Source organism: Dermacentor silvarum, chromosome 3, assembly GCF_013339745.2.
Source record: "Dermacentor silvarum isolate Dsil-2018 chromosome 3, BIME_Dsil_1.4, whole genome shotgun sequence".
Classification (NCBI taxonomy): Eukaryota; Metazoa; Arthropoda; class Arachnida; order Ixodida; family Ixodidae; genus Dermacentor; species Dermacentor silvarum.
Genome location: NC_051156.1, coordinates 3,925,043 through 4,046,938, shown reverse-complemented (window position 1 = coordinate 4,046,938; position 121,896 = coordinate 3,925,043). Strand labels below are relative to the sequence as shown.

At 46.1% G+C, this 121,896-nt stretch overlaps 1 protein-coding gene across 4 annotated transcripts; it reads right to left on the bottom strand.

Moving 5' to 3' along the window:
• Positions 1-279: 279 nt before the first annotated feature.
• Positions 280-77,524, bottom strand: LOC119443696 (RNA-binding protein 12). Of its 4 annotated transcripts, XM_049663187.1 has the most exons (4): positions 77,405-77,519; positions 59,396-59,431; positions 701-3,552; positions 280-623 (listed from the first exon to the last, which is right to left on the bottom strand). In XM_049663187.1, the coding sequence occupies exons 3-4, from the start codon at positions 3,537-3,539 to the stop codon at positions 559-561; spliced, it is 2,904 nt and encodes a 967-aa protein (XP_049519144.1). In that variant the 5' UTR covers positions 3,540-3,552; positions 59,396-59,431; positions 77,405-77,519; the 3' UTR covers positions 280-558. The 4 variants fall into 4 exon arrangements, with proteins under 4 accessions (XP_049519144.1, XP_049519143.1, XP_049519145.1 ...); XM_049663186.1 differs by having other exon boundaries at positions 280-3,552; positions 77,405-77,518; XM_049663188.1 differs by lacking the exon at positions 59,396-59,431 and adding an exon at positions 41,879-41,915 and having other exon boundaries at positions 280-3,552; positions 77,405-77,433.
• Positions 77,525-121,896: the final 44,372 nt, after the last annotated feature.

Sequence of the window (121,896 nt, the reverse complement as noted above, 5' to 3'; positions counted from 1 at the left end):
TAAACAACATACTGAAGGATTTTAGTAGTAGTTTTGTCAGCCGGCCAAACTAGCTAATAATTACCTTGTGTGCGCGCTCCAGGGAAGAGAAACGCTACTTACTGCGTGTGAAACATACCTGCAACGTCGGAAATGTGCATCAAATGCGAATGACCAAGAATTGCGTTTGCAGCAATGGGAAGACGCATCATTAACCGCCATCGCCTTCGCTGCGAGGATGCGTTTGTACAAAGCTGAGGCAATTATAGCCTAGGAAAAAGCAAGACACCAGCATGGACAACGAAATTACTTTAATGAATGACTATACACCAGAGCCAACAATGGTAGCTCAACTTTGATACTTCCTGTACAATAATGGTGCACTTCACCACTGAGGAACACTCTCAGAAACTTAACTTACAAATGAAAACACAACAAAAGACTGCACAGTGAATGAAGATGGTGGGGACTAGAGTTCACAATATGCCCAATGAGATCGCTCGACCTTGCATCGGTCGGTTGTTTAATTTCGAGAGGGCTTCCTGCGCCTCTCGCGGTGTTGGAAAGGCAATCCGTGCGTCACCCGTCACATGGCCCCGGTCGTTGAAGTGCCGCATGACATTTTCTTTGGTCAATTCGTAGCCCTGAAAAAAGTTGATGATATCGTCAATGCCAGCGCGGTACGGAATGTTCGTGGCGGTGACGACGCATCCGGGCTTACCGAAGCTATCCATACCACGCAGCGGCGGTTTCTCATGGCGCGGCGCCCTCAGCAGTGGCCCTCGGCGTTCCGGTAGGGGCCCTCCGCGTTCCGGTAGGGGCCCTCCGCGTTCCGGTAGGGGCCATCCACGGTCAGGAAGGGGCCCTCTGCATTCCGGTAGGGGCCCTCCGCGTTCTGGTAGGGGCCCTCCGCGGTCAGCAAGGGTCCATCCACGGTCAGGAAGGCGCCATCCGCGGTCAGGAAGGGGCCCTCCGCGTTCCGGAATGGGCCCTCCGCGGTCAGGAAGGGGCCCTCCTCGGTCAGGAAGGGGCCCTCCTCGATACGGGAAGAGCGGACCACGATGAGGTCCTGCCTCGTGGACCAAGGGCGGCCGCGAGGCGAGCTCGAGCAGGGGCCGCTTAGGCGGACCATCGCGCTCACGCGGAGGTGGCCCCGGCGGTCCTGGCTCGAAGCCCCCCTCGGGCCGCATGCCCGGCCCTTCGGGCCGACCGTCACCGCCGCGGTCACGGAGGCGACCATCGAAGCGGTTCTCATAGCAGTTATCAGGGCGACCGTCTGGCCGGCCGTCGGGACGATGGTGGCCTCCCAACACTTGCGCTACTTCACTGTACGGTATCGTCTTGAGCGCTATTACGTGCGGCCCAAGATTCGCGCCGTCTTGCAGGAATGCCCTCTCACAGTCGGCATGAGTCGCAAATTCTGCAAATGCGTGTCCAGTGGGCACACCATTTGCACCGAGCATTATATGAATGGCGCGTGGTATGACACCCTGAGTGCTGAAGAAGTCAGCGATGTCCCTGTCGGTCACTGTGTTCGGCAATCCAAGCATCGAAACGCAGGTGTGTGCAGGTGGCACGAGCGGGTGGCCAGGCCCGCGTGCCGGGACCGCAGGGCCCATTCCAGGTCCGTGCATTGGTCCGGGTCCGTGACCTACTTCAGGAGCGCGGTCCGGGCTTACTCCATGAGCCACAGGCGGCTCTTCATCTCGCCGACTCACCGGTATGCCATCTGGCCGGATATTATCGCCATTTCTCGCCGCATACATGGCGTCTCGACTGCCCACAGAGAGTTCGATGTATCGGCGGCCAATTTTACGTCTCTGCATACTCATGGCAGTTTCAAAGTCTCTCTTGTCACCAAATTCCACAAAGGCCGTGCCGATGGCGCGACCGCTACGCTCATGTTCCACAAAGATGTCCAGAACATTGAGCCCCGAGAAAAACTCCAGGACGTCTTGCTCACTGGTATTGTAAGGAAGATCCTTCATTACGACGACCATGTCGGATTCGCGGGAGCGGCCCTGGTTAGGTGGTACCGCAGAGGGTGAGACGAGCAATTCAGTTTGTTCAAAAAGGTCCTCAGGGAAAGGAACCACCTGCACGGGATCGCCACACAGCATCTTGTAGTCACCCTGAATTGCCTCACGAGCATCCAACTTGTTGGCAAAACGCACCACAACACTCCTGATACCGGTTTCTGAAGTGGCCACCCGAATGCAGCCACTGAATATACGCAGTCCTCGGAAAAGGTCCTTCACATCTCGTGGAGTCGGAGTCCCGTTTAGTCCACGCAGTTCGACGCAGGAACTCTCCTCCGAGTGACGGGGCACGTCGCGTGCTCCAACAGGGGGCCCACCATTGCTCTTTCGGTCCACTTTACCACCGCCGTCTAAACGTCGATCGACAAAGCTAGGAGCCATGTTTCCCATGTTGTTTGGCACACCCATCGCGTCACCCATTCCGAGAGCACCTGGCATGTTGGAGGCCATGTTGCCAGGCATCCCAGCAGCCATTCTGCCGCTCACATTGGCGACCATGCCAGCAGCAGCGCCCGACATGCCACCCATGTTGCCGGGCATGCTTCCAGGAATGTTGCCAGCCAAACCACCAGGAATTGCAGCAGGCGAAGTGCCAGTGACGTTCCCAGGCATACCTCCGACCATATTGGCGGCCATGCTGCCCGACATACCACCACTGATTTGACCAGCCAGACTGCTGGGAAGACGGCTGGTCACGTTGGCGGGCACGCTTTCACCCATGTTGGCCGCCATCGCACCCATCATGTCGCCGCCAGCAGCGCCCATCAAGCCGCCCATCATGTTAGCTGCAAGACCTGACAATTTGCTCATCAAGTCAACAGGAGGCAGGTTGAAAGCCGCCAAGTTCGGAAGCGCTGCGGGTTGGCAAGCCATGTTCACAGGTGCCGCGTTGACGTCACTTTGAGGCCGTGCCGCCTGGTTCAGGTTAACGATGGGGAAGACTGGCGGCGCCGTTTTGCTTGGATCCGTGTAAGGCGCCTTTTCATCACAACCCTTGCGCTTGGACACCTGGCCATTGGACACATTTGTGGGTTCCGGCACTCGACCAGCGTCGTCAAAGCTTCGGCGGCGCTCGTCAGAGCGCGAAGATCGCGATCGGTCCTTCTCCCTGCGGTACGGCGGCGAGCGGCTGCGACTGCGGTCCCGCCGCGACGACCGGCGCCTCGGCGAACGGTCCCGTGGTGACCTACGCGAGCGGTCGTCAGGACTAGGGCGACGGCGCTCCTCTTTCTTGACAGGAGGAGGTGCCGTATGCTGAGCGCGCGCCTGGTTGGTGATGCGCTGCATCTCGGCGCGCGAGCTGAGCAGAAGCTTGATGCGGACCTCCTTGATTTTGCCGCCATCGCGCTCCATGGCCTGGCGCGCATCTTCGTCGCTGCCGAAGGCGATGAAGGCGTCGCCCTTCTCGCCGCCCACGATGTGCACGCCGCCCTCGGGAATGTTCAGGCCCTGGAAGTAGCGACGAATGTCCAGCGAGTTTGCTGCCCAGGGCAAGTTCTGCAGTCGGATGATGATGGACATGGTGGACAGTAGCCTGCAAGGACAGATGGCGACCACCTTGAGGAAGAGAACGCGAAAGTGCACCAAGCCTGTTAGCAGACAGGCTACCTTTTGTTTGCTTCGCAAGCATCGACATTTGAAAACAGTGCTTGGGCACTGTGCCACCGACTGCCAGCACAAAATGGCGACTGCTGGCTGCCGTGACGTTCAGACGGTAAGGCAAGGAAACTTGTCGAATTGCTAAGCTCAACAGAAAAAAAAAGCCGGCATATCCCACGCACTGTGGGAATCGATGTTATACGAAGCAGTGTGGGGGAGCCTACCATGTTAACGAAACGACGAGAGCACCAAAACTGAGGCGGCTGTTTCAAGACCTACATGACACGCATGTGATGACATTCTTGTCATGAGTCCTGAGGAGTCCCTTTAGCTAGGCCTAAAAGACCTTAAGATGATAGCCTTAGTCATGCTCATGACTATGACTTCAACCATCAATCTTTAGCCTTTTCCTTTACTTAGTACCACATCCGAACCAATTCTATTGCTTTTTGAGTGTTATTCTTTTTTCGCTGAGTCATTGTCATTTTGCTGAGTCATGCTCATGGCTATGGCTTCTACCACCATCCTTAAGTGTTTCCTTGACCTAATGCACACGTGCGAACCCATTTCAGTGGTTATTCAGTGTTAATCTCTTTTTGCTGAGTCATTGTCATTTTTGCAGAATCATGCTCATAACTATGACTTCTACCATCATCATTTATTGTTTCCTTCCTTTAGTACCCACGTCCGAACCCATTTGAGTGGTTCTCGAGTTTAATTTTTTCCTGAGTCATGGTCATTTTTGCTGAGTCATGCTCATGACTTTGACTTCTACCATCATTCTTTAGTGTTTCCTTCACTTAGTACCCATGTGCAAACCCATTTCAGTGGTTTTTCAATGTTAATCTGTTTTTGCTGAGTCATTGTCATTTTTGCTGAATCATGCTCATGACGATCACTTCTACCATCATTTAGTGTTCCCTTTTCTTAGTACCCACGTGCGAACCCATTTCAGTGGTTTTGAGTATTAATATTTTTTCGCTGGGTCATTATCATTTTAGGCGGCTGTTTCATCACCTACATGACACGCATATTGTCATACTATGCCAATTTTGGTACCTAGCAAGTTAACGAAGCGACCATGAGAGCAGCAAGACGTAGGCAGCTGTTTCATGACCTACATGACGCACATGTCACTATTGTCATGTCATAACGTATCATTTATGTTCGTCATACACTGCTGTCATACTATGCCAATTTTGGTACATAGCAAGTCGCCATAACTGCATGAAGATCGGCCATGTCGAGGGCGTCTGTACAAAGAGTACGGTTTGTCCACGCTGCGCTGAGTCGCACACTGTGGACGCTTGCCGCGCAACACATTTAAAGTGCAGTAACTGCGATGGATCCCATGATGCCTCGACCAAAGAGTGCCCGAAAATCCGGAGAGAAATTGCCGTGCTTAAACACACTATTCCCACACTATTCAACCTTGTTCTTGTCGGTCTCGTGGAACGCATACCAAATGCTGTCCATATATCAATGTATGCCGATGACATCTGCGTGTGGACGTCAGGTGTAACACGTCCTCAGGTGCGCGCGAGACTTCAAAAATCTGCGACATCAATTTCAGCGTATCTCAGCGAACAAGGCCTCCAGATTTCACCTGAGAAATGTGCGCTGGTCGCGTTTACGCGGAAGTCAATGACACCTTACGCCATATCCATCAATGGGCAAAACATCTGTTACGCCAGGACGCATAGATTCTTAGGGGTGATCACTGATCGAGACCTCAACTGGAGTCCCCATGTGACCTACCTGAAGAAACGCCTAATGGCCATTTCACACGTTTTCAAATTTCTTGGAGGGAAAATGTGGGGAGCGTCAGTACACGCAATGTTAGAACTATACAGGGCACTGTTTCTCGGATATCTGAGATACAGCTTACCTGTACTGAGCAATACCTGCAGAAGCAACATCCACACAATCGAAAGTGCTCAGGCGCAGGCACTAAGGGTTTGTCTTGGATTGCCACGATGCACATCGACAGCGGAAACAATTGCAATAGCTCAAGATTACCCAGTGACAACTCATATGACATTGGAAGTGCTCAGAGCACACATCAGGCACATTGCCCGCTCCCCTTTCCATCACCTCGCCACTCTGCCGAATGACCGACATAATGTCTCCTTTTGCCAGGAGTTATCGGCGTTACCGTGACTGCCTCCCTCGAGATTATACGCCTGCCGAGAGACTGCTATCACCTCCTTGGTGTTTGGCTCGTCCACAAGTTCGACTCTCGGTACCAGGGATTCGAACGAAAGCAGGACTCTCGTCCCCAGCTCTCAAGCAGCTATCTCTCATCATGCTGCACGAGACATACAAGGACCATTTACACTGATGGCTCGACAACTCTTGACAGATCTACAGCGGCTGTGTTCTTCCCCGCGAAAGCTGTGACCCTTCAGTTTCAAACTTCTCACCGGACAACGTCGACTGCGGCAGAGCTTGCTGCACTTCGCTGCGCACTTCACATGATTCACGAAGACTTACCACGAAGATGGTGCATATTTACAGATTCAAAGGCCACCCTGCATTGTCTGCTATCCGCTCTACGTCGTGAACAAGACCAACTTGTGCTGGAAATAATGCACCTTTGTCAACAACTGCCAGAAAAAGGACATGACATCACTTTTCAGTGGCTCCCAGGCCACTGCGGCATCATGGGCAACGAACAGGCCGAAGAAGCTGCGAGGAGGGCTCACGAAAATGCTGTGAAGGAACCCATCCCGCTATCAAGGGCCGATGCAGTAACAAAGCTTCGCATAATCGCGCATGATTCCACACGAGCCATGTGGAACACACCTGGTTTCCAACATACTCGACTGCACCGCCTGGACCCATCCCTCCGACTACGCATTCCATCTGGACTTCCTCGAATCGAGACAACTGCTCTCTGCCGACTGTGGCTTGGAGTATCGTTTACAAATGCTTTTGCTTGTCGCATCGGAATGGCCGACAGTGCTGCCTGTGATACTTGCGGCAGCGAGGAAACACTCCAACATATCCTGTGTCATTGTCCCCGCTACAGCTCCCAGAGACAGTCGCTCGTAACGGAGTTGGCACGCCTCGACGACCGGCCGCTTTCTGAGCAGACGATTTTAGAATGCCAGCTGATACGCTCTTCACAGCAGAAGGCGACGAGGGCGCTACTGAAGTTCCTCCGGTCAAGCGACCTGTTTGAACGACTGTGACGCTCCTGAGTTCCTTTGTGTGTGTGTGTGTGTTTTTTTCTTTTTTTATCTCCCTGTCTAGGTGTGTGCATTTTTCTTTATCTTTCTGTCTCCCCTTACCCCTTCCCCAGTGTAGGGGTAGCAAACTGGATATTTACCTTCCGGTTAACCTCCCTGCCTTTTGCATCTCATTTATCTCTCTCTCTCTCTCTCTAGCAAGTTAACGAAACGACCATGATAGCACCAAGACGTAGGCAGCTGTTTCATGACCTACCTGACACACATGTAATGATATTCATGTCATAACCTATCATTTATGTTCGTCATACACTCTTGTCATACTATTCCAGTTTTGGTAAATACCAAGTTAACGATACGCCCATGAGAGCACGAAGACGTAGGCGGTTAGATAGATAGATAGATAGATGCTGTCAAAGTGGCAAATGTTCTCCAAGAAATGCTTCGCATTTAAAAAGAAAGCATCAGCACTTTGCGGGCATCTTTCGTGCTTTACAGCTATAATGCAGATCATTAGAGTCCGTTCGATATCTTCCCACAATGCTGGTCCATACAAGTGTGTGCTGGCTAAACCGCGGTCGCCGCACACTCCTTTGGGAAGCTCATGTTAATTTTTGACGGCTTACCGAAGTATGTTTCGCCGCAGTAAAAAATACGCAGACGAGATGACGGTTGTCGTTGCTTACTTTTGCGTCGAGTTCGCAAGCATTACATTTTAGTTTGTAGCCCAGTAGGAAACCAGACAAGGTGTAGATTCCCTCGGCTACAAAGAGGCCTTAGCAGTGCCTTGAAGGCAGCATTCTTACAAAAGAAATTGAGGTAGCTAGGTTGCCTTCACGGATTCTTCTTCAAAATTGTTCACATTCCACTAACTACGGCGCCAACATAAAAACAAAAAAAAAAAAAATCGCGTTCGCCAACAACAGTCAACATGCTGCCAACATCTAAGGTGCCATAAAACCTGTGCATAGAATGATAGAGTGTTAGCAGTATAGCAACTACGTTGGTTCGGTGCGAGCCAACACTGCGTACTGGATGCGTGGACGTGTGTGGTTTTGCACAAGCGCGAGGCGTCAGAAACGAAGAGCGAGCGACACGATGGCGTCGTAGCGTCGTATAGTGTCACCTAGTGTCAGGTTAGTGAAGTGAAGCGCAGAGACTTGCCAGTAACTAAAGAGTGGCGCTGCCAGCGCATTGAAAAAAAACTTTTTTTTTCGTTCGGCAACATCAACAGGAAAAGGACAGTGGCGGCTTGGCCAGCTGCAGCAAGCGGTGGAATTAGGTTTGCATAAAGAGAGGAGGAAAGGTCACGCCCGCGGCGGCAAGATCGCCGGGTCGAGGGGTGCAGGCCTGGCGCTGAGCCGTGCTCCCTCAAGGGCTGCAGAAGATAGCGCCAACCTTTCCCTTTCCCCACGAACCACTTACTACTACTGCAGGCCCGCTTCGCGCACGCTCACCTCGCCGTCGCTGTGAATTCGAGCGCGCCAAGGGCGACGCCGCCACTTCGCATTCCGTCGCGGTGGAGAAGGTGCTTCCGGTTGCTGCTCGCGCAAAAATGACAAAATTTGGGGCGAAATCTCTAGGTTGTCAGCGGGGAAAATTTCGAGGGGGTCTCCCACTGCCACTTCGTTGCGTAGAGGTATCAAATACATGCGCTTCTGTGGAGTAAAGTCGGGGAATAGAAAAACTTCGTTACATCGAGGAATTCGTTACATGGAGGTTCGTTATAAGCAGGTTTAACTGCAGTTGCAACACGACGACGGTGCCGTTAGCCTGCGTTGGCATAGTGGTCAGAACTCGCCAAGTTTTAAAGCAACCCAATCACGTACGCTGAAACGTTGGACTATTGGGAGTATTAGAACAGGGTCCAAAACCTCGGGAACATGAACGACCGTGTATGGTGGCGTTGAGGTGTACAAGCGCTGAAGTTCCAGAACAGCCCAAATGCGTTTGCCTGTGCGTTTGCCACTTGCAGCGCCACTACGGCTGGAAAGCAAGTACCTCATTACGAAGAAATCAGTAAATTATGCGCTATTTGTGCCAGTTGGCACTGCAACACAGATAACACAGTATTCGACTTACAACACTAAGATTGCTATTTCAGTCTGCATGGTGGTATGCCATTGATACAGATTACGTAGCGCGTTACAGACAAGGACATCGGAAAGAAATGATACTCACGCGCTGGCAACACAACGCTGGTTAATTCCGGCCCCTGAAAGCAAGAATTTATTCATTAGAACGCTCTGCTTGTTTCGGCGCCGTGTTTACTTAACAAAGCTTCCATGCGAGGCTTGGTGACGCTCAAAATCGAGATGAGGCAAGTTGATAGGTATTTTTCTCGTCAAGGAAGAATAAAACAGTGAAAGCCCGTCGCACTACTGCGTGTGTTCTGCATGTACAGAAATAACGAGCTATGTGGGGGACGATGGCATACTCGAATAAAAAAGAGCAACTCCTACTCCATGATCGGCTATAGACCAAAACTCTCGACGCAAGACGTCATGCTGCAATTAAATAACCAGATCATAGACGCTGAAACACACTGCTTGGATACAAAAGCCATCCTGGGTCTCGACTTACAGAAGGCGTTTGATAACATCACCCACGAGGCCATATTGCGCAACTTGCAAAACCTCGACGTAGGCCAAAGAGCATACGACTACGTGAAAGATTTCCTTGCTAACCGTAAAGCCATAATCACAGTCGGGGACGCGAAACCCGAGGAAATGGAACTAGCCAACAAGGGAACACCACAAGGCTCGGTGCTTTCCCCGTTCGTATTTAACGAGGCGATGCTCGGCTTGCCCGCAGAACTGGACCGTATCGAAGGACTTCAGCACAGTCTGTATGCGGACGACATCACCCTATGGGTGACGGGCGGAAGCGATGGCCACATAGAAGAGATTTTACAGCAAGCACTCAATACAGTAGAGGGATACGTGGAGATCAAGGCCCTAAAATGTTCTCCCCAAAAATCGGAGCTACTACTCCCCAGACCTACAAGCAGAGGACGCAAGCGCAATCAAGAACGACCCAGCATCAGAATCGCGGTAGGGGGTCACCCCATTCCCCAGGTAAAACACCTTAGAATACTGGGACTCCGAATATCTGAGAACGGACATAACGGAGAAGCAATAAGAATACTGGATAACAGCACCCAGCAAACCATCAGGTTGATTAGAAGAATCGCCAACAATAACTACGGTATGAAAGAACACAACCTAGTGCGCCTCATCCAAGCCTTCGTCGTCAGCCGTATAGTGTGTCACAAAAGAGCGCGTAATCCAAGCGCGCGCCGCGTGTCACGCAAGCCAGCGAAAGAACACGCCGGCCCCGCGGCAACTTCAACAGAGGGGGAGAGCGCATACGCCTCAAACAACAACGCGAACAACGGCGCCTGGACGTCTAGAAGAGCCCCAAAGAAGCGACGTTAACCGGGGAAAGAGAGAGCAGACGCGCGCGCCGAGACACCTTCTCACCGGGCGAGTCGAGAGAGATAACTACAGCGTGAGCGTGCGCCAACAGCATGAGTCATCACCCTCCCTCGACAAGTTCAACACTCCGACAGCGGCGGTCGAAGGTACGAGAAAAGCCTCGAAGATTCCCAGGCTTTGGCTATGCTACGAGATCACGACTCTGATAGGAAGGTTCGAGAACGCCTGTGGAAGCTATATAACCGCCGTGCGAGAATCAGCAGAGCTCAGTCCGCACCGGTGAAGTGATGTAACGTGAAGACCGAGCGTCTGTGGAAGGGGATTCCCTGGCAAGCTAATCGACGAGTTCATCGAGCGTCTGCATTTCCGGAAGAAGTTCCTTCTTCGAGATTTGCCCCGAGCTACGCCGAGATCGTCTGACTCCAGGACCAGCACGGTGAATACGATTGGACACTTAGTGTTCCTTTTCATTTTGTACTTTACGTGTTGGACTCTTAGTGCTTGTCGTTAATTATTTTCCTGTGTTTTGTGAATACCCATCTGAATTGTATTGTGTTGTGTCTAGCCTAAGTGTACAAGTGTGTGTGTAACTGCCTTGTGTGAAGAATATATTTTGTTGTGTTTTGACAACTCTGGGCTCTGTCTCGGTCTTTGGACAGCAACCGGCATTTGCTGGCGCACCAGAGGGCCCATTCTTAATTGTCCTTGCTTTCGTGGGATTATTTTCGGAAGCTGATAAGTCGGCTTTCGAATTTAGTCCGGCGTCTGCGCCTCGTTCACGGGGTCTGTGACAGTATGTGACCCCATACCTCAAGTTACACGTGGCGGAAAAACAAAAGATAGAGTGCATCATCAAAAAGGCATATAAACAAGCCCTCGGCCTACCGATCACCACTTCTAACGAGAAGTTCGAAGCGTTGGGAATGCACAACACGCTAGACGAGCTCATTGAGGCTCATACAATCGCACAATACGAAAGACTGGCGCAAAGCAACACGGAAGACACATCCTGCACAAGCTCGGTATCACGTACGCTGGACAAAGCGGGGATAAATACGACATCCCAAGAGAAATCAGAGAGCGCATCATCATACCCCCATTACCCAGAAACGTGCACCCCGAACATCACCGAGGGCGGAGGAATGCAAGAGCGAAAGCACTGCATAAGAAGTTTCAAAACGATGCGGACGTGGTTTATGTAGATGCGGCGGAATATACAGACGGTCGACACATGGCAGTGGTCGCCTCAAATCAAGCGGATCACTTGCTTGCCAGCGGCACCATTAAAACAATAAAATCGGAAATCGCGGAAGAAGCGGCCATAGCGCTGGCGCTCGCCTCCACAACGGCCAGCGTCATAATCAGCGATTCTAAAAGTGCGCTTCATAACTTCGCTAAGGGAAGGGTCTCCAAAGAGGCGCTAGGACCATAAGTAACTTTCGCGGGGAGCGTGACGTTCATGTCATATGGACGCCCGCCCACTCCTCCCTCCCAGGCAATGAAACCGCACACATCCTAGCTCGAGAGTTAGCGAGCCAAGCAGGAGCAGGAACAACGCGGGGCCCGAGTGCGGAGAGAGACCGCATGGTCACTTACAATGAAATCACTAAACACTACAGATTAGGGAGGCAACATTACCCTCCACCACATTCTTCATTAAATAAACATCAGGCGACAGCATGGCGCCTACTACAAGCACCTTCCCAAACCCGATCGCTTATAATCATTGTTATCCAGAGCTCTACTCAGATAAATGCAAAGACTGCAATCAGCGGGCAGACCTCAGACACATAATCTGGGCTTATCCCAACATAGTGGAGGGGCCAAACAACACATATAAGAACGTGGAGCAGTGGGAGACCGCGCTGCTGAGTTCAGACAGCGAGCATCAAGTACAAGTCATCAGGCAAGCCGAAGATGCCGCTAGGACCCAAGGGCTCCTAGCCGCCATCTAAGGGAGTAGAGAAAAATTCCTCTTACACTTGCCGTTTCCAATAAACGTTGTTTCTCCTGCTTCGAAGGGAAAGGTGTTAACAGACAAACTGTTCCTGCAGCTTGCAAGCACGCTTAGAGGAACACTGAAAAGCAAATTGCATTTAGTCTGGTGAAGTATTTTTCTTTCTCCAAATACCGCATCTGCATTTATCAGGCAGGAAAACGTTGGTGTTACTGTAGAGAAACCCGCGTGGAGCGCCTTATGCCCGTTTTTGTTTATGAAAGTTTTTAAAGAGCTTGGCTAGCCCCAAACAAACACTAGCGGCGTTTACATGAATGTGACAACTCGCGCGTCGCAACGCATTTCTAGCGCGTCGCATACACGAAAACGGCCGTAATGCGCTATAGCACATAACTGCCAGTTACGTGAATGCACATCGAATCAGTGTCGCATCAATGAGATTCACCTTCTACAGGAGAGAGTAGTTCGAGACAGGGTAAGTCGTCTTGCGCTGTGCGGGTAAACGCTGACGTGTATCGCTACACCACCACAGCATTGTACTGAGGCAGAGAGACGGCTGCCGCAGTGTGCTCTCCTCCAATCGCCAGTGGAGTACAAATTGCTGGAAACAGGTTCCAGCTTGTTTCGGACGACGGGAAATGCTTCACGTGGAAACGCTGTAGCGTAGCAATTACCGTGATGTGCCAAAATGCGACACGCTATTCTGGTACACGCTGCATTCTCATCCACGCAGGTACTTTGATGACTATGTATATCACGAGGTAGCAGAGCTAGCGCGGGAGCTTCAAGCACGTCTTTCCGCCTTTTGGTCTACCAAGACTCGGCGCACATTAAGACGTTTGTGGCACCCTCCGTTGTTGCTCAGTGGCTATGGTGTTGGGCTGCTGAGCACAAGGTCGCGGGATCTAATTCCGGCCACGGCGGCCGCATTTCAATGGTGGCGAAATGCGAAAACACCCGTGTACTTAGATTGAGGTGCACGTTGGTCCAAATTTCCGGAGTCCCCCACTACGGCATGCCTCATAATCAGATCATGGTTTTGGCATGTAAAACCTCATAATTTAATTTTAGTTTGTTCCCGCAGCCAGCGTAAATACACACTACGGAAAGGTTGCTGGCGTTCCAGAAGTGTAATCCACCAACCCAGCTTAACATTCTTCACAGCACTAACTATGCCGAACGCATTAGTAGCGTTCCCTCCATTGTCTCTAAAGGAACTAATCGTGGTAGTTCATATCTCAGTGCGAGACCTTGGAACTAGTGTTAGTGCAACGGTACACGTGTGGGCTGTATGCAGGTGACGCAGAAAAAACAAAAAACAAAAACAATGTGGGCTGCCAACAGACATACAGAATTTTCCAATGTGCGGGATACTGTGGTAAAGTTGGGTCGCTTTTTCATGCACGCAGTGTAATATAAAATCATTAAGTAAAATCCGCTTCTGCGGCACTTTCCAAGTAAGCCCTACCTACGAAGCGACGGCGCCAATGTCCAGCAAATCTGCTGAGCAAGGACATGCACGAGCTGTGTGCCTTCAGAAACCCCGTGTGGGTGGAGCATATGCTAGTAAAATCGGGACGCTGCAACAACACTCGCCGACGCTGCTGTCGCTTAGCTTTCCCGTTTTTCTTATACGAAAGCACTCTGTGGATAAAATATTTCCATAGTTAAAGGCGGCTTGGAAACTCGTGCAGCCGTGGCGCCACGCTAGTCAGCTTTCAGGTTACCAGGGCCTCTTTAGTATGGCAATGTATATCCCACGCACTGGCAAGCTCCCAATATGTCCAAGTTCAACGACAGCCGAGGAGCGCCGAAGAGTGGGTACTGCCACCACCGACTGCCCGGAAAAGGGTAGGTACAGCAAGTATGGATGGCGAGGCACAAGTTTATCAAAGACGGTAACTAAAGTCAGTCACAGGTTACGCATACGGTTGATAAGTTACGGTTACGCAACAGGTTACGCATACGGTAAACGCATCTGAATGGGAATTTATGCATGCGCCAGCCAATCGCTTTTCTTCACCTCGCGCAATCCCTCTGCGAAGTTCATAACCCACGAAACACAAAACGTCTTCAAAACTTCTCGGATCGGCTACAAACGGCTAAAGACGTCTTGGTCTACGCAAAGACGTTAAACAGATGTTCTTGGTAACATTATGTAGCAGGAAGTACGGTTAATCAAATATACTATTGCGTTTCAGATGTGCTAACAGCCCACCTCTGGCGTCAACGGAGTATACTTTGGTGAACGTCTTGAGAGCGTCTAACTCAAGAACTTGTTTAGATGTTTTTGGCGGAAAATGTGCGCCATGCTTGGAAGTGCGCGTGAAAGTGAAAAAGATTTTAAATGCGCGTGCCCGACGCGCAACGTTAATTTCCGTGCGACTTTCGCTGCTTTCCCCCTTTGGGTGAACAAGCAGAAAAAGCCTGCGGGGTCATTTTCTGATTCCTTTCCGATCCTATCACTCGATCGCCGCGTTGACAACGTGTTTGCCGCGCCGCCAGCAAAAGTCACCCGTGCCACAGCGTGTTGCACGATACGGGTGTCTGTCACGACAGTCAAGGTTTAGAGAGAGAAAAAAAATGTCGCAGTTTCGCCCGAAAGACGAAGCATCAATTGCGATAGCAAATTAGCTGAGAGATGTTCGGAGTAGGGATAGTAGTTTTATTGGCTGCATAAAGTCGGACACATTCACTTACTAACTGGATTAACAAGCGTGGTGTCAGCGCGCACAAGCACACATGAATAGATCACACTCGATGACCGCAGACAACCACTGTAAAAACGCTGGCAGCAAGCGCAGCCGCCGTAGCCAGCGAAGGTTCGTGCGGTCTATCCCTTCAACGGAAACTGAGCGGCCAAATGCACAGCGCATACAAAGGTCAGAGCCGCGTCACGGCCGCTCGATGAAACGCACGACACGGCCGCTGGATAAAAAAAAAGTGCGGCCTGCCGCGTTGCTATGGGAGCGAACGTGACGGCCGTAGTTGCATTGTCGGCTGCTTGGCTGGGCCGAACAGCGCTAGCTGACGGGGATGGAACGCGTCAGCTTGCACGCGCGACGGCGTTCCAAGCGCGTTCCTGACGCATTTGCTATGCCGATGCCAGACAACAGCCCAAGACGTGTGGCGCCGCGGCGGATCACACCGTTTTCGATGCACGCAGCAGGCCGCACTTTTTTTTAACACGAAAGTGTTTTATGCCGGGGTCCACCAAGACTTCACTGACGTATTTCCGTCACGGAAATACGTCATAGAACATAATACAAAGAAAGAAATCAGAAGAAAAAGTTCTACAAACATGCAAAATTTGGAAATCGAACCCACGACCTCTCGGTCCGCGACGATAGATCGCCGCGCGTTTAACCCATTGCACCACAAACGCATTTGCAGAGAGCTACACAGACGCGCCTTATATATCTAACACTCCTCTGTGTACCCGCGCTCTTGTTCGGGGCGGTGCCGCCGCCTACGAGCAGAAAAGAGAAGTACTGCATTATGACACTAACGCGCACCGACAGTGAACGCTTCGGTGGTCTCACCACTACGACGCCTCGATGCCAGCATTCGTCGGGGACGCTGGCATCAAGAAGCACTACCAACGCCACCTAGGTGGCGTTGGTAGTGGCGTTCACCGTACTCAGCACAGCGGAGCGTGGCCTCCGCAATTAGCTCTGAAAATGTTTCTGAAGATGATCGCGGAGGCTGCAATTACGACGCGCTGTACGCGCTGATTTGACTCGGTGACGATTCAGTTACGTGCTTTGTCTTGCGCGTTGTATTAGTGTGTCAGTTACGTGCTTCGTCTTTCGCGTTGTGCTAGCGTGTGCAGCGTAGTGCAGCTTCCATATGCACGACGGTTGCTCATGGTCATCGACGTTGGTAGTCGTGATGGAGGAGACGTGCCACCAGGCGTCAGCGTGGGTGCATCAACGCCTAAGGGCGCTTTAGCCACAAAACACCAATAGACATTATATATCAATGTGCAATAAACATTACACTACTTCTGTGAAGACACGTTTCACTTTCGTGTTCTATACCGATTCCTATATAAGAGGGATCAACCGCATTTTTTTTATCCAGCGGCCGTGCGCACGAGGTGCGGCCTGCCACGTCGCCCGAAACCGGTGTGAGGCGCCTAGTTCTCCACGCTGTGGCCGTGTGGAGATCGCTTGCAAGATACGGCGCGCGCGACAACACCGGCAGCCCGTACCGGCGCAACAGTAGCGCACCCAGGCGGGGTTGACAGTTTGCCAATACCATCTAAACAGCACTAATTTCGATTTCTTCACGGAAAATTGTCAAAAAAAATGCGCTTTTTGCGAGTGTGCAGACGATTGCATGTCTCACATCTTAGTTGCAGTACTCAAATGCGTAAGGAAAGAAAAGGGGTTGAACAAAAGGGGGAGTTAAGTCGGCCTCGGGGGGGGGGGGGGGGGGTTACAACCCCGAATCCCCCCCGTCGGTGCGCCACTGCGGCGCAAACATAATAAAGAACCACGCGCAAAGCGCCAAGTGCATGAATGCATTTGTTGGCAGAGTAGAAGCAGCCCCCCTCCCCCGCGCTGCCTTCCCGCTTTGTTCCTTTCGCGTGGGAGATTGCGTCGCCAGTTCCCCTTGCGCCCGGTTGCAAGATACACATTTGGTGCCACAGCAAAGCGTCGCCCCCCCCCCCCCTCCCTCCCATACCACCACGGCGTTTCGCGCCACAGAAGTCGCGTTTGCTTTCCGCTGTGCGTTCGCTCTCCGTGATAGCGCGCATTCCAAGCCCGCTTTCACTCGCAAATACGGCGCGTGGCGACTATTTTATCGCCCTTGGACTTTATACGGAACCTCACGCCGACGGCAGAAATCTGCTTGAAGTGTCCATATAATTGCTATCGCAATAAAAGAAAACGGCCGGGCGCACACGTGCGCGCCCGTTCAGCGTCCTTATCAGACCCGTGCCTTCCTTTCCCTTTGCGTGAACAAGCGGCGGAGAAACCGGAATGGCGATACCAGCTATCGTCACCGACAGATCTGGCCGCAAGCCGTCGCAAACGTGCGCTCTGTTTGAACGAACTGCTATCTGCTCTTGGACCGCACCAGGCGATGCGCTTAAGTTACCGCGAGTCAGGAGCCTACATTCAAGCGCTACTAAATTTCCTAACCGCGAGTAAAGTGTCTCAAGCGCATCAAGGCACTCTAACCGCGAACGATTCAAAGGCCCGGGCCGTGCTCATGTTCGGAAGCGCTCGTTCGCCGGTGCTCATGGCTCTCTTCCCAAGTTCTGTCGGGTCTCTTTTGCTCACGTTCAAGCTTTGACCAGCGCCTGCAGATACGGTGCAGTTCCTTACGGTGCGTATACGTTTACCTGCTACGACTTGCATGCCACTTTTGTTTTGGCGGGCCCGTGCATCTTTGTGTGTCCAGAGCAGATATATTTTCAACAGTGTTATGAATATTTTGTGCAATTAAATGTTAATCCGCACAACTACACGTAAAATAATTGAGGCTGCAACTTTACAGACTGCTGAGCATCTTTTGAAGTGTGAAGCAGGACATGAATTGTAATTTTCTTACATTCTTGTCACCCACATATCGTCGTCAAGGTTTGTATGCTGTTATAAATTTGTTTTTTATCTTGCTGTAGGGCACATGTTGGAACGGAAATAGAGAGTTCAACGGTGGCTAAGCAGCCATATTTTTCAACAGTTGTGTGCTCAGCAAACAAACTTAAGGTAAACACATAGCATGCTAGGCTTGACTGTTTTGTTGACTGTCTTTTTTTATTACCCTATGTAGTTATTTTACTCTCACGGAACCACAAGGCCTGCTGGCTTCCATTGTTTTTGTCTAGTCAAGGTAAGTTGCATAGTTCCAAGCCAGGCGCTGACTGTTTTGTTGACTGTCTTTTATTTCCTATGCAGCAATTTTACTCTTTCACGGAACCACAAGGCCTGCTGGTTTCCATTGTTTGTGTCTAGTTAAGGTAAGTCGCATGGTTGCAAGCCAGAGCCTGAATGTATGCTTATTCGATCGCTTTGTTTATGTGCGTGCACAATCTCTGCATTGTGTCCATACTTTTGGCATTTGACCATTTGTATACTGCTACAAATTTGTTTATCTTGCTGTATATGGCATATGTTCCGCAAACAGATGAACAGGGGCCAAATGGTGTTTGTTTCACAGTTTCATGCACACCTAATTAATTTTAAGGTAAACCTGTAGGAGCATGCAAGGTTTGACTGTTGGCTTCTTTTGATTTCTATGCACCTCTTTTGTGTATTGTTATTTCTTATTTGGCACCATGTGGCTGCATGGCTGCCATTTCTGTTAGTCATGGTAAGCCAGAGCTTAACTAATTGTACTGCTGTTTAAAATGCTTGGTGTTTACTGACAACTGTGGTGTTGATATATAGTTTACATGCTTTTTGTTCCGGAGATCCTTTTGTCCTGAAGTTAATGTAATCGCAAAAGGGCAAAAATAATTTCATCTTTGCACTGGCCATAGCTACATCAGCTGCGTGTGGCCTTTAAGATGGCAGCGGTGTGCTGCACTGCGTAGTATACCGGGTCTTCGCTGTCTTGGCTTCTCCTCTGTGTAGCTTCCAGCACGCTATAGCAGGCAGGAAAATAGCCTTGCATTGGTGTTGTAACTTCACTTGTAGCTGGAGGATTGGAAAACTTTTTGTGGCATGAGATTCGTGAGCAGACATCCTTTAATAGTGAGGCCATTGTATGATTAGTTAAGTGTTTCAAGGTCCCCTTAGGAAGAGAATGATTTTATTGGCATGTGGTACAATACCGCAGTGATATTGTAAGAGACACTCGGAAGGAGCAGTTGCCGGCCTTGATTGCCCGTTGCTACAACTTGTTGCTACAACCCACCAATACTAGTACCCAAATAAAAGTAACGTACTCTTGTAAGAGATTTCTTTGCAAACCATCTAACTGCTAATGGCCTACTGCAAGTCGTGTGTGGATTAAACCATTTGCCAGTTCAATTTCACTCTACAGTAGCTTTTTCATATCATATCTGCAACATAATTCTGAACGTCATCGTACAGCATATGATTTTGAGAGAAAGCATTGTTTAAATTTATAAAGTAAATGTGACCAAGGTAAAACAACGGCACATATTTTGCTATCTGAAATACCGAATTACGCATCTTTATTGTAAACAAGTGTGGCTTACGCACTTTTTCCTTCACTGTTGTATTACAGAGCAAACTTCTGTGGGCAGCCAGTGGTATCCAAGAGGGAAGGGACCTGGATTGCTGTGGTTACTGCAGCTAGGTGTTATTTTATGTGGTCACCTTTTATACTGTATAAAAAAATTTTGTAAAATCATTCTGCATGTTCTTTAATTTTAGTCAATAAAGCCGCTTGCTCACAAGATCAGGTTGTAATTTTTTTCTGCATGTTATGCACATTTGCTTTGGATGTGTATTGCACATTTGATATATGTTAACAAATTTTATGCAAGTTATTATAAATAATATAATGTAATGCTTCAATTTATTTTTCAGTTTTATATAGTAACATATGCACTATGAAGCTACCATATGGATGCATGGTATGCTGAAGAAGTGGCCATTAATTTTGCTTACCACGTAACTATAGGATGACAATCTATACATGCTGCTTTAAAGGTGGCTATAAAAGCCTGCATATTCTTTCTGAAGCCATTATATTCATGGATTTGGAAACAATATGCAGGCTTTTATAGCTTAATTAAGAATTTTGTTAGACGTCCCCAGAATTCTGTAATAATTTGTGACAGAATTCTGGGAACGTCTAATAAAATGTTTCTGAAGCCATTATTACAGAATTCTGGGAACGTCTAATACATTTCTTGAAGTTGTTCTTGTCGAGATGTTTATTAGCCAACTTTTAGCGTAACGTTAGCAGGGCTTACTGAAGTACCTGTAGACGTCCACAGCTAGAAAACGTCTTCACCAGGACAGCTATTAGACTTTTGAATTATCCGTTCAAGACATCTTTTAGACATCAAATAGCTGCTTGTGTGTTTCGTGGGAAGTGTCCAAATCTCGTGGCATTCTTGCGAACAAAAATGCCTTTGTGCACAAGTGCACGTGCGTAAAAAAACTTTATTATGGGGTTTTAGGTGCGAAAACCACCATTTGATTATGAGGCACGCTATAGTGGGGGACTCCGGATTGATTTTGACCACAGGGGGTTCGTTAACGTGCACCTAAATCTAAGTACAATTGTGTTGTATTCGTAAGGCCAGCACCTACCGTTCTTCAATGTGTGACTGTAGAACGCAATCGCGGCATGTTGGTTGTTTGCTGTTGAACTGTGGCGCCTCTTCTTCGTGATCTTGGAAGCCACAAATCAACATTTTCCAGAGCACAGGAATGGAGCAGGCATAGCACGCTTTTTTTTTTGACAGCAGCTTCAAGTTCATGGGTTGCAATGGAGTATACAGTCGAACCAGGATATATCGAGCCCACATATAACGAATTATTATGTATATCGAACAGCTGTAAAATCCCCTTGAAGGGCTGGTACACGCGTATATAGAACACCCCTTCACCAGCACATTCGATATATAGAATGCGGCGCCACGCCGAAGACCTCTAAGTGCACAAATTGCACTTTAGCGAAGGGGGGAAGGAGAAACGAGGCAACCCATACGCTTGCGCATCACCCGCGTTTACGACGAAGTGAAACGTCCCTGTAATTTTTGTCTTTTGCGCTGCTTGCTTCTTGCGGGACTCGTGTGTACAGTCAGTTAAGCTCCATCGAGCTGTTCGGCTAGCCCACGTGCTACCTCGAACGTCAACATTCCTACTTTCCGATTTTCATGGCATCATCGTGTGCATTGCGTGTCTATTCATGGTGTCATTGTCTGCAAGCGATGGCCGCTGCAAGTTTGATGTAAAGTATCAACTTGGAGTTTGCAATAAAGTTGAAAGTGATCCAGGGTGTTGAGGCAGACCAAAAGAAGTCCACGGTAGCAAATTACCAAGATCGAATTACCTTTCTATCGAACTTTCTTGTGATCCCCCTCAGGTTCGATATTGTTACGCCGTGTGACTGCCAGTGAAAAGTGAGGGAAGTGAGAGAAGAGAAAGAGGAAAACGACGTTGCTCCTACGATTGATACCAGCCAACATAGCCCAAGGAGCTACATCTTTGCGCCTTAATCATTAAACGCTCCCTTAACCCTCTGCCGAGGCCGTAATAGATTGGTGGACGATGCTGGGTAATACGAACCCAACGACAGAAGTTCTACTCCCTAGTCTTCGCCACAGCTGCCGCCTTGCCGGACTTCCGCCTTTGCCGATCGAGATGATGTCCCAACTCCAGACCTCTGATGCATCGGGGGCAACTCCTACGGGTCCCTGGCCGTACTACTGAGTGCCGCCAAACTTTGGCGGGACCTCAGGAGAAGACGTTGACGAGTGGCTCAAGAACTATAAGCGGGTGAGCAGAAGCAATGGCTGGGACTCAGCAGCGCAGCTCAGTCATGTTGTATTTTCACTGACGAACACTGCTCTCATGTGGTATGAAAACCACAAGGACATGTTCACCACTTGGAATCGTTTTGTTGAGGAAGTACAGAAGTGCTTCGGCGATTCTAACGCGAAGAAGCGAGCGGAGCAGACATTGGCTCAGAGGGCACAGCTTCCAGGGGAGACATGTACCACATATATATAAGAAATTTTGAAGCTGTGCAAGATAGTGAATCCTAGGATGACTGAAGAGGACAAGGTTGGACTCGTTCTGAAGGGGACAGCCGAAGACATGTACAATTTCTTGATTGGCAAAGAAAACCTGAACTCCGGTCTGACTGTCATGCAGCACTGTCGAACATTTGAAACGCTGATGATGCGACGGATAGTTCCAAAATTTGGGCGTCAGTCAAACGTCCCAACAGTGGCTAGTGTCGACACTATGTCGCCTAATGATCTCTCGTCGACAATACGCCAGATTTTATGGGAAGAATTGCTTCGATATGAGCAAATCTCTCATTGCCCCAGCGCCTTTCAGGACGGCTATGCAAGAGAGACAGCACGCGTGCGAACGCCAGCGGCTCCAGCCCCATGGCAAACATCAGTTAATGCAGCAGACGTGGATGAATGCCAAGGCACACTGCGATCACTTAAGTACTCTGATCGGACACCCTCCAATTATGAACGGCGTTTTCGCTCACCTCGTTTCACTCAACGAACGTCGGCTGGCTACCGTCCCCATGAAGAGCGATACTGCTACCCAATGCCTTCTGACAGGAGTGGTCACTCCGAGCTGCCACGGGTGTCTCGACCTCCGCCGGTGTGTTACAGCTGCGGCGTTCCAGGTCACAACCCCCCTACATACCAGCGAGATCCCTTGCTCATCGTCTCCACAGCCTTTCGACCGCCCGTTCTCTACGCCATGGCCACCACGCACGCCCACCAGTTTACACTACCCCTCACCGGCCTCTGATCGAAGCTTAATGCTGCCACCAGCCCCACGTGCTCGACGATACTCATCACCGCGGCGACGCATGCAGTCACCGGTGCCGGAAAACTAGTAGGCGCGGCCAATGGAGGTGAGGCCACAAGATACCAGACACTTTTGACAGATATACCCCCGTCAGTGTTTATGCTGAAGAACAAAGTTCATGTACTTGTTGATGGCATACTTACCATGGCACTTGTGGATACAGGCCCAACAATTTGTGATGAGTGTGAATTTTAAGAACCTTCTTGGACTGAAAGTGATGTTTTGTATAAGCCATGGTGCGACATTCCATGGTGTGAGCGGTGATGCGTTGTGTCCAGTGGGAGTTTGCACTGTGGACATGTCTTTGTGCGGCAAGGTGTTTCCCACAGAATTCACAGTTATTGCACGATCAACGCATAACATTATTTTGGGAATCGATTTTTAGCGGGAGTGTGGGGCAACTGTTTAATGTAGAAGTGGGCACCTTTCTGTGCATGGTAGTTTCCCAGCTGCGCTATTGGAAAATTCATCCCGTGATGAATGCATCTTTTTTGTCTCCGAGGACACAGTTGTTCCTGCCTTTTCTGCCTGTGTGCGTTCCAGTAACCTGTTGTAGTAACGACCTTGCCATGTTCGACGCGACGCTTGAACCGATTCATGTGACCTGCGTGAAAAAGAACAATTTAGTTCCCCATTGCATGGTGTCTGTAGTTGAGGGCCACGCAGGTGTGTGGACAATCAACAGTTCATTGGAGCCTGCAGTGTTGCCTCGTGTCGTGAAACTTGCTATCTTCTAACCAGAATCACCTATGATGCTGGTTGCACTTGTTGATGCTACAGGCAAGAATGGACATCTCGGTTCTCAAGGTGCAGCCGATTTACAGCTTCTACAAATGATCATCAAGTCACTCAGCCAAAGTGAATGTCACACACTCCTGGGCGTTCTCTCCAAGCACTTGAAAGTGTTCGACTTTTCAAAAAGCGGCAAAATGCCTTTAATTCCAGCGTCTCGAACATGTCATCGGATCAACACCGCTTCAGCGCATCCCATACGGCAGAAACCTTAGAGGTTTCTGCCTGTAATCACCATCTGAGCGCAACATCATCAACGAGCAAGTGCAAGAGATACTAGGAAAGGGAGTAATTCAAGAATCCACAAGTCCCTGGGCTGCTCCTGTCATTCTTGTGAAGAAGAAAGATGGTACGTGGAGATTCTGCGTTGACTATCACCGACTGAATTCCGTAACCAAGAAAGACGTCTATCCGCTTCCCCGTATTGATGACGCCATCGACTGCCTGCATTCCGCTTCCTACTTTTCTTCCATGGATCTGAGAGCCGGTTATTGGCAAATTCCAATACACCCAGATGACAAGGAAAAAACGGCATTCGTTATGCCGGACAGGCTGTATGAATTCAACGTCATGCCGTTCGGATTGTGCAATGCACCGGCTACATTTGAAAAGTTCATGGACACTATTCTGCATGGTTTAAAATGGCAGATTTGTATGTGCTACCTTGATGATGTCATAATTTTTGGACGCACATTTCAGTAGCACAACATTCGTCTCAATATTGTAGTAGACTGCATCAAAAAAGCTGGTCTTAAGCTGAATTCAAAGAAATGTCATTTTGGCGAGCGCCAAACAGTGGTGTTAGGACATCTCGTCGATAAAGATGGAATTAGACCCAACCCACAGAAGACGGCAGCCGTTAAATCATTCGAGCAACCTCAATCTGTCAAACAGCTTTGTAGGGCTCTGCTCATATTTCCGGCAGTTCATATCCGGTTTCGCTGATGTCGCTGAACCCCTGACAAATCTTCTGCATAAGAACACTCCATTTCAGTGGACTCCTGAGTGTGAAGCCGCTTTTCACCAACTGAAGTTTTTGTTAACTTCACAGCCAATACTCTGGCACTTCGATCCTTCGTCTCCAACGGACATTCACATAGATGCAAGTGGCGTCGGCATTGGCGCCGTTCTCGTTCAGCGCCCTAGAAACAAAGAACAAAGTACGAAGAATGTATGCAAGCCGTTCTTTAAGCAAGCCGGAACGCAACTACACTGTGACGGAACAAGAATGCCTAGAGGTAGTATTTGCCGTGCAGCGGTTTCGCTCGTACGTATGTGGTCGCCCGTTCACCATCATCACAGATCACCATGCTCTGTGCTGGCTGGTCAATCTTCGTGACGCATCCGATCGCCTCGCGCGATGGGCCTTTCGTCTACAGGAATATGTGTTCACTATTTCGTACAAGAGTGGTCATCGACATGCTGACGCGGATTGCCTTTCTAGGATGCCACAACATACGAGGAACTGTGAAGCCGACAACTTTGACCACCTTATCGTTTCGCTGTCGCCTGACTTTCCCGATGCCTTGACATTCGCCGCAGAGCAGCACAAAGACCCAAGCTTGAACGCTTTTCTCTGCCACACAGGGGCCTATATCGGCCTATATCCAAAGGCCGATTTTGCGTCCGAGATGGTCTTCTTTACAAGAGGAACTTATCAACAACGGGCCCCCGTTTTCTACTGGTGGTTCCGCAGTCTCTTCAAACATCTGTTCTGTGCGTTACGCATGATGACCCGACCTCTGGTCACTTAGGGACCGTGCGAAGACTTAGTCGCACAAAGGAACGATTCTACTGGCCTCAAATACGCAAAACAATTTATACCTATGTGGCCAGTTGCACACAGTGTCAGAGCCACAAGCGACCTACCTCAGCTCCAGTCGGTCACTTACAGCCAGTAAAGCCCCCAGTTCCCCGTTTCAAAAAGTCGGCATAGACCTGATCGGGCGGTTTCCGCGTTCTTCAAGAGGCAACCGGTGGATAATTGTGTGTGGCGACTACCTGACACAGTATTGTGAAACCGCAGCCCTATCCTCCGCCACTGCTGCGCAGGTTTCTGATTTAATTCTTCATGCAATCATACTCCGACGCGGCCCAACTCGCGTAATATTAAGTGACCATGGTCGCCAATTTATTGCTGATGTTGTGGAAGAATTGCTGCGTTCGTGTGCCTCCAAGTTCCGACACTCAACAGCTTATCATCCACAAACTAATGGCCTCACCGAGCGCACAAACCGAACGTTGATCAACATGTTATCAATGTACGTTGCTTCGGACCACAAGAACTGGGATGAAGTATTACCATTCGTGACGTACGTTTTCAACTCTGCGAAACACGAAACGACCGGTTTCAGCCCTTTCTTCCTTCTTTACGCGTGCCAACCTCGTCATACGCTTAACACTATCTTTCCTTTTGTGATCCATGACGATTTGTCTATCGCAGAGACCAGGGGCGTAGCCAGAAATTTTTTTTGGGGGGGGGGACGTTCACCGGCCTGACAGGGGGGGGGCAAGCTTCTGCTTTCCTCTACGTCACGTGATCGATAATAAATATCGGTAGTTTAAGCAGACTCTATACATGTATATCAAAGACATGGGACTCTCCCCCTCCCTCGCGTGTGCTTGTGAAGAAATTAAGTAAAAAGTGAAGTAAGCTAGTAAAATACAGTAAGTACGACAGGTACCGTGGGCGTTTGGAGCAACGGTCTCTCATCGCGCCACTGAATGGACCAGTCTTTGAAAACGCATCATTGCGATAACCCGCCCGATCGGAGAAGACAGCGTCAATTGTTAATCTCCGTTAAGCGTAGATGGCGTCGTCCTCGTCGGGGCGAAGTGCGTTTCACCTGTCGAGGACGGCTATACACGTGAAAATGCACGTGTGACCAGGCTATACCTACTCCCATAGCAATAGCTTGTTCGCTGTGTCTTTGCGCTAGAAAACTTGAATACGCATAAAAACGCGTAAGGCTTTTTTTTTTGAAGCTTTCGTCGCCCTGCTCCCTCATATGAGAGGGTTGCATTTCCTGCGGCAAGTGCAGGCCGCTGTGTCTTCTGCTGTGTGCGAGCGTGCAGCCGTCATTTGCCTTTACGTCAACAGATTCAGAATTGTACAGAATATTTCACCGCACAGCATAGATATGGCATGTGTACGCATTTTAAGTAGTCCGTGCAACTCATTTCTGCTTCACTTATGCTGGTGCAAACAGGAAGCGGCCTTGTACCTCACAGAATCTCGACTGATTGGTGTACTAGTGATGCAGGAATGAACTCCGGTCTTGTTCAGTGCATAGTGCACATAATCAATTTCTCAGGACGCGTGAACTCTGACGAGAACTGTCAGCGCCTGCAACAAGAGTTTACTTACGCTGTACTGCGCACAGCAGTAATTCATGCTTGTCGGCTTTCTGTTTCGTGCATTCTGTTGCGAGTCGGTGGAATGGACCTTTTTCATGGGCGCCTTCTGCGCATGCGCACCGGAAGTACCTATTGCTGGTTTGGGATTCCACAACAAAACAGCCACTACCAGCCTTCCGTAGGGGCGCAATCGCAAACAAGAGACGTTTCTCGTGCAGACTAAGCCTACGTTCACACTTGGGAAGCGGCAAGCGGGCGGAAAGGCCAAAGCGGCCGGAAAATTTTTTCCGCGCCTGTCAAAGTTGTTCACATTTGTTTTGCTACAGCCGCGGCCTGCCGCTGCCGTTTTCGTCCAGATCCATCTCGTCTGCGTACGTTTGTCGGCGTGGTGGCGCTCATTATCGCATTATTTCGAGCGGTATATTCATTCTTTGACCCACGTACCGTCATCAAAAGTGATCATTTTACGCAACTTCGCGTGTCATCTGCGACCTTCGGTAAATTCTTCGTTGGCATTCCTTAATTCTCCTCACACGGGCGTGGTGGCGCTGAGTCACAGGTTGGTGCCTAGGCGAGATATTTCTTTAATAGCTTTTATTTACAAGTTGTAATAACATTTCATCATTTCGTATTGTCGGCGCCTCCAGGACACCAAAGGAGCAACGGGAACACCACAGCTAAAACCCAGGCTGGCCCTTGTGTTGGGGCTCGCCAAAGCCTGCGCATCCTACGTGAGACCTACGCTCCCAATCTATCGTCGCGACGAGAAAAGCACCCCGTGACTTCCGCAACATAACGTACACGTGCGAGGAGAATTATGGAGTGCCAACAAGGAATCTGCCTAACTATTGTCTGCCGTGGAAGTGGAAGAAGAAATGGCTTTTATACTTCTACCTACTTGTTTTCTAGAAATGGACAATGAATAAACGAAGACGCGGACACCTCGGAAACGGCGGTGGTGGGTTCGCCTGGCTTTGCAAAAGCACGAGAAGTTGGGTCACGCCAAGGCTTCGTTGCCGCGCCTCCGGTCGCGCGACGTTGAATACTATCGCGAGTATTGCTGACAGTACGTTTTAGTGCCACTCTTGTCGTAGAGCAACGGCTGGTTCTTGATCGCATCGCGTCGATCAGCATTACAGCCTACACTTTTGGTGCCATGTTCAATTTTACGACCGGTTGTTTACATGCTAGTGTAGCTTCCAGTGAAGCAGAACGACTTTCCGCCACGTTTCCGCTTCACCATGGCGAAAAAATCAGTCCGAGACCGATTTGGCTCGCAGCCTGTTTTTCTGCCTGTTTTGCCGCCTAGGCGGGCGGATTTTTGCAAGATTTTGCTGCTTCTGACAGCTTCGAGACCAAGTGTGAATGTAGCCCAAGATTCTGCGCGAGCGCGGCCTAACCGGCACCTGAAGGGAAGCGGCGGAAATCTATACCAGATATTTCGACCACCTGGGGTCCTTAACGTGCACCTAAATCTAAGTAAACGGGCCTCGAGCAGTTTTCTCCATCATCTAAAATGCGGCTGCCGCATTTGTTGCTTCATTTGTTGCGCATTTGCTGCTTCACAATGCTGCCGCCACATTCTCGCCCAAAACTTCACAGAGTGTCAAAGCCTTGACAAACACCGTGACAGTTTTTTCCATATGCAGACATGATTCGCTGTAAATTACCAACCAAAACGGAAGCGCCCAGGAATGAAATTGTCATAGTAGCACCGGTCTCATGAATTATGTCAGCGCGAAGCGACGAGAACAAAGGGTGGGTAAGTGGGGGGGGGGTTGCAGACAAAATTTCGGGGGGGGGGGGGGGGGGTTCAACCCCCCCTGGCTACGCCCCTGGCAGAGACATTGTGTCGTGCAGAAGAGGCTTGTCGACTTGCTCGCTTACGTACATTGGCCGCGCAAGACCACTCTAAAACACGCTACGACAGTCAACACCAGCATGTTACCTACGTTCCCGATGACCTCGTGTGGCTGTGGAATCCAATATGCAGACGTGGCTTGAGCCAAAAGCTACTTGCAGACTATGCTAGGCCGTTCGTTATCCTCGATCGTCTAAGCGAGGTGAACTACACAATTGCACGTCTCACTTCAAATGACCGTCGTTCATGCAAGACTGAGGTGACGCATGTTGCCCACTTGAAGGCGTTCACACGAAGAAAACAGGAGTGACTTGCCCGGCGGGCTTCGTCTGGGAGAGGAGGAATGTTACGCCGTGTCACTGCCAGTGAAAAGTGAGGGAAGCGGGAGAAGAGAAAGAGGAAGACGATGTTGCTCCTCCGATTGAGACCAGCCAGCATAGTCCAAGGAGCTACATCTTTGTGCCTTAATCATTAAACGCTCCCTTAACCCTCTCCCAAGGCCGTAACAATATATCTGGGTTCGACTGCACTCCTTTCGACGGGGAATAAGCAGCTCCCTTCTAAGATTACTTTCTTTTCTCTTGCAAGGATGTGGCAAACCAATTATAAGAAGAAGACCGGAGAAGACTGAACTGGAGAACGAAGTACGAACAGAGAAGAGTGAGTTTAATTCATAAAATGAATGGTCTGCTAGCAAGGCCTGCAGCAATCTTTCCGTGGATGCTCAAAGATTGAGAGAAAATAAGTGGACATCAAAAAGTGAAGCAACCTAAATTTAACTTTGGTAGGACATAAATTTCAGTAATCAAAAGCCAAAGAAGCAGTTGTTCGCGACTTAAGCTCCTCTTTCAGATAACTAAGGGGCATTATAAGATTGATTTAACAATTTTCTTTTTCTGGATACGCCAACAAGCAGGCATGATCTAACCGTTAAACACCTTTCCACACTAGAAATAATTTTATTAACAGCGGAGCTGTTTAAGCCCGCCGTAAATCCGTGACGCGTAAACAGAAAATGTAGGCCGATCCTGGCGGTAGTGCAGAAAGGGTCCAAGCGCAATGGCACATACCTCGGTGAACTAGCGAAGTTCAGCCTGGATAAGTCAATATAAGCATGGTTGGGACTACTTAAGCTTAGTCAGTCATTGATAGCCAATCAATAGCTAATCGATCAATAATAAATTCCGGAAAATGCTGGGGATGACTTGGTAGTGCTTAGCCTAGCCCAAATACGTGGCCAATACCTTGTGGTAGCCAATCAATAGCTAATCGATAATCAATCAATACTCAATAAATTCCGGAAAATGCTGGGGATGACCTTGTAGTGCTTAGCCTAGCCCAAAAGCCAGGACTAGCTAGATGCTCATCTTCTTTGCTGTCCCTTTAGCATTGCACTTCCAGTGCAAGCTACACAAATTTTTTTTCTTTCCACGAACTTTCCAGGGGAATAAGCTAGCCAATAGTGATATTCTGGCACCCACAGCAACGTCGTTTGTATTTCATTTATTTCTGCATTGCGTATTGCGCTTTCTATCATACCGTTACTGTAAATTACATTTTGTATGGAACCCTGCTAAAACCCCCACAGAAAACTTGCAGTACTAATCAACAAATATGTTAAGGGACTGAATATTTTTCTAAATACAGTTCTTTTGAAGCTGGAAATATTTGTCGAAGTTTCTTTATTAGTTTTCGAATAACGAGCTTGTACTCGACAAATAAAATTACATTTTTTTATGAAGTGTTAAATATTGCGCAATGTGCTTCCATTGTTTTTATCTAACGAATCAAATGTTATGATAGACTTTTTCTGTGCTCGTTAGGTACAAGTTTCAGACCTACCTCACCACCGGTTAAGGGAAGTGAAAATATAGTGATTACCGGAGAGATTGCTTCAAGCAATGCTCTTGCTTTCGATCTACACATTGGCGACACCAATTAATATTATATAATTTGAATCTGAGTGAACACCGCATGAGCTAGCTAGAAGCACAGAAAATAAAACTGCATGTTTTTAATCTTCGTGCCAAACCACTGACACACAGACAAGATTGATGCACTTGAGACTCTCACGTACGTTGGTGCAGAACCATGTATACATTTGTTTTTAATTATGGGGTTTTCTGTGCCAAAACCACGATCTGATTATGAGGCACGCCGTAGTTGGGGACTCCGGAATAATTTGGACCACCTGGGGTACTTCAACATGCACCTAAATGTAAGTACACGGGTATTTTCACATTTCGCCCACATCGAAATGTGGCCGCCGTGGTCAGGATTCGAGCCCGTGACCTCGTCCTTAGCAGCTCAACACCATAGCCACTAAGCAACCACGACGGGTTAAACATGTATACATCAATAGACAGTTTAGCAGAGCGTTGCTTACACTCCGCTAACGTTTCACGCACTGCGGTGGCTGCATGAACTCCAGAGATGCCGGCCACACGCTCTCAGCGTGGCTGTAAAACGACAAAGCAAGCAGTAGACACTTCGCTCAAACACCTTCGTAGCGGAGCGTGGGCAGCGTTCTTCATTCCGCTAAGCAGCTGCATGCAAATCGTTGGGATGCGCTGGTCTGAGCGGAGCGAACTGTGATATCTCTGCTAAAACTTTATATTAAGTAGGCCATACCATTATGAAATTATTGAAATGGAAATGGCTCACCCGAATGTAGCATGACACTACAAAGGAAACCCATACGGGTTTCCACAGATGCCAAGCTTCGCAGTTGCGTAAAAATTAGTCCTTTTCCAGGATCTTCAACTGCGAAGCTGTTTCTGGGAAACCTGTACGGGTTTTCTTTGTAGCAGAGCGCTACATTCGGGTGGATGATATTTTTTTTTTATTTCACGAACCTTCCTCCACTTTGCAGAATTACGCGAAACTGATTTGCCATTCGGAATTAAGAGCTCCAGCGGGCATTTCCGAACCTCGCGAGTAAAAAAAGAAAAAGCAGGCTGCTGAGCATTATCGCTGGAACACGATTCCATGCGTTCCTGGTTAGCAAGAGAAATGTTTCACTAGCCATCAACGCTGCAGGTTTTGAAAATATTAGGATACTTGAGGGAATTTTAGAAATATGGGAACCAAAGCTAGCGGACGCTATCAGCCGGACGTACAGAAGACAGCAAGCAGGGTCCGTGGCTTTGAGCACGCAAAGCCGCTTGGATACCTTATTGCAAGGTAGCCAGCTAGCTACTTAGATTGAGTTTACTGGCACGAAAATGACAGACTGAGCTGCGCCAGCCACAAGGTGTTAGAAAATCAATAGTAAAATAAGCCAAAGCTGTGCTGCCTCTAAAGCATATTCAAAACGCCGCTTTGAGCCCATCCCGCATCCTTTATTTTCGAAACAGTTTGGTGTTCTGCCTTAGCTGCACATTCATTTCACTGTCATTTGAATGTCAGCACTTGGCGAATAGCTTGGAGCCCATCCCGCATCCCTTATTAACGCGATATCATTAAGGGCCCCATGTCGGAGAAAATCCAGCAACGGCGCGCGATGTCGTCATCTGTGGCGGAGAAATTCATCCCCAACCACCCCGACTACGCATTCCCTCCACGTGGTGCAAGGTTTTGGTGAACAAAAATTGAATTTCTCACAGTGAAATCCGTCAGAAAAATAAGTACGACTTTTTACCATTCGGCATCGGATTCGCCGTCAGATTGTAATTTGAATGTACGAGAAAACATAATTCTACTATGAGGAAACTCAAACACAAACCCCTTTTCTAGCATTTCTGCCAGACCTACAGCCATGCGCTCGGGTACTTTGGAAAATGATATCCAGATGGCGCTCGCATCCTCGGCAGGCCAAATTGGGACTTCGCCTGCTAATGCGTTTTGCACACGCGTGCGCCTCGGGGCGCACGTGTGTGCAAAGAAAGGTGCTAGGACCTTCACATTCTAATATAAGACCACTTTTATTGCCCCTGGAAAAACGTCTTCCCAGGAATGCATTTGTTTAAAAGTGAAGCCAACATTATGGGGATCGGTGTAAGCTTGGTCTTTGTAAGCTGGCTTTCCCACGCTCTGTGTTTCAGTGAATGAAGCCTACTTACCGGATGCGAATGGGTCCCGATATCGCTATCGTTTTAAAGGCGAAGCTTAAGCGTCCTCCAATTTTTTTTTCGAAACAGTTTGGTGTTCTGCCTTAGCTGCACATTCATTTCACTCTCATTTGAATGTCAGCGCTTGGCGAACAGCTTGGAGCCCATCCCACATCCTTTATTTTCGAAACAGTTTGGTGTTCTGCCTTAGCTGCACATTCATTTCACTATGTCATCTGAATGTCAGCGCTTGGCAAATAGCTTGGAGCCCATCCCGCATCCTTTATTTTCGAAACACTTAGGCATTCTGCCTTAGCTGCACATTCATTTCACATTGTCATTTGAATGTCAGTGCTTGGCAAATAGCTTGGAGCCCATCCCGCATCCTTTATTTTCGAAACACTTAGGCATTCTGCCTTAGCTGCACATTCATTTCACATTGTCATCTGAATGTCAGCGCTTGGCAAATAGCTTGGAGCCCATCCCGCATCCTTTACTTTCGAAACACTTAGGCATTCTGCCTTAGCTGCACATTCATTTCACATTGTCATTTGAATGTCAGTGCTTGGCGAATAGCTTGGAGCCCGACTCGAATCCTTTATTATCGAAACAGTTCGGTGTACTGCCTTAGCTGCACATTCATTTCACATTGTCATTTGAATGTCAGCGCTTGGCGAATAGCTTGGAGCCCATCCCGCATCCTTTATTATCAAAAGTTTGCTGTTCTGCCTTAGCTGAACATTAATCCGCCTTTTCCTTTCCGGGCAACCAAACGTGGCTTGGGACCCAGCAGAAACGGATGGATTGGTCTTGACTTATGCATGAGTCAAGACAGCATGATTAAAATATCGCCTATGACAGCTTCGTGCTAAGAGTTTAAGGGCCTTTGGTGCACATAAAGAATCTGTATAAACGACTGCTTGTTTTGTGTGTGCTTGCTGGTTACAATTTTTTGTGCTGCCATCCAAATAGCAAAACGTTCAGCTGTGAAAACAGACACAAACTGCCGGGTAGCGATACAATTTTTTTTCTTCTTCTTCTTGGATGCGCCACCGTTAGGACGGGAAGCCTGCTCATGTAACTACAGACTGCCGGCAGATTTCTTTTGTCATCGTTATTCGACCATGCTAAGCTATTGTAATGTTTCGGCATGGACGATTCATCGCATTCTTTTTGCCACTCAACGTGGACTGTAGAAGCGTACTGCGGCTGGAAAACCGAGCTCTGTGACAATATTTCCATCAAATAGTGGTAAAATAGTCCCGAAGTATTGGGAAAATCAAGTATTACCAGTTTTTTTTTCGAATATGCACATGTAGCCAATTATATTACTCTATAGTTTCCAGCGCCAGCGATCCGCATGTACAGGACATTAAGGAACAAGATAATTCTGATGAATCTGCCTTTGCAACGACGCGAGACAAGTTCTTGGAATTCGTTACAGTTCTTCACGAACGGGCCGCAGTAAACCTTGAGTTTGTTCCCGCCTGTTTTCCCTGGCTGGAAGTGCTTAGTCACTACTGTCCGAAAGCAGAAACATCAATTCTCTACGATTTCCTTTTGTGCCCAGTGGAAAACAATGAGCCCATAAGCTGAACAGTGGGCGCTAGAGTTCAACTTAAGATTTTAAAGAACACTAAGACAAAAAAGAACAAAACAGCAGTTCATACTTTAAGAGGGCATGTCGAAGGGGGTTTACGTTACATTCATCAGTTGCGAAGAACATATCGGCGTGACTATTCTACAAAAAATGAAATGAGCCTTTGCGATGGCACAGAAACCTTGCTCCGAGGGTCCAAGGGCAGTAACAGGGCAGTGGTTGCGGGGCGTCGACCTTGGTTCTTGTGTCATCCCGCGATGAAGGAGCCACAGTGAGGGAGCAACGCGCCTTGTATAGGTGCGAACTACGACGCTTTAGCACACGTTGACTGCACCACGCAAGCGCACACACAGCACTAGCCAAGGAGGACGCCACTCGCAGTGCTGGGAGGCGGTGCTGAACAGTACGAGAGTGTCGGGAAACGTGTGTGGCGGCTCCCGCATGCACTGACACGTAGCGAATGGAGAGGAAACGTACAATGTAAACAAAGATATTGGACACTAGCACTGTCCACGAATACAACGGTGCTGTACCAACAAACAATACATCGAATTCGAGCAAAGATGAGCTGTTTAAGGTGAGGCGAATAAACTATACGATGTGGTGCGACAGCCATTATTGCTGCATGGACGCGCTGTTCTGTAGTCATTTATCGGAAGCGCATCGACCAATGTACCTAACAAATATTTCAAGAATCGGCCACGCACATTTTAGAATGTTTATGAGAGTCAATGTGGGCTGTTCGTAAGCAGTGTTTACGTGATGTCCATGGAAGCATGAAACAGATGATCGTGTTCGATAAATTGGGGCCGAATTTACAAAGGCTCTTGTTTGTACAGCGCAGTGGTTCGCACTAAAAGGCAGTGGTCAATCGTGATAGCAGAAAGCAACCAGCCAATGACGAACAGGTCTTACGAATAAAAAGTTTCGTGTATTTGGCCCCTGAACTCTACTTACGCCGAGATAAGTCAACAAATACACAAACAAGACAGTAGTACAAAAAATTTTTTGTCACGAGTTCATGAAACTACGGTTCCATGCTTCATGAACTATTAAGGGTGCTAACTGCTCGCAGATTTTTTTCCACACAAGTAGAAATGAGAAAATAGTCGCTGACTTTAGTATCAACCACTAAAATGAGTATAGTCCTTCTACCATACGCTATTACCACTCATATTAAGTTTCAGCCACTTAGCAGAACAAATTACAGTCATTTAGCAAAACTTGCCACAAACAGTGCGCCATGCAATCGACCCACTGTAGAGCTACCGCCGATGGGCTTCAATGGGTAAAGTTGTCACATGCGTCTTTTAAAAGCACATGTTTCGTAGGTACAGCAGTATGTTCATCTAACGGACCCCACAAAACATGAATGCATCACCAGCAGATGCAGAGTCAACATTGGGATGTTGAGGGAGAACCTCGCTAGCTTATGTTTCTTCGAATATTGAAAAACAAATTTTAATTATGGGGTTTTATGTGCCATAACCACGATCTGATTATCAGGCACGCCGTAGTGGGGGACTCTGGAATAATTTTGACCACCTGGGGTTCTTTAATGTCCACCTAAATCTAAGTACACAGGTGTTTCCGCATTTCGTCCCCGTCGAAATGCAGCCGCCATGGCCGGGATTCGACCCGGCGACCTCGTGCTCAGCAGCCCCAACACCATAGCCACTAAGCAAACACGGTGGCTTTTGAAGTATGTGTGTGTACATATATATACACTAAACGATAGCTTTAAGTGGGTATCATTTGTCTGAAATGCAACAAGCCAGACCATTATCAAGAATACCGGGGCACTACCAGCTATTCCATGCAACCAAGGTGGGACTAAATGTTTCCATTCATACAATCTGCATCAACTCATTTTACAGCGCACCTCCACACCTATCAATAAGTTTAACAAATACATTTAAAGACTGCGCATGCTGCTCGCCCAGGTGGTTTATGCGCTTCTTGCGAACAAGTCGTTTAAATATGCAATAACCAAAGTTTCTTATATAAGTTTCGAGATTATGGTACGTTTATATTGAATACATAATGACAGTCGTCTCTAATGACAACTCCATTTTCTTTGATACTTCTGGAGCGCTTGTGCTATGAGATATTCATCAAATTTGACATTCAGTACGCTAATTTCACCTCCAGAGGCTAGAGTCTCGACACAGACAAAACTACCACGTAATGCAGCTGATTGCGAGGCAAAGGGCGAAGACACTCTTGTTTCCGCCAGCCGAGAGCAAAAGCACAGCTGTTTTACGGCTCTGACCGGCTTCCATAAAAGGCTGGCGTGCTATAGGAATCAGCTACGTCACACCGGGGCGTCTGCGTCGAGACTGCCGCCTCTGATTGATAAACTAAGAGTACAGAGTGCCAAATTTGATTATGAATCTTCGAACACAAGCACTCTAGAGGTATCAAACAAAATAATGTTTTCCAATACGACTGTCTTCTAATACCTAACATAAACGCATGCGTTAATCACGGAACTAAAAAAAAAGTTATGTTTTGTTATTTCAGCATTTATTGACTATTTGTGCGTGAAGATTGTGTCCGCCAAACTGCACAAACTACCTGTGCTAGTAGCATTTGCGTCGATAGCATTGCATTTTTGCTAACATTGTGGATAGTTTAAAGCTTTGAAGGCTCCGTATACTGGCCAGCATCCATTATTCCAGAAGATTTTAACGGCGCATTAATGGGTTTTTGGCTCTGGGCCCTGAACCAGCCTGAAAAGATACTGAAATTGGACCTGGCGGAGCATTATTAGCCTCCCAGGCAAGTGTTGCACCTCTCTTACTAGTCACAGTAGCGGTCAGCACCCTAGTGTCAAATGAGAGCAATTCAGTGCAAAAAAAAAATGTAAAGCTTGCCGAGCCCACCAGTACTGTGTCCTGTATCGATTTTGGCATTTACTGTGTTTGTGCATGCATGACTGACTGCGTGGAGTGGTTGTCTGCAAAAGTAGAGATGATTTTCTGGAGATCTGGCGGGGCAGACTGTGTGTAGAAATGTGATATAGCCCTGCACACATATAAAGGCGTGGTTGGCTGCAATAAAATTCAGTTGTAATACAACCACTCGTCCCGTGTACATTGTGCATGTCTTGCACTGCGTTTTCCCGAGTCAGGCGAACGACCCTCCACAAAGGTTCTTTGCACCAAGAACTCCCGTCCGAGTAAAGACGCTTGTATTTCTCAAGCCTGAAAAAATATCAATACTATAACCGACTAAAACAAAGCCCACGGACGATTACCGCGTGCAAATGAATCACAACGGATGCATTGAAGATTGAGCAGTTATTCGATGCTTCCAAGACAATGGCAGAGAAAATATTGGCTGCATATCTGCTTGCTTCACTGCAAATGACGTCTAAAGACGATAAGTCTTCTGCCGCCCCTGATACGTAACACCCTCTCTTCTCCCCCTCCCACCCCTCACGTTTTCCCCGTCCCCTCTCACTCCTCCCATAATGGATGCAATGGAGGTTTTGCTGAATTCAATTCAAATTTCCCGCGTTTGCCCTGCTCTCGCGCCATCTGTTGGCACTTTTTATTATGTTGACTTAAAGCCGCGTCTCTTCGCCACCATTTCTAACGCATTGATGTTTCATTTACTAACGTAAAAACCAGTCCGATGTGTATTCTTAATTACATGAACGCTACGGATTATGCTTACGTACATATATTTTGCCTCAAATACGCCTGAGGTTTCCTTTGCACTGTACAATGTTGACGTGTATGACGCCGTGCCACTAGTGCTAGTAGCTTGGTTAGTTTTGGCCGGGCAGTTGAATCGGTTTTCGGTGCGCAATTGAATCGGGTGACACAGACAGAGACAAACAAAGCTTTTCGCATTTAGGCAGCCCCAGAAAGTCTTAAAAACCAAGTGGACATATCACTGCGCGCCCTGTGCAGAATACCTGCGAAGTTGAAAACAACAGCTCGATTTGTCGACATGCCAGCAGAAACCTTCCTGCACTCCAAGTGAGTGTTTGAGATGTTCGTGAGAAGGTCACTCTCGTTGTCATGTTTCCTTCAGTGTTTCTCCACTGTTACGTAAATAGACCACTTGTGCTCTGCCCCTGCGGGAACTGGCCTTCGTGACCGCAGTAGAAAATTGCCTTTGAAATAGGTTTAAACCGTCTTAGCTCAGTGTGACTTCGCGACGTACCAAATCTGAACTCTCAAATCCGAACGAGATGCTTAAGCGAGATAAAACCAGAATTGGACGTCATGTGCAGTCATCTGACAAACATTACGTTGGCCTGTCACAACCACTGGCTCGGGAAAACAACGCTCTGAACTTTCCAACAAGGGCGAACACTGCAAGAAACTCGCGCTGTTGCAACCATTCAAGCTAGGGTACGAGACGGTTAGCCTGCTATTCACAAATTTGTACTAGAGAAAATATGCGTCGTGATAGACACCTTTTTTTTAGTACAAAAAAATCTGGCTATAAGAGGCTAAATGCCTATAAGAAACTAAGCCAGCAAAGAAAAACGCTGTTCTGTCTGCGATAAAAAGAGCACAAACGGAGCGGCCACACATGTTGCCAGCGCCTGGTGTTGCATGCTACACAACAGTGATCCGAACCCGCTTTCAAACATCGATGTCAAGAGCATGGGCTGGAGCAAACCAGCAACCCATCCATAGAAATCAAGCTCGACATATTCAGGTCGCAACACTTTGATGGCGAGTTAGTGAAAATCTGGTAATATTGGATATTTCCAGCGTGACTGTTAGCACTACTCGAAGCGTTACCATGTAATTCCATATTATTAACGGGACATGTAGAAATGACAATCATCAGAGGCAAGCAATGCCGTGCTTGCTCATGACGTCCCGGAACACAGCACTATCTCAAAAATCACTCTCTGGTAGTGCATAAAATGGTTAAGTAACCGCCATTGCAAGCTGACAGATAGACCTTGTGTGAATACAAGAGGCAGGTCAAATTTTATTCAAAGATAAATACAATGCATATAGTTTAATCTTGTATAACTGCACCGCAGGGCATGTAAACGTTGGCAGTTAAGCAAATGAGCGTCAATCGATCAACATGCGTGATTTGGGGATATTACCTCGTTTTACAGCTAGCTACCTCAAAAACAAGGTTACACGTTTTAGTCAGGGTGCAGTGCGCTCAATATAAGTGTCACTTCTACACGCAAACGGTTTCCAGCGGGTCAAGACGTAACGGAGCACCAGCGGAACTTTATAACCGTGATAGTGTTCAGTTAACCCACAGCTCAATATCTGCATTTTCTTTGCCACTACTGGACAGAACCAGCGAGAGCAAGTCACGTGCACATGTGTGTACACCGTAACTAACTAATCGCCGTCAAGTTTGTCATCGAAGTACCGCTCTGTGATATTGAGGCTTCAAGGAGGCAGTTTGGTAGTGGAACGCCGCAAACGAGAAACCGATATCGCGTGTCCCCGGCTACTCCGGGTCAAATGTCAAGTGTCCACGAAAGCAAAGTGCCTGGATGACTGCGTCTTATTGGTTTCATGTACATAGACTTACATACATCCTGAACCAGCCCGATGAACAAGCCGTCCCGTAGGGGCACATGGTTGATGAAGACACCCGATGGGGCGTCGTTGCCACGCATCAAAATATCGGCGCAGTATTGTTATGTGTGTGCTTTCGAAAGAGCATACGCTAGACCATTTCTTCGTGGCGGTGTGCGTGCATAGGCAAATCGTAACACGGTTTATGAGTAGCTCATCGTTGTATGCTTGAAAAACTCCATGCGGCTCTTCGTTTACTCGTCGAATGACGACATTGCCGAGCAACAAATGAAGGACTACAGTGCTTAGATCACAACGGGTGCCCGCCTATGCGTTTGTCGTAGCAGATGAGACAGATTCCACCCGAGTGCCATCTGCGACTGGTGAATGCCCACCCAAAAGGCCCAACCGCAGTGGTTCGCTGCCTTTGGTAGGGCTTTAGCCTGTATTCAAAACCCTTTATCACGACAGTTCCCGGAGACACAAAAGCGCGAAGAGACCAATTTCGAAGTCGCACGTCGCGGTGTCGAACTTGACGGGCACTGTGTTTAGGAAGAAAAATGGGCCGTTTAACACAGTAAGTCCCCAGTATTTATTTGGCTAAATGTAGCAACAGTCTGTGCGATGCGCAAGAGTGTAAGCGTTCAATGCTACAATGGTTCAGTGTGTTTCTATAGTAAAAACACGAAATAGGTGGCTAAACCATGTAATCAATGAAGTGTAAATCGCAGTAGATTCAGGTCAGATTTGCGAAAGCTACAGTGTTCTGAATTAAACGAGAGAGAAGCACTGAGGAAGGTAGGTAAGCGCTACTTAAATTGGTCGCAAGGATACACTTGCTCTATGCAAGACCGGCCGTCAATATGCCCGTTCGCAGAGGCAGCGCTTTTAACTAAAAAATGTGGAAGATAGGCGCAAATGAGCGCGCCGTAGTCTGCTACTTAGCCGTACGCTTGCTTGGCACCAGTAAATGACTATTTCGGCGGCTGGACAAAAGTTTGAAGCGCGTCGTAAACAAATTTCATTTGGACATGATTACGAGCAGTAATTTATCGCCGCACCACGAGCAGAATCATGAATAAAATATGTGCATCCTGTGTGACTTTTATCAAAGTGTCAATCCGGCTGTTACGCAAGGTAGTTGGGAGCAGGTGAGCACCTCGCTCTATCAACAACACTTTAGTATCCAAAGGGTATGCGTCCGCAAAGCGAAAAGTTGAGGCAGCTCCATAATTATGCGTACTGCTCTAAAACTCCGTTTTGTTCATGCATTTGTTTTTATCATTTCAATACAATATAATGAAAATGTCCCGTACACTAAGCGAAAAAGCATAGACGTTACTTGCTTTTGTAGAAATCGTTTACTTATTAGATTTCTTCAGCTTTTTGTGCTCCAATTGAACTGCATCCTGCGCTGCCACGTGCTAGCGTTCTGGTAATCTGTCACTACATCGCTATCAAAGTGCAGTGGTAGCGCCCAATTTGAATCCGGTAAAAGTATGAATTTTTCTTCAACTATGAAGCCAGATTGTCGAGAAATCCGCATTACTCCGCTTTTCTGCACTGTGTCGCGATCAGACGTAATGTAGATTTTCTTCTACTAAAATGATTTCCGTCTAGGAAAAGCAGAACTCATTTCGTTAAGCATCTTCACGATTACTTACATTACGCTATTGGCGTACATAGTTTGGGTATGCAACTTTTTTCACGCTATAGTTGTGTTCATTTACTCGATTCCTGCAGGACGCCACGTTCTCAAAGCGTGGTGTCAGACATGTATAGTGTTTGTATTGTGCTCGGTAGACCACAGAATCGAGAGTACCAGAGCAAAAGTTAACCATCATGTCAAAGTTAAAACACACTATTTGAACGTTACGCCAAATTACCGGTGCTTCGTACAGCTTATCTGTGCTTCATTCCTGCTTACAAAGCGTATTTTTACGACGTGAACTGTAGTGCATTAGTTCTTACACCAAAGACAAAACTAGCAGCGAATCCATACCAGTATTTATATTCGCCGATATCGTGAAATGGTGATCCTACACGAGAACAGCGATACACATGGGTTAGTTCAGAATGTAATGCTGCTATGCACGGAAACCACGCAACATCACACAAAGAGCAGCTGAACACGCCGATACTCAGTCTTTCTACCTATTTTGGACAATCATCCAGGAAACTTTGCAAAATTACCACCTGGTACTAAACTTGCCTTGCAACAAAACTCACGCCCAATGGAGTTTGCCTAAATTGTTGAATACGCTAAACTTGAGAGTAGCGCCGTTGCATTTTCGTGACGTCACGCTATTCCCTTATCATAAGGCGCAAAAACAATAAGCGGAACAGGCTGCTAAAACGTATGAAAATCGCCGCTAGCACAAGATTTACATTAATTGTAAGAAAATTTGAGCCGGCCCATGCCCTACATGGGCGACATTAGCACGAGTCAGTGATGTAAAGGCAGGAATGAAACACAAGTTGGCTTTTAAAAGGCGTGATGTGATGCCCAAATGGCACAGCAAAAACACAGCTAAATAGCGCCCCCCTACGAAGTTTACATTTGTTTCGTTCATTGGTTTCAAGTAGTACAATAAGTCGACGTCTGCTGCTGAAAGCACAGGAGCACAATGAAGCAACGGCTTTCGGTTTTCCTGCGTTATAAATTTCGCCAAATTTCAGGCGCGGCAAACTCGTTCATGCCAGGCACTATTCAAAAAGGCAAGAAGATACTCCACAACGCCAAGTACGTTTACGACGTGCAAGAGATTCAAGGGATCGTTTCAGCGCGCTGCAACTTGCCAGTGCAGCCAATGTCATACGACGTTGAGAACCACGTACATTCCATAAGGCATGATTAGCGATAATGAATGCACTAACTGCTTGCTCTTAAGAGAGCCAATATGATCAAGTAATCTGAAATAAATGTCGTCAAGGATTAAAGGTCGAACGATGACGGCTGGCCGCATTCGGGCTGCCTTGGGTCCCCGCCGTGCCTTGCCCGTTGACACACGATCAATAAATTGCACAAATACGTTTCGAGGGTGCATGGCAATTGCGTGTAATATTCATTTGCCTTTAAAATTCTTAAAATCTTGTCAGTGCACGATGGCAGTTCACACTTTCGCGTGCGGACAGCTAGTTTCACTATGGCACGCAATTAACTCAATATTTTGTTGTGTTGCCTTATGTTAAATGCGCCCTGAAACTGCATTGGTTTAGATGTTCTCTGGCCTCGGGGAGTCCTTTTACACAAAACTTTATCACACACTTTTGAAGTGAATCAGGAGCAGCCGCACAAGCAGCAAGCAGCTGCTGCAGCTATCCCTGCCGCGGCTGTTGCTGGGTGCAGTGGTGCACGAAATCTGAAGCTTTTTCCATGAGTGTTTAGTGCAGCTGCGCGCTGCATTCCAACAGTGCATCCGATGCTCGCATACGTTTCGGCACCAGCCCGAGCGCCGGTAAGCCGATGCCGCATCGGGATTGTGGCCCTCTTGTTCATGACAACTCACAACCCTCTTGTTCATGACAACTCACAACGCAACAAAACGGTGGTGAAGCTTGGGGACAGCAGCGTTGCTCGCCGTAGTCGCCGGATCCGCCTGCTTTCTATGACCAGAGTTACAGGCGGCAGCACACAAGGGTATGTGTACATTTCAAGCATTTGCCGAGTCCGAAAAACTGCGCAGATAACTTTGGGGACCAGAGAACTCTATGGGGCAGTGTCTTTTCTGTACTACTGTGGTGTGTGGAGTGCGTGACACAGTGCGGTGGTTGGAGACGACAAGAAGCAGACGACAAGTAGTGCGCTCACCGAGGCGAATTCTGTGCTGGTCGAAAACGACAACGTCGAAGAGTGTCCTACACGTGGACACGTGGCGCGAGAAAAGAAACCAAAAGAAAAAGTCAATCAAATCAGAAGAAACCATGGAGCTTCAACAGCCAATGAGCAAAAGACGAATTGGCCAGAGGGGCAGAAAAGTGAGGCGCGCTGGCGGAAGAGGGGGAGAGTTCCAGGAAGCGACGCCAGGAGAAGGTCGGCCACCGGACCAGGAGTTGAAGATGGATCGTCAAGTTCCAGACCCGAGCCATCAGGACTTCACCCGACCGGGGCGTGGCATTGCGGGTCACGCGACTTCCGCTGTCATGGCAATCGTGGAGCTCCCTAAGGTGCGTAGGGACGTAATCGCTTAGGGACTTTTGAGGCACTGGTCTCGCTGAGCGTGGCTCTCTTATCTCCAGGACTGGGCGCAGCGACCTTGCCGAGCGCAGCTCCTACGTCCGTAGGGAGCAAATCGTGTAGGGAGCAAATCGTGTAGGTTGCATTGAATGTCTGGCAGTGTCTGGGCCACGCCGGCCGCACTTTATTATTGTAGCGTTTGTTCTAGTGGCGGAATTCCTTGCAGTAGTGGTAGTGTGGCATGACTGCTTTTGATCTCGGTGAACTGTGGTGGTGTAAACAAGCGGATAGCTGCTCGCGTTTGTGCCCCGGTGCCGCACGTAGCAACACCCCAACAACTGCCGCTTCGCATCAGCACCCGGCACCGACCAGGGCACAAACGCGAGTAGTATCTGCTTGTTTGCACCACCACAGTTCGCCAAGATCAAAGCCATCATGCCACACCACCACTTCTTTTTCTTTCTGGGGTTTTACGTGCCAAAACCTGTTCTGATTATGAGGCATGCCGTAGTGGAGGCCTCCGGATTATTTTGACCACCTGGGTCTCTTTAACGTGCGCTACAACGCAAGCACACGGGCATTTTTGCATTTCGCCTCCATCAAAATGCGGCCGCCGCGGCCGGAATTCGATCCCGCGATCCCGTGCTCAGCAGCGCAACACCTTAGCTGAATGAGCCACCGTGGTGGCTGCCACACCACCACTACTGCAAAGATTTCTGTCACTAGAACGCTACAATAATAAAGCACGGCTGACGTGGGCTAGACACCGCCAGACATTCAACACGCCCTAAACAATTCGCTCCCTACGCACGTAGGAGCTGCGCTTGGCAAGGTCGCTGCGCCCGGTCCAGGAGATAAGAGAGCCACGCTCAGTAACTAGCAGGCGCCGTGCGGACGCCCAGACCAGTGCCTCAAAAGTCCCTAAGCGATTATATCCCTAGCACCTAGGAGCTCCACGATTGCCATGACACATACACGTGTTAAGCGGAAGTCCCGTGACACGCAGTGCCACGTACCCGCTGTACCTACTAGCAATTGTAAAGTAGCGACCGGGGCCTCCTGCCAACCCGTTCCTGGGCGTCGCCACTCTACCCGATCGTGAACTACTGCCCGAGGCCGGCAGACTTCTGTGCCCGTGGGCAGAACGTGAGCAGTCGGGCTACGGGCCCGAGTTCCACGGCCAACTGCCTGAACAGAACGCCGCCGCTGCCGTCTGCCCGTGCCGCCAAGCCGCCTACCTCCCTCTCCAAGCCAGAGCTGTCGCGCTCTGATCGTCCGTTCAACAGTCTAACGCACCGACCTTTGGTGAGATCAACGCCACTTCTTGAATCGTCTCATCTCCGCTTCTCCGCGTCGAGACTGTTGTGCGCCCACACACTCACGGCCTGACCAAACTTGCCTGCTATCGTTAGCGTTCTAGCTCCATGTGTTTCGTATTATGAGTTTTTCTTTGAGTGTTTATTTTGATGAGTTTCATTTTGCTTTAGTTACATTAAACGTTTTGTGTGTGAGTTCTCCAACAAACGGCTTTGTCCTCAATTAGGTTCTCGGAGGGTCTGCCTCAGAGAACCGTCTAGACCATTAAAAGAAAAGAACCTGTCATCACAACTACCCAGCCAACTTTTGCTCGCGACTAGGTTGCGCCACAGTGCGCTCAAAACTCCTAGCCGGAACACTTGACGTAAATCTAACGTGCTATTAAAGTTATACACTGCTTGCTGCTTCAGGCAACATTGACCACACGTTTGATAAAACCAATTTTGAGAGGTTCCAAACTGCTAACTACTGCTGAAGTGGAGAGAATAAACAAAGCTGATGCATTTATGTTGGACTCAGCAGCAGAGTGAGCGAGATCTACCATGACCTGTGACTAACAATAACAGCAAAGGGCTGTATGCAACCTATACCCTTTGATGCCTGTTTTGAGCATCGATGGATAGTAACGGCCAACAAGTTCTGCATAAAATCATCCAAAGGTGCACATTTGCAAAAATGTGCATCCATATTATCAACACAACATGCATTTATCTTTAAATATAAGCTTCGCTGTTGCTCGGGGTACATAAGACCTGCAGCTGCATCATGATGCTTTATTAACGTACCATCTCAGCTGTAGTATCTGAGCTTGCTGTTAAACATGATGCAATGGCACTCTTGGTCCGACTGACCGGCTGTCACTAATGTAGCAGCTGAGTAGAGTAAATATTGAGCCCCCCGAGAAACTGTATATGTGTAATCACCATCAAGTTGGCTACAGACTGTTTAAATGAAGCAGCAAGAATGTTATGCCATGCTTTCTCTATGATGAAAGCACAGGATTACCCACATCCTTTGTACATCAAGTGAAAAGCCAAAGTATAAAACACATGCTGCACTGTGCTTACTGAAGAAACTACAATTGTTCATGTTTATATTGAAGGGATCCCTTGTTATGTTGAACTTTGTCCCTTGTTTGTGTGTGTCAACACAAGTGGACATAGCATGTGGGTGGTGTGGGGACAATGGTTTTAGCTCATTTGACAAAGCTCAAGTCCTGCACAATGCAACTTGTAGAATGATGAAAAAGTAACAGTGAAAAAGCATGCATGTTTACACTTTAATAGACAACATGCTAATAAAAGTACTAAGTCCTTAAGGGGAGATGCTCCTCAGAAACATTTCTTTTTAAATAATGATGCTGGGCGAATGAAAATTCTACCACTTATATAGCTTGATCTCTTCATTCGAAATCTACCTTTAGTTTTAGGATATCTCGATGCTTTCATGTCCTAAGTGCCATGCATAAGTGAGAATCAGTGCAGGTTTGTGCAGCTGCTGGACTTAGCAGTTAGCATGATAGAGCAGTGCAAAATTATTTTTCTTATCCCTAACACTCCACTGAGTGCTAATAAGTAAGATAATGTGATTCCCTTTACAGCCAACATTTTAAGAGAATTTCGTATCTGGTGCTTCATATTCAGTGGCTGATGCCCGAGTACATTAAAAATTTTCATCCTTAAAAAAATAAAGTGACTGCAATAAATCCTAGATAAGTGCATTCTACATATCCTAAAAATTACGCCCATCAAATGAGGTCTTGATTGGACCACAATAAGTACATAAAATGTACACAAATGCCTTGTTTTGCCCAAAATATGAAGTTGAGAAAAATGTGATTGAAAGTTATAAAAGTTGATTTCTTCTGTTAATTATTATTATTACTTCCCGGGGAGATTGTGATGCAGCAAAGCTAACTTTGGACAGAAAAAGCTTAGGCCTACCACCTTGCACGGGCCCAATGGCGTGCGAAACTGCGGTTTGACGCATCGCGCGCTTGAAAATGTGTCGTATCTGTGCCTTTTCTTGCCACCTCGAGTGCTTTAATCGAGTTTATTATACTTTTCCCGATCATTCCTGGCTCTAATTTCTTCCTATGTGAAATAGGAGAGATCAATGTTGCTGAAACAACTAAAAACACAAAACCTATTTCTTTATTGAAAATCGCCGTTTTTTGGCCCGCCTCTCCCCTTAAGCAACCTAAAGGCCTAGACTAGCAGCAGGGTGAGAAATCCCTGCAAATGCATGAGGTTTTAAAGGGACAATAGAGAAAAATGGCTTCTCCTGTATTAGTAAATTACCTTTGTACAATACCAAAAACATCACTATTACCGCAAGACGACGCTTCACAAGCCAGACAACGCACAAAAAAATTGCTGCGGCTTAGCTCAGCTAACCCTGGATTTGCAAAGCGAAAGCTTGGTTTAGCCTGGTTAAGTCTTGGTTTCACTTGCTTAGCCTTTGATTTAGTTGTAATTATTATACTTAGGTATACTTATCGATATAAGCCAGGCATAAATTATAAGCTGACAAGTCCAAGTGTTTTGTGAGCCGAACAGCAAGCTCTTCCTCAGTCTCCGACGCTAGCTTCGCGTGCTTAGCATTCTGGACCCTCTCAAGTGAAGCAGTTCGCCGAGCGAAAGATGCATGTCAGATGCCGCTTGCGACGTGGTCAGACGCCGCAGGGTGGTCAGACCATAAAGAAAGAAACTCTGCCAGCTGCGGCAGTTGCTAGGCAACGGCTCAGCTCGCGGTGCTGCCACCGGCCACAGTGAAACAGCGAGAAAGCGGCCAGTGTAGCTTTCGCTACAAAAGTAAAGACGGGTGGCAACACCGCCTTGAAGTTCCCACATCAGCTCACTGTGACATCAGATTTTGACGTCATCTGCTAGGGTCTAGTTAATTATCTATCAGTAAAAATTAACTACAGTGTGTTCTAAAGTAGCCAAGAGCTGAACATGGCATGTTTTAGGAAATTTTACTCCGTCAACGCAGTCCAATTACAAAAAATACTTTGATATCCATGACGTCACACTGCAGACTGGTGTTGGGGTTCCGGCACGAAATTTAAAAAAATAAAATGCAGTTTAGCAGAGTACTATTTTGGGTGAGTTGGTGCATAGCTAATCTCGACAAACTGTGGCACAAAGTAAAAAAACCCAAGGAAAAATGAGAAGACCGAAAGAGCGCCAATATGTTTTTTTTTTCTGTCTTCTCCTTTCTTCTGGCTTTTTACTTTGTGCCATACATAAAAAAAATGAAACATTAACTCATTTTCTCCTCTAATAATCAACCTATTATTTCGAAATTAATGGCAATCATTTTCAAAGAACACTTTACGAGTCTAATGGAAGCAGTTAGATTAAATTATCTTAAAGGATAAAATCTCAAATGCCCCACCCAACCAGGACTACAGCATTTCTGTGTTGTGTATAAGATGCAAATTACATGCACTGTACAGTCGAAGAATAACCTTTCCCACTAGTGCCCATGTAATGTTTGAATCGGAGAGTGAGCGAGAGGTGCTGTTGTCACTTTTCAGCACTGCAGCCCCACGACTGCTAAAGGAGCCCCACCAAAAGGCCCAGTGATAATTCATGCTTGCAATTACAGCGCTGTTCCTAGCAATGAAGCTGGAGCCGTGCATTCTTAATTTGTCAAACTTCTGATCCAACATTCTATGCCTGTGTATAGTTTATACTGATATAAGTGTTGGTGCTATATTTTAATGCCCTATAAACCACACAAGTAATAATTCCGGCACGCGTTTTTTCTAGCTTAGAAGATAATTTTGAAAGAGTGCTTAACTGTTTGTTACTACTTAAGTGCAGTCGAGATAATAAATGCGGATGGTGTCTTAGTGTGTGACTCACGCACTTTCTGTGGTACAGTCAAGGGTTCTGCACCATAATCTTGCTAGGAAGAAAAAGCCACTACAGTAACAACTACGCATCTCGCTTCACGACCCAGTAAAGATTTGGGAATATATTTTAACAAAACGATATTCCCAGCTATTTTGTCACAAGATCTTTGCTGCAACAGTTTTAAAGCACTGAAATTTATGTGCGATTAACCACCATATTTAAAACATTCTTCACAAGGTTAATCGATTTTCCTGAAAACAAACACCTATTGGGTTTATTGGTTTTTGTGCAGCCTAAACCATATTAAAATAGAGAACGACCAACCCAAGAGCCACTGCTGTCTTGAGAAATCACTCAGGGACTTGCTTACCGTAAAATTCCGAGCAAGTGACCCCCCCCCCCTCAAGCAAGTCGAAATTACCGGCAAAGTTAGAGGGGGGGGGCGCTATCCCAGAACGGCACCGAAATTGAAGTTGGCAACGACAAAATTTTCCCGCCAAAAGAAAAGAAGCGCAGTGGGAATGGCATTAACATTTTATTGACCATGAACTTGATTAAGCCAAATATTTATTACTGGTGTTTATCACTCCTAAAACCACCGAAAGAACTACAGAAAGAGCGCATTGCACCGACGCGTCACCGCAGCCGGCGAAACGAACATTGGTCATGCAGCTTCTATTCCAGGCAAAATTATGTCCGCTAGAGTGAATTAACGCGTAATGTTCACTTTATTAAAAACCATGTCCACGGTGAAACATTTAGCACTAATGAGAATTCCGATACAAGTCAAGCTCAGCTGCTGTGCATGGCTACCGACGGCAGACAGCGAACCGCGGCTCAGCCATGCTCGCATCGCAGCTGGTGGCGCCGCAAATATCAGCATGTTTACTTCATCGTGTGAAATTATTGCGAAGAGAGGGTAAAGCGGCAACGAAGGTAACAAAACCTTGCTGCTTGGGAGCATCGGCGGTTCATTCTGAAGCGCCGTCTGCTACAGATTCAAAGTGAACTGGAAAAGGCCTAGCGACGATATCGGTGGCGAGTGATTAGCAGCGGTGAAGCTGCCGCCACGCCAGAGCGTAGCCGCGACCACTCCTCTGTCACCGAGTGGTCACGTTGCTGTGCCGCAGGGAAATCCTCTGTGCCGTGTGAGAGGCAGATCTCGCTGTCGGCCAGCAGTCCATGAAGTACAGACTGCCAGCCACAGTTCGCCTCGATGCGCATGTGTGCCAACTGGGGCGCCCAAATGCGACCATGGTTCGATGAAATAGCTCATCGGGGCATCCTGATGCGCACCGGTGCGATTTGCCGAATTTTCCATTATTTTCGTGGACTGGATGTGGCAGGCCAGTGTTGGTGTGGAGTGGGGGGGGGGGAAGGGGGCTTTCCAGGAACGGTGCGGAAATTTGAAATTAGCAGTGCAGTTAGGGGGGGGCTCTTGCACGGGTGGAGGCACTTGCACGGAATTTTACAGTAAGTACTTGCATGCAAAACATATCCACTAGCGCCGTAACAAATAAAATCAGCGGTTATATTGGCACCTTCCAAGATTATGTACATGTGCTTAATTATTTACAAGCCACTCGTAGTCTACTGTAATCATCTATAAAATGTGCATGCCACAACCAAGGGTGATGGCCCCAAGTTCAATGACAAGCAATAGGTTCAATTGATTTATCACCCATCCTAATTCTTGCTTTAGATTCCATCTGGCACAATTTGACGAATGCAAACTCCAATGGATTGATGGCCCCAGTATTACTGTTACACCATCATCCATCTGCTCACTCTCCGCTAAACAACTATAGCAGGGCGGTTCCTAGGTACAGTTGCTTTTCTCCTTTTGACTGGACATCAGATTAGGCATCCATTTCGTAGAGCATTTCATATGCCTCATTCCAATTATTCGCTTTTGACTAGTGAAAGGCAGCCATAGAAACCTGAAAACATACTCCCAAATGCTTAGCAGTAGTAGTAGTCTCGGACTTCTGCAATGAAGCTTGTACACCCTATAAAGTTCACTGCATCAAGCTGTGCCTCTGTCCCTGCTTTGTTTGGAGCGAGTGCACAAATGAGAATCACATGAGAACACACACAGCAAGTGACCCATACGAGGGTGGTCTGAGAAGTTCTCGGCCTGATGTAGAAAAAGCGTTTTGGACCTTCAAAATTATTTTTATTTTTCAACATAGTCTCCTCTCAACTCTACATACTTGGTCCATCGATGTTCCAGAGCCAGGATTCCGTCCTTAAAATGACTTTGTGGAAGTTCTGAAAAATACTTATCCACAGCAGCAATCGCTTCTCCATTTGATGAAAAACGTTGCCCACCAAGAAAGATTTGAGTTTTGGGAACAGGTGGTAGTCCAACAAGGCCAAGTCAGGAGAATAGGGTGGGTGCTCCAACAATTCGTACTTCAAATCGTGCAATTTAGCCAATGCAAGACGCCCTTTGTGCCCCGGTGCATTGTCTTGATGAAAGATGATTTTCTTCTTCTGCAAACCTCGTCTTCTCTCATGAATTTTCTGATCCAATTAAGTTAAAAGGTCAGAATAATACTCCCCAGTTATGGTTTTACCCTTTTCAAGATAATCCACAAGCAGAATGCCTTCAGCGTCCCAAAAAACAGAGGCCATCACCTTTCCTGCGGAGGGAACTGACTTGGCTTTCTTTGGCTTTCTTTGTTTCGATTCCGGTGTGTAATGGTGAATCCAAGTTTCATACATTGTTATAAATCTGCGCAAAAAGTCTGCTGGATTTTAGTTATACAGCTCCAAAGCATGCTGTGACATCGTCATGCGGTTGCGTTTTTGCTCAGAAGTAAGGATGCGCGGCACCCATCTTGCACAGAGCTTGTTTACGTGTAGTTCGTTATGTAAAATGTGACCTACACGTTCCACTGAGATGCCAACAGCCTCGGCAATTTTGCGCAACTTCACTCTCCTGTCTTCCAAAGCCATATCGTGCACACGGTAAATCAATTCAGGAGTTGTTGCACTTTTTGGGCGCCCTTCGCGCGGGTCATCTTCAATCCTCTCTCTCCCCCGCTTCCCAGCAGCCCATTTCTTGACTGTGGAGTATAAAGGTGAATCTTGCTTGTAAACTTTAACAAACCTTTGGTGAATTTCATTCGGAGATAAACCTTCTTTTACAAAGAACTTTATACCGTGTTAATCGGCACTAGATGGCGTTTCATCTGAGACTTGCAGAGACTTGTATGACCATGCACATGAGTGCTGCAAGTTCTAGCTCACGTGAGTCTTATTGAGCCTGAGAACTTTTCAGACCACCCTCGTATGTTGCTGAAGGCTTAACAGTAAAATCCTGCAGGTTCGCATTACTATGAGAGGTAGAATATGTACATGCTGAAACTGAAATCACATAACAGGTGGCGGAAAATGCATTGCTTTTCCATCTGTGCAGCTATTCCTGATGCCCTACAAGCTGAAGTTCTTCAATAAAAGCATATATAACTCCGGATAATATGCATAAGGCACGTCACAATCAGAAAAGTGTGAAATGTGTTGGCAAGCCAACACCTAGTTAGATATTGAAAACCAACATACATGTTTATTCTTATGTGCCAAAAGGTGGCCTTGGCAGCCACTGCAAGGCCCAGTGTACTATTTGCAGAAAGTCATAGTTGGTGTTATGTTCACTTCTATTAATGACATCAGGATGAAAAAAAGGTGGCCTTTCAATGGTAAGCTACAATTGAGTTTGGCATGGCTTGGTTCAGGCAAATTGTGTTATCATTAGCCACAAGCACTTTTATCAGTGCTCTAGTGGTGTTAATACATAACAATAACATGAAAGCAAAGTTGCCAGACGTATGCGACTTGCGAGATGTCTAACCCTTTAAAGACGGCACATATAAATGTCAAGAAAAAAATTTTCATTTCCTATCTAAATGTGCAAAACACACTGATAATAAGTATAACGAAAAAAAAATTTCTGAAACTTTTTCAGCAATAGGGGGAAAGAACCAGGAAGAAAACTTGAAGCGGGCTTCACCCCAAGCCATCCATGGCTTTGTTTGGTATTTGTACAGACAGCTGTCGTTGTGCTAACCATAGGTGTACATTTCATTTGCTTGACATCATGTGCGTGACACCACTGCAGGCAGAGATCTTTCATCGGTGTCTCATCTGACCGTGTTTTTCAAAAGAAAGAGGGTTGCGTGCCAAAATATTTTCTCATCCTGTTTTCCTGCTCTAAGCCAACAAATGACACTTGCTGCCTGTCATGCAGTGTTAACCGAAGGCATTTGGCCATAAACTTTGTTTATGGCCAAAAGTTTGTTATCTTGCCTGTGGGCAACACTGGACCATAAAGGGTTAAAAGAAAAATTTTGAGGGTCAGAATATGTGTACCAATGTTCTGAGCAGTATGTTCTGGTAAAACAGTGCACAGTCAAGGAATACAAAAAAGACATCACCAACTAGGAGAATGTCCCTTCTCTTTTCAATAAATATGAAAACGAAGGTATTGACGTTCATGCCTTAACCCGGAAAGAAATGAGAAGGCATTTTTTGTTTTCCAATGATCCAAGACGCCTGTGCAAGAAAACAAGCGCGCAGATCTAGTAAACTTTTGTTAATGTATCGCTATCTTTCTTGGTATACTTATGGTATTTACTCTAGTTTTCATTATGAGATGAAGTTGCGTTGTTTTTCTACTTTTTACTTTTAAATAACTCTGTCAAATGACCACTGTTGTGCACAAACCGATATCTAATATATTTTGATTAATACAACCCATGTACGCTTATATACTTTATGTACTTTGTTGTACGCTGTCTGTAGTGCTGTCATAAAGGGCCTTCAGGCACTTTCAAGCTGTTTACACAGCTTTTCGCCTGAAGGACCCCCAACAAATTGCAACAAAATGCTGGAAATAAAGATTTGATTGATTTATTGATTGATTGAAGTTGGGGTTGCAGCCCTTACACGGATTTACATGGTAAGAACCTTCCTTCGTGTAATTGTCTTCTACTTCGCTATCACTAATACTTTCGCCTTCTCGGCCAAACTGCACTCTTTTTTTTTTTAGTAATTTGAGTTCGAGTATAAGCACTGCTGCGCATGACTTCTATTTATTGTGATTTCAAGTGAATCCGGCTTGGCATCATTTCAGCTACTGAGTGAATTCTATATACAAGGTGTTTCAGCGAACACTTTCAAAAATTTTTTAAGGTTGCCTATGGCAGATAGCACAATTCTAGTTCACTAGCTCGTCTACTCAAAGAGGCGGACATTACTTGCACAAAAAATGAAATACATAATGGACGAATTAAGAAAATTAATCAATTACCTTATGGCCCATGTTGCAATTTACAAATTCTAGACACGCATGGAGTTTCGATCCACTTGGAACTAATTCTCAGGCTGGCACCAGTGTCGAGATATTAATTCTCTAACTTTGCGGAAGCATTGGAGTGCCAGTCACTTTCTTAACAAAATGTCGTTTTATGCATCGAAGCACAAAAGTATGAATAGATCGATATACAAATCATGGGGTTTTACGTGCCAAAACGACGATTAACGCCGTAGTGGAGGACTCTGGGATATGGGATAATTTAGACCATTTGGGGTTCTTTAAGGTGCACCTAAATCTAAGTATACAGGTGTTCTAGCATTTCGCCCCCTTAAAATGCAGCCGCCGTGGCCGTGATTTGAACCCGCGACCTCATGCTTCGCAGTGCGACACCATAGCCACTAAGCAACCACGGCCATTTAGCACAAAGGTAACTGGAACGCCATTGCATGTCTCCGCAATGTTCGGGAATTAATATCTCGAAACTGGTGCCATCCTGAGAATTAGTTCCTGGTGCATCCCGCCTTGCGAACTCCACAGCTAGAATTTGTAAATTGCAAATCGGCCATCAGTTAATATGTTAAAAACCTAATTGGTGAATTTTTGTTTATTAGTCGATTATGCATTTCAATTTTTTGTGCAAGTAATGTCTGCCTCTTCGAGTAGACCAGCTCATGAACTAGAATTGTGCTATCGACCCCCCACGCCACCTTTAAAAATTGTTTTTAAGTGTTTGCTAAAACACCCGTATTTATGGCCTCTGCATGCAAGAGGCGATGTTTCCATCCCTAATGCGTAAATGTTGTAAATAATTAGAAGAGCTTTTTTTTTGTCGCCAGTCGTTACCATTGCCTACTGGAAAGAAAATCAATATCGAGACATATCACTCGTGCTTTTCACATGCCGTTGATAGAAGACTCTGCCGAAGGGGTGACTGAAGTCTGCAGGTTTTGTTCAGGGTCAAAAAAGTGACGCGAACATATATCAACATATTCATTCTCTAGGCATAGGCTATCCATTTAGTTGGCTACCTCCTTCTCTTTAAAAAATAGTCTTTGTCCTGTGCATATATTTAAATATATTGTGTTTGTGTATAGAGTTCTCAGCGGAAATTAAAAAAAAAATGTTGAAGTGAGGAAACACGGATGAGGTAGCGCCACTGGTGCGTATAATGCATTTGTCCTCCTATTGTCAGGATTTGCCAAAATAAAGCGAAAGTGTAAATTAAAGCCATGCACGTCCGCACCAACAATGATGCTGTAAGCTTTATTTAGCCACAACAAAAGTGAAAAGGTAGAGGCAACGCAAAAGAACCCTCAAATTATGTGGGTAACAGAAATCTGGTAATGACACTTCAGGGGAGGGGCTTGCTACAGATCGCGGGAGGGGGGAAGGGGGGGGAGGGCTGTGCCCTCCCGGGAAAACTCCGGAGGGGGCTCGAGCCCCAGAGCGCCCCCGTAGTCGGTGCCTATGGGCAGACCATTCATTGCAGGGAGTGCACTGCACAATAAAGACTAGAAGAAAAAAATGGAGGCGAGGCTCGTCATGTAAACGTGACGCGATCCCTAGGCTCTCTTATGGGAGAAGGCAGAGAATAAATGTTGCTTGGAGACGCTAGTCAAGGCAAACGGCGTGATATTTCAATTTCTCTAATCTCCTCTAACAGAGAACCAATTTGAAAAATTATTACAATAAGACTGTCACAAAAGAGCGCGTAATCCAAGTGCGCGCCGCCTGTCACGCAAGCCAGCGAAAGAACCCCGCCGGCCCCGCGGCAACTTCAACAGAGGGGGAGAGCGCATACGCCTCACACAGCAACGTGAATGGCGCCTAGACGTCTAGAAGAGCATCGACGAAGCGACGTTAACTGAAGAGAGAGAGAGAGCACACGTGGGCGCCGAGACACCTTTTCACCCGGCGAGTCGAGAGAGATTGCTACAGCATGAGCGTGCACCAATGAGATGAGTCATCACCCCCCCTCGACGACGCTCCGACGGTGGTGGTCGAAGGTGTGAGAAAAGACTAGAAGATTCCCAGGCTTTGGCCATGCTACCGAATCACGACTCCGATAGGAATGTTCGAGAACGCCTGTGGAAGCTATATAACTGCCGTGCGAGAATCAGGAGTTCAGTCCGCACAAGTGATGTAACATGAAGACCAAGCGTCTGCGAAAGAAGGGGATTCCCCGGCAAGCTAGTCGACGAGTTCATCGAGCGCCTGCATTTCCGGAAGTATTTCCTTCTTCGAGATTTGCCCCGAACTACACCGAGATCGTCTGACAAGACCAACACGGGTGAATACGATTGGACACTTAGTGTTCCTATTCATTTTATAATTTACGTGTTGGGCTTTTAGTGCTTGTCGTGAATTGTTTTTTTGTGTTTGTTAATACCCATCTCATTTGTATTGTGTTGTGTCTAGCCTAAGTGTGCAAGTGTGTGTGTCTTATGTGAAGAATATATTTTGTTCTGTTTTGACAACTCTGGGCTCTGACACGGTCTTTGGACAGCAACCGGCGTTCGCTGGCGCACTAGAGGGCCCATTCTTAATTGTCCTTGCTTTCGTGGGATTATTTTCGGAAGCTGATAAATCAGCTTTAGAATTTGGTTCGGCATCTGCACTTCATTCATGGGGTCTGTGACAAAGACACTCTCTAGATGGCACCCTACAATTTCCAGCGTACAGTAAACCCTGTACAGTAAATTGCAAAAATAAAATCCCACTGGCTGCGCATGGACGACGTGGAGCATTTCCAAAACACCGTTTGTAATATTTTGGGTCACTTCCGCCTGTATCGGCACCGGAGACATCGGCGTCTAGGGCAACTATGTTACGGGCTCGGTGCCAAGAAGATTGATCAGTCATCCGAGCATAACCGTTTTCAGACATCCAGAAAGCCGACACTACTACTTCCTGCATCGTAATGAATTTTGGACAAATTATCTTCGAAAAGCAAAACTGGAAGAGCACAAAATCGGGCTTTTAGGAGACACCCACGAGTGACGTGGCATTTACGCCTCACCGTCGTGCGAGCATGAAGCAAGCGTCCTTGTCAAGTCATGATCTCGCTGAAACGCTGTGGGCTCGCATGCTGCCTTCTTTTGGGCGCAGCGCATGGACTGATCAAGCTTGCTCAAAAGTGCCAATCATCTTGTACAAGGTAAAACGCTGTGACCACATTGATGTGACGCTGACAGCGCCTTAAATGAAGAAAAAAAAATACCAACTCCCAGCTCACCGCTGCCGCGTCAGGCCACAACGAAGTGGCAGACAGCAGCCCAACAAGTGCGTGCACTGTGATTGATCGAAAGGTGGAAAATAAGCAGGAAGCCCGGCCCGGCGTCTGGTTCGGCCAGCGTGCTGCCACCAGTTAGAAGTGAGTGCAAGCACTGTTGCCTCGTTGCCTTTTTTTCTGGTATTTTCGATATCAAACTTTTAAGATATCTAGAGTCCAGTGGAAAAACTTCAGATAAATAACAAGATGGTCCTTGATGAAAGGGACAGTGCAATAGCATTCCACCTCGGCACTTGCAGCCATATATCATGACTCACTCAACTACCATAGGGTATTGAATAAATGGAGAAGATTATTATGTGAAATCATTAACCTTTTTATGTGTTATAAGCACAGCTATGCAGGCCACAGATATATTAGCCAGAACATGCCAGGTAAAAGTACAGTACTATATAAAATCTATAGGCCCTGAAGACCTCACCATGCAGGCACTTGTTTTGTCATTGCCTTTCGATTCAAAGAAACACGCAGCAAAACTTTCCTTCCAGGTTTCCTTCATAACTACAACTTGCCACAGAGTGCTGAAATGGTTTCACTGCACTCAGATATCACAGGACCACATTTTTGTTTCATGTGTGCTCGAAGTATGCCAAAACACATTTAAGAAATACAAAGGCATATACCCAATCTTATCTACTGACAAGTACTGGTATTGCATAACACCTATGCTTAATATATAATATACAAAAGAGACTCCTCAGAGTGTGTACATTGTGGCACCCCTGAAGCTTCTGTTGAACATATCAAATGCCCACAATTCAACCAACATTGGGAGACACTTCGTGACCGCCTTGTCTTAGTCGGCCCTTATTCTAAAGAAATTACTCAGACCCCCTGGTCCTCTCCTTATAAATTCAGAGAAGCTGTAAAAGCCTTGCACAATTTTTTTATGGACAGTGACCTCATTTGTAAACAGTGATGAGTGACAATCTTTGTCTCACAGCAACTTCATAACAACTTTGTCATGCCAGTGACATCTTGTGTGCTTTGGTGTTTTTTCATCTCAGTTTATGGTCATAATTTTCCTTGTTAGCAATTTCATGCTTACACAGGCAACTTGCAATTGTCACAGGTCATGCACTAACTGTGCATTATGCATTATCTGCATAGATTTGCAAGTTTGTGTGAACTTCCTTGTATGTTTGCAGATTGCATGTAGCATGTTTCTTTGACTAAGCGGGTGCGAGAGCTGTTTGTTCTATCTATATTTTCTCCTTTGAGAGAGAGAAATGTGAGTGAGTGAGGGCGCACATGTGTTTAGCTCATGTGATGGCAGGTTCTATTCCGATACTGCCGCAGTTAATAAACAACTATATTCAAATTAGCACTGGTACAATGTTCATCACCGCCTGAAAGTAACACCTTAATGTGCGACTGTTGTCAAAAAAGTAAAATCTGCACTTTTACTGAGTGTAATGCTTGTGGGGAATCATTTCCAGCTCGCAACACAATCTTGGTGCCCCACATGGCCCAAGGCATAAAAATGTTGCGTGTTCAGCTCACCTTCGAAGTGTTAAAGGGACAGCAATATAAAAAATACAGGTGCATACCAACGGATGTCGAAGTTGCTCCAGTAGACCAGATAGCTGCAGCAGAATGAAGCAATTGTCAGCCCCAGCACCCAGCAATGAAGCACCCAGCAATGAAGCACAGTACTTTCAGGCATGACTGCAGCTGTGAAGCAGTGAATCAAAGCTGCTTCGACAGGCAAGATTAGATTTCAGTCAAAAATTGGCCCATATAAGTCACAATAAAAGGCTTCCTTCCAAGGATTCTTAGTCTTAGAAACAAGAGCTAAGAATACTCGCTGACAACTTTTTCTGTTATCAGCCGTAGCATTGTCAGCTCAACTGCTCACCATGACATGAAGATATCCTTTAAGAGTATAACTTGACAGGGCTGCTGAACACACACCACTGCTCTTAGTGCTAAAAGCAGCCTCAAGTTTTGTTTTGCATTTCACTCACTGCACAATTTGAAGAGCTAACTCGTGAGCATGCCACTTATAGCCTAACTCATATTTGACGGAAGCATGGCATGAAATTTTACTTTGCCACAAGTGTCCTCGTGACAATACACTTTTACTTTACCAACAATTACACTAAATTAGAACCCAATTCACATCCATCTGCTTACACTATAACGACACTTTGTATGGTCAAGAATAGCTAAACACATATGAATTTGAATATAACGCATTTACAGCCCACTTACGCCGTAGCTACTCACCACATCCTTTTTAAATAAGGAGCATCAGTCAGCTTTCTCAATCAGCAGACTACTACAGATGGAAAAGTGTTCTGCAAAGTGCAGTTTTGGCCAGTGACCCAAAATTTTGCCGCTTACCTTTTTCACAGCGCCAATTTTTCTGGCGTGTGTGCTTTCACTGAGCTACAGCATGAGGCTAGTGCCCATTCTGCAGAGTGAGCTCAGCCAATTCAGTCACCTTACATGAAACAAGAGCTTTCGGCAGCGCCCTTCAGAATAAAACCTCTCACCTTGCTTTTAGTGGGCATGCAGGCATACAATGCAGTCTTTGGATAAGCCATTCCACCAGTCAGTGTAGTTTTCTTCTGCTAGATATGACTTTAGGTTTTGCTGTATATGGGTCTGCAAGTGTCCCAACTCCGTGACACTTCAACAACAAAAAATCAAAGGGTGTTCCAAGGCATCAAGATATGATAGCATTGTTTATTGTGACTGGCCCTCGGTTCACTTTAATATTAATGCCAAAAGGTGTAGTGAGCAACGTTCCCCACCACAGCAAATGCAGCTAATCATCACATGAGCTCACAACAGATCACGTGGGCTAACTTATGATGTGAACGGGCATAAAAGTTAGCTGCCACAAAACTTATTCCCCATGCATGTGCTACACAGTGTTGCTGTCAGAATTGTGGTCATCCTTATCGCTGCAAGTATGGCCAATAATTACCTCAAAGTTGGAATCACCGTCACTATAGATATAGCAAGCCATTTCCAATTTACCCTGAAGCAGACTTAGAAGTCACAGCACTGCAAGCAGCAATGCGGAGATGACAACTTTAGAGTGGCCATGCTTAATGGTAAGTATCTAACATCCTACAGTTGCTACAGTGCCACCTATATGCCTTGAGGTGCATGGTTTACCACGTACCAATGCCCCATTGATCTATTAGATGATATAACTTTGCACTAACTTCTCACGACAGCGCACATGGGAGAGTGAAGAATCTAAGCCTAGTAGGCAAACAATTCGGCTGCTCCACACAAGCATCCTGATCAATGACATCAGCAGTCCTCACAAAAAATGTAGAAAGGAAATGTTGCAAACAGCCTAGGAGACAGTGATGTTGATTTTAATATCATGAAGTGCTGCAGTATGAGATCAGTCGCCTAACTAATCTTAAACTTTAATTTGGCTGCACTTTCTGCGCCAGTTATAGACAATGCTGGGCACAGTACCACACGAGTTCATTTTACGCAAGTGCAGCATGGCACGAACAAATTGAGGGCATAATACAACAAGTGAGCTATGTCACATGCTGTGAAGCACATTTCATTTCAATTGTCACTGTAACCTATGTGATGGTAGAACAGTGGCAACAAAGTGCAAAGCGGCTTGCTCAACAGGAAATAAGGCACACAAAAACACACCTGAACGAAGTCAGCGTGCTGCAATTGCATACAAATCTGTCAAGGCAACCTTCCAGGAACTGAACCTGTGCTCAGCGACTTCCAAGAGCTAGATTGACTGCATTAACCAAATAATGCGAAGCACTGTGATCACCGTGCCACATCTGCCACAATCACGGAGCAAGAAACCTTTAGGAGTGGAAACTCCGCCAGTTGCGGCGACCAGATAATGTCACAAGCCCGCGGAGCCACTATCATGCTGGCGGCACCTGGCGGCTGAGAAAGAAATTACCGCCGTCTTGGTTGCCAAGGCAACCGGTCACGTGTGTTTCTCTCGTTCGCGGCCGTGCGCGTTGCTCCCGTTCGGCCACGCGCCTCACAACTTCTACTGAGGGCACTCACGCATCCCACCTGCATCCCATCTTAGGCTAGCAATTTCTGAACAAGGGTACACTGCACGTATCAGCGCTGTTAGTATTACGGCCCTCGAACAGACACCGACAAGAACAGTTACTGTTTGACTTAAAGGCCCACAAAAACAACGCTACGGCGTGCACGCTGAAGCGAACGCCGAACGCCTGTGTTGTCTACTTTGAGCGCGGGAGACACGGGCGCCGCCGAAGAGAACGCGCCCGAGCGGCACCACCGATCCACCGGGTAGCGGCTTTTTTTTTTCGCTGCCGCTTGCATGACGTGCCGCAAGGCGCCGCCACTGCATGCGCCCCCGTCGGCGCATACTAATGTGACGTTATCTGGTCGCACGCGAGCGCCCGCGCTGACGGGAGTTTCTACTCCTAAATATTCTTCCTCCGTGGCCACAATAAGCTTCGCACAATGCCTGCACTTCCACACCAATCAGTGTGAAGGCCATTTCACATGTTGCTTAGTAGAACTTGCTGTTTGGGCTAGTTAGCAACTTGCCATAGTGAAGTAATTAGGCGCAAATTTGCACTCCCGCATTCATGCATACACCCACGCACGCATACACTCAAGAAGCACCCTATGTGGGGGGTGTTCTTGAGTGTATGCGTATGTGGTTGTGCGCGTGAATGCAGCAGTGCAGAACTGCGCCTAATTTCTTCACATATGTTGCGAAAGCAACGAAAAAAATTGGTGTAGTCACACATGTCGCAATGCAGTTTTTGGAGAGCATTTCTCGTACATTCAAAATTAATGCATCCTGTGCTACTCAAATTTAAGAGTGAATGAATAAATACAAGACAGTGACAGAGTGTTTTGTTAATCAGGAAAATTCGACCTCAAGCCACCTCCTGAATTGTAATGACAATGTGAACAGAGCACTGAAGGTACACGTTGGACTGGTGGGGCTGGATGCATGGGGGGTGTTTAACTCGGCCTCAGGAAGGGGTTACGACACCCGACCTCCCCCCCCTCCGTCGGTGCACCACCGGGTACACTGAAATATAGTGTCAAAATTCTGTCCTCTAAGAAACTATAATCTGCTGAAGTCCCCGTGTCAGAACATTGGCTATATGCTGAGGATTCCCCTGTTTGCCAACTGTTATTGTGCCTGAACAATGAAATGAGTTCATCTACTCCTCCCTCTTGGTTTCTCTTTTTTGTTTGTTTTCTTCCGGCACAGCAGACACACTGACTACAGTGTTGCGACGAGCAAAAAATGCTTTCTATTTAAAGCTGGAAAAAGTGTGCAAGAACTTTGCAACTCCACAGCGGCATTCTAAATACAATTCAGCTGGGCTTTGTTGCTGATGTACTTTACCAGTGCTGCAACAACAGTTTATATATAGCTTATATTTTTACTCGGAGAATTTAGTCGACAAGGAGCAGCAGCAGGGGTGCATCCTTTAACACTGTTTAGCCAAAGCTTACGAGACTGCAGATGGTACTCCACTAATCTGCTGGCATAAACCTTTTGACAGCAACACAACCATGAACGTAGTTGTGCATATTTTTTTAAAAGAACATGAACAGTTACTCAACCCATGAACTATATCAGAATGTTATGCTTAACACAGCATAACATTTACTGCTTCCGTCAGACATATAGTTCACGATTCTATTACAGCACTACACTAAGCCAAACTCTCTCATACCACGAAAAAAGTAATGAGAAGCTTCAGTGTTTGCTTCAGCTTTTCGCAGACATGCAGTCCAAAAAATTTTCTTCTCTAATATGTGAAAGTCTGCAGCACCCTAGAAATTCCGAGGGAGAGAGAAGGGGTAATGCTTTACATTCCCGGTTGGAAACACTTCAGTTAAGAACATATCAAAACTGGTCTGTCCAGGAATTGTGGTGCATAATTTTCCATGTGACCTTGTTCTCTTATGGAATGCCGAGTGTGCCCTTTTATATTTCTGCAGGAGTTGTATGCACATGTATCATGCAACTGGCCAAATGGTGTGCATAAGGAGAAGCTGCACAACTTATGTTACTAAGAAAACAATGCACAATGTTAAACATCAAACCTCTTGCAGTTCAATTCCGCAAGAGGCCACACCATAACCTACACCATTAAGCGTGCATGCCAAGACATAACTCGATTCCTTCGTATTGCAATACAGATGAGTGTGAACTGCTCTAGCGCTTATTGAAGCTAAGAATCCAATACACTACAGCGCAAAATTATAGCAGCTTGAGCTCATCAGATGCTTTAAGGGAAATTCAGCCCGGCTTTCAAACAAAGGCTGTTGCTGTGTAAAACCTTTGTAATGAACTATGTAGCTGACAAAAATACAAAACCTATCGTACCATTCAGTTACACACAGCTACCTCTACTGTGCATTCATAAATGCACTTGGCAAGAGCTTGATACCCCTATCACATGCATACCCAAAAAACCCTTTTAACTCTATCATCTTTATCTCGAGGGAGCTGCACTTGGTGTCACAAGGTCGCCTTTCCGCTAAAGGAGTTTAATGAAGCTTTTGATGAAGGGAGATCTGTGCTCACCCTCGGCGGCCCATACTTGTTTTAAAATTGAGAATTTAATTATTGTTTGGATTAAAATTAATGCTGCCTGTGTTTAGGACGTTTCTATAAAATTAAATGAAAGTTCAAGCACGATTCAACAACAGTTATGCTTGCTGCTGCACAATACTCTCGACCTAGGCCGCTTGGTGCCAAGTTTTTGTTGTCTTTCAGGGTATTTAATAAGCCCTACAGAATCGGGTCGAGTCTGCTTGTCGGGCTGGAATATGCCTGTAGAGTTCATGTAACCACTGGGCTGAACAAGCGTCGAGTCGGGCTAGGTCAACCTGACTGCATGGGATAGGTTGACCCAGCCCGACACGTTTGCAGTATGCACGCAGACGGGTCGGGCCAGCCAGCGCCTAGACTTGCGCGGGAACACTGCTACATCACGATTTAGGCGCCGGCAATGGGAATAACATCTGGACGAGGTTAAGACAAGCAATGTGCAGTAAAACCTCATCGTAGCAATAAGACCCATGAAATAGAGCTGTTGCTGACAGCAGTGGGAACCAGAAGCCCAGTTCGAAAGTGTTGATGTCTTGGCTCGACGCCGTGTGCCATCGTTGTCCAGACTAGTCAGAAGCAAGTTTGTGTAAACGCAGTCACGTCGGGCTCGGTCAGCCAGATTTCAGACTCGACCCGCTCGCGTTGAGTTCATGTAAATGTGCCTTTGTCATGCAGTGGTCAGATGGTCACTCATAACTGACACTGGCACAGTTGACAAAATAAAAGAAAAGCTCACAAGGTCACCGTGCACGAAATGTTTCGTTTTAGTATAGTTTGCAGCAGTTTGGGTAGCAGAACACAGAGCCCACTCGCCACGCCAAAAAAGAAAACGTAAGCATAGGACAGCTGGCGTGACTGTCAGCAATGCGACATTTAGGCAGCGCACTTTGATTTTTAATGAAGTGTATGTTTTTTACATGAAATAATTTTATGGTAAGAGCGTTAATTATAATAGCCATGAGCATAATTAGAAGTTACATTCTTGTACTTCAACAAAAACCAAACATCCCTGAATGCACTTCTGGTGGCTTCTTTTAAAATCTTGTTATTGGCCATGTGACACGACCACAAATTCTTTGAGGTGAACCTCCCTTAGGAAGTTTCGCGCTCCCTTATTCTAAAGAAGTTGGTGGGTGCCCGTGTGACACAGGTATAAGCCAATCACATGGCCGTTACCAGGAAAGTAGGCTGCATAAGACGTGGGTTTACTATCAACTGAAGAAGTGTGCAGACAGAAAACTATGAAGCACAACATCTTGGCCCTCCAGTGTAGACGTCATAATCATCATTGCCACAAGGTGACTGCCTCCATGTTGTGTATATGAGTTTTGTTTGAGAGTAAAGGATTTATGGCAGTCACTGTGGTCAAATCCAAGTTGCCTTGGTGTGCTCGAGCAGGCCACGCCTGCTCGCAACTGAACTGCACACTAACACTTCCCCTTGCTCCATCCAACCTGTCATTTATAGCTGGGTGTGAATGTGTTAATGGCTACCCGGGGAGGCACTGCATCTCCTAACACTCACATTTTGCCAATGTCTTAGTACAGCTGGATGAAACAAGAGCTTTTAGAGCAAATGCCACACATTATAACCAGCCGACGTTTTAATTTCAACTTCAGCATGATGAAGTGATCGTAACGTCAGTACTGATACAGCCTCTGGAAGCTTCTACAACACCTGCTGCTTTAGTAGCTATGGAATACTGTGTACAGCCAGTGAGAAATCTATGCCAGAAGCAGGAGACCCATGTCAGAAAAGGCACAAATCTGTGTTTCAATGAAATCAGAGATGAAGCATTCACTAAAGCAAATGCATTGCTTTTTCTCATTACTAATAGCTAAAATATGCCTACCACAAATGATATAAGTAAACAAAAAACACCACATCAGCTGAAGAATTTTTTGAAGATGGTCATGTTCATCATAACAGCTCTTTGTAAACTGTACTAACAAATGTAAGCTTGCATTACCAGCAATGGAATTTTTATTTTCATTTATTAAAATTAAGTTTTCCTTTATTTTATATTCAATCACAAGTTGTCCAATTCCCGTGACAAAGTATGCGTCAAATGCAGTGTATGCTACATCAAATGCATGTGCCCATTTTACATTGTTTTTATTAGTTTCTACCATCCTGCTGTTGCACTGCTGTGAACTTGAGTCCTTGAATCCCAGTGTACATGAGCAAGTATTTGATCACCTTTAAACAGGCAACGTAGTGACCTTTGGTTAACTTCTTGTTTGTGCAGAAGGAGAAACTGCCTTATCACAGTTCCCAACATGTGAACAGGCTCTGTATAATGGTGCTGATGTGATCTCATGGCACAATTCTGGACCCAAGTAGCACATTTCACCTGCACTTCAAGCTGGTTGTGTTGAGGAATGCTGTACAGTCCCTAGGAACACAGTGGGTACTTGAAAACAAAATTATGCTAGCTCCTGCGCAAAGAAATTGGCACAGCTTCAGTTTACAACGCAGCAAAATGCAATTGCTTTGACAACGCAGTGAAGGCACTTTATGTACTGGTTAACAAAGTTTTGTTTTGAAGCATTGCTAAGAAGAGCATTTAATCTACAATCCCATTGCTCTATAAGCAGAAGGATCGAAGTGTGAGGTACACTGGTTAAACATCAAGTCAGTGTGAGCGCCCTCCAGCTTAGGTCAAAAGTAGCAGCTGTATTTGTTAACTGGCTTTAGAGAGGTCCTTGTAAGAAGTCACATTCGGAAGAGATAATGTGAATAATGGTCCTGTACAATGTCATAGTAGAACACTAGATATATTTGTGAAGTTTTTGTGGTATGCAAAATTGTGATGCAGCAAACACTGCTCACGTGCCACCACGGGTACAACAGTCTCTCCCTTCAATTATAACGTACTTGACGTAGTGTGTTAGTGGAACTAAGCGTGTAATGCAACTTCACATTGTCTCTTGGAAAATTTTTGCTGTAATTATTCAAGCAAAGCAAAGCTCCTTGCATCTCACACGGCCAGACTTGCTACATGCATTCATCTTTGCCTTGCATAAAGTTTAGTGCCCCTTCATTCAAGAATGACTACACGATCACTTACAGCCATTCCATGCCACCCTTTCCTTTCACATCATTGTTTTCATGACCTAGCTCCAAGCCATGCTTCTACGCCCTACTGTAAACTATCAACGTATCCAAATTCAAGAGACTCATCTCACCATATTCAGCACATGCACAACTGCCCTGTTAGCACCATGACGCCAGTCACCCACACAGATTTTACACTGTACTTTGGTTTCTCAACCAGATTGCCAAGGCAAGCTGCATTATGAATCGTGCCAGCAATATTTTTCAGGATTATTTCAGCCCTGCTCCTAGTTTAGAATCTTCATCCTCACCTTCTCAACTGTGCCAGCCAGTTGCGAAGAGAGAGAGGGAGAATAACTTTATTGAAAATGCCTGCAGTCGATTAAGCTCCCTCCACTGTGCTTTCATCGCTTTCATAGCGACGCGGCCACTACGTCAGTCTCATGTGTTATGCTCCTCTGCTCGCTCGCCCCTTCCGCGGGTCCGAGAGGGCCACCACCCCCTTGCTGGGGGTGCCGCCTCCCTTCTCCTCGGTTTCGCTCAGTCGCTGCCTTTCTAGAGCTGCCGAGACCTGCTGGACGGCCTTGAGTTGTATTTCTTGATGGTAGATCCTCGTTGCAGCCTCTAGCTGCGACGGGATCGTCATCTTCTCACTGACTTCTCTCGGATTTACGCCACAGTCCCAAAGGATGTGAGCCGCGGTAGCTCTCTCCTTCGCACACAGTCTACACACATCACTCGTGCGAACACGTGTGCTTAGCTAGCACCGGGGTCAGCAGGGACCCCGTCTGTAATTGTCTGTATAACATTGCCTCCTTCTGGGTAAGCCCCGGGTGAGGTGGTGGCATAGTCTGTCTGTTCAGTCTGTACCATTTCCCTATTTCGTTGAAGGTGGTCATCTTGTCCTTGGCACTGTACCGCGACCAACACTCCGAGTCGGCCGTGTTTGCAGCCGCGCGGTTGGTTAGTCCTCACGCGGACGCGCTGGCCGTCTCGTTGTGGTTCGCATTCCCGCGTTCCGACACGTCACTGCCCATGTGGGCCGGAAACCACTTGATCACCGCAGCACTTTTGCACCCAACGTCTTCGACCTTGCGCAGTATGCGTGCGGCCTCACTACATACCCTACCCTTGGCATAGTTCTTCACTGCCGTTCTAGAGTCACACAGCACTGTAGTGCATACGGTGTCGGAGAGGGCCAAGGCGATGCCCATCTCCTCTGCCTGGTGCACTTCTCGAGTCTGGACGCTCGCTGCGGTCTTCGTTGCACCTGTCGATGCTCTGACGACCACCACTGCGTATGCGTCGCTGCTTCCTCGATACTCCACCGCGTCCACGTAGATGGCGCCTTCTTCTCTGGCGTGGAGGTCCACTAGAGCCCTGGCCCTCGCCAACCTCCGCTCCTTGTTGTGCTCAGGGTTCACGTTCTTCAGGATCGGGCAGACCCTGGGCTTCCTATTGATGCTATCCGGTATAGGTACGTTGTTCTGCTGCTTGCCTTCCCTCGGCTCGAGGCCAAGGTCCTGCTGTATCTGTCTTCCGGTTCTCGTTTCAGAGAGACGTTTCAGTGGCGCTGTTCTATGTGCCTCGGCTATTTCGCCCAGCGTGTTGTGGACTCCCAGCGCCATGAATTTTTCGTTGCTGGTGCTCCCGAGGAGACCGAGTGCCGCCTTATACGCCTTGTGTATGGTGGCGTCTATCTTGTTACGTCCACTCGGCCTCCAGTTGTGGAAGGTGGCGATGTACGTTATGTGGCTAACTGCAAAGGATTGAATGAGCCCCCCCCCCCCTAGTCAGGTTCTCCTCCTCCATCCCCGCTCTTCTGTTGGACACCCTCTTGATGAGTCTCATTGCCGCGGCCGCTTTGCCCGCGAGCTTGTTCACCGTTGACTCGATTTCACTCGATGACCAGCCCGAGCACTCGAATCTTCTTGACCTCCGGTATTACTTGCCCTCCCGCCGTCTTAATCGTGATCTTGGGACGCTCGTACTTGACTTCCTATATTTCTTTTCCTGCCCACTCCTTTCGGTGGAATCACCAGCAGTTCTGACTTGGCTGGAGAACAGACGAGTCCAGACCCATCCAGCTGCTCCTCGATGGCGTTGACCACTTCTTGCAGCGTTGTCTCAATGTGTCCGTCGCTTCCTCCCGGTACCCATAGCGTAACGTCGTCGGCGTAGATGGTGTGCCGGACTCCCGTTACTCTTTCTAGCTGGTTGCCCACCCCGATAATCACGAGGTTGAAGAGTAACGGGGAGATCACCGAGCCCTGCGGGGTTCCGACGCTGTCCAGCTTCTTTTCGAGCTGCAGGTCTCCCGTGCAGATTTCGGTGGTCCATTCCGTCAGGAAGTCTTTGATGTACTCGTATGTCTTCCTGCCCATTTTTAGTCTGGATACTTGGGCCAGGATAGCCGAGTGCCTCACTTTATCGAAGGTGCTCTGCAGGTCCAGTCCGAGTATGGCTCTGTTGTCCTTGGTGCCCGTCATATCGTCGATGGTCTCGTTCTTCAGTGAGATCATGGCGTCTTGCGCCCCGAGCTTGTTCCGAAACCCAATGATGGAATTTGGGTAGAGCTCCGATTCTTCCAGGTAACGCTGCCACCTGTTCATACGAACGTGCTCGAGGACCTTTCCCACGCACGAAGTGAGCGAGATCGGTCTGAGGTTCTCTATGTTGGGTGGCCTGCCAGGCTTGGGGATGAGGATCGTCTTGGCTGCTTGCCACTGCTTGGGTAGCCTTCCATCTTGCCAGCACTTAATGTAAAAGTTCGTGAGCGTTTTGATGGCCACTTCGTTGAGGTTCTTCAGCGCTCTGTTGGTCACTCGGTCGGGACCCGCGGCAGACCTACCATTGAGATCCTGCAGGGCAGCTCTGACTTCCCATGTCTCGATGTAGCGTCTCGTTCTCGTTGCCTTGGTAATCCGAGTGTCTTTCTGTGGGGGTGGTCGGTAGGTACTTGGCGTCCAAGTGCCGCTTGATCTCGTCCTCCCCGTGTTCGCAGATTGCCTTGTGTAGGATCCTGGCCAGGTTGTTGTGTTGGTGGCCCTTGGTCTTTGTTTCGTCAAGGAGGTGCCACAGCATGTTCCACGTCTTGCCCTTGTGTAACTGCCCGTCGGCTTCATTGCAGGCCTCGTTCCATTGTTAGGTGCATAGCACCTTGCACTGGACCTCGATCTGCCTGTTGAGCTCGGCGATCATCCTTAGACTTCGGTTAGTTCGTTGCTTCTGCCACCTCGCCTTTATGCACTGCTTGGCTTCTATCAGGTGGGCCAGCCGACTGTCCATCTTGTCTATCCGTTCGTCCATCTCCAGCTCTTTGGTGGCTCTTTCCGTCATCTCAACGACGTTAGCTGCCCATTGTTCGATGTCCGTAATGTCCAGTTGCACGGCGGGTAGTGCCTTTTGCCTTGGCCTTCGAGCGGTACGACCTCCACGATGTAGTGATCGTTGCCCAGCTCTTGGCCCGTGTTCCTTGCTCTTTGACGTGTCCCTTTCGCTCGGCGGGCTGTCGTGCGACCGGTAGCCCGGGAGTCTTGGTGTCTCTTCGCTGTGTGTTTCTTGTATCATTACGTCTGTTTTCCTCGTTTGTTGCTGCAAGTGCTGCAGCAGCACCGCTCTCTTGCCTGTAAAGCCGTTGCAATTCCAGTGCCAGACCAAGAGGTCTCTCACTGGCGGTGTGGTTACTGCTATACGTGCTGTCCCGGCCATGATTTCTGCAGTTTGGCGATGATCTGTGCTTCCATACTTTGCATTTGTGCCTGTATGTGCACCTGCAGCTGTGTTTGCATCTGCGCTATCATGTTCTGGATCGTGCTCTGTTGGTTGTTGTGAATGTTGGCTCTGTGAGAATGTTGGTTGTCATCTGCTGAAGCGTTTGCTCGAGCATGGTGAGGCGTTTATTGGTTACCTTGCTGGTCATCTCAAGATGGTCGAGTCTGTCGCCCTGTTTTTCGATTCTCTCCATTATCTTTCGTTCTTTGGCGCCCTCTATGGCTCTCCTCTTGGGAGCTGGTCCTGCCGCTTTCGTGGCTCTCGAGTCCACCTCGACCTCTGGTTCGTCCTCGGTCGTCTCTTGTTTTCTCTGTTGTGCGGGCGTCGGATGCTGCTGCTGTTGCTGCATCGCAATTAATGTCGTTAGCTTCTCGTTGATTTACTTGATGGTTGCGTCCTGTTCGGCGATTCTCCGCTTTAGCTTCTCGTCTCTCAAGGCTTTCTCCACCCCGTTCGCTTCTTGGATCTTCTTCACGGCGTTTTGCGCCGGTGGTTGTCTCTTTTCTGCCATGTTTGCCTTGACTGCGTCGGCCCAGGAGCCTCTCTCCCTCGACTGCGACGGTCTGCAGCGACTGGCGCTCCTGCCTCTTTTGCTGTCATCCCTTTTGCGGCTGCTGTCACAGTGCTTTGATTCCCCGCGGGGTCTCTCGGCAGGCGGCGCTCGTTGCGGCGGAGAGCTTTCCAGGTCCGGTTGTTGCTGCATGGCTTCCATCTTGCGTTCCCATTGCCGTTTCTTGACCACCTACGGCATCTTGTACTTGTTTTTGCATTCCTCTCGCCCGTTGGATGCTGTCCCCCGCATAGCTTGCACTTGGGCTTGCATTTGCGTTCGTGACCCTCGCTGGGGTTCGTGATTCCGCAGCTGAAGCACACTTTGGTGTTGGTATTCGGGCATACGTCTTCTATGGCCGACCCTGCTGCATTGCTTGCACACGTCAAAGTGCTTGCGGTAAAGCCCGCACCTGAACAATATCGAGCCATACTTGACGAAGTTCGGTACTTTATGTCCTGCGAAGAGTACTATCACCGTGGTTGTATTGCCGATTCTGTGCGCCTCCACCGCTAGGGGGTTGTACGGGTTCACGATGTTTTTGGCTATCTCCTCCGTGGTATCGTCTACGGCTATGCCCCGGATGACTCCTTTCACCATGCCATCCAGCGCCGTTCGGTAGGCGCTGATTTCGTATGTCTTACTTCCCATGTTAAGGGCTTTGACCTTAGAGTACAGCGTGGCGTGCCTCTCGTCCGGGGTGCTGACCACAATGATGTTTTGATGCACGTTTGTGCAGATGGTGTCTGCTTTGGCTTCTTCCTTTGTTACTTGAGCCGCTGTCCTGATGACCGACATGATAATTGAAGCCTCCGTTTTCGCTACGTTGAGACCGCCACGTGGTCTATGACTACCTTGGTGTCTTCTTTCGGCATATGTATGGGCATCCTTGCCGCTTTCGTTATCGAAGCTGCAACTCCCTTAGCAAAACTGGCTCTGGTCTTGGGTCTAGACTGGCGAGTAATGGCGGCGGACTCACCATTTTCCTTGCCGGCCATGATCTGCTTGATGCGCTTGCCGCAGGCTGACCAGCCTTCGGCTTCTTCCGGTGTAATGTCCTCTCCGTGAACTTCGATGCACGTGCACCCGCCGAAACTGCCGATGCTCAGCGCTGACGCCATGTTGTCTCCCATCGACGTGACCACTTCCATTCCAGACGCCATCTTGGTCGTACCTGTCGCTGGGTTAGGCCTAGCGGCCAGGCCCGTCGCGACCGGTGGGCGAACTCGTGGTAGGCCTACGTTAGGCTTAGCGAAAAGTCCGCACCGCACCAGAGAAGAGTCCTCGTAAATCAAGAAAATAACGTACCGCTTGGTCAAAACTGGTACCGGTCGATGCCTCGCACCTTCGTGCACACTTTGGTAGCAATTATATCGCGGTAACTGTAAATTAACACTGCATTGATTGGCATAATAGCAGGAGTCGATGTGAAGCGGGTCCGCTCCCGTTGACAACCGCATGTTCCCCCCAGTTGCGAAGAATTTTTTTTAAAAACTTGGCAACCCTAACCATAGTTACCTTTCTGTATCCTTTGCAGCAGTGGTGTAGTAGTCGTGAAATCAGTCTATTAAACCTATCAAGTCAATTAAAAGGCAAGTTCATGACGTTTTCCGTTGTACCAAATGGATATCTGCAACAAAGGTGAACTGCAACGAACTCTCACTTTGGGTAAATTGGTTATAAATGGGTAGTATACACTACTGAAGCGATCTTGGCAAAGATGCAGGTCAGGCAATTTCATAATTCTCATTAGCAGCCTTTAGATGGCACCTAAGCAGACAACGCGTACACCTGGCTGTTTGTGGATGACGGAAGCTCGAGCACACTGCCTTTAGTTTTTTCTCAACATGCTGCAGCCGGCGCCTAATCTTAAAGGTCACACCAAGGAGCCTCACATTCCAAGTCCTGTAGTATTATTTCTGGCAAGCAGTAATGGCAGCTATGTTTTGTTTTATTTTGGTATGAAAAACATTTACTGCAAGCTTTTTGTGAACCATACACTCGTATTTCAAACGTAAAATCTTGGAGACTGCTATATATCTACACTATCTGAATCAACATTTTACATGACCCAAAACATTGTTGCAGTTGACCTTTAATACCAGCAAGATGGCTTGCATGCTAAACTGTCATACTTGAGGCATACACTTTCCAAGCCATATGGCCAGTTTTCAGATACTGCATGGTTTGTCCGGAAAGTGCAAATTGATCATAGACCAGTGTATTTCCATATCTTTGAAGTTAATTCTTGAAGAACGCCAAATAATTTGTATGACATGGCTTCAAGATAAAAAGCAGGTATCGTAAGGAAACTCCCAGCAGGTCAATTGCTGTTGAAAGGTCCATTGTAATGCCACTGCTCAAACCACAAGTTACCAATAGCACCGTGTCTTTGTTCAATTATTTGGAAAAGTGCAGAGTGATATCAAAGGTGTGCACAAGGTTGAATTCTTTGAGAGAGACCACAATTTAAGAGATTTTTGTGAACCATTGCAAAAAATATTTAACTCTTGCAGGATATGGTTCAGTGGGTGAAAACACCTTTCAAAAGTTATGCAATATTTAAAACATGGCAGCAAGATATGGCATGCACCGTTGTGTTTAGCATTTGCTGTGTCGAAGTGGGCTTTAATGGGTCGTATTCTGAAACGTTCCACTTCGGCGATAGTGTCGCCTAGGCGACAGTCACGGTCAATAAATCAACAGGCTGCTCACCCGTGACGTCTGCATGCACTGCCCTACATGTGTTCTCGAACGCTTCACAACGCACTAGAGCGCACCGTGCGAGTGCAGGGCCGCGATTTTGTAGCAATTCCTTCCCCGATGATATTCCTTTTCGCACTTTGTCAGTGGTCAGAGCAACGTCCCACTCGTGTTATCAAGGCCATCAGCCGGCCGTGAACAGTGAACGATAACAGTGCCATATAATCGAGCGAAAATCGCGGCCCTGAGTGGCTCGGGCGTGTTGTTTTCGAGTGTATCGGCCGCAGTACGACACAGCCGTGTTTGTTAATTGAATATATGTCGGGAGCACCCAATGACACCGTGACGTCAAAATGACGTAGACCGCAACTATTAAATGGCGCAATTCGTTTTCCGGTTTTGCTAAATCAGCCAATCAGCGCGCGCCCTTGGTGGAGGCTTGGACAATGTGAACTATCGCCTACGCGGAACGTTTCATATACGGCCCATGGTCTTCCAGCTTTTATTTTTATGCACTAAATGCAGTCAGCTGTGCCGAGTCGTAAGGGGTCGCTCATGGAAAGCATATCGGCTGCCGCTGCCGCACTACATTCCTATCGAGGTGTAAATGTGGGCAGTAGCACAACTGAGGTTGCCCTCTCAAAAGATCCCGTATAGCGAAAGCTTCTGTCGCAGAAAAGGAAGGCGGGGTCCATCCCCCCGGCTGCAGCATTGGAGGCCGATCCACGTAGATGCCTGGGTCATCGCAGATACATCACAAAAGTGTCGCGTACTTTCTTGAAAAGCCATTGGCCAGTATATATATTTTTTATTTATTACAAATAGCTACAGCGTCCGAGTTAGGAATTATCGTAGGGGGGTTAATTACAAACATAAAGGTAAAAGATTGAACTTCAAGAAAGACAGCATCATATCATTTATGGTATTAAAAATACAATCATCATAATTAGAGAGAAAGACAACACATCCAATACCAAAAACATTCGATTATAAAATTTGTTACACAATGCATGAAACGGTACACTGGAAATATTGTCTAAAACAGATTCATGCGAAGTTCTCTATGGCAGATGAAAAATTGGGTGCAGACACTATCTCATCCAGGAGCAAATTCCATTCTGCAAATGTTCACGGAAAGAATGAAAACTTAAATACATTAATACGACTTTGGTAGGCCCTTATTTTCTTGGAATTATCGCGTCTCTTAAACTGATAATGAGGTGGTTTTAAATATATGTTCTTATCGATTCCTGTGTTACCGCTGTTAATGTTGTGTAAAAGCTTTAACCTGATTATTTTTCTGCGTGTGGACAGGAACTTCCGACCCAGATTTTCCCTGATTTGCGAACCTCTAATTTTGAAGTCGTAGATGCCCGTGATGAATCTTGCAGCCCTTTTCTGAACACGCTCTAACTTCAAGAACTTTTGTGAAGGGTCCCATGCTGCGCAAGCGTATTCTAACACCAGCCTAATATATGTAAGATACAAAGTTTCCTTCAAAGGTTTGGGTGCATACTTGAAGTTCCTCTGGAAAAGGTGCAATAGGCAGCATGCTTTAGCGCTTGTTATGTCTATGTGGGATGTCCAGTCTAATGCCGCCGTTAGTGACGCCCAGGTATTTGACTTCATCAACGCATTGCACTAAAACATTATTTAGAGAGTATGAATTAGACACCTTTTTCTTCGTAAATTGAGCATAACACTTTGCTACGTACAAATCCATCTTCCATTTAGCACACCAGGAACAAATTTTTTCAAAATCAAACTGCAACACACTTGTATGTTCGGCACATGACACAGGATGGTACACAACGCAATCATCTGCATACAGTCTGATATTCGAAACGAAGCCTTCACTTAAATCATTGATAAAAATGAGGATCAGCAACGGCCCAAGGTCCGACTCTTGAGGCACACCTGACAAAACATCAACCGTTCTCGACGTCGCACCGTTCAGAACCACTTTTTGCTGCCGTTTATACAAATAATCTTTAAGCCAACCATAAAGTGAATCGGGAAGGCCAAGAAATGACAGCTAGTGCAAAAGTAAGTCATGCTGGACTCCATCAAACGCCTTTCGGAAATCAATAAAAACAGCATCTATCTAAAGCTGAGTGCAACGTCACGTATGAATTCAGTAAGTTGAGTGGTACAGGATAATCCCATGCAAAATCCATGCTGGTTCGGGATGAAAAAATTAGGAAGTGCATATTGTGCCGGGAGCCGGAACGCATATATCATATGGTTCACATGAATGCATGTTCTCGAAGTGTGGCTGTATGGCCTAGTGGTTACGACGCTCGCCTTGAGAATAAGCGTACGCTAGTTCGAATCCCGCCATGGATATTTTTTTTCTTGATATCCCGCTTTGCTGTTTTTTTTCCTCTGTTTGGCGGCGCGGTCGGTTGAGCGCCGGCGCCGCGGCGGAAGCCGCGGTGCCGGGCGCTGACGTGAAGCGGCGGTCGTTGGGGTGTTGCGGAGCGCAGCGTAGCAACACCCCAAATAAATAAATACTGCTCCAGTCAGGTAGACTGCTCCCTCCCTACTAGTGAGATTATATTTGGATCATCAAAACAGTGATGCGTTTATTAGGAATGCCGGCTGCCGGCACAATATCCACGCCCAAAAAATTATCGTCATGATGATGCTTAACAAGACCAGAGTAAAAAACATGTTCTAGTGTGTCACAATATTCGAGTATATGACTTCCCGCGTTGACCATGTCATGCCGCTTTCAGCAAACAGCAGTTTCTTTTCTTATTTGATAAAGATAAATGCAAGCATGTAAGCATAACGCGAATCTACCGTGTACAAAGCCAGGTGAAAACCTCACAATGAAACAAAGCAATCCACGAGGCCAGCGGCCGGCCTGCAGAACAACTCAAGTGTTACATCACTAACCTTCAAAGTGACTGGAAATGAATGCGCATTGGTCGACGGGGAATCGCTTGATAAGTCTTGCTCTGGCATAGAAACAGCAACCTGCAAGAAGCGGACTTGAACGCGTGCGCATACGGCGTGCGTCTAAATGCCGTACAAAAATACCTCACGTGACCTGATCCTAGGTACCTAGGGACAGGATCGTTAGGGACTTTTGAGAAGGCGCGATGGTGGCTCCAAGTGACGCCGTGGCCATTTATTTCTCTAAGCCGTGGCGCGTTGAATCTCTGGCCACGTAGATAACCAAACGGAGGTTATCTGATTGGTGGCTATAATCAAGGCAGGGGTGAAATTTCACCCACCACAAAGTACAAAATATGTTAATAGTGATGGCTAGGTGGCGTATGCCACCGCTCGATTTAAAGGGTTCAACCTCATCCATCCATCTATCCATCGTATATTCAAAGCATTGGGGCAGCGCCTTTTAAGGACAGTAGAGGCAAAATAGACTTGAAGCGGGTAGAGATAACCAAAGTGAGGTTATCTGATTGGTGGCTAAAGTCAAGGCAGGGGCGAAATTTCACCAACCACAAAGTACAAAATATGTTAATAGTCACGGCTAGGTAGCGCATGCCACTGCCCGATTTAAAGGGTTCAGCCTCATCCATCCATCTATCTATCCACGCCGACCGCGCGTTGTTCAACGCACGACCTGCTCTATAAACTGAGGAGGTCGTGGTTCAATGGGGTGTTCTGTGGTTCAACGCTGGTTGCGTAGTGTTAGAGTGCCATGTTCTAGTACACTCTAGTAGAAAGTTGTTGTTTTTTTCTATGCTAGTAGGGGTATTCTGTGCTAGTAGTATGTCAGCAGTGGGTTAGTGTTTCTTAGCGAAAAGGCGTGCAGTAGTGCTGGTGTGGCATAGCGGCCTTTGGTCTCGGTGAACTGTGGTGGTGTGAGACCTGTATTTTTCAAGAATTCGGTGGTGCTGACGATCGAAATATTCTAGTGGCGTAGCGCCTGGGCGACAGAGTTAGCGAACCGGCGCTGTGTAGCAACGTCGCCGTGTCCGCCTTTTTCGGCAGCGTCATCACATCGCACATGCACCTTTACTTGACAGACGTCGAAGGCGGAGGTACTGTACGTATGTACGTGTTCCTGGCCACGACTGAAGTCACGTAAGTAATATAATGCTTAAGGTGGTGTTTACTCAACTGTTCACGTACGCGTCCTTGAAATGAGGCAGCGCATGTTCTCAATCGCGTTCAGCGCTTGTGCGCTGTCCATGATTTAACGCGATTTAATTTTATCGCGGGCTTTACGACAATTATCGCGTAGTGCTGTGAGCCTGACATCACATGATCTGCCAGAATTCCACGAAAAATGCAGAGTAGATGCTTGGGATTTTTGCTACTAAGAGCACGATAAACACAGTGAGATGGATGGAGCTTAATACCGTTCCCTGTGGTTTTCAGCAGAATTTCTGCCTGTTTTTCACGCTCTTAGTTTTAGTACTGGGACGCATAGTTCTGTGCAAAGTTGGCATGAATGAGTGTGGCAATATGCGTCCACAATGACTTCACCGCAACACATTTGTGGAATGCGGTGACGGGTAGTAAGACGGCCCGAGTTCTAGCTTTGATGCCCCCGCTGCCCTGAAGATACTGCGCCGCCAGCGTTATTATAATCTCAGGTGTTCTCAAGCTCTCCCTCTTGTCGGTATTATTATTTTCACATGCTAAATGGTCTCACCGCAATACATATCTGTAGTGAGGTGAAGCTTACTAAAGTTGCCAAACGCTTTCACAGTGTCAAACCTAACAGATTTAGAATGACATGACCAATATACCAGCACAGGCTTTCACTTTAATAATTGTATTAGGACTGTCAAACTAATCTTACAGCATCGAAACACAACGTAAACACCTCAACAGTTGATTAGCAAGAAATACAGGCATGGAAAGCACAAGTCTAGTGGCCAAGAGTGTGGTGAAATGCTTTAAAATTACTAAATATTTTAACCCGCCGGGGTAGCTCAGTCAGCTAAGGCGTTGCGCTGCTGAGCTCGAGATCGCGGGATCGAATCCCGGCCGCGGCGGCCGCATTTCGATGGAGGCGAAATGCAAAAACGCCCGTGTGCTTGCGTTGTAGTGCACCTAAATCTAAGTACACGGGTGTTTTCACCATTTAGCAAAAACACCCATGTACTTAGATTTAGGTGCACAGTAAAGATACCCAATATTTAACCATTGATGCAGGTTTACCAGACTTACTGCGATATTGGTTGCTTTACAATGAAAATAATAGTATTAGATAAGGGGACAGAAGCAACGTGTTCTGCTTGGTTATGCAAGCCACATGGCCCCCAGCAATACCCAAACAGGGATCTTGTTTACGCATGCTGCTTATGCCCTCTTATCTAAAGCTGTCTAATGTCAGCAGTATAAAGAGAGGCTGTAGCCATATTGCTTCGAACTTCTCCACTTTTGTTTCTTCTATACTATTACAACCTATACATTATGCTGTTGTGACAGCATCCGCCTAGCTCATTGCCACATTTGGTGACAAAAACAGTGCTTGCTCAATTAGTGTTGCATGTTCTAATATTACTCCAACAATTCTTCAAACAGTCCATTTTTTTAAACAGGGAGCTTGTCATGCCTCTCAAGTAGACTGCTTTGCACTGCACCACGATACCCGACTAGAAAATTAGCCAAGCAATAAGCTACTGACAGAAGTAGCTAAAGACAGCAAAATCTTAAGTTAGCTAAATTTGCAGCTCCTAAGGTTGGTTATTATTGAATTAGGGCAAGGAAGGAACAGCTTGAATAAACATGTCTGAATGGTCTGCAAACAGAATTTTATTGTTAAGAAAATGCATGTAAGGGGGTGTGCACAGCCACACGAAAACAAAAAGAAAGCACGGAATTGTGTTGAAGATATATATAATCAGTTGCCCTTCTCCATGCACCCTTTTTTTAATGCACTGTAAGGGTTATCACAATCAAACACGCAGATCCAGCACAGTGTTGAAATCTAAATGCCGCGAAGCTTGTCCGAGTTGGTGAGGTTGCAGCACTAGCAAACCACACAAGCACTGCATCATTGCTTGTAGTGGTTAGCTCTTTGGGTCAAAGATGAAGGCGATATGTGATGCTAGTCAAGGGAAAAAAATGTTGCTGAGAGGATGAGATGAGAGGTTTTGGAGAAGATAGCAGCTCCGTGCAGTGCTGCTGCGAAGTCTTCAACGTGTGTCACTGGGTCAGGGACGGTGGCGTCAAACACTGGTAGTTCTCATTCAAGTCAGCTGCAGTCTTCTTGGGTACCATGTGCAATGGACGTGCTCTTGGGCTGGAAAATGGATGCACAATGTCTAGTTTGAGCACGTGCTCAAACTCGTAGCAGGAAATCTAGAGCTGGTCCGTAGCTTGGCAACGTGAGTGAGCATACGTAGAAGGTCCAGTAGTGACAGGCGTATGCACAAAGAAATACATAACATATCTAAATGCATTTAAGGCTTCATACCGCTTGTGTCACAGTGGTGCATCCATTCTGGGGGATTAGCCAAGAATGAGTGCATACCCAGTATCATATGCCCTTTGCCGAAGTTGTCTACTATGCCAGACAATAGCCAGCAGCAGATTGTCGATTTGTGTACATACCCAGTGGCCCAAGTTTTCACGAATATATATGGCAAGAAAATGACAAATGCAATGCCCTGGGGAAGCAGCAAAGAAAGTGTCACAAAGAAAAACTGGAAACAATGAAAGAGGGTGATGGAGTAGGGAGCTAATGGTGCAAAGTACTGTACAGTCAAAAACATATTCAAGCAAATTAAAAACAACAGAGTTGTGATAAATTTTGCAGAGCTTGAAAACCCACATTACTCATAATTTTTATACAAACAGTGGGTTCTTTTGTATGGAAAACTATAAAATAACAGTGATCTCTAGCTATCATGCCTTGTCCAACTCCACTTCTGTTACTCTCAACCAGTATATTGGCTACACTCATTTGCCATCTAATATTTACTGTACAGTTCTTGTCTCAATGTTACACCTGCAATAGTCTAATCCAGCATGCATTGCACGGTCCTCTTTGTTTTCAAGTTTCTTTGTTATCCACCAAGTTTCAGCCCTGCCGCTCAGTATTGGTAGAATGCACTGATTGTGTACTTTTTTAGGATAACAGCAAACTGAGCTAGGCACTCCAACCTGTTCTTATTTGGTGTTATCCTCACGATCCAGGTCCCATTGACTACTTGGCCCAGACCAACATACTTCTGCAACAGGTTCGAGAGGCTGTTTACCAACCAAGAAAAGGTCAATAAAAGATTATGGCACCACAAAGAGAAAGATGCCCATTTGAAAAAGCACATGGCTGCATGAGATGAACAAGCAGACAGGCTTCCAAACATTGGACATGTCAGCAACTGTGTCCAACAACTTGGAAAGATGCTTTGATGTGCTGGTCTGGGTCCCACCTCCATAGTTGATGTCACCCAAGGACGTCACTTGGCAAGGAGGCACCACTGTTGACAACAGGGACTAGCACTGGGCTTCCCATCTGGCCTTGTCTATAGCAGACGGATAAGCCACAGGAGTACAAAAGACATGTCAACAAGCATGGCATGTTAAACATCGCAGACTCCTCCGAGGGATTATGGTCAATTCAATTTAACAGTACTCATACTGTAACCATATTCACTATAACATGCTGTGTTCCAGCTATCAGTCTTGAAGATTCATATAATAGTGCTCCTCCAACCATTTATAACATAATGTAAAAATAATTATTTATTATGTTTGCTCTGTATTCATTGTACTTCATCTCTCACGGCCACTCGAAAGCATTTATGAGTGTGCCTCCTGTGTCACGCGGAGCTTGGGCAAGGGTGTGAAACAGAAGGTGACAGTTGCTGCCACTAGTTTCAGGGGATGCCACTGTTCTGGGATAGCTTTGTGGGAAAGCGCTGACCAGCATTGTGGAATGGATTCTTTGGGTGTGTTCGATTAAGTTTGTGTCATACTTGCACTTGGCTTTTATCATCATTAATATTTTGGTACAGTATAAAAAATGTTGAGGCCTTCATAAGAATGTGTTACATAATGGTGCTATGCCATACAGCTGCTGCGTGGCACATGTGCAACAAAAGGGCCATTCGACTGGTACCACTGCTTTCCATGTGACTTAATTAGAGCAGCACAGTGCAGCACAATTTTAAAAAATTCTCAGCGTGGTACATGTGGCAAAGGATGCAGGTAAAAGCTGTGTGAAAAGTCTGACATGTTGGCCTCATTTTACTGATCAATAAAGATCACGAAGAGAGAATGGGAGCTAATAATAGTGCTTTCAGCTGCTCTTATGTCTTTACGGCCTATCCACAGTACTCTTGAAAGGAAATAACATACAAAAGTATGCAAAGTAAGGAAACTGTCGTCACCTTTTATGTTGTAACAAAATGTGACGCAGCTAAATGCAAAGGATTAGAGTAACCGCCAAAAGTAAGGGTACCGCATTTGTGTGATGGCGGCGAGCCGCAGAACATTGTTGTGCGCTCTGAAGGCATTCGAATACAATGCTCAACCTAGTAGAAGAGTTAAATAAGATGAAAATGGAGCACTGGTCTTACACAATGCTGGGATAGGTGCAAAGAATAAAATGAGATCCATTTTTTGTTTCCCACTTGAGCTTTCCCAAGTCCACTTGTTCCCAAGAGTGCTCTGCCCTTCCGATATGTCTCGTTCTATACACATTGCACAGAAAATTCGTGCAGTGTCAAAATTCATCGTGCAGTGCAGAATCGGACTTTATTCAGAATCGGACTTCAGAACCGGACTTTATCGTGCAGGTACAATTTATAATCGGACTTTATTGTGCAGATACAAAAGTATAGATATTTAGTACAGAAAAAGGTCCCACAGTGTAAACACTGTAGGGGCACCTTTTATAATGGTAAAAAAAAACACAAATACTACTTAACAGCAGAAAAGCATCCAAATGTAAAAATACAAAAATACAAATGCAAATACATATTGAGGCGAAACAGTAGTACAATTGAAAAACGATAGGGATAAGGCATAAGCTGAAGTAGAAAATGAAGCAAACAGTATTCAAAACGACAGATTGGAATTTGAGTTCAAAATACTAATTCAATAAACGGTGCTATAGGTTAAACATGAAATTGTGAAGCTGATGTTTGAATGACGATATAGAAAAGGCACACTTAATGTTATAAGGCAAAGAATTCCAAAGTTTGATTAAAACAAATTACCCCAAGATTTGAGAGGAACCCCATACAAAAAGCTCCACTTGGTAACTTGACAATCTGGGGCTTCAGTGTGCATGGCATATATAGTGAAAGTACAATTCACGACCATCAACCTCGGTTTCCCCGTCTGCCAGTAACGTCCGTAGACGGCCGACGCGTCGGGTGCCGTAAACTCGCGAAAGTGATCGAGAATGCCGCTTATGCCTTCGCAGCATATACCCACATCCACCATCGCGTGCATTTTCATGCACTTTTTCCCAGCAGTTAGTTTAAGCGCTACCTTCCCTCAATCCATACGTGCATCAACCCGTCAAGCGCGGCAGAGATTTTCCGTGCCGCTTGCTATCTGGGAGGCGCCAATTATGTTTTGAGTAAAAGCACGGACGTAATCTGGCAAAGGTCCGCGCACCTCCTACAATCGTCAGCGGATGAAACACGATATTGCGAGTGCTGTTTCTCCGCAGCACATATTATCACGCTGCAAAACGTACTATAGAGAGTAACTGAAAGCACATGAGTTGCACATGAATCTGAACTTAATACCTTAATCTGGCCACCATGTTTCAGCGATTCCTGGTACAAGATTTGCGTACAGTCATCAGTGGATGAAACACGATATTGCGAGCACTGTTTATCCCCAGCGCATATTCTGACACGGCAAAACCTAGACGGCGAGTCACTGAAAGCACACGAGTTGCACATGAATCTGAACCCCTCTTACCTTAATCGTGCCGCCATGTTTCAACGATTACCGGTAGTGACTTTACAATCCGCCTTTTTTACGGCCCGATGGCGCATGCGCCCTGCCCTGGCGGATTAGTCACGAAACGTTTTGGAAGAGCGCGCCGCGCAGCCCCATCTCAGGGGAAAGTCCTCTGAAAAAAAAAAGCACTCGGACGCGCGCTACTGCAAACACTCGTGCCGTGTACCACGTTGAAACTCCACAGTTTCAAATAAAGTATATTGAGAAATACGGGCGCCAGCAGAAGACGAAGAATAAGACGTTTGTTGTTGGTGCTCGCGCTCGCTCCGTTTGGCCGTTGCCTGTTTCGGCGCATTCATAAAAACGCCGAGCGTATCTACTATTAAATGCGCACTATCAATTGGTGGAGGTGCAGGGTATCAGTCCCTGTACATCTTGGAGCTGCTCGCCCGCTTTCGGACGTCGTTCGATCATAAGCAGTCTTCCTTGGGCCGCACATCCGCCATCGTTCACCACTTTGACACTGGCACCCATGCACCCCTGCGCCAGCGTCCATACCGAGTTTCTCATGCTGAGCGCCGTGTCATTGATGAACAAGTCAACGACATGCTTCATCGTGGCGTAATACAGCCCTCACACAGCCCTTGGGCTTCCCCAGTCGTGCTGGTAAAGAAAAAGGACGGTAGCATTAGATTTTGCATTGATTATAGGCGCCTTAACAAGATCACACGAAAAGATGTTTATCCGCTACCCAGAATCCACGACGCCCTCGATTGCTTGCAAGGAGCAGAGTTCTTCTCCTCTTTGGACCTTCGATCTGGGTACTGGCAGGCCCCTATGGATGAACCTGACCAGCCCAAGACTGCTTTTGTAACCCCAGATGGTTTATATGAGTTTAACGTGATGCCATTCGGTCGTTGTAATGCGCCTGCCACCTTCGAACGTCTCATGGACAACATTCTTAGAGGCCTCAAATGGCACACGTGTCTGTGCTACCTGGACGATGTCGTGGTCTTTTTGAAGGACTTTGCCTCCCATTTGAGTCGCCTCGCAAGCGTCTTAACTTGCCTTTCAGACGCTGGATTGCAGCTTAACTTGAAGTGCCACTTTGCCGCCCGCCGACTTACCATCTTAGGCCATGTTGTCAGCAAGGACGGTGTCCTTCCCGACCCTGCAAAGCTTTGCGCCGTCGCCGAGTTCCCCAGGCCGTCTACGCTGAAAGAACTCCGACGTTGTCTACCGGTCCGGCTGTAAGCATTCGGATGCTGACGCTCTTTCGCGCTCGCCACTGCCCGATGAGTATGGTGCTGCGTCTGTCTCCAGTTATGATTCTTCGTCTCTTACATACACCGACATGCCAGCTGAGCAACGCCGGGATCCTTGAATAGCCTCTCTTCTGGAGTATTTATCTCAGCCGTCACCACACACCACCGACCGCTCGCTTCGGCGCGCTGCTCGTCACTTTGCCATCCGCGATAGGCTTCTGTACCACCGCAACTACCTCTCTGATGGCCGTAAATGGTTGCTGGTGATTCCTCGCCATTTACGTTCCGACATATGTGCCTCTTTTCATGCGGATCCGCAATGCGCCCATGCCGGTGTACTAAAGACGTATGCACGCCTCCGGCTTCGATACTACTGGTGCGGAATGTACTGCTTCGTTCGCCAGTACGTCCACTCGTGCTCCAAGTGCCAACGCTGCAAGAACCCACCTAACAAGATTACAGGGCCGCTCCAACCATTGCCTTGTCCCTACCGGCCTTTCGACCGTATCGGCATCGATTTGTACGGCCCTCTACCGTACACCCCAGATGGCAACCGCTGGGTTATCATCGCCGTGGACCATCTCACGCACTACGCCGAAACTTCAGCGCTTCTGGCGGCCTCAGCATGTGAAGTTGGCTTGTTCATCCTTCGCAACCTTGTTCTTCGACATGGTGCGCCTCACGAGCTACTGAGTGACCGTGGTCGTTCATTCCTTTCCGAAGCTGTAGAAGCCCTCCTCCGGGAATGTAACATTGTCCATAGAACTACAAGCGCATATCATCCGCAAACGAATGGTATGACTGAACGCTTTAATCGTACTCTCGGCAACATGCTCGCCATGTACGTTTCCGCTAACCACACTAACTGGGACCGCATCCTTCCCTTTGTTACGTATGCTTACAATAGCGCCACTCAGTCTACCACGGGATTCTCTCCCTTCTTTCTTCTTTATGGTCACGAACCTTCCTCGTTTATGGACACGATTCTTTTTTATCGCCCTGACTCTTCTGAATCTACTCCTCTATCCGAAGCCGCCACTTATGCCGAAGAATGTCATCAGATTGCCCGCTCACTTACCGCGCAAGATCAGGCCAGCCAGAAACATAGTCGCGACGCAGGCTTGTGTTTTACATCATATTCACCTGGAACGCTGGTATGGCTCCGCGTTCCCTCTTCTACTCCCAGCCTTTCAACAAAGTTCAGCTCAAAGTACGCCGGCCCTTACCGGGTTCTCCGACAGACTATGTCATTGAGCCTATTCACCCATCTACGAACCAACGGCGTCGCGGACGCGGAACTGTTCATATCGATCGACTGAAGCCGCACTACGACCCACCAGTGCTACCTGTTCCATAGGTCGCCAGGATGGCTCCTTTTTCGTCGGGGAGTGATTGTAGTGAAAAATATGGCCGGGCCAGCAGAAGACGAAGAATAAGACATTTGTTGTTGGTGCTCGCACTCGCTCCGTTTGGCCATTGCCTGTTTCGGCGCATTCATAAAAACGCCGAGTGTATCTACTATTAAACGCACACTATCAAAAGTTTTATTCATTCATTCATTCCACTAGTAGCTCGACGTTGGTGCGGTACTGAAAACGTACGTAGCGTAAGACTGCAACTCCACTTTAAAGCAGAAAGCAGCGAGGCGTTCGTCCGGACTGCACAGGGAACCACGTATATATAAGTGCCGCCTTGCATTGATGGCAATAATAGTAAATTTATCGTTAAACCCCTGCGTTATGCTTGGACAGCACTTAAAAACATCATGTCGCTGACAAAGACTTCTTGCAGCGTTAGTCCTCGTTTGCTGGTAGTGGCAGCGTGTGCCTGACTTCATGTACTCGTGAAGTCGGGCACGGTAACACTTGGTCGATATATGAGATTGACAAGACGCTCACGCCAACGATTGGCCGACCATTCAGCCCAGTGTGTCGCTGAGACCATTTTATCATACCAGACGTACAAGACGCAACTGACGAGCGCGAGTTGTTGTTCTGCGATGGGCTTTCTTGTCGACGACACCAATAAAATCAGCGTGCCAATCATCGTTCGACCGAACCCTGCGCGATCGTCCGTTGGACTGATAATGTGATAGCTGCAACGCCTTCGTTTGTTCATATAGTTAATCGCGCTCAAAGTGAGTCATAACATGCCTATGAAGTTGAAATGCACAAGCTTCAACCCTCGCAAGCTGTGCGCATTAAGTTTGACCCAATGTTGATCCTGTTCAGCGAAGGTTAGGCCTGGTGCCGTCGAGTTCGTGCACCTGCTGCCGGTGCACCTGAACTGAAAAGTAAGCAGCTAGGACGAAGGAAAGTGCTTTTATAGTACAGTTCTGGCCTTAGCAATTTGAAATAAACTACTCTTTGCTTCGCACGGGCGCGTACATAATAAGCTGCTAGCGGGAACAGAGCGCTCGGCCCAACGGCTGTTCCAACATCTGTATATACGTCACCGTTCCTGTAGGCTGCCGGTCGCATTCGCAACGTAGATGGGTGGGTCTGTACGTGTTGTCATGCTGATACATTTCTTAATTCCCGAGATGTACTGTTTACCTATGCGTCAAACGTGAAACAAGAGACGGTACATTCGGTACAGCAGCATAAACAATCGCCTCGCTCAGTTATATGCCAACGGTGTCAGCGATGGCATCCGCATTTTCGCGGTAGAACACGGCCTTTAAATGAGCGCTTATGCGAGCACAGTTTTCTCCAATAATGCTTTATGACACGCACAAACTGTAAGTATGGTGAAGTTGAAGAAAAGCGAGAACCAGTAATAAATTAACAGCCGATATATGTAACTGGGTCACAGTCACCATTATTTAAGTGGCTCAGCCGCTCATACTGACTCGTCTTACGGTGGAACAATGCGGCTCATATGCGCAGATATGTGTGTTTTATTTTACGTTTTGACATTATTTCATATCAGCGATGACCTTTTCCCCAATATTTGACGCTAACGATAGATGTCGATGTAAACAAGTGCACTGCTTGGCTAAATTTGCAGCGGACTTATTATTTAATGCGAAATGTCTAAAGAATGTGTAAAAATAATAAACATGGCAAGGTGCAAATGCAGAACTCAGCGTGTCTTTATCGGCCGCACTGTTAAGAAAACAGCGCATTCAGGCCTGCTCACCCTATATATATAATTGGTGAGTGCTACAAGGCTTCCAGAAATGGCATGCTGCTCTGGAGAAGCCATTAATAATTATTTGAGATCTTCAAAACACACAACTGATGCGCACTCAAAATGGGTGCAGGTTCACAAATCAACCGGTGAAAACCCCGGCACCCTTCCAAAATGTTTCCAGCGGCATGCGGCAGAGGGCAGCACAGGAAAATGAAAAAGGCGGATTGCTAGTAGGTACAGCGGGGGCGTGGCACTGCGGGTCACGTGACTTCCGCTTAACACGTGTTGTCGTGGCAATTGTGGAGCTCCACGCTCACATCGCATTTCATTCGTTGGCGATTGTAGAACGAACTCACGTACGCAGACCAGCAAGCTAATCACCACGACACGAACGTGCCGGACGCCATTTTCAAGGCGGATGTTTACATCACGTGGCTTACATTCGAGCGCATACAGTGCCGCCTTGTGTTGTATTTTGATTGGCTGTGACAAATCGGGCGGCTTCTCCGCACGGCAGAATCGGTCACAGTTACTGTTTCCAAAGGCAGCAAGTGTAAATCTGTATTTCGTGCGTCGCTAACTCGTTTATTTGCTGAGTGCAGTCACATGGCCAAAGTCATGCTATGTGAAGAAGCTGTCACTAAGGCACCGATGCAGAGGCTAGCTCAGATAAATATGCTGATAACAGCGCGTCGTGCACTGCATCGCCACAGCTTGGCAGCTTCTGTGTGTGGACGAGTGCACACATAAGTGCTTCTGAAATTCGTACTGTCATTTCTGTGCAATATTCGATAAAGGCTTTTCCTTTCTCATTCATGTTTGCTGGAATGTACAAGCTTTGTTAGGTGCCCTTACTGTACTCTCTGCAGCAAGGTATTCGAAGAAAAGCTACCCCTGGCATATACAGAATTATTCTGTTTGTTGTGAAGCAGCTATCTACCTTGTAATCAAGTAATCCTCAAGTACCCGAGATGAAGTGGGCCGAACATGCACCTGTTGCTGGTGTTGCACTGGTTCTAGCTCTTGCAAGCATGGGGAGTGGCTTTACTTCGTAGTTACGGTTCAAGTACAAGACGGCGGACCTCTATGCAAGTGTGCTTCCGCCAGGAGCATGTACAGTAACTCTAATTGGGCACATCATCTTGTTTTCCATTTGCTTTGCACACGTTCAATGCAGTATGACAATGCCTAGAACTGAATGGAGAATAATGGCTTGTGTGTGATCTGTGCATGGAATATTGCATGAATTTTTGCCAATCAGACTTCAGAGAGCACTATGCCAAGGTCAATGGAAGTCAACGGCATACCCTGGTGCAGCGGGGGGGGGCATTGGTGCATGATGTCTACACTAACAGCAAAAAACAGACGTGCTAACGATCCACCAGCGTGAAGACAACATTGTTCTGCGTGGCATTCAAGCCAGCTGGTCTGCATGCAACCCAACTGCATTAGACAAAGGCATCTGGATGTCAACCGCACCTGCAAGAACGATGAAGGCTAGAAGAATACATGCTCTCTATACTGCTCAGAGCCAGGCAGGCCATGTCAAACATATTTTCTGACAGACTCTACATGATGATTGCAGCTCACACAGCCCAACCTGACCTAATGAAACTTCCAACACTTACCATAACCACTTAAAACCGGCAACAAGCTATTTGCATCTGCCCACTAGCACAACTTTGATTGTATTTGATTTGTATGATTCTCTCGAAGTCAATACGTACCAGCAGCCCAGCAAAGGCATGTCTCGAGGCGTAGTGCGTAATATGCGTAGTAGAAACAGGTCCATTGCTAGTGAAAGCATTGGACTCGGAAGGAGCCACGATACTAGCAGCATGCCCAGTGGGTGAAAGCCTAATGGCACTGCTCGCTTTACTGATGCCTGTGTCACCGTACGAACCAAGAATTTTGACGTGCTTTAGATGCCATGGTACTGGTTACAAACAAGACATATGCATGCGCCCACCTGTCTGCACAAAGTGGGGCACGGAACACGAACCAGAAGACTGCCCTATCGCGGCTCCTCGTTGTGCGTTTACAGTGAAGATGGACACCTTTCAATGGACCCAAAATGCCCCAAAAAGGTTTGTAGCAAAAAAGAACTGAAGAAGCACACGAAGCAGCGGCCGTGTAGTTGATCAGAGCACAGTTGTTCTCCAGCTCCCACAAATGCGAATACACTGGATGAGAGTCAAGTGATTATGCTGCACAATACAGGCAGAACAAGTTGCTCACACAAGCAGAACACTTCTGTGACCTTTGCATCAACAATGAAAAGCTATACGCAAGCGGTGCCTGGATTATCAAAATGGAAACATGGCCACTGCAGTACATTGAGACATTGCACTGAAACAAGAACGATCATCTGCCAAAGAACTAAGATTGACCATAGCAGAAATACTGCTTCAAATGGAGCAAAATAGCTAAAACTTCACATTCGACAGCACATTCTTCACAATCAACACTAGTAGCAATGCCAGCAGCAATAACAGACGGTGGCAGTGTACATGGACCATCATGGCAAGCTCCTCCAAATTCTCACATACTAATCGTTGTCACCTTTGCTCAAGAATCTTTTTCTGAGATTCTGAAAGACTGCAAAATCCAGAACCCCAACAATCCCTTACTGCTAGCCAGTAGTGCACCCAGGATCTCTGCCAGGGTGACAGTTTGCCTTAGTTTGCCAATACCATCTAAACAGCACTAATTTCAATTTTCTTCACGGGAAATTGTCAAAAAATGCACTTTTTGCGAGTGTGCAGACGATTGCATGTCTTACATCTTAGTCGCAGTACTCAAAGGTGCAAGGAAAGAAAAGGGGTTAAACAAAACGGGGGGTTAAGTCGACCTCAGGGGGGGGTTACAACCCCCAAACCCCCCCGTCGGTGCGCCACTGCTGCTAGCCTCCTTCGATTGTTCCATGCAGCCGCTACTGCAGACCGTGTGCAACGGAAGCTGCAGCTTGAGTGCTAGTGCGACCGAATTAGGTCAGCTATTGCGGCAAGAGGGCCAACCCGTCGTCCTGCTGCTCCAAAAAACTGAGAACGCCAAACATACAAGGATACAAAGGCTAACTCCATGCGACTATAAAGCATCGGGCACAGTGAGTAGTGGCACCAATTGGGCAGGCTCAAATGGCCATCTTTGTTTGCGTGGATGCTCTGCATATAGACCTGAACATTATTCTATACTACACTTCTTATCAGAAAGTTGTGGCAGTGTGCTGCAGGCTAAAGCAGTCGAAGGAAGCCATTTTTGAATTGACCTACCTCTGTCCCAAAACCAACCGCCGCACTTGAGGTGACTTCACTTGGCTTCGACATCTGCAAATACGCTTTCCCCAACACAGAATACGCAGTGGAGGTGACTTCAATGCACATTGCACACACATTGGGGATACAAAGATGCATGACCAAAAGATGCCACCTTGACGAAGCAGACACCACAGACCTTATATTAGTAAACGACACCAACTATCCCAACAGCCACACCCGCCACTCAAACCAGAAGGCCTAACCTGGGCGACTGCGGCCTTCGTCCAGAGTGTTAGTGTGACTCTGACCCAAGAGGCAGCGACCATTATCTGATCTAGATAACGCTAGATGTCTGGGTGAGAACGTGCGACATTCTCAAAAGCACAGTTACAGGCTGGGAGCTTTTCCGTGATGCACTTAAGCCTGCAGAATGTGAAGGTGTTGAAGAATCGCTAGCAACACACATTCTTTACACAGTGCGAGGAGCGACATGCGAACTAGAGCTTACTCGGGCAACATCCAGCCCTGACAAGCACCTGCTGCAACTCTGGGGTGAGCAAGCCAAGCTGCATACCACATACTTAAATTGTGACCGCACGCAACAAGCCCCGATTAATGTTCTGCACAAGACTGGGCAGACGAGATTTCATGCTAAGCAACTCCACAGACCAGTAGATGGACTGCTGCACGTCATTTGAATGCATAGGTCTCGGTGAGCTGTGGCACACATTCACAAGGGGGTCACAAAAGGATGAACCAAAAGCTGCTATACTATTGAAAACACACTGCTCGATCTTCAGTGCACATCTGAGGAATTTGAGGAACAAGCAGCAGGCACTTTCCCCATCTACCTCAAAGCGGCCGACCGTCACCAAACTTATATGCACCTTAATGACCACTTGCGAGGAAGGAATGGAAACCTCTATGATGGTAGAACCTATCGCTGCTCTCGAGTATTTCGACACTTAAAACGCACCTGGTAAAGATGGAGTTACTTGGCAGATGTTGAAGAATTTTCCTGAAATGAGAAAGCAAGCACTACTGCTTGTAATCAATGAAATTTGGAATATTGGTTAATTCCCCACAGAGTGGAAACACTCGGTAGTGGTGCCACTACCGAAACCAGGCAAGAAACCAGACACCATAGCCAACCTTTGACCAATCTCACTCACATCGACATCGTGCAAATTTTTTGGACGAATTTGCCTCGCGAGGGGGGCTGAACTACCATCTGAAAAAGACAAGACTATTTCCACCTGTGCCAGATTTGTTTCTGACCTAACTTTGGCATCTGCAACGATAGCCTCTTTCTGCATCAAAGCATCACCAATACCAGACGCTGCGGAGGAAAGATACCTGAGATCCTAGTCATTTGAGACAAGAAGGATGTTCAACACAGTCTGCAATGAGGTGGTACTGGTGGCCATTCGTGAAGCCTGCCCAGGTATTAGGGGTGCCAGTGTTGTCAAAGCATTCTTATGCAATCGGACGTTTGAAATATGAAGTGGCAGTAAACAGCCAAAGACTTCTACCAACTGCACAGGCGAAAATGCACGTAAAGCTGGGTCGGGCACACTTGATTCCAAGAGTGGTTTGCTGCAGAGGTAGGGTGACTTAACAGTTGCTGATAACGTATACCAAGTGCAAGGAAGTATGTGCACTTTGTATCTACCAGTTATGCCAAAACAAATGCATTTTCTCCAAACCAATATCAGAAGCTGAACATTTCTTTTTATCTGCCACTCATGCACAGGGTTGTATAAAGCTACATATGCAAAATTATGCTAGATACAGCTGTTCGGCCTCATTTTTGTTCTGGGTTAAATTCTTGCTCCTTGAACTTATTCGAGATCAGTAACTGTAGCACAAAAGTAATGGAGCACTAACAGAAGAACAAAGACATGTAGTATGCTCATCACAATTCTTGTGCATGTGCCATCTTTACAGCAATAGTTGCTATGCCCTTGGTTGTTGTGATGTCTACTGGAGTTGTTGCTGTAATTCCCAAATTTCCTTCGAGAAAATTGCAAATGAAGAAAATTCTCATTATGCCATGAGGATTTGAACTTGCAACCAAAAGATTGGCAGTCTGCAATTCTATATTTCAGCCACTCTTCTGAAGCTATAGCCACAGCGAATGCTGATCCTGGAGAACGCAATCTAGCCAACAGGTGCCATGATTGGCTAACACCTGCTCAATATCTGTATTCTGCATGTAGAGCTAGCATTCATGCATTCAGGTTCTGGCACATCACCTTCCCACTTGTGGAGGCAGTCCTATGTTAAATTTTCTTCTTACACGCAATGACAATGATTGGGTGCGTCTGCTTTGTCTTCGTTAATTTTCTTCTAGTGCTTGCCTTCTCATGTTTACCGGATGGGGCTGCTGATGTCTTGTTTTCCTCAAGGACAACGTGATGAGGCCTAGTAACCGGGTAGCCCACATATAGATTTGAGAGAACCCAAATGAATTCAGCAGTAAGAAGCTAAAAGGTTTTGGTAGAGAGCAGTGGCTAAATCCGGATATGAAAGAGGAGGAAGAAAAGCTGAGTATTTTCACTTCATCACTAGGAGGCACAACTTCCACAAACAAATATGACTCGCACTTATTTTACTTCGAAAGGAGATTACTCACTTGCATCTGCAAGTGTTCACTTTAACAAACACCGCATGAAGCAGGCTTACTGCACATTAAATTTCACCAGCTATTGCATCACTGTTGCAAATTACGAGTGAAACTGCAATTTTCTTTAAGCCACAACTTGCCCAAATTTGACGTTGTAAAAGAGTTTTTGGAGGAGCAGGACGAAATGTTCTACCAAAGCGGAATAATTAAACTCCAAGAGTGATGGCATTCATGTGTGGCCCTCAAGGGAGACTATGTCGAGAAGATGACTGCAAAATTTTGACTCACTGTCACTACGTCCGGGTCAGGCCACGAACTTTACAGGCGCCCCTCGTAACAGGCCTTAGTACGCAGGCTATGCACGACCAAATACGTATGCCTTATGTTTGGATAAAGAACTGCTCATTGTAACTGACAAGGATGGAGTAGACATAAAAAACAAAACAAAAAACAGCAGCTCCATTAATTGTTTCACTGGTAACAACAGTGTTTTGCAAGTGTGCATTGCCATACTCCCCGATGCCTTCTTGGGTGACATCAGCGAGGACCAGCTTGAGGTAAGGGGTAATACAGTCGAACCCGGATATATCGAATCTGAAGGGGATCACAAAAAATTTTGATAAATAAGTAATTCGATATATAACAAAAATTTTATACAGAAACTTTCAATGGGATTTTACTGCTGTTTTATATACACAATAATTCGTTATATGTGGGTTCGATGTAACTGGGTTTGGCTGTAGAAGTCTTTATGAGATGATTCCCCCTTTGAGGGGATTGTTTCAGAGGTTGCCACCTGGCAACAGTGTTAGGTGTTTAGTAGCAGAGAAGCTTGTCTTTGCCTACTGTCAACAATCTGTTACTTTTGTTTTTGGACGCAATGTGCTTTCCATGCATGCATGCATTTTTAATGCATGTATGCATGGAAGTGCTTTCTCCTTAGCCTTTGCTGGGTGCAAGCCTTCTCCCATCCAAAAGTTGTCATTAAGAGCACTGTTGGTTTGGCGCCAATACAGTCCAGAAGCAATTGTAACAAACCTCCCTTCATGGTTGGTCTGGAGGCTCGTGGTGAGCAACACCATGAGACTACAAGCAAGGTCACTCGATGCCTCCAAGCCCTTATTCGTTTTTCACTCTGTTCTGTTAGGAACAACCATGAGATCTGATACCAACAAGTGCAAGTTCGGCACTCATGCGGTTATTGTGCAGCAAGCGTAATAAAAATCAGCACTAAAACAAGAAACACAAGGGAAAGGAAAAAGCACCATTTAATACTTAGTATTGCTGCAGCCCACACCTTTCGTTTTGTCTGGTTGTGCTATATTTTTTTGCTATAGACAGGCAGGAACTTCTCCTGTGCACAGCTTGCTGCACAGAGCATAGATGATGTTTCCAAGCTCAATCAGTGTCTGCTTTTTATATAAACCATGTGCTGGCTCAAAGAGGCTCGAAGCACTTCAATGGAAGCTTCTAGCAGAACAGGTGCATGGAAAAAAAAAAAAAAAAAAAGCTGTGCTGCAAATGTCTTGGCAATCTCTTGTCCCCTTAGTAAAATTTGTGCTTTCATATAATCAACTTCAGCCCTCCAGTTTAGATTAAGTACCTGTGCACTTATGAACAACGAATCAATTCTTAAACAGCATGTGTATGAATTGGCATTGTGCTCCTGCATTCAAGGTGCATAATTGTTACATAATGGCGAATGGGCTTTAGTAATATTCACCGTGATACGAATTTGTAATGTGGTGAAACATACTACTACAAATAATTGACATGCACTGAAGCTTACCACGAGTGCAGATGCACTTGCAAATTCTATTACAATTGAAAATAATAAGCACTGTGTAACCCTATGTGACAGATGTACCCTTTCCACTCTTCACTGTACGATGTTTAGTTCCACCTCCCCCCCCCCTCCCCACTATCGATGCGCTTCACTGCATCACACAACTGTATTACGGTGTAACAAGCTACAAAAGTTCGCAAGGGTATCAGAAACGTTGCTTAAAGGGCCCCTAAACTACCTCACATATTTTTTTGAACATTTCAAGTAAACACGTGCATCTAGTTCAGAATGCCGTCACGATCAACGATGCCAAACGCTGCAGCGCTACGCGCCGCGGGCGCGCAAAAAAAAAAAAAAAAAAAAAAAAAAGAGAAACGATGCCGTCCTTCTCTCCACAAGCACATAATAATTGGATTTCTCCGCTCTTTCTGCGCATACGCGGCAGGTCATAGCTGCGAGAGAGAACTTCGCCTAGGTACTATGAGGACGAAAGTTGTAAGCTACATTGGTCCCTAGCCGAGCTGGCTGCATAGAATGCGTGGCTGGCAGCAAGGCGACGATGCTGTGTCCGAGGTGAGTTTGTTGCTATTTTGTTGCGACGGCAGCATATTAAACGTTTATAGTCGCAGGGGTATACGTTTGCAAGTGAGGTGTCTTTAGTGGCAAAGCATTACATCGTGCCGATGCATTGTTCATTAGTGTCGTTGAGCATACCGCACACTTCAGGAGATTCGCGGGACCGGAAACAGTTTATGAATTCAACTGTTTGTATGTGAAAGTAAGAAAACTGAACGTCGCTATGCACTTTAATTGTCATAGATCGTTGTAATGTACAGCTTTACAGCAACACTGACAAAGCATTACGCCGCGCCAATGTTTACGAAAAAGCTTCGATGAATGCATAGCTTGCACGTGACGTCACATGCGCGGGCTCGCTGCCGCGGCCGCCATGTTTGCGAACCGCTTGTCGCTAGTCTGACGCGCGCGCGCTGCGAGAATCCGTCGAGCAGTTGTTTTCTCTGTGTCGTGACAGGCTTCTATTCGTCTTTTCGGTGGACATGCCAGCGTTTCCAACTGCGCGACCCTTTTGCGAGGACTACTTCGCACAGTTGATTGGATCTGCGCGTGTACGGTACAAAGAAAAAAATTCAACTGTGCGAGAACGTCGATCCCTACACACTGCGCCTGGGAATGCAATGGCTGGGTGAAGAGTTTGTTGGCGAGGAGGCTCGGAGAAGACAAAGTGCTCCTACTTGGAGAGAAGCGCAGAGTTTTTTTTTTTTTTTTTTTGTCACTTTCAAGGTTTCTCAATTGGTCGGTTTCTCCAGTCGGTTGCGGCGAGAGGGGCCGATCGGCACACTGCTGGACCCCTGTCGCTGCCGCGTCGGCCTCGGCACGCCGTTCCTGCAATTCTGCTTCCCGCTTTTCGGTGTCCGCTTGCCGCTTTTCGGCGCGTCGTTTTTCGAGGTGTTGGTGTCGTGAGGGATCCGTGTTCATGGCGCTGTAGCTGAGCAGAAGTGATGGAGCCCAGTCAGGGTCCCTCTCGTCGAACAGTTTAGCTGGCTTCCCTAAGAACGCAAAATGAACAAAGTTACAAAACTAACCTTTCGTCATATATTGCCATTATCGTGCTGTAAAAGTCGAAAGGAATTATTTACCTGCAATGAAGTGTCCGCCGCAGACTCGCAGGTTGCAGTTCTCGATGTCTAAGTTGGCACGTTTAATGCGCGTCAGCCATAGGCTGCGCGCACGCTTCGTGCTCAACGCTTTCGTGCGCTCACGCTGATTCTCCACAATCTTCGGTAATGAAAGGAAGTTGCTGTTAGTCGTTTTTTTTTTCTCCCGCGGCTGTCGCTGTGGTTGGAACAACTAAATATCATGCACATGACCATGGTGACAACACGTCTTGTGGGGCTTGCAACGAATGCGGGAGAGTGAGCGGTTCATATGCATGGCGGACACATATCCCAGAATTCCTTTCACTGACGTCAGTGCAAGTTATATGGTATCCTCTATGTTAAAGTAAGAAAAGTGAACGTCATCATGCGCTATTTCATAGCCGTACATAGACCCTTGTGAAAGCTGTGCAGAAACACTGATCAACCACGTGGTACAGATACATAGTTATTCTGAGGAGCTTGTTTATAATTAAGGAATGTGTACTGTACCTATAATTCCCATTACGATATCGTATCCGGCCCGGCGTGCTTGGTGGGTGAAACAAGCGCTCAAATCACCACAACCAGATCCGAAACATCTCTGAAGGCCTGCCAGCCCATTCATTAGGCGTCTTTGTGTTTGTACTGTTACAGACGTGACGGCGAGCGCCGCGAGTATCACACCATATCCCGTGACAATAGCCCTTTTACACTCGGCATGCTTCACCGCACTACATTGCGTATGCTTGACCGCGTAGCACTTATGGATTGCGGTGAAGCTGATAGTAGGGAACCGGCATTATGCAGCGCTCGAGCCTTCTTGCCAGTGACTGCGGATAGAAAACACATACACGTTCAAGAGTGTTTCGTCAAACTTGACACTTCTTTATTGAATGAAAAGGATGACGTACGCCTGTGTCCGAGAGTTAAAAGATCGATAAAGACTCTGGGCACTTACTTGCAGTGTGTGAAAAATAGAGAACTTTATTTATGCAGGTGTCCATGCTCCTGTAAGAAACTGCAGCTCAGTAGTGACCCTGCGGAGCTGGATCCGGCCTCATGGAAACGCAGCTGGCTCATCAGTCACAAAGTAGGAGCTGAAGAAAACAGTCTAATGCTGGGGGGGTATTACAGCTGATTGTATAATGCTTAACTTGTGGTTAGCCAGTAACGAAGGCATTGCACTAAAGATTGAGACTAGGTATTAATCCGCAGCGCTTATGTGGCAAATAGGAGAGCAGAAGGTGAGAACAATGTTTTGAGTTGAGGCAGGACTGCCTTCATCTAGCTGTGTAATAAAATCGTGCTTATTATTTGTGTAACATCAGTGCACTCACTTAAGTCTAAGGTTTGCTGCAGCTTACTGCTTCTGGTGGTGCAGGTGCTTCTTTATTGGAAACAACCTTTGATTTATCAAATAAAGTTGCCATTTTGTAGTTTTACAAGATTTCCTCTATTGTTTTAGTCTCTTCTGAATCAGGAAGATGTGACTGAATGCATGTGTATCAGAGTTTATACTCCATCACATTTAATGGTACATTTCACCTCGAGATAGCCAACGCACTGCTAATTCAACTATTTTTATGAAACACCTTGCTCTTGCTGCTCACAAGGCTAGAACAACTGCCAAGTAATTGTGGCCACTTGTGGAGTCCACTTGTCCACTTGTGGAGTGAGTGAGTAAAACGACTGTCCACTTGTGGAGCATTTTTTTGGCACATGCTGTACAGTGTCAAGGCATGTGCAAACAGTTGCAGAAACCACAACCTCTTGCCTGGCATGCATGATGTGTGATGGTGTCTCCATAATTTTTTTTCCCCGTGTTTTTTTCTTTTTCATCCTTTGCCACGACACCAATTTTTTTTTTGTTTAGCTTTTTTGTTCATGTGAGAGCCTTCCATTGCTATTTATTGTGCTTCCGCCTTCGCTGTGGCTGTCACTGGCATTAAGTCTCTCTTGCCTAGGTGTACAGTACATCCCAATAACTTGGTTGAGGTGCCATAGACAATTTAATTGCAGGGTATTGAATCTCAAGCATATAAAAATTAAGGGAATTAGCTTTTAGTTTTTCTTTTTTTGTGGGAAGGCCTCTAACCCTTTGTGATAAAATTTCATTTTGGTGACATACAGCTAATCATACTTAACAAGTTGTTTCCAATGACTCCATTTTTCGTGCGTCGAAAGTTCACACAGTTGCCAAGTTCCATAGTGCACATAGGCCTCAAAGACTTTACAGCTTCACAGGTCTTGTCTCTTACTTTTGCCACTTAATTCGCCATTTTATGTCCTTTGTTGATCTTGTTGCCTGGGTTGCTTCTTGGCAATACCGAAGTTACGACTTAGTACTCAGCATGAAAGAATGCTTTAAAACCACTGTGCTGTCCACTTTCCTCATCATGCCACTGTGTCATTTTGATCTGACTTCTCTATTGGAAGTCAGATAAGGACATAAGACGAGGACATAACATGCATGCAATGTAAAGTTGAAAGCTCAGTAAAATACTTGATCAAAAGAACTGCTTCGCCTCCAACTTTTTTCCACACTTCTTAGTCTGTTTTAAGGCCTCACCAAATACTGTGGTTGCTAACATGTCCTATGGCGGAAAATGTTAGCTTTCAGATGACCTGAATTGGTATGTCGGACACCGTAAATTAAAGACTGCGTACTAGCTTGAAACTGTGCTACAATGGCATTGTCCTTACCTCTTGAGTTGCCAGGATGGCTTATTTTCCTGGAAACCGTAGTAGTAGTCGGAAGAATGGCAGAGTCAGAATGACATTTATGAAGCTGCATTGAAATGCTGCAAGCTAGGCCTGGCAGTGTTGGTCAGTTTTTGAAGCTCTGAGTTAGTTTGATGCGATCTTTTCGTTGCATTTTTCATTGCTGTTTCTTGATTATGTGGATAGTGGCACAGGATTTCTTAGGAGCCATTGCTTCAATAGGCGTTTCCTAGAAAGGAATGTTGGCTCTCAATTTTTGTATCACACTCAAAAGAATCCTTTTGTGACGTCTTTCGAGCTGGTCTACATGACACATGATTCGAATGCTTTTAACCGAAAGGCAGTGTTTTTGGTACTTAGTGCAAAAATTTAGAAGTAATTCTTTCTATTAAAATTAGTTGAAAATCACTGTTCCTCGATTCCTGTGATTTGACAGGCACTCCTGTTGTGTACTTGTGCTTGTATCTGCTCTGGCATCAGACTAATCAGTTAGTCTGCTTTGCACAATCCCGCCAAACATCAGCTCATAAAGCTTCACTTGAGTACTTAGCTCTCCCTGTGACTGCGCAAGTGCAGAGGTACGTACCGATGACATAATGCTTGTTGATTGGGATGACGGTACAGTAAGAGGCACATCTGTGGCAAACAGATTGAGCAAACATATTGTCAATGTCAGCATTTATGCTGATGGACACATCAATAATCTCATGAGTATTATAAGCTTTTTGAAGTCAGCTTTACTAGGTAACTTGATTTGTGCATTGGTGCACAACACTGCCAAGCGAGATGTTCAGGTGCTCTGTTCCAAGGTATATGGAGGGTCTACAAACTCGTTCAAAAGAGACGATTTTTACAAGAGCCTCATCTGAAAGCACGAACAAAATATGGGTGCGCATGATGGTCCAGCAGAGGCATCAGCGCGTCAATTTACATCAGAAAGTTAGGCATTTGAGAACTGCGTGCTTGAAATCGTAATTATAGTTTACCAAAACTGCCGTTCTGCCCCAATCATGGTCAAGTTTAGGCAAGTCAGAGGCTAATGCACATTCTTTTTACCCCGATGTCCCTATTTTTTAGCACCTTGCTGCATCCCGGCGAAGCTCTCATTTCTACCCCATATATTGTCATTAAAAACAAAATAATGCAAGATGTTTTTAATGTTCTTTTTCCAGTGTCTGTGAGCAGCTGTTTATGAAATTTCGAGAAAGATTAACGATGGCGTTTTTATTTTGATTTGTAAATAGTGTTAATTTTCGTCAAATTGTAAAAATGTCAATTTGTGCTACAGCAACAATATTCAGCACAATCGTCAAACAGGTTAAGGTCTCATAGCCCACCAAATTTCAAAAGGCTACATGCATTGGTATTGTAGATAAAAATTTGTAAATATAGCAAATTTCAAAAAGTGTTGCAAATTAAAAAGTATCAATTTGGCAAAGAAGGCAAGTTCACTTTCGTGCTACGGACTGATATGCGCACAAAATATAAAATATTCAATGGAATCTAAAATATGAAGTTTTGATCTCGTGGAATCACCCTGCAATGAATTGAATGGTTTTCCCATAAACTGCCAAAAACTCAAATGTGTTGTAAGCGGCATGTGGTTCTTCAGACATTTTAATTCATACTCATAATGGTGTGAAATATGGCCACAGATTATACAAAACCTGCCGTGGTTACTCGGTGGTTATGGTATTGGGCTGCTAAGCATGAGGTCGGGGGATCAAATCCCGACCACGGTGGCTGCATTTCGATGGGGGCGCAATGCAGAAAACACATGTGTACTTAGATTTAGGTGCACATTAAAGAACCCCCGGTGGTACAAATTAATCCAGAGTCCCTCATTACGGCATGCCTTATAATCAGATGGTGGTTTTGGCATGTAAATCCCCATTAAAGAAAAGGATTATATGAAAACCATTTTTGTGCTACTCCTACCCAAGGCACGCTATATGCATTAAGAAGCAGGCTCCAAAATTAGAGTGAAGGGGCCTAACCTCAGCACGATGGGACCCATGGAGATTTCTGGAATTTCAAGAGCGATATTTTTCTGCATGACAAAATCAAATTATGTAATAAGCATTGCCAACACCCATGTTCCTGAAGATAGTTTTGTTGTTTATTTTTCTCAGCGTTGGATACAACCACGCAACCTTTTTGTTGCAGAATCAACTCAATTCAATGCAAATTCTTGCAAAACATTGATTCCCACCTGAATCATTGAATGAGGAAAGGTTAATGTACTTAATCCTTATGCAAGTGCATAAGGATTAATGTTAAAGGTTGCAGCAGTGCCTTACGTGCATGGGCTCACTCACAATTTTAAGAATTGCAACGAGGGCTGGTGTCAGGGTTGTAGCTTCAGCCCCAAGCAAGGCCTTCTCAATGTGCTTTCTGGTGAATGGCACGCTTGAGCAAGAAGACTTGCAAAAAAGGACATAGAACAATGTTAATTAACATTCTACATTTAGGCATAATTTACCAGATACCTTTGTCTTGTGGCAAAGTATATATTGGACAGACCGAAAGATGTTTTAATGAATCGACAAGAGAGTAAAGAGGTTCAATTAAATCGCTTTCAGCAAGCAATTTGTCTGAACACATACGGCAGCACAAATGAAAAGTTGAATTTCATAGCACCAATTTTATCACTTCAAACTGCTTGCACCAGCTGTCAAGAGTGTTAATGGAAGTCATCACCATTGAAAACCACCATGACACTTGCGTCAGCACTCCTCCAATTAAAAAAATTGCAAGGTCTTACATGTCAGGTCCATGACCTCATTATGAGGCATGTCATAGTGGAGGACTGTGGATTAATTTTGACCATTTGGGGTTCTTTAACATGCACACTCCTCCAATTTCACTCATATACAAGCAGGAGCAATACCTTTGACCAGCACTATGTCACTTTTGATCAAGACAATGGATGACCTGCGCTATCAGATTGACAAGCACCGCTGTGTTGGTTGTGGATGACCGCACCTGGATTTTCTTTTTTTTTTATCCTTAAGATTTTATGAGCACCTTTCCTTTTTTTTTGAGCCTGGTTATAAATGTATGTTTTTTTACTGATATTGCTGTATTCCTTTCTTTTTTATTGTTATTATTGTTATTTTATAAATGGGGAGGGGGTACTTGGGGGGGGGGGGACATACTGTCAGGCTGTAAGCAAGCAACTGCTTCTTATGCTGGCAGTTAGATTTACATAAGAATCTTTGTGTGTGTCTTTCTTATCTATATCCTGTTGCTATACTCAGTCATGTTGCCTTATTACTGTTGGTAACTTTAGGCTGTACATTACAGTTATCATGAAGCAGCTCACTGAAACGAAACCTTCTTGACATAGTACACACAAGAAAAAAAAGAAAGAAGGAAAACTGGCTATTGGTTACGATTATGGTATCGGAGCGAACTAATGTTTTTTTAAAGCTAGTGGTTCTTGCTCGTAAGGTTCAGAAATTTAGAGCTGCTTCCAGTAGATTTCATGTCTGAAAGGCACAACTAAGTCAATAGCTGTAATTGCACATTGAAACATTTCCTCGCACCGGCCACTATTTTGTAATCATGTATGTGTTATGTGATTAACTGTTGTGAAACAAACATTAATGTTGCTGGGGTGAGTGAGAGAGAGATAAAAGTTTGTATTATTGCTCAGTGGATTAATAAACAGGCAGCCTCAGTCCAGGCCACCTCTGTCAGCATACTTGTCGCTGGAGGCAACATATCGACAAGGGGACTTGCCTGTTTCAGGGCAGACCTGATCAAGATAAATGACCATAGTTATTTATTCACCTCAAGCTTCCATCTTCCTGTGAACTTCTCTATTGCTTGTATGTGTTTATTTAATTGGTATGAATTCTGTGGACACATGGTTCTAGCAGGGAGGGCTACAAATACATGCAACAAGCAAGACAGTGAAAGATACAATGAAAAACAACAATAATACAAGATTGTGACCTGATTACACGATTCCATTCATGCAAAGTACGGTGTCATAGCATCCTGCCAATGGTGATGAGTGGGTCTGGTCAATATGAAGATGGGTCGAGCGATAAATTGAATTGGTATGAAGTAAAACTTAGGAAATTGAAGTCTATCTTCCTTTATTCTAAGCTTGAATAGTTAAGATGCCCTTATTTAGGTGGCGGAGTGAGAAGTTGAAAATTGGCTGAGTATGAATCTAGCAGATTTTCTCTGGATATTTATAGCTGCTTTGTCTAAGAAGAGGTGATGAATCTAATATGTATAAAGCAGCACAGATTTCTTACACGTCATGCCAAATAATATGCTTTTATCAGTGTTAAGTGTCATTCTCCAGCACCATGCAATAATATTATTCTAGCTGCTATACAAGTGATTCAAACGTGTTGAATGTGCTTTGAATTTAAGGTTAACTTAACCCCCTCCCCATTCTTTTTTCTTCCAAAAAAGCTATTGGAGGTATAGGCTCTGTATTTATGTGCGCTGCATTGAGGCTGAGATCGTAAAGTGACACGTCTTTATTTTGGTGAAGTGCATGCCTCCTCATGCGGATGACATGAAGCAACCAAATGGTGACATCATGTGCCTACGTCGCCTGTACCTGGTTATGTACTTAAAGAATTAAGAGAGAAATAAAGAGAGAATTCAGTTTCGAACATCGGCCCTTTGTCTGGTTTAACTCGTCGCTGCACGGCAGTTACGCAACGTAGCTCGGCTAGTCCGAACATGTCAGATTGCCAGCATCATCCCCTGCTCTGCAAAGCACAGTCTGCAGTGATCGCTTCACCAGCGATGGACACTTTTTGCAGTGACAGAGTGTTGATATACGCTGCAAATTGATGCGAAAAATAGTTTCAGTTTCGGTTTTCTGCTGCTCAAAGCGCCACCTGCTTCCCGTAGAAAAGGTGTCATGGCGGCTTCCTGTTTGACTTTCAGTTGAAGTAGCTGAAGCTTGAAGTTTTCTTGTGCTGTTATTCACAATGCAGTGCTGTTACATATATATGTGTCTGCGCTACAAGTGTCTCAGGAACATCTAGAAAGTCGTTCATCGATACTTGTGCGAATCTTTGTGTATGTCATACCAGGACGTAAGCGAAGCGTCATTGTTTCCTGCACCAACTTGCCGCGACCACGGTGGCCGCCACCTTCGTGGCGAGGCCATTATTTATTATTAATCTTAATTAGCGACATGCTTTTTCGGTATACGGCTGCATATAACCAACATTGTCCTTTCTTCAGGGCATGACAAAAAGTGAAATTCAAACCAGAGTTATTGCTTAAGTTCTCGTTTGATTTCGGTTTGCATCGTTCGTTATTTACTAGGCATGTTAGCCTTGTCTGATTTGTGCAGACAAAAAACTATCATCTTGTAATGGCGCATCTCGCCATGGGAGAAGCTCGCAGGTGCGTGTGCTGTTTTTGCTGCCTGTTGAAAGTCCGCATGTACGACGTAGATAATGGTGCCAAGTGTGCTTAATTGAATAAGGACGAGTAACAAATGTAGTTTGCTGTGAAGCTTTAGTGAAAACAAAGTAGAGGTATGTGCTCCATGTTCTTCAGCAATGTAGTTGTGCACATGTGCATGGACTCGGTAGCGTCGATGTAGTTTCTTGTATAAAATTGTCACCACTATTCTCTGGACTGTACAGGCTTGATGCTGAAGCACACAGTAAGATGCCCAGTTATTCTATGGCACAGTTACACAGCAGGTATGGTTCAGTTGTCGGTTGCAGTCGGCAAAAGGTCCTGGCTCTGAGACAGAAATAGTACTTGTGTATATTCACCTCTTGTGAAATCAGTGGTAACACAACTACAGAAAGCTGGTGCTGACATATTAGATGACAGCAGGTTAATGTAAGGTACACAATGTCTGAAGTGTTAGAGTTGGCACTAGTGGTTTTTCTTTGTTGGTACGCTAGTGGCTATAGCAGCCAGATGTATCTAGTGATACTCTCGACCAGTATTTATGCAATGATAGTACATGCAGACAGAATGGATGTATATCGACAGCAGTACTCAGACTTGCTGACGTACAGGAGAGCGGGAGGAGCGACAGCTCCCCCTCATCTACAAATGAGAGAGTATGGCTCTTCCAGCCAAAGGCAGAATCACAAAAACTTCTACAGAAAATTTCTGTGGTCGCACACAAAATATCTGTTATCTGTGCCGCAGTCTTGGAGGAGGAACTAGTGCTCCACTCCTCAAACGTCAAAATCTCCAGTCTTGTCACACAATTGCTGATGCTGCCATCAGTCGGAAGCAGCAAGTGCGACACCATTCAAGGTGTTCATGGATTGCTGAAGGATCAAGCTCCAAACGTTAAGCTAATTTTTGAAGAAGTGTTAAAACTTGTGCTTCTAATTCTTACGGTCCCCGCGTCGTCGGCATCATCCAAATGATCCCTCAGTGCCCTGCGATGTATGAAGACGCGCTTTCGAAGCACAATGTCGCAGGAAAGGTTCACGCATCTACTCCTTTCACATGCGCACAGTTATAATTTATTTAACCAGCACTTTGAGCTCAGACTCCATAATTGACACATTTGTTGTAAGAACCGCGGAAAGTCCACGTTTGGCACAGTGTGACAATGAGACTCAAGAGCGCATAAATGTGTTTGTGCAAACTTTGTACCATTTCAAACATCACTTAGGAATATACATTTGGATCTTAGATTGATTACACGGTATAGTTCATACAGATACAGCACAAAGTAGACACGAACGAAGTGAGTAAACTGGACAGAACGAGCGCTGTTCCTTCCGGTTTACTAGTTTTGTCTGTGTCTTTTTCACGCCGTTTTAGTATGAACTAACTAGCCCAGCTGTCCATGGTATCGGTATAGCATTCATTAATATTCTCGTGTTTGGAACGTCTGGTTTAACATGTGTAAATTATGTTTGTGATTACATTAACCTTACTTTCTCATTGGCATATCCATATACATTATTTCTGCAATTTTACTGTGAGTCTACGACAAATATGCGCATACTGTAATTTTCTTGGGCACGTTAACAATTTATGGTTGTTTGTTCCCTCTGGCTAGCAGTGTCTCATGCAGTTGACAGTTAAGTTATTTTCTGATGTGTCATAATAATACATGTTTTGGCTGTAGCTTAGAATATGTTATTGTTGCTGCTGAAGTAGATTATGGGGCCGAAGAGCGAACAAGTGAAAATCTCTCGGACTGGTTTACTTTCCTCTTTTGTGCACGTATATCCATAAAGGTGTGTTTTCGTATGTGTGCACTAGTTTGCTGTCGCTCCCAACGCTACCTGGATGACAGGCGCACCATGTCATTGATTTATACATTTCTCATTGCCAGCTCTCTTATGTTTAATCTCTTTGACAACCTCTTTTACTGCGGGTAAACAGATGGGGATATTTATAGAAGATTGGTACCAAAAACTTGTCAAAACGGGGCACAACATGTACAGTTCAGGCACTAAGTCTAATTATTTGCCGCAGTTAGTAAACCAAATTGTAGTTTGTTTATAATATTGCCTTTATGTCTGTGTGTTGATTGTGTTTATTTATTAAATGTACTCAAGGAGAATAAGTGATGATGGTGATGTTTTTGTAGCATTTTTCCCCCTCCAGGTGAAAAACAAAAGTTCCGACACCACTGCCGATGTATCTAGCGTTAAGGGCAAGGACACTTCTAATTCTAATTTGGTCATTCCCATACAAGCAGACTTTATACATAACAAATTACATGTAATTAATCCTTGTAATCAACATTTTTGTAATTGTGTAATTTAACGATTACATTTTTTACTTTGTAGCACTTGTGTAATAAAGACCAGAGCCCTAGACCAAGCACGCCATCTTACTTTATTCTAGTGCTCGTGCTGTCCCTTCTTCTTTCTCTTCTCTTCTTCGTTGCCGCCTCTTGGCAATGATCTTCAAGATATTCCAAGGGGCCAAGCTGATCACTGGGCAGCTGGTTCTTGGTGGCTTGCTTCGAGAACGTACACCTTCTGAATGGGTCACTTGATCGTCTGTCCAAAAGCTTGTCGAAGTGTACAAACACACGCAATACCGTCCTTTCCCGGGTGCACTGATAGAACTCTGCTGAGCTTCTATAGTAGCAGACGTGCGCTGTATTCATGCACAAGCACCATGTCACCTTCGCATAGCCGAGGTAGTTCATGAACAGGGCTGTTGTGCGCGGACAGGAGTAAGAGCAGGTACAACCGCTTCCATTGGATCCATAGCTCCGCTGTGAGATGCTCACGATAGCGCGTGCAGCGGAGCAGGTCCGCTCTTGTCGATGACGTGCCATCGGAAGTGCTGACTTCTTGCGGAAAGCATGCGGCGAGTCTTCCAAGCAAGAAGTGCGATCCAGGTTGCTGTCAAGATAAGTAAGAGGTCTGCTGTTTATGACCACTTCAACTTCGCAGATAACGGTAGACAGAGCCCCTTCGTTGAGACTGCTGTGGCCTAGTGAATGTCTCAATGTGTCTTTTGTTGATCTGATGAGGCGCTCCCGCCAGCCTCCCCACCAGGGAGCTCTATCTGCAATGAACTTCCATTTGATATTGACTTCAGCAGCATATTCTTGGAGAGCCAGCAGAACTGTCTTAAACACTTGCGCACAGCTGTGAAAAGACAGTGCTTTATCCGAGTATATGGTGTCGGGGATTCCCCGCCGTGAGATTAAACGACAGAAGGCCATAAGTGTGGTGGTCATTGTCATACTGGTCGTCAGTTCTAAATGGATGGCGCGAGTGACGGCACACAAGATCAGGATGTATGACCTTTTGTTAGTAGCAGCCATGACTTGCGTGTAGAGGGGCCCGCAGTAATGCAAACCAACGACAGAGAACAGACTTGCTTTGATGATTCTATCTTGTGGCAATGGAACAAATGCCGTTGTCTCGGCGACAGGCTTATGGTGTTTGCAAGACAGACAACTCCTTAGCACCCTTTTAACAGTCTGCCGTCCTTTTACAATCCAAAACTTCTCTCGAAGCTTGCAAAGCGTGGCCTCGACTTCGCCATGGAGTGTGTGCGCGCTCATGTGCAGCTAATACAATGAGAGAGGTGAATGCATGCCTTGCTGGTAACAGGACTGGGTGTCTGACGGTCAAAGAAGGCTGCAACCTGCTGTAGACGACCACCCACACGAAGTAAACCACTTGTGTCCAGGAAAGGATGTAGTCGAAGAACTGGAGTTGTGGATGGAAGCCCCTTCTCTGCATGCAGCACTTGCACTTCTTTGGAGAACATCTCTTCTTGGACCTTTTGCAACCAGTAATGCTCTGCTGCGGTTAATTGTCCAGCAGTCAGAGCTTCGACAATGCGTTTCCAGCAAAACGGTAGGCCCAACCGTTGACTCTTAGTAGTATCTTCAGGGTACTGTACCTGTTAACAGGTACTATAGCGTTCGAAACAAAGGCATCAGAAGGACACACTAACGTCCCTTCTGGCAATTTCACCGAGTCTTCAACTTGTTCTGCTGATTCAGTATATTCAGTAGGAATGGGTTGTAGCGGATCATGAAGCCAGGTTGGACCGTTCCACTATAATGTTGATGCAAAAAGACAAGGGGATGACACTCCTAGTGTTATCAAGTCAGCTGGGTTGTCTTTCCCGGCACAATGATACCACTGGGTCGGCGATGTGAGGCCATAATATCGGAGACTCGATGATGTACGAACAGTTCTATTTTTTTGTCAGTGTACTTTGAATCCAATGCAAGGCGATGAGTGAGTCGGTCCAAAAGTGAACTGGCACAGAGCTGAGCAATGGCACTGTCTTGACGTATTTACACAATCTCGCGCCGACGACGCAGGCTAAGAGTTCCAGACGCGGAAGCGAAATCTGTTTTAGTGGTGCAACACAGCTCTTGCTTATTAGGAGCTGTGTGTTGTAGGTGCCGTTTGTTGAGCATGCACGTACGTAGATACAGGCACCGTACACTCTGCGGCTTGTGTCATTTATGCTCAGACCAAAGCTTTGGTCAATTCCACAGGTGTTCATGTAGGCCAATTCAGTATGCCAACTATTCCAGCTTGTTTGTTGTTCCTACGGAAGGGCATCGTCCATGTGCATTTCCTCTTCCACAGATCATGAAAAAAAAACAGCTTTGCTCTGAGCATAAATGACGCTAGATACACCAAATAATTGTACACCCTTGCTAATGTCAGAAGCACCATGTGCTTGGTAGAAGGCTTGTTCACGACGAAGTCAAAAGCTTTGGGGACAGTGAGTATACCTTCACGTTCCCAGGGTACACCTAGGACCTTGATTACAGGACTCTCTCTGGCTTCGTCTTCAATAGCAACCTTGTTGCACAGGAAGCGTTTCTGCAAAGCATCTGAATTGGAGGCCTACTTGAGAAGTTCTATGCTTGCCTCAGAGAACATTTTGCGCATTTTGCTGCTCTATAAATTCGGAAGTCCCACGATGAAGTCGTTGATGTAAAAAGCCTTTTCCAGCAAAGCCACAGTCTCTGGATATCACTCTCGATATATTGCTAGGTGATGGCGGATGGTGGCTGCTAGCAAATTAAAAGGACTGGATGAGGCTCCGAATGGGACCCGTGTCATCCTCCATGTCACCACAGGTGGAGATGGGTCAGCATCTGAGGGCAACCAGTCAATCCAGAGGAATCACAGCACGTCGCTGTCTTCCAGGCAAATAAGCATCTGGAAGTATGCCTTTTCAATGTCTGCAGTTAGGACTATTAGGTGACATCAGAAGATGAGTAGTAGCTGCACAATGTCAACGCCAAGCTTTATACCCTTAAAAAGGACATCATTCACGCAGAGCTGACCAAGCACGTGCGGGGAAGTGTCAAATACAACATGAAGCTTTGTCGTAACAGCACCTCGGCAGACAACTGCATGATGGCTACAGTTTCTAGATGTCAAGTTAGAATTTCTACCGGAACATGTGTGTTGGTCATTCTCGCCCCGAGATGGAAAACCGATAATGAACTATGCCTCTAACCATTCCAGGCTTGTGAAGAATGGTATAGTCATTTCATGTTTCAGATCAGCGTTGTTGAAATCATGTTATCACACTGTAAACATTGCATTTCTTGAACAAGTCAATCGGTTGAGAAATGCTGGGTACCCACTCGTTGTGATGCTGGCGTCATGCTCTAGATTAATGAAAAAACTAAAACAGGATAAATAATCATGCACAAGTAATCAAAGACAGAAAGATTTAGCTTCTAAGGTGTCAGTGATTCCGTATGTTCATGGCCTTTCACACAGACTTAAGAAGGCGGCTGGGAGTTACGAAGTAAAAGTGGTGTTTTCAGCAAAAAACAAAATAGGTAGTGTGTGTTCTAAGGTCAAAAGTAAGTTTGAAAGTAAGGATGATGCTAAGAAAGGATGTAGTATAAAACATCCACGTAAGAACCAATTTGTCGATTGCGCGATGAACGTTGTTTATCAGATTCCTTTGACGTGTGGTCATGTGTACGTAGGGCAGACTTCGAGATGCGTTAACACGAGACTAAGGGAACACTTGTCTAGTCTCAAAGGTCGCCCTAGTACGCATTTGGCGATGCATTGTGAAGAACATGCGTGCTCACCTTGTCTTGAAAGCACCGCCATTTTGTTTAGGCATAGAAATCAAACCGCGAGAGAAATTGTGGAAGCTCACTGGATTGATAAACTAAAAGAAAAATGCATCAGTCATCCTTCTGTTTCATTGTTAGATAAAGAGAATTCGCTGCTGTCATCATATCTTTAACGCGTTATTGCCTTTTGTGCTTGTTTTATGAACACTGCTGTTTTTTTTTATGCTGACCGCGTAGCGGCATTTTATGACAAGCGTTATTTTATGCGCTCTTGACATGTTCTATTGACAGGATCGCGCAGATCTGTGGGTATTTAAGCCGGTGGTTCCTCAATAATAAACATCAGTTGTTAGAAAGCGCTCGTCCTTGTGTCTCCTTTTCTTCGTCCCTGTTTGTTTGCGCGCAAAAATTTAAGAAAATGAATGGGGCATATAATACACATTTTCAGTAGCTCCTCTTCCACTCGCTCTGCGTGCTCTCCATTAAAATGCGCTCTTATTGCCATGTAATACTGCTTCAGGAGTTCCGACTGTTGTCGAAACCTATTGAGTTGGGATTGCAGACGGCGCTCAGCTGACCTTCAATTATTGCTACCTGAAGGTATCCCTGGAGCTTGTATCATCAGCGGTACCTGGTAGTGCCCATCAAACTTGGTGATGCTCTCTTCAAATATGTCAAGTTCTGGATGAGCTGTCGATGGGTCAGTTCCAATGACGTCGAGACGCCACATCACAGAAGGGTCGCAGTCAGGAAAATAAGTAGGGCTGCAAGTCAGGAACAGAGCACTCGTAGGTATTGATCCTCCTTTGAGTTCCATGGTGCCCTGAACAGTCCATCCGAACTTAGTTTCCACGGCTGTCACATCAATGATCAATATTTCCAGTGGCTACCTTCCAGTACACATTGGAACCAAGTAAAACGCATATTTCATGTAGCTGCCATGTGTCGGGGTGAAAGTTGTCCGCAATGTCATATTTTTTCTCGCACAGAAGCTGCAGGACTGTGCTGCTGAGCGGTGGGCTTGTGGCCGTACACACTTCAGTTACCTCCAGAGCCTCAACAGTTACCGTGATGTCATTGTGTTGGCCTCGCAGAGTGACTTCCGATAACCCTGTCTAACTTCACTTGTGCTTAAAGGATACGAAGAGCTTTTGTGGCAGGAGACTCATGAGGTGGCGTAATTTAATAATGGCGTCATTCAGAAAAGTGTTCTGGGGCCTCTTTAAACAGGGTATGATATCTGGTCTGTAGACAGTGCTGTTATCAATATACAAGCCAATTATTATTACACTGCATGCAGCAGGAAACCTGCAATCTTGCATAATAGATCGCTTGCCAGTAGCGCACCCAGGATCTCTGCCAGGGGGGGTTGACAGTTTGCCAATACCATCTAAACAGCACTAATTTCGATATCTTCACGGGATATTGTAAAAAAATGCGCTTTTTGCGAGTGTGCAGACGATTGCGCGTCTTACATCTTAGTTGCAGTACTGAAATGCGTAAGGAAAGAAAAGGGGTTAAACAAAAGGGGGGGTTAACTCGGCCTCAGGGGGGGGGGGGTTACAACCCCCGAATGCCCCCCGTCGGTGCGCCACTGTCGCTTGCTCTGTCCTGCAGTTTCTGAAACCTCCTGTTTTGTTTTTATTCCAGTAAGGTGGTTGACAATTTTCCCTTACATGAACCTTCTGTCGCCTTGTGGCCTTCTGCAGAACTGATTTGCCATATTGTGCGTGCCTGTACTTGAAGTTGTCAATGCATTCGGCCTTTTGTAATTTGCTAGCCTCCTAGCCTCCTGGTTAGCTCAAATGGAGGAGCGACCGCCCCAGAAAAGCGCTGGTTCCAAGTTCAAATCCAGGATCAGAATGTATTTTCCTTAACTATGAAGCATTCTTATTTAGAGAAACCTATATGCGTTTCCTGTTTCACTAAACGTTAAGGTCGAGTGCATGGCAATTTCTCCCTTTCATGAATTACTTGTGAGTACATGCTCACATACCTTTGCACACCCTTCCAGATCATTTATAAAAAAACTCTTAAAAAGTCTCTCCTTGAAAGGCTATGGGTAGGGCCTGCTTCAAATGTCACTTACATAGCTAAATGAACAGATGAAATAGATTAAATGATGTTGACTAAACACGAGATCTCTGCATACAACATTCACATCTTCCTGATGCTTCAAAATCACTTACTCCCACTTAACATCTATGCATTTTGTAGATTTTTTACGTTTACTAAAAGCTTCATTCTTCTTTCTTTGGAGACTTAGCCATTTAACCCTTTAAGGCCCAGTGATTCCAAATGGAATCATCAATTTTGTAGCTCAGCGGGCAACCCCGGGTTAAAAAAAAAGGTTGTTCTTACGCTACAACTCACATTTAGCCCTTGCTCTACATATGCTGGCAAGCTGGTAGATTCAAGGAAGTGCTGCCACCTCTGTACGAAAAAATAAAAGAATCGCTTGCACTGTTCCCGCCATTCGCTGAGATCCCCTCTTCTTTTCACTGGGCAGAGGTACGACAATTATTTTATTTTTGTCTCGAACATTTGGACTTTGACCATTAGGTGTTATGCTATCCCTTCGCAGTAAATTTATTCGACGAAAAGTATTTGCGGGTACCGGAGAACATTGCGAATCTTGATGATTCCAAATGGAATCATTGGGACGTAGTCGCCCCGACTACTCACGCGATATGTACATTTTCGATTGACGTTACCTCACTGACTAAATCGCGTGTTTGCGCTGAAACGGCATTTTCATGCCGTACTTGGCCATGTTTTGGGCGCCTGTTACCTGATAGATCATTACCGCGTAGGATCCTGTATTGTTGGCGAAGCCTTGCTCTGCTTTTTGTGATTTTATGCTGTTGATATGAGCTTATGCCGTGTAGATAAACATTTTTTGGGGGAAATCTATCCGTAAAATGGAAGCATTTTCGTTCGGAACTGATGGCGACAACCAGCACATGCGAGTTTTATGGGAAAAAGAAGTCCCGAAGCTTGTGCTGATTCCTCGAGGTGACATTGATTCGTCCGATGAAAAAGAAGTCATTGCGCAAACTAGAAAAAATAAAGAATGGGCTCTTACTCCCGCATTCGGTGTGAGAAGTGTGGCACACACCTCTGCCTCAACAAAAAAAGAATTGCTTCAAAGAGTTTCATATAAAATAGAGTTTTCACGCATTGCTTGAAACGACGCATTTCAAGTCCACCAAGTCCCACTGATTCCATTTGGAATCATTAAATAAGTTTTGATTGAAAAGTGTGAGCACAGATTTAAAAATTTTTTGAACTACCACGATCATGCACATCTCAAATTGTAAAGACAAATTTTTTACATACTACAGAATTAATTTGCGCCTGAAAGGGTTAAAGGCCAGCTCTCTATTTGACCATGCTTGTAACAGTTGAGCATGCCCTACATATCCATATTCAAAGTTTGTCCCTGAAATTGTTTTTGTCGTACCTAAGTGTTGCCCAGACATCAAGAGTATATCGCATGGAGTGCTTCCTCATAAACATTTTATGGCAGTGCAATATAAAAAAACTGCTATAAAAAGATTTGCCCTTCTCTCAATTCATGGTATTCCACCTCCAGTTTTGTACTTTGCAGCCATGGCCTGCCTCCTTAGACACAATGTCATGTGGTTGATCTGAACTTTGTGTTCCCGCATCTCTATCACACAGTTTATCTTGTTACTGTGATGATGGTGGCCTAAAAAAGTTTACATAGATGAACTCACGTTCCCCCCAGCGTGCGGTTGCTGCAGCTTACTCCCTGCACACATCTGTAGTGCAGGATGATGAGCACAGCACAGTGCTCATCAGCACAGGCACTATTCATGTTTCTGCTACCTGAAAAGATATTGTTATACCTATTTTTCAGAACTCCTCTGCATCTTATCAGCTGCTACCACCACTGTACTAATGTTAACTTTTGTCGCATTCTTTGACCCCACACCTGCTGCTTCACACTTCTGCAACAAAGCCAACTTTTTAGTATGTATAAGTATGCTATTAAAGGGAACCTTAATGGGGCTGCTTGTTTAAAGCATTCCTGATGGCATCAATGGAGAGCCAATCGGATCGCTCACTTGGGTGACATCACTCATCCATTTTACTTAATGTGAGCAGAGGCAGCTGAAAAACTTGGAGTACGCTTAAGCTCCGCCTTTAAGAGTGAAACGCGATAGCGTTATTGGATGCTGTTGACACCGATACCGTATTTTCTGCGACATTGGGCCCGATAAAAATTTAGAAAGGCTCGGTTATCAACATTCCCCTCAATGTTGCCTTGGACCAAAGTAGGGCGAAACACCATCAGAATTGCAGGATGCTTAAGCTTTGCCTTTAAGAGTGAAACGCGATAGCATTCAAAGATCCCTGGCTGCTTATCAGGCTTTCTTCTCGCATATTCAAATTACAGTCCGACGCTATCACGTATGTAGGTTGTGGTGAAGTCATGCTTTACAATTTTTCTGATGGATTTTACTTTGAGAAATTCAATGTTTTTTCACTAACGCCTTGCGCCATCTGAAGGGCCCGCCCGGTCGGGGTGGTTCGGGATGATGTTGTTCGGCTTGATTATTTCCGCTAGGCGCCAATGCTTACGCCGACACCGATGCCGGATTTTATGCGACACGGGGCCCTTAACGCTATCGCGTTAAAACACAGAAGTGGTGATGCTTTGATCTCAAGCAACGTAGATGTTTAAAACCCAATAATAAATTACCCGCTTTATGCACAGCACTTAAATCTTTCACTTGATGATCAGAAGGACCTACCCTACCAATTCGATGCATTTGTACACAACCTTCAAAATTGTTTCAGTGTCCCTCCAATCCTGTGGGGATGGCTCATACAAACAATTGTGGATTCATAGAACTGAATGAATCAACAAAGGACATAATACTTTATCAGCGTACTTCTTCCAATAAAATTATTATGTGATAACGGCCAGGAATCCACAACATGCTCCTTCCTCAAGGCTCACCTGTATCCCTCTCTGCTTAAAAAAAAGAAGGGGGAGGGGGTACGTTGGTGGTTAGGCACTGTCACACCTGTAATGCGCACAGCTCAAAAAACTGTTGTAAGACATGCCTGAATGTGTTGCGGGGTGGATAAGAGGCCTTAGCGTTGAGCAGGCTAAATAAACATATATGTCTAAATAAATTGAAGGTGCACAACAAACAGCTCCATACTTCAAGGTTTCACAACCCTTGCACAAAAAAAAAAATTGCTGATGTATGCCAATCTGAGCAGCTTGTACATCAAGGACATCGAAGCTTATAAAAGAGTTCTCACACCCTTTGGAAGTCCTAGGGATCTTATCTTGCAACTGTTAGAAATCTACCAAAGACTTTGCAAATGCTTTGATATATCTAGTGCAATTCTTTCACTATACCTGACCCTTTTCATATGCTTCTGTATATACTAGCTTTGTACAGATACCTGTGTTCTGCCTTTGAAATTGTAAAAACCTGAGCCCATTCCTCCTCAATAATTTCTTCGATGCTATCTATGATTTCATTAGTAGGAAGTTCTGGTGGGCTAGTTGGTTCATAGCTTTTAGACGTTTATAAACTGCGCGAAAACATGATTTCATGAATTGACGTGGTGCCTTCTGGCAAATTGAATGTAAAGTGGTGCCTCTTAAGGGGAAACAGCAGCAGAGGTCTTGATGCCATTCTTGCAGGGCTCTTGGGAGGGCCAGTAATGATGGGCTGAGGTCCCCTAGATTAGCAGCAAGACAGATCCTCAGCAGGCCTATGGACGCCGAAGCCAACGCTGACGAGACGTTAGTTACACATTGACACGGAACAATCAGATGCGTATTATACTGCCAAAACTAAAATTAATATTAGTGAAAAGCTCTATGTGTGAGAGAGGCAAAACAATCAGGTGCTTATTATGCTGCCAAAACTAAAATTTAATTTATACAAAAGGCCTATATGCAATATGCACAAAATGCTTGTCGATTTGGGCCCCTCCTAGCTGGCCATCAAACTGGAGCTGGTTAATTAGGATGTGACAAAGGACGAGCCAAGATAAACGCTCAAATAAGTCTGTTCGAGTGAGGTATGTATAAGGTAACTTTTATTCTATAACACTTCATAATTACGTTTCAAAGCAAATTCAGGGATTCAGATGCAAGCTGCATTGCTTGTTCTTTGACATTCAATACCAGGCATGCTGCCACTTGTTGTTGGCCCTTGCCACTGTCAAGTCCCCTTAACAGCCTTGCTTAAGAACTAATGGGGCTGCAAAGATGGTGTAGTTGCAAGAGAAAAAAGTGTACACGCTCTAGGCGAGGGAAGACTGACTACGATTGGCTGACATCTAACAAAGCAATGCAGGCATGAAAAATAAGTGTACCAGTTGGTGTTTTACATCTTGTTGGCTTTTTACGTGTAAAATAGCTTTTTACATAAGGAGGCTATGCTACAATAGGGAAACTTGGGCTAATTGGTGAATGTTCACTGCAGACAAAAGCATGAGACAAGAATTAAATAAGGTATACAAGCAAGCACTGACTGAAAACAAGTTTATTAATGAAAGAACAAGTATATATACACAGAATCAATTCAAAAACGGAACTGGTGATTATAAAAATCATACCTGCATGATAACCACTCCCAGGTACATCCAACAAGAGAGACAAAACCTGGCCACTTCAACAGTACAAAGCCCACACATGCTATCAAAAACTAGTAAACAGAAAAATATATCGAGGGGAATCCGAACTCAAGAAAAGTGTGCTCTTGTGTAAACCACAATTATTTTCTAGAAAATGCAGCTGGTGGCTTGCTATAATGTAGCTGTCCTCTTCCCTCTTAATATAAGGTCTCCAATATTTCCATTGGGTTCTGGTTGTGGTAACTTAACAAAATCACATTGTCTCAGATTAGATGGCATCCACATTTCCTTCTATGTGCTGGCAGTTTCCCCAAAAGCATTCAACGATGATAAGTGTTTCTTTAAGTGTGCACTGACCAATTTTGTCCACATACACAAGTCCACGAAACATTGGTAGCCGTAAACAATGTGTGTTGAAAACTGCCTAGCCTCTTGAAACACAGAATGGAACCTGTATTAGAAGGACATAGCCTTCTTTGCATGACAAGACAAATTCTGACCAGAAAGTTTTTTCAGAAAAATTATAACCATATGCACACCCAGTGGCATCACTTGGCTTCCCAGCACCTGGGGCCGCTGCTTGGTATGTTAACCTGCCCCTCCCCTCTTCTCTCTCTTTTGCCACTCCCTGCTATTTTTTAACGCACATATTGTAGGGTGAATGTTAAATAACTTAAAAAGGCAACGCTCCTATTTTTGCCTGTATTTGGCATTTATATTTATCTTTTATGCACTACTGACAATTCAATTTGCTGTTTTCTTAGGGACTTTAGTATGGGATTTAGTGTTTGCTGCAGTTTCAGGCATTGAATGCAGCACTAATTAGCGCTGCTGCATGAACATCTTGCTTTGTATATTTCATAAGAGTTAAATTATTTGGAGCCCATGCTTTAATGCCTGTCCCTTAATTGCCAGGATTTATTGCACCTGTTGTATGAGACAACTGATAAATTATATTCAGTCATTGATCACACAGACTTTGCCAATTATGGTAAAAATTGTCCTTTATACATTAGCGTACACTAAATGGCCCACAATTTATACCTGTGGGAATGGAGTAGCAATTTTCCAGAGTATTAGTAATGAACACAACCTTCGAACTTGATGGTCTTCAAGAAATCTCTGCTCATATAATCACAACGTTGTGCATGTGTGTGCAATATTTAGCGACATAGTGGGCAAATAGAGAGAGACGATACATTTGACAGTTAACCTTGCTTTATTCTGAAGGTATAGAGACGGGAGAGTGTTGGATTTCCAATTTCTGTTTCCCAGATGCTTTTGTTTATCACAAGCAGCTCAGAGGTATATTTTTAAAACAATCACAAGAAAACAACTCTAAGACACATGTGTGCGTTGCTTCTGATATGACGCTGCTGGTGTAATTACATCTTATCTCACACCACATATACAAGTGTCTGGAAGCTTACACCAAGCACACTGTTCCATCAGCACTTCTCTGCTTCAGCTTATTCCCTTCACATGCCAATTCAGATGCCCTATGTGCAGACGTTTACCGCATTCGGCTATGAGTCAGTAGCCGCCACTCAGCTGACTATACCCAGGGCGGTCCCCCCCCCCCCCCCCTAGTGATGCCACTGTGCAAATCATATCCTACTGCCACACTCTTTAAGCAGTATGAAAATTTGTGCACACACGACACAAATACCAGCCTTTTGGCATTACACATGGCCCCAAGATTTAGCAAATCAGGGTAGTGTGCAATCTGACGCTGGAGGCGTTCCCTTAATGTATACCTATGTATATGCTTTCTGAAGCACAACACGCTGTGTGGTGTAAACAATACCAGTTTTTACAGTCTTGGAATGCCCAGAAAATAAATTTAAAAGTGCTTTCACAGAGTGGGACTTATGTTGCTAGCATGGATGTTTATCCTGCAGACTGGTGATCATAGGCTTAATTCTTTTTAGTATATGCATACACGGTAATTTGTGTACCTGTAAACCATCAACATCAGCCTATATTTATGTCCACTTCAGGATGAAGGCCTCTCCCTGCAGTCTCCAATTACCCCTGTCTTGTGCTAGCTGATTCCAACTTGGGCCTGCAAATTTCCTAACTTCATCACCCCACCTAGTTTTTTACCATCATCGACTGCATTTTCCTTCTCTTGGCACCCATTCTGTAACTCTAATGGTCCATCGGTTATCTACCCTATACATTGCATGGCTTGCCCAGCTCCATTTCTTTCTCTTAATGTCAGCTAAAATATTGGCTATCCCCGTTTCCTCTCCGATCCACACCGCTCTCTTTCTGTCTCCTAACATTAGGCCTAACATTTTTCGTTCCATCGCTCTTTGTGTGGTCCTTAACTTGTTCTCGAGCTTCTTTGTTAACCTCCAAGTTTCCGCCCCATATGTTAGCACCGGTAGAATGCAATGATTGTACACTTTTCTTTTCAATGGCAGTGGTAAGCTCCCAGTCAGGATTTGGCAATGCCTGCCGTATGCACTCCAACCCAATTTTATTCTTCTGTAAATTTCTTTCTCAGGATCAGGATCATGCAAATATAAACACACAAGTTCAAGACACGTACATGTTTCTTGAGCCTGTAGTAGAGTTTTCCGTAAGATTGCAGATTGTCTGCTACAGTTATCTGTCCATGTACATCTGCACATGTATGCTAGGGAAGGGATGTAATAAAGAGTTTCTCCAAAAGAGCTGGGCTCGGTTGTAGAAGTGTGAGGTGGCATGGATGAAGGCGGAGAGTGAAAAAATTGCTACAGAACCCATCTCACGATGACTGTCAATGGTGATCTGTTTGCATTGAATCAGTATAGTGGCACAATGTATTGCCACCATCGCAACATGTTATGTGTGAGGTGTGCATTGCAGCAGGACTCCTCTTTCGCTCTTCCGTAAGCACACTTGGCGCCATGTAGTGCCACTGCAACAAAGCCTGTGCTGACCTCCGAAATGCA

Bases quoted from the DNA above. Each gene is read 5' to 3' on its own strand.
- LOC119443696 (XM_037708411.2), bottom strand. From the start codon at position 3,539: ATGTCCATCATCATCCGACTGCAGAACTTGCCCTGGGCAGCAAACTCG.